The sequence below is a fragment of the Sceloporus occidentalis genome, unplaced genomic scaffold (genome assembly GCF_023333645.1).
Source record: "Sceloporus occidentalis isolate IW3139 unplaced genomic scaffold, rSceOcc1.0.p SCAF_1, whole genome shotgun sequence".
NCBI classification, from domain to species: Eukaryota; Metazoa; Chordata; class Lepidosauria; order Squamata; family Phrynosomatidae; genus Sceloporus; species Sceloporus occidentalis.
The window spans coordinates 188,061,766-188,205,536 of NW_028316981.1; the positions used below are offsets into that span (position 1 = coordinate 188,061,766).

General features: G+C 43.5%; 4 protein-coding genes across 4 annotated transcripts; 3 read left to right on the top strand and 1 right to left on the bottom strand.

Annotated features, from left to right (window-relative positions):
- The first annotated feature begins 19,892 nt into the window (after positions 1–19,892).
- CALR (calreticulin) lies at positions 19,893–33,118 on the top strand. The gene is made up of 9 exons (XM_089487336.1): positions 19,893–20,065; positions 25,026–25,127; positions 25,545–25,748; positions 26,601–26,695; positions 27,023–27,232; positions 27,518–27,631; positions 29,133–29,276; positions 30,893–30,985; positions 31,986–33,118. The coding sequence occupies exons 1-9, from the start codon at positions 19,978–19,980 to the stop codon at positions 32,187–32,189; spliced, it is 1,254 nt and encodes a 417-aa protein (XP_089343462.1). The 5' UTR covers positions 19,893–19,977; the 3' UTR covers positions 32,190–33,118.
- Positions 33,119–37,094: 3,976 nt separating this feature from the next.
- Positions 37,095–50,676, top strand: RAD23A (RAD23 nucleotide excision repair protein A). The gene is made up of 9 exons (XM_089487342.1): positions 37,095–37,306; positions 40,095–40,256; positions 40,582–40,772; positions 41,542–41,597; positions 42,563–42,690; positions 44,844–44,919; positions 45,170–45,300; positions 46,237–46,401; positions 49,032–50,676. The coding sequence occupies exons 1-9, from the start codon at positions 37,235–37,237 to the stop codon at positions 49,143–49,145; spliced, it is 1,095 nt and encodes a 364-aa protein (XP_089343468.1). The 5' UTR covers positions 37,095–37,234; the 3' UTR covers positions 49,146–50,676.
- Positions 50,677–66,832: 16,156 nt separating this feature from the next.
- LOC149323102 (tetratricopeptide repeat protein 39A-like) lies at positions 66,833–113,332 on the top strand. Its single transcript, XM_089487354.1, has 18 exons — positions 66,833–66,880; positions 76,603–76,695; positions 82,359–82,490; positions 83,167–83,234; positions 84,211–84,278; positions 85,166–85,230; positions 86,652–86,751; positions 97,817–97,882; positions 98,797–98,905; positions 100,055–100,122; positions 102,228–102,287; positions 103,270–103,431; positions 104,803–104,894; positions 105,276–105,396; positions 106,889–107,000; positions 108,407–108,521; positions 109,741–109,857; positions 110,611–113,332. The coding sequence occupies exons 1-18, from the start codon at positions 66,849–66,851 to the stop codon at positions 110,726–110,728; spliced, it is 1,698 nt and encodes a 565-aa protein (XP_089343480.1). The 5' UTR covers positions 66,833–66,848; the 3' UTR covers positions 110,729–113,332.
- A 2,012-nt stretch (positions 113,333–115,344) lies between these two features.
- Positions 115,345–120,498, bottom strand: LOC149323103 (large ribosomal subunit protein mL64-like). Its single transcript, XM_089487367.1, has 2 exons — positions 120,054–120,498; positions 115,345–116,040 (listed from the first exon to the last, which is right to left on the bottom strand). Exons 1-2 carry the CDS (start codon positions 120,422–120,424, stop codon positions 115,671–115,673), a joined length of 741 nt encoding a protein of 246 aa, XP_089343493.1. The 5' UTR covers positions 120,425–120,498; the 3' UTR covers positions 115,345–115,670.
- Between the last annotated feature and the right edge of the window lie 23,273 nt (positions 120,499–143,771).

Below are 143,771 nucleotides of genomic sequence, written 5' to 3' on the forward strand. Positions count from 1 at the left end.
CAAATGGGCCCTCGAACAGATCAAGCTTGGAATCTCCCCAAAAGCCAATTATTATATTTATTATTATTGTATTTATTTATATCCCACTTTTCCCCCAGAACTGGGACCCAGAGCGGCTCACAACATTAAAATAACAATACAATTAAAAACATAGAAAAGTGATACATTTAAAAAGCCAAGATGATAAAGTTGAGGTTGTTGCATTTTGGCCACGTCGTGAGAAGGCATTACTGGAAAAGTCAATAATGCTTGGGAAAGTGTTGGAAAGAAAGGAAGACCATATGCTAGATGGATGGACTCTTTGGCCACATCATGAGAAGGCATGACTAATTGGAAAAAACAATAATGCTAGGAAAGGTGGAGGGAAGTAGTAAGAGAGGAAGGCTACATGCTAGATTGATGGACTCTATGGAGTTTATCACATGAGGGACAATTGGAAGTATAAACAGTGATTAACCCATGATAATCCTGCAATTACACTAATGGTTTTCACACAACATTGTGTTCAAAGCACTAGTATCCCAGGAATAACCAATGATAATCCTGCAGTTGTGCTAATGGTTTTCACATGATTTCGAGATGAAACATGATTAAAGTGCCATTATCCTGTGAATAACCAGGCAAATAACCAGCAGCAAATAGTTCACAGGATTTCCCCATGCATGGCTTTTTGCTATTTATTACCTAGTTATTCCCTGGTTATTCACAGGGTAATGGCTTTTCTATTAATCTCATTTTAATCACATGTTAATGTCAATTGCGTAATTTTCACGGGTTAATCACTTTTTAAACTCCACATTTCCCCCCGCATGATAAACTCCTATTAAGGAGGTTACAGGCATGGGTTTGCAGGACCTAAGCAGAGAAGTGAAAGATAGGGAGTCTTGGAGATGTCTCAGCCACAGGGTCACCTTGAGTCGGGATCGACTCAAAGGCGGTTAACAACAACAAACAGTCTTTTGCCTTTTCCTCTTATATTTCCAGGGGTATATGTGTGTGTGTGACAATACACACACACACACACAAATATGAATGAATGAATGAATGAATGAATGAATGAATGAATGAATGAGGGAGCGTGTTAGCCCACAATGGCATCATAGCATTGTAGCAACAGAGGTTAGACAGGTAGAAAAGGAGATGGGGACAGGAAATCAGATAGTAACATTGAGTCCTTCTCCTTTCCTTATTCAAGTCATGTGCACTGACCACCCCAGATCAGCACAACAGTGCAATAGAACTTTCAAACAGGAAATTATAGCACAACAGAAGTGGAAAAGGAGGTCATTATTGGAGGTTTTGTGTTCATTAAACGCAACACATTTAAAACAGTCTCTCATAGGAGGACAACAGAAGAGGGGTGATGCCATGCAATGAGCCCCACCTGACCAGTTGTAAACACCTGCTTGCACTGTAGTGGTTTGAGTGTTGGACTATCACTCTAGAGGTCGTAGTCCAACACTCAAACCACTACACTGCAAGCAGGTGTTTACAACTGCTTGCAGTGTACAACCGGAGGTCAGAGTTCAAATCCCAGCTCGGCCATGAAACCTACTAGGTGACTATGGGTAAGTCCCACTCTCTCAATCTCAGATGATGGCAATGGCAAGCCCCCTCTGAAGAAACTTGCCAAGAAAACCCTGGTCGCCATAAGCTGGAAACGACTTGAAGGCACACAACAACAACAAACAACAAATGTGAGCAACCTGTCTTGTGCGATAAGGTCCTCGCTGACCTTTCTGAGTAGATGCTTATAGGCTATCGCTGTTTCCACCGCATGCCATTGCAGCATGGCCTATTGCTATGCCTGTAGTGGCTAAGTGATGTTGGGACTTAAAGCCCGCCAAAAAGTAACTTTCACAAGTTCTCTCATTCATCACAATGTGCCAAAACTGCAGTAGGAAATGTTTCATTATAAGCTTCTGAACTTAACTGTTTCTGATGCTAACCCTGAACAGACACTAAAATACACATAGGTACTTGGCTTGATGCTAGAACAATCACGTTTCTGTTAGTTTTGAGGAAACTACTGACTGTGGGTTATGTAGAAAGACTTGGTCTTGCCTGTGGGGTAGCAGTTAGAAGCCACTGAAGATTGAACTCAAAACTGGGAGCGGACATATTTCTGCCCCACTTCCCCTTTCATTTTGTTCCTGTCTGCAGCTGATATACCGGTAGTAGCTGTTTGACTCAGGAGACCACAGTTTGAATTCTGGCTCAGCCATGTAATCCTGCTGGATGATCTTGGGCAACTCACACTCTCTCAGCCCTAGAAGACCCCCTCTGAAGAAACTTGCCAAGAAAACCCCAGGATAGGGTTGCTATAAGTTGGTGACTTGAAGGCATGCAACAACAACAACAACAACTATCTCCCTTGAGCAGGGAACATCTTCATGCATAGCATGGATCCCGGACCCAATTTTCATGGGCTCTGATGCCCATCTCAAAAGCCCAAAAGCTACTCAAAAGCCCATCAACCCCCGTTTTTATTATTTTTAAAATTGTAAGAAAATATACAAACATATATATATATATATATATATATACACACACACACACACACACACACACACACACACACTGTACAGTCGGTCTTCCTTATCCACGGATTTTTTAATCCACGGATTCAAGCATCCACAGCTTGAAAATATTCCAAATAGTATAAATTCCAAATAGCAAAACCTTGATTTTTCATTTTATATTAGAGACACCTTTTTAATGGGACTTGAGCATCCATGGATTTTGTTATTCATGGGGGATCTTGGAACCAAACCCCAGCAGATAACAAGAGCCCACTATGCATAAAATAAACAAATCAACTGCAAACACCATGCACTACTAAAAGAAGAAGACACTATTCCCTCCATTCCCCCTCATAGATACATTGACCCTCCATATCCACAGATTCTTTATCCACAGATTCAAGCATCCTTGGCTTGAAAACATTCCAAAGAAGATATACGTTCCAAAAATCAAACCGTGGTTTTGCTATTTTATATAGAGGACACCATTTTACTATGCCATTGTATTTAATGAGACTTGAGTATCCATGGATTTTGGTATCCGCAGGGGGGCCTGGACACAAAGCCCAGTGGATGTCAAGGGACCACTGTACAAACATTCTAAAACTGACCTCCCACCCTCCAAGCCAAATACACAAATATATACAGTTTCATGTACTTCTTCATTTTTACTTATTTTATTTTTGCACGTCTGCCAAATCAATACAATAAAATACATTTTTGCCCTCAAACTATGCAGCAGTCCTTTGAACAAGTGAAAACGTTACACCAAGCACCCCTGAACCTTGTATTCCCCCCCCCCCCAAAGCTCCATTTTCCTTTGTAGTCTCTCTCAAAATGGTGACAGGAATTGATGCCCTGTCACTTTCTGTCACCATTTTCAGAGGGCATGCAGTTGTTGTGTGTCATCGAGGGGGTGCTTTTGTCTTAATGGCAACCCTAAAGCAAACCTATCACAGGATTTTCTTGACAAGTTTCTTCAGAAAATTATTTGCACTGGAGGAAAAGCTTCAACTGTTCTGAATGGGTGATGTACGTAGTAGCACTGGGAGACACAAATGTAGATTATTGTCATGTTCAATGGGCAACATTTTAAAGTTCACCTGTCACTTACACTGGACTGAATCAGGCCTCCAGATGTGCAGTTTATTTTAAAAAACCCTTTCATGCAATTTATAACTATATGATGTCACATTGTCTCATTCGGACCTTAGATCTTCTCGCCTAATGGAGGACTCATCTCTGCAATCCTCTGTGACACACTTGCTAGGCACTGTGCAGGCAGACTGCTCAACTAGACATTGTGTTAAAAAAGCATTGTGTGTTTTGTGGGGTTTTTTCTCTCTCTCCTCTCTTTTTTAATACAGCAAATGAAAGGGAGGGACAGGGAATGATGTCAAGCCTGATCCTTAGATGCTAGACTAGGGATGCAAGCTGAACCTCAAATGTAATTGGCTCATGTTGGCACTTTTGCCTCAATGAATTTGCTTCATCGAATGATGATGATGCTAGAGTGATGCTCACAAAGAATGAGAGACCAGAGTCGGTTTCACACTACACAATAGCACTTTGATAACACTTTAACTGCCACAGGTCCAATCTGTGGATTCCTGGATTAGTAATTTGTTAAGATGCTTAAAATTCACTGGAGGATAATTCCAATTACACATCCCAGGATTCTGCAAGAGGTAGTGATGGGTGTTCAAGTGGTGCGATAGAAACCTCTCCAGGCCGGCCTTGAAGTTCAAATCCTTGTGTTCGTGTCACTCACCTTGCCCTCTTATCCTTCAGATACTTCTCTGGATCGGATACTTGGAGCTGAAGTTGACTACTGTAGCGGATAAGTGCTGATCAGAGGGTTAGGTATGGTAAGGTGTGACTGAATCCTCCTTATCAAATTTTAAATGAAGACATTCAGACAGAGTTGTAAAAACTAAAACCAGTAAAGATTTATACGGGACAGGATTCTGGAGGCCAGGGTTTGAATCCATGCTCAGCCATGGAAAACTATTTGGCATGTCACACTCTCTCAGCCTCAGAGGAATGCAAAGGCAAACTTCCTCTGAAGAAAACTTGCCAAGAAAACCCAGTGATAGTTTGCCTTAAAGGTAAAGGTAGTCCCTTGACATGAATGTCTAGTCGTAACCGACTGTAGGGGGTGATGCTCATCTCCATTACTAAGCTGAAGAGTCAGTGTTGTCCGAAGACGACTCCAATGGTCATGTGGCCAGCATGACTGCACCAAACGCTGTTTACCTTCCCACCAGAGTGGTACCTATTTATCTACTTGCATTTGCATGCTTTCAAACTTCTAGATTGGCAGAAGCTGGGAATAGTGACAGGAGCTCACCCCATCATGCAGCGGTTGGGCCTCGAACTGCCAACCTTCCGACCTTCCAATAGTCAGAATTGGTGTCTTAACCACTAAGCCACCACATCCCTCTCTCAGGTTTGCCTTAGGGTTGCCATAAGTCGGAAATGTCTTGAGAGCACATAACAACAAAGTTAAACATGAAATCCGTGCACTCTTTCCACTCTCTCGTTTCCGCTGACCCTGTCCAAGGACTTTACAGAATGAGAAAAAAGAGGCAAAACCAATTGGGAGAGTGGCAGCTTTCTCCTGGTAGCACTTTTGTCAAAGAGTGCCTTTTGCTGAACAGATTTTTCCGATTTGGCAAAAGGCACACTTGCACAACCATCTCCTCTCTAGAAGAGAAAGGAAGTGCTATGAGGGCATGCAGAGTGACACAGGGAAAGCTGCTACTCTTCCAATCAATTCTAGCTAGCAAGCCAGGCAAAATCTTATCTGAGAGACAGGAATAGATTGGGCAACTGAAATCTTAACAGAAATCTTCTGTTAATCTTTGTGTCACAAATGCAGAGTCTCTGTTCATATCTGTTTTCAAGGATCAGACAGACTTTGAAATGATATAGTTTGAACTCCTCCTCAGCTACAGTGGAAAACTGAGCTATAGTCCCCCCAAAATAACTTTTCCAAATAGGCCAGATTGGACCTTGAGCACTGCAAGTGCTCCAATGCTATTTGAAATTTCCACTCCACCTTTCAGTTCAGAAAAACAAATACTGTCCCGGAGAAAGATGCCTGAAGAACTGCCATATCCTGTTGCCTAACCACTTCTTCAGTTTTAGTTTTAGTGGCTTAACTGTTTTTGGATATTGTCTTCAGCAATAATTTTAAGAATTCACATACCTATAGTGTTTGGGTCCCCCCCCCCCCCCCCCCGGATGCACTTTTTAAGAGGAGTGAGCAGTCTTAACAAATTAATGAAAATAAATAGCCTTCTCCTTTTTTTCCTGAGTCTTGAGGCACTTGTTCTTAACAATTTCTGATGATCATTAAAAAGAGATGGAGGAATCTAACAGTAATAGAATTGCTGCCAGCCTCTGCTATCAAAAAGGAAGCTAAAACAGTAGGAGGATGGTGGGCCAAAAACTTTCCCTAAAATAAAATTTTGTAGAGTCTCAACTGAGGTCAGTTGATCATGACCTTGGGTTTCAGGCCTATAAACCAGCTGTGGGGAAATGGTTTTTGCCTGAGCTTGTTTTATGACTGGATTTACAAGATGGCCTTGTTTCTCCTGTGTTCCACGGCTTATCCCCTCTGTTGAACCTATGAAGCATATGTAATATATTATGCAGAAAGCCATTGAGATACATTATTTGAGATTTAACATTTAATGTTGCCAATACAGTTGTCCCTATGTATGTGCAGATTCTTTATCCATCCACAACTTGAAAATAATTCATTTTTGTATCCATGCCGGGTCCTCGAACCAAACTAAAGGCCCATTGTATATTGCTGAAACCCAGCTTAATGTTTTGTTGTTCATCTTGGGCTGACCAAAAGCAAATCCTCAGACAGCAGATTGTAGGTGTAATGAAAGAGTGGGAAATGATTAATTATTTAAACTGTTTGTGCTGTATTTTTACTGCTAGAGGTGAAGAGACATGCGTGAGAACTTTTCTGTCTCATGTGCCAGTATAACCTGACTGACTTTAGCTATGATCCAGCTTAATTTGGAGGGTTGAGGGTGGCACCACATGCTCTCCTACCTCAGACAGCAAAATGAATTAGGTGATCTCTGTGCTCAGTCAAAATGATTCATGACTCATGATGTCAGTCCTGAGCCATTGTTTTGGTTAGGTCCTAGCTGATTAGATCATGGGATGGAACAGTCTGAATCCAGACTGAAAAGGAAGGGTTTGGAAGCCGACTAGGGAAGATCAGGAGACTTCAGTTGCCATTTGGAGAGTCTTTTGGTACAACTTATTACTTGGAAGTAAGCCCCATGGTATTCTGTGGGATCCATTCTCAAGTGTGCATAGGATTTTAGTCTTTGAGCTGGAAAATCAGAATACAAAGTCACTGTCTCTCACACACACACATGCACTGTGGAGGTGGCATTACTCAATACAGTCCTGAAAATCCAGGTCACTGGCTTCAAGGTGGTTCTGTATTTAGCACTATTGCTGCAGTCACAGGTACTTTCATCAGCCAGAGATGTGTTTTATCAGTTACACTTGTTACACTGTGGGACATTTTTGGAAAATGGGGAGTCTACTTACCATTAAGTGTGTGTGTGTGTGTGTGTGTGTGTGTGTGTGTATATATCTTAAGACGGATCTCTTCCGGCAGGCCTTCCCTACCTAGTTCTACTCCCCATTTACTGTGACTTATGTCACTCTGTCCACCAATTCTTCTCTTAAATTTAATGAGAAGAATTAAATTAAAATTAATTAAAATAAAATCCTTGCCTCAAGAAGAAGAGCCCTCCCTCCATGACATCATCATCAGACCTGGGAGGAAATTAAAAAGAGAGGCCCAACTTCCATCAGGCCTAACTGTGAATGTACTCACTTCGCTCTCTGTAATTTTATTGTATTTTATTTATTTATTGTATTTTATTTTATTATTTTTATTTTTACTGTTGTAACCCGCCTGGATTTCTTATGATTGGGCGGGCTATAAATAAATCATTATTATTATTATTATTATTATTATTATTATATTCATTGCCTCAGTATTTGTTACAATGTCTTTCATGTAAGACTGCCCTTGATGACTGTTCAGAAGCTTCTGCTAATGTGAAATGTCAATCCCTCCCTCTTTTTAGGGTTAGAGAGATCTTGTAGCACCTTTGAGACTAACTGAAATAAAGAAGTTCAGAAGTAGAGTGAAGTCTACAAAAGTTCATGCTGCCAACTTCTTTATTTCAGTTAGTCTCAAAGGTGCTACAAGATCTCTCCACATACTGATTCTACAGACTAATAAGGCTATATCTTTGAAATCTTTTTGGTGGGTGAATATTAACATATTCATCTAATACTGTGCCAGTTGTACTGGCTGACTGCTCAGCATGTTCTTCTGATCTTGAACACTTTAACTTATAGAACACATGAATATACTGCATATCCCACAAATGTAGTGCTTATACACTTACTTGGAATAAATCCAATTATTATATAGGATCGTGTTAGAGAACACCTTTCCCTCTGATGGAAAGAAAGCCCTGTTTAGAGTCTCTATGTTTGAAAATGGCTTGAGGACAGAGAAGAGTCTTTATTCTGTTGGCCTCATCATTATGGAAACTGCTTCTTGATAACTTCCAAAGAAGATCAAGTTTGTATGCTTTGGGAAAAGCCAGTAAATTTAATCTGAATAACTTTAAAAGAGAACTAATTTTCAACAGTGATTATAATTTTATATGAAGGAGTTCCACTGATGGTTGTGTGTCTACTGACTGACTCAATTGCACAGGCCATGAATTATGTTACAGTGCTGGGGAGTCTGTAACCTTTCAGATGATTTTGGATGAATTCCAAAGAAATTCCATCAATACTGATTGGTGTATACTGACTGACTTAATTGCACAAGCAATAAATTAAGTTACAGGGCTGGGGAGTTTGTACCCTTTAAGATGATTTTGGATTCCAGCATTCCAGCTGTCTTGGCCAGTATAGGGCTTTAAATCTTAGGATGTGGCCCTGCATTTCATGGTCTGCCCCCCTTCCCTGCCTAGGAGGGAGGAGAGGAGTATCAGGGTGACAGTGCTGTCTTTAAAATTTTTCCCTTCATGTTGCAGGTCCTTGATACTGCAGACAGCTTCAGAGTAGGGGGATCTGTCGGTCCAGGCAAGGATCTGTTTAGTCATGCCTTCATCTTCTGAAGGTTGTTGAAAGAGCTAGCACTGGGAGAGTAAGGACGTTCAGCATAAGAAAATACAGAGCTGCCTCAATATAGGTTGCATCAGAAATAGGGTTGCCATATCCCGCCAGGGGGCGGGACAATCCCGGTTTGGGCGGTGCCATCCCGGTCCACTTTGGTGCCCAAACCGGGATGGCCCCGCCCACCGTGGCCACCTCAGCCCCCGCGGCGGCTCCAAGGCCTTGCTGAGGCCTGGGAGGGCTCTCCGCGGTTGGAGCTCCAGCCGCGGAGACGCTCCCTCCCGGGCCCCAGCGAGGCCTTCGAGGTGCCTCCGCGGTCGGAGCTCCAGCCGCGGGGTCCTCCAAGGCCTCTGCGAGGCCAGGGAGGAGGAGGAGGCCGCTTCCCACTGCGGCAATCGCCACGATGAGGAGCGGCCCCTGCCTCTTTCCCGGCCTGGGAGCAGGCTTAGGCTTCCTCCCAGGCCGGGAGGAGGGGGAGGAAGCCTGGCACCGCTGCGATCGCTGCGATGCCAAGCTTCCCCGCGCCCCTTCCTGGCCTGGGAGCCAGACTAGGCTTCCTCCCAGGCCAGGAGGAGGGGGAGGAGGACAAGGTTTAAAAATCTAGGACTTTTTTTTTAATTTCCTAGCCAGGAAATTTAAAAAAAACATGTCCTACATTTTCAAACCTTGTCCTACATTTGTCCCGGTTTGGAGGTCCTCAATTATGGCAACCCTAATCAGAAACCACTTAATATGACACTTCAGAAACACTATTTTGTGGCTTTTCCTAACTTACCAGCTCTCTAAGCACTGATCCCACCATGGTTACCCTACTCTAAATGGTTGAAGGTACAGTATAACTTCCTTTCTTTGGGCCTGAACAGACAGGCCAAAATAAAGCTGCTTTGGGTCACTTTGGAGGTATGCTGTTTAAATGACACACACACACATCAAGAGGCCAGAAGCTGTGCCAAAGCTGCGCTCCAGTCTTTAAGACTAGAGTATGGCTTTGGTGTGGCTTCTGGCCTTTTAGGATGCATGCATCATTTAAATAGCATACCTCCAAAGTCACTTGAAGCAGCTTTATTTTGGCCTGTCTGTTCGGTCCCTTAGTTTGGAGTGTAGGTGGATTCCAAAAATCATGGTGTGGATGTCTTTCTTCTTTAACTCTGCTGAGGCACATGAACTTTTTGCTCATGGTTTCTCTTCTCTTCTCTCTTTTCTGTGTCCTTTTTCTCTTTTTCCTCCCCTAATCACAGGTCCTGGCTCTTCACTTTTTTCATTTTTATATGCAAGAAAGAATAACTTTAAAAGTTTTCTCCTTGATGGATGTGATTTGGTTAGTTTTTATGCATTTTTAAAAAAATTTAAACTTCAATACTTGCCAAATCCTCAAAACCAAATTATATTTACTTCATGCTCATTAAATCCTTCTTAAACAGAAGCCGAGAACTATTCATACTCCTGGTTTTGGCTGCACAGAACAGTGTGGGCAGATATCAAATAAAAGGTGGTTGACAATTTTCTCAGTGGTGTGTCACTGGGTCAAGATAATAAATAATAAGTAAAAATTTTATTTGTATCCCGCCTCTCTATCAAAGATAATCAAGGCGGCTTACATATTACAATATCCCCTTTCCCTCCCTCCCCTAAAACAGAATTAAACAGTAAAATATTAAAATATCTAAAGTAAAATAATCCAATTAAGATAAACAACAAGGAATTAGGCATTAAAAAAGTCAATGGGGTTAACATATTAGGTGTGTGGCTGGGATTGCTTTTTGATAGGTGGGGATCTAACAACATTGTGCCATGTGTGAGTTCATGGCCATGGTGCTGTTGTGTAATAATTTGTGCAACTACAGAATCCATCATCATTATGCTAGTTTATATTTACTTTACTCTAAAAGTGTGTAGGATTTTGGCTTGAAAGTAATCTTAAATTACTTTTGGCACATGAACTGACATTTATTATCACACTAAGAAAAAAAACCAAGAGAAACTTGGGTGAGGGTCCCAGCCATGAATGAGTGTTTCTATGGTTCTAGAGGACCAGCTTGTTTCTCTCAACTGTTCCCTTTTGCTAGCATGAATTAAACCAAGAACACAATTTGGAAAAGCTACCTTCTTTGGAATAAACTGTATTCCCCAGCCATCACCATGTACAGATACAAGAGCTGGACAGTGAAGAAAGTCAGCAGAAAGAAAATCAATGCATTTGAGATATGGTACTGGAGGAGAGTGCTGAGGATCCCACGGACAGCCAAAAAAACAAACAAATGGGTCCCTGAACAGGTCAAGCCTGAACTCTCCCTGGAAGATGACTAAACTGAGGCTGTTGTACTTTGACATCATGTTGTACACCATGAGAAGGCATGACTGACTAGAAAAGACAATAGTGTTAGGAAAGGTAAAAGGCAGGAGAAAGAAAGGAAGGCTGCATGCCTAAGGCTAAACTCAATAAGGAGGTTATGGGCCTGAACTTACTACAGGAACAAAGCAGAGTAGTAGAAGATGGGATTTTGGAGATGCCTCATCCACAGAGTCATCATGAGTCGGGGCTGACTCAAGAGCAGTTAACACACATGCTCTCATTTTGCTCCCTGCTCCCAGTAGTGACACCCTTGCTGTTCCCACTCTCTTCATGGAAGGGGACTGCGAAGGGAGCTTTTTGGATATGGAAGAATCAAGCAACTATCCCACAGGATCAGCAGTTGAGGAAGACGTAATCAGGTAGGGAGATCAAGGGAGCAGGGACTGACAGGACATTTTGCATGCCCCTCTCTTTCCCTGTGGGAAAAGAAAGCTGATCTGTCCTAAACCCTTTCCTTGGGATTGTTGACTATGCTGGAAATAAAAATAAAAAAGACCCTTGAGGGCTGCTGTGACTGTGAGCCTTTTAGCTGCCAGTTGCCTATCCATAAGCTACACGTGGACTTCTCCTACACAGAATAGTATTGTGACTCCTGCTGAGGTGTCTGTTTCTGCTTGTGCAATGATCTGCCATGCTAGGGGAAAGGACTTGCATTTAATTGAGGCCTTTTAGATTAGGAGGGTTGCTTTAACCAGTTTTGCAGCCTGTGTCGTTACTTGTTGGAAACAGATGTTTCTTCAGCCTTACCTCGCTGCTTTTATTCCCACTCATTTTCGTTAGCTGTGTTTTTGTCCATGCCGTGTCATAGTTGGTGTGCTCTGCAGCTATTTGCTGAGTAAGCTACTTTGATAACTACTTTCAGAAACAGTAGCTCTCAAGCAGAATTTGGAAAAATTACTTTTTTGATTATGTTTCTGAGAATCCCCAAGCTGGCCTGGCTGCTGGCCTTACTAACTGGGGATTCTGGGGTTTGTAATCCAGGGAAAAAAACCCTCACTTTTCCAAGATGTGCTTTAAACCATAGGCCATGTTTGCTCTCTTTTTGCCAAAACACAAGGGAGCTTCTCGAAACCGTCCTTTCCCCCATGCATCCATGGAAGCAATATTTAATTTTTCATGGAATTGTTTCAGAGCAGAAGTGTTCATCAGAGAAACAGAATCCAAAAATGATGCAAACATGGACAAATAGATAGTTTTTATTTCACCATCATTAAGTACTGTATCTGATCTAAAATCTTTAAAGATGGCATTTTTAAACTTTTCTTTCCAACTGAGGATTTGTCGCAAACCAGGGGGCATGACTTGTAGTTCTCTAAGTGTTGTTGGGTTTCCATTGTGCCATACCAGAGGTTATTATTATTAACCTCTATTATTATTATTATTATTATTAGGTTTGTTATCCACTCTAGGTTTTATTCCAGACTTTTAAAGAGCTATGCAGAATGTTGTAAAATAGGTCTTTCACTTTGAATATTTCCTTTCAAATCTGAAACAAAGCCCAGAGTGTCTTCACTGCTCTTTCAGTATCAGTGTCACTGGCCATCACTGTCCCTCCCCATTGGCTATGCTGGTCAGGGTTGATGGGAATTTCCAGTCTTACAGTCACTGGAGGACCACATAGTGCTCACTACCCGTAGTAAACTGGACATATGAAGTTTATACTGGACGTGGCTGCGAATGCTTCTGACATAGTTTTTCCCAAAGAATCTTGAGCATTGTCATTTCTTGAGGATTTGTTGTTATTGTGTGCCTTCAAGTAATTTCCAATTCATGGTGACCCTAAGGTGAGCCTATCATAGGGTTTTCATGGCAAATTTCTTCGGAGGGGATTTGGAATTGTTTCCCCCTGAGGCTGAGAGTGTTTGATTTGCCCAAGGTCACCCAGTGGGTTTACATAGCTGAGCCGGGATTCAAACCCTGGTCTCCAGAGTCATAGTCCAATGCTCACACCACTACACCACACTGAAGATGCTCAGACCCTAAATCCTACAAGCATTTAGTCTCCATCCCTGGTAGTGTCACAAAGGGGGATGGGAGCAGAGCACATCTATTTTATTTATTTTTTGATTTATACCCTGTCTTTCTTCCAAGATGGGACTCAAGGAGGCTAGCTAGCTCTGGAACATTTTTCAAGAGCAAAAGGAATGATATCATCTTTGGGAGAACCCAGGAAATTTATAGGCTCCTCTTCCTCCTTCCTCCTCCTTCCTCCTTCCCTCCTGCCCCTTCCTTCCTTCCTTCCTCCCTCCTCCTCCTTCCCTTCCTTCCTCCCTCCTCATCCTCTTCCTCCTCCTCTTCCCCTGCCCCCTTCTTTCCCTCCTTGCGGCTGCCAGACAGCCGCGGGAAGGGAGAGAAGGAGGAGGACAACCCCCGCCCCCTTCCTTCCCTCCTCGCGGCTGTCTGGCAGCCGCGGGTAGGGAAGGATGGGAAGGAGGAGGGTGACCCCCGTCCCCTTCCTTCCCTCCTCGCAGCTGTCTGGCAGCCGCGGGTAGGGAAGGATGGGAAGGAGGAGGGCGACCCTGCCCTCTTTCTGCCCTGCCCGGAGGGGCCCAGGCAGGGAGAAGGAGCCTCACTGAAGCGAGGCTCCTTGGCCCTGCCTTTCCGCCGGCTGAGGGCCACTCGCGCGAGAGGCTTTTGACCTCTCATGTGAGTGGCCTTTGACCTCTCGTGCGAGGGCGCGGGGCCTTTGGCCTCTCACGCGAGAGGCCCGGTCCTGCCACTGATTGCTGCCGGCGTGGGGCCTTTGGCCTCTTGCATGAGTGGCCTTTGGCCCCACACCGACGGCAATCCGCAGCAGGACTGGGCTCAGGCCGGTCCCAAGGCCTCACGGGGCCGGATCCGTCCCGCAGGCCGGGGGTTGCCGACCCCTGTCCTACAGGTTCAGAGCCGAGTCCAGGACTATCCCCAAACTGTGAACCTGTCCGGGATTGCTGCCAGCAATCTCTGACTTATGCTGATAACCAAGCCTTCAGCCAACACGTGCAAGCAAAACAAACCTTGTGAAGAAGCAGTCTAAGAGCAGGCCGAGGAAGCAAGCCGATGTCAGGGTTCCAGAAAGTCAAGCGTACCGAAAGACGAGCCGAAGTCAGGAAGCCAGAAAGCAGCGTGGTCAAAACAGTCCAAGGTCACAATAGCCAAGAGATAACAGAGGTCCGGTCCAAGGTCAAGATAACAAGGTAGCAAGGTAACAAGATGTCAGGAGCTAGAGCGACAGCAATCACACCAAGGGCTTATGCAATAAACTCTAGCAACAAACTCAAGCCTCTCTCCCACTTAAATCAGGGAAGCTCTCCCTCGAGCCACCTGAGGCTGGTTTGCCAATTGTCTTTCTGCAATCCTCCTGGATCTGCGCCTGCAAGCACTCTCGGCCCGTCTCTCTTGATAAGAAGGCACCTGCAAGCAAGCCTCATCTCCAGAGTCACCACTAGGCTGTGGCACCATAAGAGGCCTCTCCTCAGCACTAGGACCTGTTTGGACCTCCTGCTCTGGGAGCTCATCTTGGCTGGCCATGACAGAACCTGCTCTTCAAGGGGAGTGTGATCCCATCTAACACAGGCTGCATCTCTATTCCCTGATCCGCCTTCCAACTGACCAGGAGCACCTCTGTCTTGTTTGGATTAAGTTTCAATTTGTTTGTCCTTATCCAGTTGATGACAAACACTGGATTAGGACCAGGACAGCTTCCGTGGATTGAGGTGATAAAGAGTAGTAGAGTTGAGTGTTATCCGCACCTCAACCCAAAACTCCAAATGACCTCTCCCAGTGGTTTCATGTATATGGAGTTTATCACATGGGGAACAATTGGAAGTATGAACTGTAATTAACCAGTGATAATCCCGCAATTGCACTAATGGTTTTCACACAACCATTCGTGTTCAAAGTGATATCATCCCGTGAATGACCCGTTAATATCGCACAATTGCGCTAATGGTTTTCACACAATGTCGAGGTGAAATGTGATTAAAGTGCCATTAACCTGTGAATAACCAGGCAAGAAACAGCGGCAAATCATTCATGGGATTTTCCTGTGAATGGGTTTTTGCAGTTTATTGCCTGGTTATTCCCTGGTTATTCACAGAATAATGGTTCTTGTGTTAATCTCATTTTAATTGCATTTTAATGTCAGTTGCATGATTTTCTCAGGTTAATCACTGTTCAAAGTGCCAATTTCCCCTTGTGTGATAAACTCCTATGTTAAATAGCATAGGGGACAGCACTGAACCCTGAGGGACCCCACAAGCCAATGACCAGTGCACCGAGCAGGAGTCCCCCAACACCGCCTTCTCGGTTTTCCCCTTCAGGAAGGAATGGAGTACCTCCAAGTCCCATCCTAGAGAGCTTGTTTGCTGCTATTCCAGAGAATAGGATCCGGAACAATGGATTCAAGAAACAGGAAAAGAGATTCCACCTCAACATTAGGAGGAACTTCCTGACAGTAAGGGCTGTTTGACAGCTGAACAAACTCCCTTAGAGAGTGGTGGAGTCTCCCTCCTTGGAGGTTTTAAGCAGAGGCTGGATGGCCATCTGCTGGGGATGCTTTGATTGAGAGTTCCTGCATGGCAGAATGGGGTTGGACTGGATGGCCCTTGTGGTCTCTTCCAACTCTATGATTATATGATTCTAGGAATGTCCTCTTATTAAGAGCTATTTGACAGTGGAAGACATTGCCTTGCATAGTGGTGGAGTCTCCTACTTTGGAGGTCTTTAAATGGAGGCTGGATGGCTCTCTGTCGGGGGTGCTTTGATGGTGTCTTCCTCCATGGCAGAATGGAGTTAGGCTGGATGGCCCTTGAGCTCTCTTCCAACTCTATGATTCTATGATTCTGGTCATCCATTTGTTACTAGATTGCGATTCCCATCAACTCTAGCAAGTATAAGCAACAATGAGGGCTGATGGACACCACAGTCCAGCAACTTGCAGAGTTGCTGCATCTTTCCTACCCTTGGTTTAAACGGTGCTGTCAGTATGAAACCACAAGCCAAAAGAAGACAGAAGGGGTAGAAGGGAGAGGCAAACAAAATTTGATATTAACACAGAGTGTCAAATATTGGAACAAAGGTCTTCCATTCCAATTCAGTTTCATTACTGTTTTTGCTTTAATTCTTCAGTTTGGTATGGAACCTTGTTTCATTTTGAAATGGTTCAGATACATATCAATTAGAATTACTGTGGTGATGTCTCTACATAAAAACTGATTTGCAACAGGAGGAAAAAGGAACTTGAAAAACAGCGATTGATCAGACAAAACAATCTGTGCTGGGCAACTTGGACCAAAGCTTTCATATTTCATAAAACTGCCTCATATGTTTATAGACCATTTATCTCAGGATGCACCATAGCTCAGAGGTACAGCATTGGTACAAAGGTAGGCTAAATATGTCCTGTACAGTCCCCCCCCCCAATTTCCATACTGTCCCATCAATGTCAATTTTGTCAGTTTTCAAGGGAAAATGCCCTGTTACATTGTGAAAAGCTTTTAAAGATCCCTGTTTGAAAATGTGGTGGCCATTTGCAAGAGATCAAAGATTGACATTCCAACTATACATTAGTTTCCTTGAAAAAGATAAAATTTTCAGCTACTGAAGTAGCCATCAAAATTGAAAACCTTGTAGACAATTTAGAGTCCAGAAAAATCAAAGTGTTTGTCACTATGAAAACAAAATTGTGTCATGGAGCATGATAAGCTTTATGATGAGGTGTTGAAAGTCTGAAACTTGCTGCGTAAGACTACTTCATCAGAGAAATATTCATGGGATGATCTTGGTGAAATATGGTCCCCCTCTAAAATTTTGTGTGAGTCTGTCACTGAAGAATAATTGTTATCTCAATATGTTCATGTAATAAAACTTTAGTTACCGTCTTCTCATGAATATGGAAAACAGTCAGCCCTCCACATTTACGGCTTCGACTTTTGCTGATTTGATTATTCGTGTATTTGATTAATATGTTCTCTCTGGGAATCTCTAGGTCCTCCGGCATGACTCTATGGTCACCACAGCAGAAGTGGTGCTGGAAGACCTAAGAATTCCTAGAGAGAACACTTTTGTAGGTCCTTCAGTGCAATTCTGATGTCACCTTTTGGCACACATTGGCCATAGAATTGTGCTGGAGGACCTGGAGATTCATAGAGAAGTGTTGTCTCAGGTAAAAAAAGTGTTTTTTTAAATTTTGTGCTTTTTCCATATTCGTGGGGGTCCTGTGCTCCTAGTCCCAGCAAATGTGGAGGGCCCACAGTATTACATAGCCCAGTCCCATTTTTGCCTTCCTGATGTCCAGTTTTGGTCTCAGAGAAATAAGGCCAGCCTGTACAAAAGCTCTTAATTTCTGGATTAAAGGTGCCTTACGTAGCAGAACAGCTCACAGAATCTGTGCCAGAAATCTTGGAGATCCTTTGCTAATCCAGTGGCAATGTAATGCCCTCTGTCAGTCATGGGAACCCATGGCCCTCCAGACATTTTTGGAATGCAACTCCCATTAGGCCTAGTCAGTAAAAGCCTTCCCCATACAAGTGCACCATGCCCCCCTCTCACATTGCCCACTATCCTTTTTCCTTTGCCAGGAAAACTTGCTCTAGCTTGAATATCATTTTCAAAACACTTCCCTAAATAGGTTTTTACATAGGGCCTGTACAGACAGGCCAAAATAAAGCTGCCTCGGGTCACTTTGGAGGCGTCTTAAGAGGCCAGAAGCTGCGCCAAAGCTGCGTTCCTGTCCTTAGGACTGGAGTGTGGTTTTGGTGCAACTTCTGGCCTCTTAGGATGCATGCATCATTTAAACAGCATACCTCCAAAGTGACCCCAAGCAGCTTTATTTTGGCCTGTCTGTACAGGCTCCTTGTTAAATTTCTGCCTTCTGTCGTCTCATGTTACCTCCTTTTCTTTGGCTGCATCCTGCACTGCATTACAGAAATAATCAAGTTTGACACTATTTTAACCACCATAGTTCAATGATATGGAATTCTGGCATTTGTAGTTTTTTGTCACACCAGAGCGCTCTGACAGAGGAGGTTAAATGTCTCACAAAACTACATTTTCCAGAAATCCAGAGCACTGAGCCATGGCAGTTTAAGCAGCATCAAAGTGGGCTATTTCTGCAATGTGGATGCAGCTTATGGCCCCATACAGACAGGCCAAAATAAAGCTGCTTCGGGTCACTTTGGAGGTATGCTGTTTAAATGTTGTATGCGTCCTAAGAGTCCAGAAGCCATGCCAAAGCCATAATCTAGTCTTAGGGAATGGAGTGTGGCTTTGGCGCAGCTTCCGGACTCTCAGGACGCATGCATTATTTAAACAGCATACCTCCAAAGTGACCCAAAGCAGCTTTATTTTGGCAGTCTGTATAGGGCCAATGTCTCTGGAGAACAGGGTGCGAATCCCCGCTCAGCCATGGAAACCCATTGGGGTGATCTTAGGCAAGTCACACCCTCTCAGCCTCAGAGGATGGCAATGGCAAACCCCCTCTGAAGAAACTCATCAGAAATGATTTGAAGGCACACAACATAGACAACAATAAAGAAAAGTACATTACCATCCAAAATCCACAAAACAGGGATATCTTTATTGGAACAACCAAAATGCACAATATAAATGTTGTGGGCTTTTGAAGCTCTACTGGGGCCACAGAGGTGGGAACAGGACATGTCCTACATTTCAATCTCTGGTCCATAAACCATTCCAAAATGTCCTACATTTCCAGCATGATGAAGAATCATGGACTTATATCGCTAAGAGTGTTTTTAGCTTTTATTAGCAAATGTCCTACAATTTTCTGGAATGTCCTACATTTTGTGTTTAGGGACATCTGGTCACCCTGGATGGGAATCCTGCAGCTCTCCTGATTTGGTTGGATTGCAACTCCCAGCAGCAGCCCACATCAGCACATGGTTGGGGATGCTGGGAGTTGCTGTCCAGCCACATATGGAAAGCCACATGGCTCCCACTGGAACAAATCCTTTCTAAGGGCAGGCAGCAACTGTAACCTGGACCATATCTGCACTGGAGAAACAATCTGGTTTGACACCTCTTTTAACTGCCACGGCTCAGTGCTATGGAGTTCTGGGAATTGTAGTTTTGTCAGACATTTAGCCTTCTGTCAGAGAGTGTTCTGGTGCCACAACAAACTAAAATTCTCAGAATTCCATAGCACTAAGCCATGGCAATTAAAAGTAGTGTCAAACTGGACTATTCCTGCAGTGTGGACGCAGCCCTGGAAACCCTATTCACCTGGGCTGCATCTGCACTGTAGAAATAATCCAGTTTGACCCCACTTAAACTCCCATGGATCAATGCTGTGGAATTCTGGGAATGGCAGTTTGTTGTGGCATCACAATGATGGAATTCCATGGAATTCTGGGAATGGCAGTTTGTTTCTGAGCCACAACAATCTACCATTCCCAGCATTCCACAGCATTTAAAGTGGTCTTAAACTGGATTATGTCTGCCCTTCCTTCCCACAGACTATATTCTTTTCCCTCAGGGAAAGAGAGCCTTGCACTGGCCCTTTAAGGCCCGCCGAGGTCACGTGGGCCTGTGCAAAAAAAAAAAAAGGAAGGGAGATGAAGAAGAAAGGATGACGCACACGGGGCGGTGAGGAGGGGGGCGTCTCCCCCCGAACGCGTGGTCGTACCTCATTGGCCAGTCCCAGGGTCCAATCAGAAGCGGCCATCTGGGACGCCAACGTTCGGGGGCGGTGCCCAAGCCGCCGTGAAACCGTCCGTCCAATGAGAGCACGCATCTGGCTGAGGGGGACCAATCAGAACGTGGCGGGGGCGGGCCTTCGACTGAGCCCGGTATAAAAGCGCTGGGAAAGCACCCCGCCGGCCGCAGTCGGTCGTCCATCTCGCAGTGGGAGGTTGAAGCGCGGAGGCTTTCTCTGTGTCCCTCTTCCTCTCCAACCAGGCGCCTCTCGCCAACAAAATGGGTCCCTTCCTAGCTTTCTGCTCCATGCTGGCGCTGGTGTCGGCGGGGCCCGCCCAGTACTTCAGGGAGGAGTTCGGGGATGGAGGTGAGCAGGGGGCCGGAGGGGCTGGGGAGGGTGGGAGATTGGAGTAGCACCGTTAAAGGCGCTTTACGACCAGGGTTTATCATCTCAGGGCGACAAAATGGAGGACCCTGGAGGGAAAATGGAGGACAGGAGCCAAGGAAGAGAGTGGAGATTTAAATTCATAGCAGGGCGAAGCAGGTGTCCTAATCGCAAAGGAGGACGCAGGAATGGAGGACAAGACCCAGGAAGAAAGCCAAAAACACTACATATAGAATATACACAATATATATTATAGTTATGTATTTGGGGCATGATTGAGGAGCATAGGCTTATATCTATAGATATATGTAGATACGATATTATAATGTAGTACATATATGCACTGTATTATATATATAATTGTATATTATACACAATAATATATATATAGTGTTTGTGTGTGAGCCCGATGCTCCTTAGTCATGCCCAAAATGGAGGACGTTTTGGGATTCTAGCAGCCAAGGAGGACGAGGCACTGGCAAATGTAGGCAATCTATGGCCAAATAAAAGCTTAGAAACAATCACGTAATTATAAATTTGTATTTATGCCCATGCCTCTTAGTCCTGCTCAAAATGGAGGACGTTTTGGGGACTCCTCCGGGACACAGAAGGTGGAAATGTAGGACATGCCCTGGGGGAAAGGAGGACATCTCTTCACTCTGATCCAAGGAGGGGCAGATGTCCCATTTATTATTGCTTATAAATGTCCTAACTGCCAAGGAGGACAAGCACCATAAAAATGAAGGGCGTTTGAGGAAAATTCAAGGAGGGCATCCCCAAAGAAAAGCCCACAACACTCCTATAAAGATAAAAAGTGTGCATCTTAGTCATGCTCCAAAGGGAGGGCATTTTGGATATGAAGCTGAAATGGAGGATGTGTCCTGGAAAAGGAAGACCCTTGGTTCCCCTGAATATGCTTCTTAGCCATTTTCTAAACCAGTGATCCCCAAACTGTGTCCTTCAGCTCCCAGAATCCCCAGACTAAGGCTTCTGGGAGCTGAAGTCCAAAATCTCTCACAGGGCACAGTTTGGGGACCACCATTCTAAAAGGAAGACCTTTTGGGATTCCTCCTGGACAGAAGGCTGAAATGGAGGACACATCCTGGGAAAGGAGGGCCTCTGATCACCCTGCTTCTGGGTGTCCTCTTCCTTCTCTCCTCTTTCTCTTTCTAATCCCCCTATGCCAGGCAGATCAGAAGTGGTCTCTGAACCTCCCCAAGATGAGCCACCTCTAGAAGTAGGACCTTCAAGGAAAATGGAAGACAGTCCTGAACTAAAAGCTAAAGACACTCATAGAAATATAAATCCATGCTGCTTAGTCCTGCTCAAAAAGGAGAGCAGGGCGGGGGGAGGAGGCTGGTTGGTAGCCCCGGCTTGGGGAATCCAAGAGTGGATAGGGTTGGGGATGGACATTGATTTCTTCCCCCCCCATCTTTGATGGGGGACATGGAGGCATATATATGGTTGGTGGAAGGCGGTGATCTTCCAGGGAAGGTGGAGGGGATCTTTGACAGATAACAAAAATCCATGTTTTTCACATTAAAATCCCTGCAGTTCTTGCAACTGCATTGTGCATGGTTCTCTTGCAAATCCCATTTTGAGACAAGGTGGGGTACGGATCCAGTAAATAAAAATACGGAATCATTTGTATGCAGAGAGATGGGATTTGTATTTGAAAATGACTGTGGAATGGAAGCCCACTGAGTGACCTTGGGCAAGTCACACTCTCTCAGCCTCAGGACGGCCATGTCAACCCTCTCTGAGTGAACCTACCAAGAAAACCCCAGGATAGGTTCGCCTTAGGGTCACCATGAGTCAGAAGGCACACAACGAGAAACTGGAGCCATGTGTCCAAAGGAGGGCGACTATAATAGTGAAGGGTCTTGAAACCATGCCCTATGAGGAACAACTTAGGGAGCTGGGGATGTTTAGCCTGGGGAAGAGAAGGTTAAGAGGTGATATGATAGCCCTGTTTAAATATCTGAAGGGATGTCATTGAGGAGGGAGCAAGATTGTTTTCTGATGCTCCAGTGATTAGAACACGGAACAATGGATGCAAACTGCAGGAAAAGAGATTCCACCTGAACATTAGGAGGAACCTCTGACAGTCAGGGCTGTTTGACAGTGGAACAAACTGTTGTGGAGGCTCCTTCCTTGGAGGTCTTTAAGCAGAGGCTGAATGGCCATCTGTCAGGGGAGCTTTGATTGTGAGTTACTGCATGGCAGAATGGGGTTGGACTGGATGCCCTTTGCGGTCTGTTCCAACTCTATGATTCTATGAAAGAAGTCACTGACACAGATGTGTGCTGATAGGATTGCTGATAGCAGTGCATAGGGTTGTTCAGGTGCTGCAGCAGGTAAAAGTGTGAAAAAGAGAGAAAGCTGTGCCTCTGGCCAGGAGCTGATATGCAGTTCCTGTAAAATGACAGGGAAAATACAAGAAAGGCAATTTAACTGCTTGATTTTGGGGGTGGAAAAGGGCCGTGTCCTGAAGGAGGAACCCGGGAAGTGCCACCTCATGATCCTGTTGCCTTGTTCTTCTTTAAAGTGGTGACCAAAGACATATATTGCATCCATTGAGTTGTGGTCCTTAAAACCCCTTCTTAAGAAGAAATAAAAATTTTGTGTTCTCTCTCTCTCTGTGTGTGTGTGTGTGTGAGAGAGAGACAGGAAAAAGACTGTTGTGTCTAGTGTAGAGGAGGGATACACTGGGGAGTTGACAATTACAGCCTAATCAATGAGGGCCATGGGGACATTGGATGTGGACTAAATAGCTCACTGAGGGATGTCTCTAGCACACACATACCGCCCATTGCTGGAGCATCGAGAGTGACAGGTGGATGGTTCAATGATGATAGGGCTGCACTGTGTCTTTGTAACATACAGAAATGTTTGCTCCATAGCTGCCATTTCTCCACAGTATGCAACATACAAGCAGCTAAATCAATAGAATTATATATCTGGGACAATGGGAAATAAAGACAGGTAACAGCAGTTGGGGGTTGGATGGCATTGTTAATGCCTGCTACTCTAGTGCTGGTACTACAAAATGCAAGAGTCCCCTGAGGCCCTCGGATAGGTTTAAATAAATTGGGCAAAAAGCATTGTGTATCCTTGGGCCAATCTAATTATTTTAAAAATTTCCAAATAACGTTTTGTCTGATTTCAATCCAGGGCAGGGAAACAGTAGTAAAAGCAAACAGTCACCTTCTGGCTTCTGCTTATAGAGTTCATTTAGGCTAAATTCTCTGCACATTTGCATGGGAATAAATACCATTGAACACAGTGGGAATTGTGTCTGGATAAGCATATGTATGGGAGTGTGTTGATAAGATCTTCCCTTATGTATCATCATAATACATTGCACACATATTTCATTTTCTGAATATAAGTTGCAATACACTGTCCAAGGGGGCAGCTGTGTCCTTTTTTGCCTTTGTGGGGGTTAGGGAGAGGTAAAAGAGTAAGGTCCAGTCTACATTGCAGAAACCATCCAGTTTGACACCACTTTAACTGCTCTTGCTCAATGCTAGGGAATTTTGTGATTTGTAGCTTTGGGAGACATTTAGCCTTTTTCTGTCAGAGTGCTCTGGTGCCACAATGAACTACAGTCCCCAGGATTCCCTAACACTGAGCCAGGGCAATTAAAGCAGTCTCAAACAGGAGTATTTCTGGAGTGTGGATTGGTCCTAAGTCTAGCTGCTACTGCTATTTTGTGATAGAATACTATAACAAATATCCAGTGCTATTTTTAACTAGAGCAGTGATGGTGAACCTTTTAGGGGCTGAGATCCCAACCTGTAACCCAAAACCCACTTATTTAGTACAAAATGCCATGTCCATCTGGCTTTCTAGTAACAAACTCTGGCAAATTCTGTGCTGAGGCAATGGCACATGTGCCCACAGAGAGGGCTCTGAGTGTCACCTCTGGCATGCATGCCATAGGTTCGCCATCACTGAACTAGAGCATCTTAGCATAATAAGATGGTGAATAGAGTGTGATCATGCAATTTGCTCTCTTGTGATCTGATCAAGCCACCTTTTTCATTAAGTGCTTGTTTATATTTTGATAAGGTGGATGTTCTGGTTTTACAGGCAGTGGTAACTTAAATTGTAGATGAGGCTTAGGCTTTTTTGCACATTGACATGCTCACAATAGAAACACTTCCTACTCCTAATTAGCTTTGGTAGTTGTCCATTTTATGTTGCCATTCTGTTTAGTAGGGTGTGCTGAGATGAGTGGAGGAAGAGCCACAGAAATGGAGAACCATTTAATATAAAAAGGCTCAATAATATAACAAGTGAACCATGTGCAGATCATACGGCTGACATGAATTGTATGATTGAAAACAGTGGGTGCAAGCTGTGCTGGAGCTCATTTTAAATAAAGTCCTTGAAACATTATTCCCATTTGGATTTGCAGTTTAAACTGCCTGTTGTCTGTTTCTTGTAAATATCCATGGGTTGTACTTGAAATTAGTCAGATACTATCATTTGTCTGTTGGCCACTAAGTGTCATAGTTGAGTAAGGATCTGAATTCAGGCCATTCTTGGTAGTCCAGAACTATCCACCACATCAGCCTCCACCAGCCTTGCTTTGCTCTAAGAAGTTACATACTTTCAGTTTACTTTGCTTCAGTCTGAATGGAAACCATTGATACACTGAAGGTTTAATAACAACAAAGTGTTTACATAATTGGTTTGTGACTAAGAATGTACAAAATAACAGCAAAGATGTATTTCTAAAAATTGCAAACTTGCTATAAAAATAGAAAATCATTTGTAACTAGAGGACAAAAATAGCTGGTCCTCACACATTGTCTTGAAAAGAACTGATTTGGCTTGTATTCTTTTAGTGAAGCAGAATTATGTGCAGTGTTTAAAACCAAATGTTATTGAAAGATGCATAGTGATTCAGTGGAAGTTTTATTCCCCCTTTTAGATGCCTGGACAAGCCGTTGGGTAGAATCCAAGCACAAATCGGACTATGGGAAATTTATACTTACGTCTGGCAAATTCTATGGAGATGCAGAAAAAGACAAAGGTAAGAGAATGTGCTGCAGGGTGTGTCCTTTTAACTCAGTGACAGGTGAAACTGTAAAACTGAAAATGCTGACTGTAATGCTATATCAGTCTGACAAAACATCACTTGAATTCTGTACATTGAAACGGCCTTACAGCATATGGTGTCTTTATTTCTTAATATTGGCTGGCTAAGAACATTGTATTGCCATTAGCAGGCTTTGCTTCATTACTTTTGTTGGGGAAAATCCTTTGCCAAGTATTTCAAAATGGCTCTCTAGTGCACTTTGGCTTCTAATGTAATAAAGTGAGGAACTTGGGATCTTCCATATGCTAATGAATTATTTTATTTCTTCCATCCTGCTTCACCATTTCCCAGGCTATTTGGGATTAATGAAGAGTTTGGTGAAGGCATTAATTACATGTTTCATTTTCCCAGGACTTCAGACAAGCCAGGATGCTCGCTTCTATGCTATCTCTGCTCATTTTGAGCCTTTCAGCAACAAGGACAAGACCCTTGTGGTGCAGTTTACAGTGAAACATGAACAAAACATTGACTGTGGAGGTGGCTATGTGAAACTCTTCCCTTCAAGTCTGAACCAAGAAGATATGCATGGGGATTCTGAATACAACATCATGTTTGGTCAGTGTTTCTCAGAAAAAGAGATTTCTGTGATAACTTGACATTTATGTGGGGGATGTTTAATGGAAAACAGTGTCCAATGAACTTTGTCTATAGTACATTGAAGATTGCAGCTTGTAGGTCTTGTAGGTATAAGTAGGCATGTAGGCAAGTAGGTGTGTATGACTACTATGAAGGGTGATATTGGGCTTGCCATGGATGCCATGCTAGTATTGAACACCACTGTACATTAGTTAATTGTGCTGAGCCTTGGCATCGTACCTAATTTGAGGGATATAGTGTTCTCCTTGCTAACACTAATATATTAGTGAATCTCTTGCCTTTGGGTGGGAACATTGCCTAAGGATGCATTTCCTTGGGAGTCAGTTATTGGGTTGGTGAGGTGGGTCAGTGATAGATGTAGTCAGATCTGATGATGGACGGGGTCAGCCTTTATCTGCTACGTGCTCATTTTCTTTCTTACCCACTCATGTGCTCCTTGCATTTGTCGATACTTGCATATTGTGCTACATCCATCCTTTCATGCTCAATCCATTTCCTGCCTCCCATAAATCTCAGCCCCATGTGCCACCAATGAGATTCCCCCCTCCCCCCAGCAGAATTACTGTGCAGGTTGGAAGAGAGGAAGCAGTTGACGTATGCCTTGCCATCTACAGCTGCAGTTCTGAAGCCTGGTGTTAAATATGCCAGTTAGGTTGAAATGAAAAATTACCTAGTCTCCATGAACAGGCTCATTTTGAAGCCTGATTGCTTCATGCAGGCAGGGGTTGCCTTGAGAGGAAATAGTTTTGTTGGTTCCTTCCACAGTGGACAAAATGGGCTTTCCTGAAGGGTATTTCTTTTTTCTAATAGGTCCAGATATTTGTGGCCCTGGTACCAAGAAGGTTCATGTTATTTTCAACTACAAAGGCAAAAATGTATTGATCAATAAAGACATCCGTTGTAAAGTGAGTATCTAGTGATGTAAGGTGGGTGGTATTCATTACAGCACTTAGAAGCTTAATAATATTAACATTCTAGAGTATGTCCAGAGGAGAATGAAAAAGACACTGGAGATAAATCCAGCAGGGAAAGTTTCTAACAACTGAGCATGTTTAGCCTGAAGAAGAAGCTATTAGGAGGCAGTTTGGTAGTCCTCTTCAAATAAGAAGGGTTACCACATATGTGAAGAAAGTTCTGGTGAACATGTCTCTAGGGAACAAAGCATGCATGTTCAAAACTGATCTGGTTGGAGAAAAAGAATGTGTTTTCCTCAATATAGTTTCTCTTGACAGGATGATGAGTTCACCCATCTCTATACCCTCATTGTTCGACCTGATAACACTTATGAGGTGAAGATTGACAATAACAAAGTTGAGTCTGGCAGCTTGGAGGATGACTGGGATTTCCTGCCTCCTAAGAAAATTAAGGATCCAGAGGCAAAAAAACCTGATGACTGGGATGAAAGAGCTAAGATAGATGATCCTGAAGACTCAAAGCCAGAGGTAAGGGAATGCTAATTCTCTTCCAACATCTGTATATGACATTTGAGACCAATAGGAGCAAAATGATAGGTCTGTGTCCCAAGCAGCGTACATGCCAAGCTTATACAATTGAGGAAACAACTAAGTTGAGGGAAGAGATGATAGTGTTCAGGGTCATTGTAAGATGAGATGGTAACACTGAGAAGGCAATTAATGGCTGTGTTGGAGACTGATTTGAAGTAGTATTGATTTAAGTTTGAGGAAATTCTGCCTAAGAGTCTTGGATTTTCTTAATTCTTTTTACAGGACTGGGATAAACCAGAGCATATTCCTGATCCTGATGCCAAAAAGCCTGAGGACTGGGATGAAGAGATGGATGGAGAATGGGAGCCACCAGTAATCCAGAATCCAGAATACAAGGTAAGAGTGATGAGGGTTTCAATTTTTGGTTTGTTGATTTTAAAAACCTCACCAATTCAAGGTATAAAAGGATCTTCTTAAAGGCATTATCCTTTCTTGTGAAGCGGAATGCTTGCTACCAAGGTAGGTTTGACTTTCAAATAAATAGAAAAAAATATGAAATAATTTTGTTTTGGGAAAAATATATTTAGACATAGACTGAATTTCTTTAATTGGTTGGTGGTCCTAATGATGCCTCAGTTTAGGCTTTTTTGCTGTTGTGGATGTTGCTCTCTGTTACAAACATACCACTATTTCAAAAGCCTTATAGTTGTAGATTGTATTTGTAAAATTGGGTTTCACCCTCTTGCTGGAATATGGTCTTGTTCCTTGGATGTGGTCTAGGTGCAAAGCTGAAATTGGTTTCTGAATGTAATGACTAAAATAAGCATATGGAAATGTTGGCACTTCTCTCCCCCCCCCCCTTCTGATTGCTGAAGTGAGATATGGAATGATGGGTATAGTTGACTAGCTGTAGCCAAGAAAGATAAATTCACACTGGAGCATGCACAGGGCAAATAAATGTAAACTTAAACAGTTGCTTCTGATTATTAAAAAAGGAGAACAGGGAATAGAGATTCTCTATGTGCTTTCCACTTGATGGCTTGGTTTCACATTTCAGATGTGGTCCTGGGTTCAGCTCTGAACCTGGATGCTCAGGTTTGGCAGTGACTTAATGTTTGCACAAGTGAGAACAGTTCACCATCTGGGCCCATTCTTGGAAACATCAGCTCTACATGGGCTGTGTCTGAAGTGTCCAGAAATTTCAGCTCGATTTTGTGGTGGCAGCTGTGTGGTGGCAGTGTTTGTTCTGGGAGTAAAAAGGAGGCTTCCACTCCACCTTAACAGTGGCCCACAGAGGATGATCTGGTATTGTACAAGGCTTCATTGTTCGCTTGGCTTTGCTGCCTGCTGGCTTATGGGCACAATAGTAAAAGTCATGTGTATGGCCTATATACTGCAAGCTTGTCTGTGTGGTGAGCTCTTTGGAGGAAGATCATCTCTTGGTCCATTAGAAGCATAGAAGCAATAATAATATTGGGGGCAGCAAAAGTTAATATATGTAATTCTACAGATACAGTACGTAAGAAGAAGGGGTGAAATGCAGAAATGGGATGCTTTTCAAATAAAAGAATGCACAAATTCGTGAAGGGTTTAGAATGGGGCAATGTCTGAAGACATTGTTAGTCTGAAATGCCCATTGGCTGTAACCAGCATAGCAGATACAGTCCCAAGTAAATCTGATAGGCCACAAGTTGTCCACTCCAGTTTAGAATTGGGATAGCCTGATAATGTGATGGGTGAGATTTGTCCCTCTCCCAAGCCTGTGACTAGTGGAAAAATCAAATATATTTTAAGTGATAAATAGTCCATAGTTCTTTATTCAAATGCCTTGCACACAAAAAAGAAAAGAACACATACCAGTTCTTGGATTTCCTGTTTCAATGCATGTCTTTTCCAGGGAGAGTGGAAACCTCGTCAGATCGACAATCCCAACTACAAAGGAAAATGGATTCATCCTGAGATAGATAATCCTGAATACACACCTGATCTCAACCTGTATTCCTATGAGAATTTTGGTATCATTGGCTTGGACTTGTGGCAGGTGAGTTGTCTTTTTCTATTTCCTGACAGACTTTGTATAAAACAGAAAGCCAGTAGATAATACAGAACAACAGATATCCATTTATTACCAGAAAAATAAAAGGTGCAATGTATGTATGAAAAATAAACATGCCATAGTTTTAAAATCTGCAGTAGATAAATGTGTTTCATAACCCTTTATAATCACTGTATCATAAAACACTTTGAAATGAAGTGGGTTGGATCAAGACTTAATCATACTTACATTTTGTAATTGTGGAATAAACAAATCATGACTGACTTCATTTTAGTGAGTCTGTTTATAAACATGACTAAACTGAGTTCTAGCTCAAAATAAATAAAACAATAAGAAATAGAGGCCACACAGATAAAATACGGTGTCTGTAATAGCATACTTGACCACACTGGCAGTCTTCTGAAGCACTTCACAGATTTAAATTGTAAACTGTTTTGAAAATTTTTTTTAACAGAAAAGGATAAAGTGTAAATGATATAATCATATAAACAGCATAGTATAGAAAGCTCTTATATACAGACTGAGATTCCAAAATAGAAGAAAGATGTAATGAAGGTGATAAAAGTATGACACACAACTTTTAATGGGCCCATAAGTGTAACAAAATGTTCCCAGATCTGTTCCATGTTTCTCCTCCTTTCCCTTCTGATCTTATTTTACTTTCCCAGGACAAACATTAGACTTGTCTGAAAACGTATTGATCCAGCGCTGTGTAGTGGTTTGAGGATTGGGCTCTGGAGGCCAGGGCTCAAATCCCCACTAAGCCATGGAAACCTCCTGGGCCCATGAAACATCAAGAAAACCCTCTGCCCTTGTTTTAGCCTGGAGACTACTTCCTTGCCTCATTTTTATCCAAGTATTAAGATCCTGGGGGGTGGGGTCATTTTTGATATTATCACCATTGAATAAACATTTTATGGCAGGGGTGAGGAACCTATGGTCCTCCAGGTTCTGACGAATTACCATTCCCGTCATGCCTCACCACTAGCCAGGCTGAGGGAATTTTAGCCAGGCTCTTGAGGGCTTGTTTGCATCTCCTCTTGTTATGGTGATGCTACATGCTTGGCTGGCATGATGGGAATGGTAGTTAGTCAGAACCTGGAAGGCTGTAGGTTCCCCAAAGAGTGAAAGAGTGACTGCTTTTCAGGTGATTTAACTTTCATTGAGAAGGTAAATTGGCTCCCTTTCTGTTGGCCTTAGTCCAGCAGGCAAATATTTGTAGCAAGACAGACCTTTGGCATGTAAACAAGTCTGCTGTTAAAGGCAATTTCAGTGTTTGGGTGCTAGTTATGTCTGACTGTGTTTATCTTCTGTTTTTTATTAAAGATTTTTGTAGCAATTAAATGAATAAGCACAATCTATAACAAAGGCTTTGAATGCACGTTAATATTTGTTTTATATTACATCTTAAGATTTTGTTTTTATCTGTTTTATTACACTGGCTACCATTTTTGTTAGAAAGGTGGGAGAATATTAAATAAAAATAGCAAATTTCCCATGCTTTCTTGAATTTTTCTTTTTTAAAAATTTTAATTGCTTCACAGATACCAAAACACCTTACATTGGAAAATTAGAGCTCATGGTTTTTGGTTTTATTTCAGGTCAAGTCTGGCACAATTTTTGACAATTTCCTGATCACTGATGATGAAAAGTTTGCTGAAGAATTTGGCAATGAAACCTGGGGTGCCACTAAGGTGAGGCATTTAACTTGTCTGATAGAGAAGAGTCAGCACTACTCTGGTGCCTTGTATTACCTAGCTTTGTAAAATTTGTAATTTCCCAGGCCAGTTTGTTATACATTGCGATGGATTTGGTCAAAATCCCTTTCTTCTTTAAATTGATAGAGTACTTAATATACTGAAGGCTAAATCTAATTTTCCTGTGGTGCATCTTCAGAAACATAGCATTCGCCCCTCTTTCTGTAGGTTATGACAGAAATGAAACTTCTTGGAAATTGATGTGTGAACACTTGTAATACCTATTTTATTAGTAGGAATGATTTGAGTGGTCCTGGATGTGTGTCCCACAAAATGGTGTAATATGAATGAATCAGTGCCTTGGACAAGGCTGTAGTGCAGTAGTTCCTAAACATTGGTTCTTCTGATGGTTTGGACATCAGCTCCCAGAATTCAACTGTTGGCCAAGCTGGTTGGGACTTCTGGATGTTAAAGTCCAAATCATCTGGAAGACCAAAGTTTGGGAATTTCTGCTGTAAACTCTAGTTGCTGTTTTAATCACCTAGCCGCATGGCTCCCAAAACATTCAAGCAGAATACTAAGATGTGACTCTGAGGTATATGTGCTTAATACAGAGTTTCACCAAATGTAATGAACTATATAACTCACAGCATTATTCATCACTATCTTGACTGGCTAAGATTGCTGGCAGGTATTGTTCAATGTTTGAGGTGCCACAGAGCTCCTACCTGTTAGAGGTTTAAGTTTGCCAACAATATGATTGTTTTACTAGTGGGGTGGGCAAAGTGGAGCCATCCAGATGTAGGCAGGCTGAAACTCCCATCATCCCTCATAGACACAGCCAACAGTAAAGAATGCTGGTAAATGAAGTCCACCAACCTCTAGAAGCCCACACTTTGCTCACTTATTTTCTGCTGGTTTCCAATTCTGTGCTTCTGATAGCTCATACAAATAACCTTGCTCAGTTCATATACGTTTCCCTTTAAACTGCCAATAGGATGCTGAGAAGAAAATGAAAGAGCAGCAGGATGAGGAACAACGAAAGAAACAAGAGGAGGAAGACAAGAAGAAGAAGGAGGAAGAGGGAGAAGATGATGCTGAGGGTGAAGATAATGAGGAGGAAGATGAGGAGGAGGAGGAGGACGAAGAAGAAAAAGAAGAGGAGGAAGACACAGAGGGCCCACTGAAGGATGAGCTGTGATTGAGGGTTGTTGGGTGTGCTTGTTGGCTGAGCCTTGTCCTGGACCTGTACCACGCAGTCCGCTTGGTTGAACCCAACTAAGGAAAGGGGATAACAGTAATGTCTCTATGAGACACAAGAACTTTCTTTTTTTATTGGTGTGTTTGTTTGTCTTAACCCCCTTCCCAAATACCATCAAATTATTCATTCATGTCAGTAGATGGGAACTAGCACCTGCATCCTGAAAAGGCTAATTTGTAGGAATTAAAACCTTTTGAATTGGGGGAAGATACCATTGACCCTTCTTTTTTTAAAAAAAGGTAGCCACTTTTTCACTGAACGTTGTCTCTGTTGACCCTCCACAAATGGATTTCCAAAAAGCAGAACTACCTTTCCTTTCCTGAGGTTTGCCCTTACCCTTGAAGGTGCAGGGAACTTCAAATAGTAGTTTCTTAGTCCCGTGGGTGGGTGGGTGGGCGGGCGGGCATGCTGGGGTGGGAAGATGTGAGGGCTTCTTCCAAGTCTCTCTATCAAAAAAAAGAGAAGAAGTTGAGGCAATTAGTATTGTATATCTCATTCTAGGGAGAACATGGGTATGAGTAATAGTCCTTTGTGCATCAGACAAATCAATTTGGTGCTATTTAAAAGCACCAAATGTAATGAGCCAAATTTGGCCTAGTATGCCAACCTGCTTAAGTTTTTATCCTGTTCCCATGGTGAGGTAGGGGCCAGTATTGCAGAGCTTCAGCTGAAGGATCAGTTGGGCGGGGGGGATAATTTCTGCTTGTGTTCAAAAGGTGCATCTTCACACAGAAATCAAGGAATGAAGTTGGGGGGGCTTTTGGAGGCAGAGACTTAACACCAGAGGGGGTCATCTCACTTGTTCACACTTGAATGTATGAAAGATTGAAGACAATTTCTATTAAATTAAACTTACGTCTGGCCCATAAGTGATCTATGTTGTCTTAATTGCTCAAGAGTCTGGGTGAAGTCTAGGTGTGCAACAGGCTTGTCAGTTGTATAGTGATGCGGTCTTGCTGGGCTGACTTAGCAGAAAATGGCTAAAGCGGTATTATAGCATATCTAAGTTATTTAAATTGGTTTAAAGAGGTTCAGCAAAATCAAATATTGTGGCCTGCTTGGGAATTTATAGTACTTAGTAATTGATTTTTTGGAATGGGGAAATATGTGATTGAGGAGGCCTGTCTTGGTACTGGGACAGGAAAATTTTCCCAGCCTCTGGAACAGGAACTGGGGGTGAGATGTGAAGTTGTATGGGTGTCGAACAGGCTTTCTTAAGGCAGGAACAGCATTGAGTAGGTACAATGTCAGTTGGGATATACCACATTTCCTGTTGTAGAATGGGTGGAAAGCAAATGCTGCTGGGAAAAGGAGTCACTGAACACATGTCCCATGAAATTCCTACTGCTTGAGCTGTCTGCAGTGTGAAGTAGATAAATAGGCTATTCATCTTTAACTGCCACTGATCATGTCTGCTTTAAAATGACTAAATAGCCATTTCTTAGCTACAGCCGACCCTCCATGACCATGGATTCAAGCATCCACAGCTTGAAAATACTTAAAGATATATAAATGGTTTTGCCATTTTAAGCAGGGGATGCTATTTTAGTATGCTGTTATATTTAATGGAAATTGAGCATCCACAAATTTTAGTATCCATGGGGAATTCTGGGACCAAACCCCAGCGAATACTAAGGGACCATTGTATTGGAGTATTTGTATTTTTGGTACTTAATGCAGTTTTATTCTCTTGTCTGCAATATAAGCAATGCACAACTGATTTGGTAATACAGCAATATGCCCTCAAAACATGGCAATTTGTGGTCTGACAATAATTTAAGAGACAGCATGGTCTAGTGTTGAGCATTGGATGACAACATTGTTCAGTTTCTCATTAAACCTATTGGGTGACCTTGTGTGAGCTTCACACTCAACATCAGAAAACTGATAGGGTCACCATTAGCCGGAAGAGGATCACAACCACCACCAGTTTATTTGGCCTGGAAAATGTTACTGTAAATACCCTTGGTATCTGCTAGGGTTTGGTTCCAGGACCCCCTGTGGATGCCCAAATCCATGACTGCAGAAATCCTGTTAAGTACAATGGCTTAGTAAAATGGTCTCCCTTAAATAAAATAGCAAAACCAAGGTTTGTTTTTTGGATTTTGGATTTTTAAAAAATATTTTAAAGCCCTGGATGGTTAAACTCATGAATATGGAAGGCCATCTGTATGTCACTAATCATACCTCCCCAGTCACAGTGCTGGGAGGCTTATAGAAAGCCTTCAAGTGTCCTATTGAACATTCAGATCTTAAAATCTTTCAGATAAGTGTTAAAGGGGGTGTTGCCTCTTAATGATCCACAAGGCTAAATATGGTTTAGGATACCACTAGTCAAAGCTATGGTCCCTAGACCCATGCTGATCACAAACCAGAACTAGGCCCAGCAAGTTTCCAAGGATTGTACTCCTATATCTGGCAAAGTGGACTTGGTGTTGGACTACAGCCCTGGATCAGGGTGACCAGATGCCCTAACCGCCAAGGAGGACAAGGCACCACAAAATTTAAGATGTTCAAGAAAAAGGTAGGACATTGCAAAATAGTAACTAAACATTTGTGAGCCACCATGGGTACCCTCTGGGAGAAAGACAGCATACAAATGAAATCATACAAGTTAATACTTAATCATGCTCTGAGGACATTTTGGAATTCCTCCTGGACAGAAGGTTGAAATGGAAGACATCACCCTGCCCAGCAGACCTGGGTTCAACTCCCAGCTTAGCCACGAAGCCTGCTGGGAGATCATGGGCAAGCCACACTCAGCCTCGGGAAGGCAATGGCATAACCACCTCCAAACCTTGCCAAGAAAACCCTTTGAGAGAGTTGCCATAAGTCAGAAACGACTTGAAGGCACCTACACAGTGGTTTGAGTGTTGGACTATGACTCTGGAGACCAGATTTCAAATCCCAGTTCAGCTATGTAAACCCACTGAGTGACCTTGGACAAGTCACTCTGTCAGCCTCAGAAGAAAGGGGGGGGGGGGAACCAGGATAGGTTGACTTTAACTCGGAAATGAAGACACACAACAACAGCAGCAACAGCAGTGTGGGTTCAGCCCTATTTCAGGAAGGCCACACTTGGAATGCACTAGATTTCAGGCTCCTCCTTTTCCAACCTTCTGTCCAGGAGGACTTCCAAAATATACTCCATTTTGAATGTGACTGAGAAGTGTGAATTTATATTTCTAGGAGTGTTTTGAGCTTTTATTGGGTATTGTCACAAATGTCCTCTATCTTCACTGCATCTTGCGCTCCTTGGCAGTTAGGACATTTGGCCAGCCTGGATCAGGGTGACCAGAGCTCCTCCTTTTCAGGACGTGCCTTGCATTTCCACCTTCCTTCTGTCTAGGAGGAATTCCAAAATATCCACCATTTTGAACATGACTGAGAAACATGAACTTATATGACTTCTGAGCTTTTATTGGGTTGTGGCCTCCTTTTTGTGGTGCCTTGTTAGTTAGTGGCTGTTAGGACTTCTGGTTACCCTGACCAGAGATCCTTTTTTCCCATTTCAACCTTCTGTCCAGGAGGAATTCCATTTTGAGCAGGACTAAGGTCCAAAACACAGTGGCAGAAATAATAAATCCAGTTTGAGACTGCTTTAGCTGCCCTGGCTCAGTGCTAGGGAATCCTAGGAACTGTAGTTTATTGTGGTCCCAGAGCGCTCTCTGACAGGGATTCCCAGGATTCCCTAGCATTGAGCCAAGGCAGTTACAGCAGTCTCAAAGTGGATTATTACTCCTGCAGTGTGTTTTGGACCCAAAGAAGCACGGCATTTATATTTCTAGGAGTGTTCTGAGAGCCTTGGTTGGGTCCTGTCCTCCATTTTATCTATGGATGCCCTCCATTTTGCGTTGCCTCCTCCTCCTCCTCCTCCCTTGGCACTTAGGAGGAGGAGGAGGAGGACGACACCTGCTCTGACTACTGACTAGATTCTCAGGTTAACCAGAAGCTCTGTCTAGTTAGTACCACCAGAGCGGTCGGTCTAAGCCTCGGACTCTATGGTTCTCTCCTCCTCACCAGAGCGGTCGGTCTAGGCCTCGGACTCTATGGTTCTCTCCTCTTCACCAGAGCGGTCGGTCTAAGCCTCGGACTCTATGGTTCTCTCCTCCTCACCAGAGCGGTCGGTCTAAGCCTCGGACTCTATGGTTCTCTCCTCTTCACCAGAGCGGTCGGTCTAGGCCTCGGACTCTATGGTTCTCTCCTCCTCACCAGAGCGGTCGGTCTAGGCCTCGGACTCTATGGTTCTCTCCTCCTCACCAGAGCGGTCGGTCTAGGCCTCGGACTCCATGGTTCTCTCCTCCTCACCAGAGCGGTCGGTCTAGGCCTCGGACTCTATGGTTCTCTCCTCCTCACCAGAGCGGTCGGTCTAGGCCTCGGACTCTATGGTTCTCTCCTCCTCACCAGAGCGGTCGGTCTAGGCCTCGGACTCTATGGTTCTCTCCTCCTCACCAGAGCGGTCGGTCTAGGCCTCGGACTCCATGGTTCTCTCCTCCTCACCAGAGCGGTCGGTCTAGGCCTCGGACTCCATGGTTCTCTCTTCTTCACCAGAGCGGTCGGTCTAGGCCTCGGACTCTATGGTTCTCTCCTCCTCACCAGAGCGGTCGGTCTAGGCCTCGGACTCTATGGTTCTCTCCTCCTCACCAGAGCGGTCGGTCTAGGCCTCGGACTCTATGGTTCTCTCCTCCTCACCAGAGCGGTCGGTCTAGGCCTCGGACTCCATGGTTCTCTCTTCTTCACCAGAGCGGTCGGTCTAGGCCTCGGACTTTATTCGGAGTCCCCTTCCCACTCTGCGCACGCGCCGTTGGTGGGCTTCCTTCCTTTCCTCCCCCGTCACGTGGGAGGGGCCTGGCGGGGACCGGAAGTGGCGCCCAAGGGGCGATTAAAATGGCGGCGGCGTGAAGTTGCATGTCGCTGTGGGGTCCCCTGCTGAGTCCGTTGCGAGGAAGCGCCGGCTGTTGACGCTCCTTTTCACCGCTGCCGTCATGGCGGTGACCGTCACTCTCAAGACCCTCCAGCAGCAGACCTTCAAGATCCGCATGGAGCCCGAAGAGACGGTGAGCGGGAGCAGGAGGCGGCGGCGGGAGACAGGCGGCAGGCGGCAGGAGGCAGGCGGGGGGTATCATAGAGTCCTAGAGTTGGAAGAGAGCGCAAGATCCAGTCCCGCCCCATTGTGCCATGCAGGAACTCTCCCTCAAAGCATCGCCATTGACAGATGGCCATCCAGCCTCTGTTTCAAAACCTCCAGGGAACCAGCCCCAGCCCCACTCCTCCTCTTCCTCCTCCTCCTCCTCCTCTTCTCCCCCTGCCTTTTGTCAGCCTCGCCAATGCCTCTCTCACTATCTCTTGCTTCCCGCTCGCCCTCCGTCCGGGTGGACAGGCGTCCTCGTTTTCCCGGACGCTCCCTCCCACGCCAGCCTTTTCGGTCAAGGAGGTTGCTCTCCAGGAGGAGGCATCCCCAAAATGTCCCCCCTTCTGCTTTATGAGTGTTCTTCGCTTTTCTTTGGGGATGTCCTCCGTTTCCTATCTTTCGCAGTGCCTCGTCCTGCTTGGTGGTTAGGAGGACATCTGCTTGCCTTGTGCCGACTTTCCTGCATTGATGCAAACTTAGAAATGTGTCCAGTGTGACCAGAGGCCCTCCTTTTCCTAGAGGCATCCTCCATTTCAGCCCTCTGTCCAGGAGGCGTTCCAAAGGGCCCTCCATTTTGAGCAGGGCTAAGGAGCATGGGTCTACATTTCTAGGAGTGTTTTGAGCTTTTCTTGGGTCATGCCCTCTGCTTTTTCCTGGAAAGTCCTACATTTGATGGTGCATTGTCCTCCTTGGCAGTTAGGAGGACATCTGGTCACCCTGCCGTCGACCCCAGTGTTTTCCCTCCTCACACGCTTTCCACAGAATTGTTCAGCTTTCCCAGCCCTGCATTCAGCCTTCGAGCCAAACTTGTGCCTTGAAACTCATTTTAATCGATTTTATTCCTAACCATCAACTTATGAAGGAAAGGATAGAAAGTTGATATTCTGGACCCACCTTTCACACCTGCACAGCTAGACACAGCCCTTGCTCCTTTGGGGTTGGTGGGTGATCTTGGGCAAATCACACTCTCTCAGCCTCAGGGAAAAGCAGTGGCAATGGTCCTCTGAAGAAACCTGCCAAGAAAACCTTGTGATAGGTTCGCCGTAGGGTCACCATAAGTGGGAAAGGATGTGAAGGCACACAACAACATACTTCTGTTGCTCACTGTTGCACACCGACTCCCCAGTGTAAAGCCTTCATGCTGTGTGTGTTGTGAGCTTTCAAGTTGTTTTCAATCCTAAAGTGGACCTATCATGGGGTTTTCCTGGTGTGTTGTTCAGAGCAGGTTTGCCATTGACTTTCCCTGAGGCTGAGAGAGTGTGACTTGCCCATGATTACCCTGTGGGTTTCATGGCAGAGCTGGAACTCAACCCTGGTCTAGGGTCATAGTCTAGTGCTCAAACCACTGTGCCACTTGTCTGGTTCTAGTTGTGGCTTATTCATTGTTCTCCTCTGGACCAATTATGTTAGCTGTTATAATGATCCGTATAATTGGACTGTTCCTATTTTCCTACTATCCTGCTGTTGCTCCTTATACATGGATTTGATGTGGACATGCTTAGGATTAGACAAATTGTTTTCTTTTACATGGTGTTGTTAATCCTTCATCCCTTGTTCTGAAATTAATTGGTCCTTTATCCTGTTGGTGTAACCAAAGTCCTCTACACAAAACAATTTCAGCCAGATATTTGTTGTTAAACAAGCACTCCTTCCCCCTTGTCCTTTCTATGTCCATGAGAAAACCCCACATGATTCAGAAAGATACATCTGCCTCTGTTATCTGCCCTTCTGGGCTACAACACTGTACAGATTTAAAAGAAATGAATCTTATATTAATATCTAGATTCAAATAGTTTATGTCTGGAACAGATTTCAAAACGACAGCTGCCTTAGGCTGTTACAACATAAGAAGGAATAGGAGAAAGAATAATCTGGCAGCCTTGTTAAGGCTGACTGATTCATTCTAGCATGAACTTTATTGGATATCAGGGTTGATATCCTGATATTGGCGTTACGTGAAATGTTTACATCTTATACTAATCTTCTAGACTTCTACATGTGCCTCTTCAGACTTTGAGGGTTGGAATTCTTATTCAAGGAAGCCTTGTATCTTGTATCAGGCATGTTTGTCTTATGTCTGAAAGCTGCTGCAAAGGGTAATGGCACGTGGCTTTCCTCTTCTTCCTATCCTCTGAGCAATCTTTTCTGTTTTGGAGCAGAAGTTTAGCAAATAGTTCTTCCTGAGGTGCTCAAGAAACTGCTTCCTAAATCCCAGCTAGGGCATGTCCCTGAGTCAGTTGACTGAGTAAAGTCAACATGTGTATTAATTCCATTGATTCAGTAGGTCTGTTCTAGTTAATTACTCACAGTTAGATTTAGACTTTTATGGCTAAAAGGAACAAAAGCTCATACCAGCCCAAAGTAAGAGCCATCTTTTCAAGTTCAGAAACCTTTAGAGGAAATAGTTTGAGTAATGTCATAGAAGAGGGGCAACCATATTCTGTAGATCTGGTGGAAATTGTCTAGCCCTCTGTGGAGTTCTATTTTCCTAAAGATTTCTAGAAGCCAAGGCAATTCTAAACTGGTTATTTATAAAAGGAAATTAACAAAGCACTTAAACTATTTGTTGTGAGTCAGTGCCCCCATTGCTGAAAATTGTGGTTGGGAGCTGATTTTCAAAGATTTGCATTTGAGTATTGCTTGGGGTGGGAAATGTTGCCTCTCTGGCAGTCGGTAGAGGACTATGATTGAAACAGGTTGCCTTTGGGCTGCAGGTCCGAGTTCTTAAGGAGAAGATTGAAGCTGAAAAGGGCAAAGAAACTTTCCCAGTGTCAGGCCAGAAACTTATCTATGCTGGCAAGATTCTGAGTGATGACGTCCCCATCAAGGAGTACAAGATTGATGAAAAGAATTTTGTTGTGGTGATGGTCACTAAGGTATGCTTCATAGTTTTGCTTATTTTATGGCAGACAGTTGTTTCTGCTTCAACAGTCTCTACTTGCAGTGGTGGTGTGCTGAAAAAAGAAAATGTGTTTCTGCTAGTACAGGTGTTAGCCAGTTCATCACTTCACAGTGGAAAATGGGGAATCCAAGAAGGGTGATCATAGACATTGAAAATACTATGGCATGTTGTTATAGGTTCCAAGAGAGGTTCTCTAGGTCATTTACACATCATCTGAAGAGCAGTTTATTTAGCTTACTCTGCTAATTGTTGTCCTGCTTTGTCTCCTCCCCTAAATCAATTTTTGATTTTCTATTAAGAACAAAGCAGGTTCAGGTGCTCCTGCTCCCTCACCCAGCGATGCTGTACCCACTTCCGAGCCCACACCATCTTCTGGACAGACTCCGCTGACTACAACAGCAGCTGTTTCAACCCCACCAGTTGCTCCACCAAGTGAAGAAAAGCCTCCTGAAGAGTCAGTGACCACTTCCCCACAGGAATCCACTGATAGGTAAATTGAGCTTCTGCACCCATCATCAACCCTGAAGCTGATTTGTAGGTGACTTTGAAATAATCTCATAGAGGGGGCAGTTTTAGACCTAAAAAGACATAATGCAGCACTATTTGTATTTTGAGGCTTCTGAGTAAATAACATTTGCTTACTCATAGAAACCAGGTGATGCTGGAATGGAGAAATAGAACAGTTAGGACTATCAGTATGTTCTTCTGGCTGTTAGATTTTTGTTCCATATTTCCCCTTTGGGAAATATGGGAAACCTTAACATGGAAGCCCTGCCCCCAGCCTATGTGGGTTGGAAATTAGGAATGCAAATCTATGTGTGCAGGAACCCACACCGAAAATACTTCATGTCTCCTGAAAGAGAGAGAGAAGGGTCTGACATTGATAGGGTTTCAGGGTACAGCTGTAGTTAGTGACTGGCTTGTCAAATAACTTTAATGAGGGCACATGGAAGGATGCAACAAGGTTCACAAGATCACATGTTTTGGAGAGGCAACCGCTTTTTATAGCCTGTTGACCTATAGTTGATGCATGAAGACTACAGCTTTTATCATGTCTCTGGAGGAATATCTTTGAATTTTGACAGTTTCATTAGGAATAACAGCCATTTATTTATTATCAGTTGTGGGGATATAAGAGAGATGGGAATTTTGAAGAGAAAACCAGTAGTTCTGTTGCTTAGGGGATTGTCACCTCTTCAATTTTCTTGTCCAGTTATCTGGAAGGACCCAGCTACTATTTCTTTCTCTTAAATTTGCAGCTCTGTTCCCTCTTCAGGTAGCATGGGACGTGAAGATGACGCAGCCTCCACCTTAGGTAGGTGAGCTCCTTTCTTTTGCATGCTACAGGAGAGAGCTCTCAGCTGTTTGGCTGCAAGTTGTTCTTAATGATTGGGGCTACACTGTTCCTTTTGCTGTACTTTCATAAATTTCTAGAGTCCAAGATTCATATTTACCTTTTTGAACACAAGGGTTTGTTTATTAGGTGCTGCCCTCTGATGGCCACTACTGTTTAAAACATCATTCTTTCAATTATGCAGAAAGGTACAATAAACATGTAATAAAACAGCCGTATTTAGTCTGGCTGCTAGGATTCAAATGTGGTTTGTACCCAAGTCACCCCCACTACTTTTTATTTAGTTTATTTTTTTTAAAGGAAGGAAGTGGGTCCTGTGCTGCAGGTTGAAGCTAAAGGTGGTTCCTACATCTGGAAAGGCTGAAGCCACCTGTTGTAGGTGAAGCCTCTGTTGGGCAGTTTGCTTCAGTAGCCTCTTGGTGGATCACATTCCAGGTCTCAAACTCTGCTGTTCATTGCTGATATCTTGGAATACATCCAAGATATCAGTAACATATTAGCACTAGATGACCCACCTGTCACCTTGACTGCCCATTTTATAGTTTTTATAGAAGGAGAAAGAGCTGTTTTTGAGCTATGCCTTTGAAAATCTGAGTCCTGTTGCTATTTCTGGAAGAGGACTTATGATTTCAACCTAGAGGTTTCTGATTATATGCTGTCCATCTCAGGGTGATTTCCCAGAGCTTTGTATCCATCAAAAGACTAGCGAATGTAGGAATAGAAACTCTTGAGGTGCTTGAAATATAAGACTTCCCACTTTTCAACTCTTGGTTTGCAGAACCTAGAATTGCTCAAGGCACAGTGTCTAGTAATGGCAAAGTGACCTGCTTCCTTCTCATCGAGCATCCCTTTCTACTGTGCTCCCAATGTTCAAGGATTTGCTAGTAATAGATATTCCTCTAATGCAAAACTCTCTTCCAATTCAGTTACTGGCTCAGAGTATGAGACAATGTTGACAGAAATCATGTCCATGGGCTACGAGCGAGAGCGGGTAGTAGCAGCACTCCGAGCCAGCTACAACAACCCTCACCGAGCTGTGGAGTATCTTCTAACGGTGAGGAGAATAATTGGTCATATCCTACCAAGCTATTTTTGGCTTCTTCTTGTTTTTCAACGGGAATGTAGTTTTATGTATCCTGTCTTTCTTTCCCTCCTGTCACTGGCTGTCATCATTTTCCACATTCTGCTACCACTTCTCTTATTACTAGCTTGGACAGTGTGAAATAGGCACATCACAAGGCTCTCTGCACTATGGCAGGCATATTCTCTTCCAGGGTGACTGCCTAAATGATATCTAGCTTTGTGCATGACACTCACTTTTAGGTTTATGCTGCTAGTGAAACACAGAGGGAGGACAGTAGGGTGTCAGCCCATGAAAGAACTTGTCTTTGGAAATAGATGTTTTATTAATTCACCAGTATACAATGGACTGGATAGTAGTTTTCATGAGGGACATTGTCTTCTTCAGGATGACATCTCTGATTTGCTTGCAAAGAGAAACTGTCATATTGGGCTTTTAGGGAATCTTGGAGGGCCACATTTCCTGCCTTGCCCATCTATGATTTTTTGTTACCTTATAATGTATGAGGAATAATTACATTGCATTTTTGCCATTCCTGAGTTGCCTTAGGCCAGAGTTGAATAAGCTTGGTGTTAAGGAGACTCATTGACCTTTTAGGAGATCATGAATCCACAGATTGTATTTTCTCTTCAGATACTCCTAATGCCCCCAGGAGGCATGAAGGACAATTTCACAAGGTTTTTGACCTAGGAGAGGCCTTTTTATGAACAGGAAGTGTTGCTAGATGGATTAATGTGATTCACATTCCACACTTTCCTCACTCCTTTTTAGGTCCAAGAAAGATATTTTCTTTTTTTTAAAAAATCAACCAAACGTCAATTTGCCCAGGAAGGGGCAAAAATGTAGTGAAATTAAATAACCCAACTAGATATGGATAGAAGCAAGCTGCAGATTCTCTCTTCACTGAGCAAGTCCCTCGCAATAGTCTCAATGAGAGCTAAATGCAAGAGACATTTAGATCTGTTTATTTATTAGAATATTTATATTTGCCAATATCATAAGATATGTGGGTTGCTTACATTATTGCTTATGTTCCTACTGCTAGGATAGCTGGGCCAAGTATATATCCCTGAAAGCTATCTGTAATGTCTTCAGAGTCAGTTGTGATTTAAAGTACCACACAATAGTTTGAGGCACAAGGGCATACAGCAGAACTAAAACATTCCTTGATGCACAGCTAGTCCTTTTAGTTTTGAATGGTTTTCTGTGCAGTTGATGTTTCTTTATGCTGCATTAAACAGCAGCTGCCATGTTACAAATGATTATCTGGGTTTATCCACAGAGCGAAATAAAATCAGAAAATGGGTGAAAACCTTTGAACCGTATTCTCGTTTATCTTTCCCTGTGCACAGAATTGTGGAGGCCTGGGCAGTGGCGTCCCGAGGTTTGATGTCATCAGGTGTGGGGCAGGGCATCTGCCAGGAAGGGGTGGGGCTTCTGTCAGGGGCACACTTCTTGGCATGGCTTGGTTTTCTGCAGGAAAACTGGTCTGTGGCAAGGAGCCGGGCTGCACGCACGTGCCTCTCTGCCCCTCCTTGCTGCAGCCTGGTTCTTCCAAGAAAACTGGGCTGTGACAAGGAGGGGTGGGGCAGGGCCGCCTGACTGGGTGTCACCCCCGTCTGGGGTGTCACTTGGTGTGGTCCACACACCCCTCCCCCAGTGACGTTACTGGGCCTGGAATAAAAACAGAAAAATTTGAAGGAAAACCCATTTTGTTGCCAACACTTCTCCCATTCTATAAAAGTTGAAAAAATTAAATTCTTAATAGTGAACAGTATGTCTAAAGCAAGGTGTTGATATATTTTCACACCCAAAATGGTTTCTAAAAACTGTAACAGGAAAACTCTTATATGTTGTTATTAGATCATTGCAAATCCTCATTTTGGTTTCCTTTTTTCAGTTCCTTTGTGAGAATGCTTCCATTATTTTTGCTTTACACCATGGAAATTACAAGACACAATATATTTTTCTTTATTTTAGTAATGTCAGTGACTTCATGCTGCTGTCGTTGTTTATTTATATAGCACCACCGAGGTACATGGTACTTTAGCCAGCAGTGTAGAAAAAACATGGTCAGGATATGGTTCTACCTAATTCTTTGTTTCTGCTTTCCTTGAACTTTTCAGGGCATCCCTGGTAGCCCAGAACCAGAGAGAGCTCCTAACCAGGAGAACCAGCCCCAAGAGCAACCAGCATCAGAAGGTGTGTTGCCTTTCTCCACTTTCATTGAGATAAATTCCAGGAGTGGGTGGCCTGGGGAAAGTAACTGGGGTAGATAACTGGATCCTATAACTCAGTATTGCTGCTGGCCTGATGAAAAAGTGCAAGTCATTGCCAAAGAATTAATGGCACAACTGCTTCTGTATTCTTCTCCATGTACCTCAAATCTCTTTCTCTCCTATTTGATGCCTTTCTGGTGGATGCATAACATTAACAACCCTTGGGCTTACAGGAGAGAATCCTTTGGAGTTTCTGCGAGACCAGCCCCAGTTCCAAAACATGCGGCAAGTGATCCAGCAGAACCCAGCTCTTCTCCCAGCCCTGCTTCAACAGTTAGGCCAAGAGAATCCTCAGCTTCTGCAGGTAACAGCAGGGGAGGAGCTCTTTTTCTTTTGGGGGAAAGAACTGCAGTAGTCACAACAATGTCTGGGAGAGAAACTTGGTTTTGTCTTGATGCTTGAGGAAGGGATCCTAACAGTGAGGCAGCCTCACTGTTTTTTGTTTGTTTGTTTGTTTTTCTTTTTGGTTAGTATCTAGCAGAGCCAGAAGGCAGGCTGGAACATGTCTGCCTCCCCCATCCTCAGCTAGGCAGTACCACCTGTGCAGCTGTGCCTGCTATAATGGCTTTGCTCATAACTGTGCCCTGGTTTTCAGATGAGTATTTGATTTCCTGGAGTTCTTCAACTAAAGCAGCGGTTCACATCTGAAAAACCTGGGGACAGTTTTCTGCCACCCACTGTGTTTTGTCAAAACACAAACTGTTGGCTGGAAATCAACAACTGGTTTTGAGATATGTATGTACGTGTTAAACAGTGCACGTGGGGGCTGCAACCTATTTGAAATTGAATTATTTTGTCTGAGGGCTTCCAGGACTGGCAGTTCACTTCTCTATAATTTCCTTTGCCAGAAGAAGGGTAGTCTGCAGGACTGAGTACTGCAAAAGCAGGATGCACTTTGCCTTCCTGCTTTACAGGGTGTTACCAACCATCCTCGTTCAGCTCTTTCCCTGTGCCATGGATTTGGCTACCTTAGATCTTCACTGAGGGTGGGCCCTGCTACCTGCCTTGAATTTCTCTTAAATATAGATGTGTAAATTGAAACAGCAGGTGTGGGATTTGGTGGGACTAGAGAAGAGGACCCTGAGGACACATGAGAAGTCTTGTGGAGAACTCAAATGTAGGAAGAGACAGTTCTCTCAAGTTGTTTCCTTAGCATTCTTCCACATTGGAAGCTATACTGGGAAAGGTCCTGTTGGGGAGTGTATGTACACAGTAATAACAGTGATTGTTCCTCTTCCAGCAAATCAGCCAGCATCAGGAGCAGTTCATTCAGATGCTCAACGAACCCCTGGGTGAAATGGCTGACATCGCAGATATTGAAGGGGAGATGGGTGCTATTGGAGAAGAAGCTCCTCAGATGAATTACATCCAAGTCACACCTCAGGAAAAAGAAGCCATAGAAAGGGTAACATTTGCTGGATTGAGGAACAGTGGTTTGGGGCAGGGCCAAGAAGGGAAGTACCCCAGGGAGTTTCTTATTCTGAGCTGGAGCTTCTTGCCATGGCATTTGCATCTGAAGGGTTTGCTTCTTTTTGAAGTCTAGTGTTGGATTTTAGCTGAATGACCATTATTAAGGGATCATGAGAAGGGTGTTAGGAAGTACTGAGCTACCCATCACTGATCTGAGACCCAAAAGCATTTATATACCAACTAAACTTTATATAGTTTATTTAGAACAAAAGTAACAAGGGAAAGATAAAAGAAGATAGATGAATAAATTTCTAATCATATCATGTGCTCATAAAACATTGTCAGGGATAGGAATTGGATGGTCTAGGAATCCCTGAATCACAGATTAAGAACCCTGGGATCACTCCCCATCATTTTTATGTACCCATTAGACAAAGAACACCTTCTGTATCTTCTGTATCTTCCTCCAGCCGTAGATTGCATGGCGAGTGGTGAATGTTGGTGGACCACACTTTCCCAATTCTGCACTCGAACCTGATGACAACACAGTACAATGGGCCCTCGGTATCTGCGGGGGATCCATTCTGGACTCCCCCTCCCCGAATACCAAAATCCATTGATGCTCAAATCCCATTGTTCTTAATGGCAGCTGCTTACAGCTGCACCACCATTACAAGCAGTAGAATAAAAGTTCCTCACTCCCTCCCCTCCTTCCTTACCTGCTTTCTTCCTCTTCACTCCAGCTTGGCTTTAGGGTGGAATTTGACTCCCAGTTAGCCAGGGGCTGGGCTGGAGGCTGGGCTGGGGCCCCAAGACCCAAGCCCCAGCCCTGGCCCCAACTCCCTCAGAGCCCCAACTCCGAGGGAGCCGGGGCCAGAGCTTGGATCTCAGGACCCAGAGGACCCAGACAGGGACTCTAAGAGTCAAGCCCTCTCCCCATCCCCAGCTGACTAGGAGCCAAATTCTTCCCCTAAAGCCAAGACAGGGCAAAGAGGAAAGAAAAAAGCAGACAAGGAAGGAGGAAACGGGACTTTTGTCCTCAATGGTGGTGTGACTGTGTTCATGCCACCATTGGGGACAATATGGGCTTGCCATCTGTGGATAGCAAGTCCATGGATAAGGAGGGGCCACTATAATTTTTTAGTAGGAGGTAGTTGCTTTCTGGGAGTATGCTGATTGCAGTGTGTGTCTTGAAACTGCTGTCCCTCTTAAGAGAAAGTCATCATAATTAGGGTTTTGGATCCTGCCATCCCTCCTGCACCATCTTTCGTGTTGTACAATCATCAAATCATCCATTTCAGCATGACTTTTCTTATAGAAAGCAGCAGAACTTAACTTTTGTGATTCTAGGACTGGATTATCCATAATCCAGCTCGCCCTGCCAGAAAAATTATTTTTCTGTACTTGGCTATTGTTAAAATCAAGATAAATTCATAGGTAAACTTGTTTGCATAACATGTATCAGTTGCAAAGTCTCTTCTTTCTTTCTTTATTTACTTCGTTTATATCCCTCCTTTCTCCCAATAATGGGACGCAGGGCAGCTAATAACATATTTAAAAATAATACAGATTAAAACTATACAAATTTATTAATAAAAGTATAAATGTAGGAGTTACTTAAAGAACAATTAAACAATTTATAAAGTTAAAACATTAAACTTTAAAAACATTAAAATTCATCAGAAGACCACATACAACCTTAAAAACAGCACTGCACAACATTAAAATCAAGTTTGAAAAGCCTGACAGCATACAAATGTTTGGACTTGCTGATCCTGGCCTCTCTCGGGAGGGAGTTCCAAAGTTTGGAAGCAGCCACCAAGAAGGCCTGCTCCCATCTTCCCACCAAATGAGCCTGGGAAATTGTTGGGACAGAGAGAAGGGCCTCTCCAGATGATCTTAGAGCCCTAAGGGGCTCATAGAGAGACATATGATTCTTCAGCTAACCTGGACTCAAGCTGTATAGGAGCTGAGTGTCAAGGAGAAGTGAGGAAATACAGCTAGGCTGGCTTCTGAGAAGGCTGGATGAGAGGGACAAGTAGCTAAATACCTGACCTATGATGGTATGAATGCTGTGTGCCACCTTTCAGAAAAAAAAATGACATTTAAAATAAAGATGATGGTTGTTTGGAATTCCAGTTCTAATCTACATTCCACTTTTAATATATTTGTAAAATTGTGGGAAATAGATTTATGCTAAATCCAGAGATGACTATTCCATGTCTGGTGGTGGGAAATGCTGCTGATTCTTGTTTTTCCTGTCCCATACTAGACCAGAAGGAAAGCTCTAGTTATTTCTTTGAAGAAGTACTCATAATTGGCTCATTAAAGAATAGCTGAAATTGCAGGACACATGGAGTTCAGTATTACCAGACAAAATGTTTATTTCAAGATGCAGTTTCAAATGTGTGCAAACCTTTTTTCCAATGTAAGATCCCATGATGCTGAATTACTAAACCCTGTATTCTCCAGATCGTTTTTTAAAAACACATTGTTTTATTGGGGGGAAACAAGGTCACTATGTATTCTTTATTTCAACAAAATTAGAGATTGCTAATGGGAATGTTTTAATTTTTCGCTTCCGTTTTTTCTTTCTTTCTCTCTCTCCCCTCCCTGCTTCCCCAGTTAAAGGCCCTGGGCTTTCCCGAGAGCCTGGTGATCCAAGCGTATTTTGCCTGTGAGAAGAATGAGAATCTGGCGGCCAACTTCTTGCTGAGTCAGAACTTTGATGATGAATGATAAAGGAAAAGAGTTTTATATAAAATTCTCTATATAAATATTCGTTTATTTAAAGGGGCACTACTTGGGTTGGGAATGGTATGATTTTAGGATGTCTCAGATGAATTGCTGGCTGGAGGAAAATACTCTACCTTGGAAACTGGGCAGTGGAAAAAAAAAAGCAGAATAAATGGACCTTCTCTTCCCTCTCCCCCACCACCCACAACATAACGGCTGTATTTGAGCCCAGCTGCATCCCACAACTATGCTTGGACTGGCAGGCAGAATATTCAGGGAAAGGTTGACACAGCAGATGGGTTCTGTTGGATCTTCTCCCATCTGAGCTGATTGCGTGTCTGCAAACAGATTGCTCTTTTGTTTGCAAATCTCCCCTCCCCCCCCCAACCCCGCCAGTGCACAGTACTACAAAGCCTAAATATGTCTATGCCCGTCAGCTAATTCTTTCCACCCTTGGCCTTTGAAATATATCCAGTTGTCCATCTCTGTTCCAAAGGGCAATGTGTCCTAGGTGGCTGACTTGCCTTCAGATTATATTTTTGAGAGCTGTGCCTGCATTGAAGAAGCTGTACACGATGGAGAAATATCTTGTGGTGTTGCACACAAATACAGAACATTTCCCTATGCTGGTTATGTCTCTGTTAGGCAACTCTCCACCTCGTACCTGCAGCTCCCCGACACTGTCTTTCAGTTTATTATCACAAGAAGCCCTGAGAACGTTCAAAGTTTTCCCTCTTTATGTGGCAGCGCAGATTTTTGGCTAGTTGCTCTGCACTACTAGAGATATAGTTGAACTACCTTTGAAATCTCTCTTCTAGAATTGCCTAAGCAGGTTCAATACTCATGTAATTTATTGCTCTATATAGTTTGATCGTTGTCATTTAACATTACGCTTTTGAAACTTGCAAACCTAGCACAGTAGCAAAAGCAAAAGGAGGAATAAATTTTTACAAAGCCCTATAGTTGCTGAATCTCCTAAAGTTTTTTTTTTTGGGGGGGGGGGGGACAGATATATATTGAATGAAATCCATTTCTCACATTTTCTGTGTTGTGGAAGTTTTAAGGGAAACAAAATATTTTCTAGTATTAACTTGATTTTCTGTTGTTGAAATCATTCATGTATTTTAAAGATCCCCCTTTAAAGAAACCCAATTTGTAGTTTGGGATACAAGATCTTTGTTTTAGACATTTGAGGGGATTACTTTTTTAATTTTGGAAAAAGATCAGATTGACATTTTCAAAGGTATACTTTACAGGAAAATATGTAAAAAGAATCCTGTTTTAATGTACTTTCTTGAAACTTGAGTTTGACTACATATGAACATATCCTGAATTAACTCACCAAAAAACTGGTTTAATTTTTGGCTTTATCTCTGCTGTCCAGTGAAATTGACACTTAACTGTTAACATGGGCAGATAGAAAACTGCAGAGTCTTTCCCAGTTTAGATCATCCTACACCTTTATGTGGGGATGTTGGTCAAAATTGTTTCTGGTTTGAGCATCAATAAACCTGTCAGTTACCACCTGTTAGAACCCTGTTTGCTTTGATAAATAGTGACATCAGCTGTTGCCTTTATTTCTGCTATCCATAACAACTCTGTCTGAAAATTCAACTCAGCACATGCCTACTGTGAACAGAGCCAGAGTATTGCCTCTATGCCTCAAAAATAAATTCTGAAGCCATACATTTCTTCTAAATTGTGTGATATTGTTGTGTGGCTATGGTTGACAGTATGCAATATGTTCTGAATAAGCTAAATTAATTTGATTTTAAGGATGGTAGGAGAAGGCATAGAGGCAGAAAATACTAATTCTTAAGGCTGAAGAAGCATCCATTGATTATAGAAATTTCCTATAGGAAAGGCCCAAAGAAGGCAGGACCACTTGGTTGGGTAAGCAAAGTTGCTTCCTTAGCTTTGATTAATTAAACCCAGAACAGCTCTGGTATTGGTTGAAGGGCCTTTTTTAAGCAGCAGCAATAGATTCCAGCATGTTAGATGAAGTTGACTTCTGAATGCTGCTAAGAAGGCTCCTGAGGAGAGTTTTCTTCTTGACCTTATGGCTTGTTCTAGACATCCAGACATCATAGTGAAGTCTTTGGGTCCTAAGAAAACATGAGGTGAGGTGATGCAGATTGCTGTTAAAAACATGTGTTTCCCACCAAACTGAGAGATGCAAATTTGTGCATTTGTGCCCCAAATGGCTTGCTCCAGTTGAGGAAGAGTGCAGCAGCACCTGCTACCTTCTGACTCTTCACAGTAGGGTTGCTTGAGTGATGAGGTCCATTGATGAGATGCTGAGTGTGTTGCTCAAGAGTGGGATCTGAATGCTGAATTATGTGCCTAAGATTTTGGAATTTAGCAAGAGGAGGCATCATGTGTAGCTCCTTGCCTCATCCCATGATGAACAAAACCAGATTAATAAAAAGCAGATACAGATACAAGCTTGGTGAAGTTTCATAATGTGCATAATAGATTTCACCTCTGTGGCACAGAATATTTTGTTCTGTATCTCAGATCCTGGTGAGAAAAATTACCTGCATATTTTGCCAGTTATGAAGAGAAGTGAAAAAAGCATTGCTTGCAAAGAAAAATTTTGACCAGCTGTGCTTGGTAGATCTTAAACGACCAGAAATTTTTAAAGCCTGGTGAAAGGCCTCCCAGTCAGTTGGGAGTTCTTTGCCTGAGTGCAAATCGCTGAAAGATTATCATCCTCTAGTTTGGCTTGGCTTGGCGAGTTTCTCTATGCCTTCTTTCTGTCTCAGGTTGAAATGTTCTAGGCACTGTGAACAAGGTGTGAAATAAGTTGCTGAGGCCACATAGTGGCAGGAAAGAGTTGGATCTCATTCAGTGAACTTGTCTCATTATTTCCCAGTGGGTAGAGAGGGTTTTAGATGAGAAATGGTCTGAGCAAGAGATGAAAAGCAGCTGGAAGAACGGTTTCTATTCAGAAAACCTTGGAAAGATACTGGCTATGCAGTGATTTCCACTCTCTAAGTTTGACTAATGAATGATTTATCTGTTGGGCCTAGCATTGCTGTTCACACAAGGGAGAGCTGAGGTTGAAAGACTTGCTTTGAACCATGCAATAATAGGATTGATCTGCCTTGTGCTGAGGTTTCAGGGTCTAGCAGCTGACCAGCCCTCATTCTCATAGGTTTCTTGTCAGTTCCAGAAGCTACTTGTTTCCTTTTCTACTTCCACAGAACAGTGGGAGCCTGACTCATCCAGCCTGAAATGCTGTGCCTCTTGCCCTTTGGAGGCACTATTTTCAGGACGACGGTGTCTGTATAATGGCCCCTCTGCTTAGCACCAGCTGGTGCCTTTGCTCAGCAATGCAGAGATTGCTTCTGTTGGTCTGGATGCTGCTCTGTCTCCTCCGGCAGGCCTCCCGTGTGCACCATGTGTAGGACTGGCTCGTTGGAATGGGTGTTTTTGGTGCCCAAAGAAACTTGGCTGGGAGGTTGATTCTCAGTTGAGGAGGGGTTGCTCTGACCCTTCCAAGCAAGATGATGATTAATGGCAGGTGTTCTGTGAATAGCAATTCAGGTCCAACTTGTTCATTTTTACTCAGTGCTTGGTGTGGGAGGGAGGGAGAGGTGTTTGCATGCGCACACACATCAGCTGTCTTTTGGCTGCTTCTTCCCAAATTGGCTAATTACTTGAGATTAATGCTTAGAAGCAGCAGCTTCCTCTCCCCTCCTGCCATCTGCTCTCTTCTGTATGAGGCCTGTTATTATTTGACAGTGGCTGGATTCTGTTTTCTAAGTTTCACCCCAGCTTTGTAGCTTCAACCTCTGGAGACTGCAGCTTGATCCAGACACAGGGGCAGATGCTAGAAGTTCACTGAAAGAAGGTGGAGCCAACAGTGTTTTTATTTTTTAAGAAAAGACTTGTGACTTGTGAGTGATTGCCCTTTTCTTTTTAAAGTGTTATGCTTCTAGGTCTCAGGGACATAGGTAACCTTTTGAAAGATGTTCGTAGTGCTTGAAGGATGGGACTTTCACAATCCTGTCAAGAGTTATTGGGTTTGTTTCATTTGAGGATTTTAATTTTATTTAATTTTTTGGGTCTCCTAGCTGTACCTCTTCTTTTCCACATCTGTTGCTCTTTAATTGCCTTAGTGATTGTCCAGGAAAGTAGTTTCCAGTAGTTCAAAACTGAAGTGTTAAATTGAACAAATTCAGTTTAAAAGCAGTGTATTTGAATACACCATTTGTCTGCTTTTGGGATTGCAAATTTGTGCCGCCTCTTGCATTATCTATTAAAATACAGAAGACAAGCTTATTATGTAGGTATAGTCAATTGCAGCCATTCAGTTGGATTTCCTGCGTGCACCAATCCATCTGTGAACATACACATGCTTACAAATGTTATACATAGTAATTACTGTTGTAGAATTCAAAGACATAGCCATGTTAGTCTGGAAAATCAGTATGCAAAGGGATCTCATAGCACCTTTAGGACTAACTGAAAGAAAGAAGCTGGTAGTATGAGCTTTCATATAGACCTGTGTCTGCTTCCTTAGATGCATGTTACCAGTTTCTTTCAGTTAGTCTCAAAGGTGCTACAAGATCCCTTTGCATAATAGTAAATATTTGGCTACATGAGAAGTATGAGAAGAACTATTACAAACAGTCCCACCACCTATTTAGACAGCACCAAACTTAGCAGGGTAACGGGCAATAAATTTTTTTACCAATTTAGGTGCCCTGACATTTGGACTATACATGCATTCAGTTTCCGCCAAGGAGAAATGTTTCCATTAAATAAAGTACTGAAGCTACTCTTCGCAAATTCTAGAGTCCAAAATTTTGCACACTTCAAAGCATTGCTCCCCATCTATTAGAAACATGCCACACACCATTCTCTGTTACAGATTCAAGCAAACTGAAATGAAAAACAGGATGCAGATGCTAATAGGTTTTTGGTAGTTTGTTTTTGCCGCAAGGCAGATGTTTGGGGAACAGTGTTGTCATTCCTCTTAGGATGTTACCTTGTATGGCCCATACCCTCTAGTGGTGCCCCTGCCCAATCCAAGACCACCTTGTAGGGCACACCTTGTAGCCTATACATGTGTTGCCTAAATAGTTTAGCCAGTTGTTGGGCTGTGTGTAGCAATGTACAAGTTACAAAATGAGTTTGTTTGGAAGGCATTTCCACCCCCAACCAGATGGCAGTTTTTCCTTTGCTGACAGGCAGGTCAACAATAAAATCCATACTAATATATGCCCAAGATTTATTTGGGGTGAGTAGTGGCTGCAACAGTCTACAAGGTTTGTCACCCACCTTTTTTCCCATTGCTCACATTGGACAGGCTTGTACATAGGTTTCCACATCCACTCTCAAAGTAGGCCATCAATACTGCCTCCTCACCAGGTGTAAAGTTTTTACAAAATCCAAATGTCCAGCTGCTTTGACATCATGGCACAATTGTAGAATCTTAACTATCAGACTTTCAGGTACATACCTTTTCTCCCCTTTACAGTATACCCCGTTTTTCAGTTGTATCTTATGCTGATGCTTTTTTACCCATTCATCCTGTTTCACTCCCTCCATGAGGCTTGATTGTATGGACTTCTCTAGAGTAGCAGGCAGTTGGGCTTTCTCTGCCTGTTTGGATTTCTCGTTACTCCCAACCTCTATTGCATTGGAGTTAACACAGTGTCCATTGTTTCTCATTTTTGACTCTCATGTCGAGGTAATCTAGACAATGTCAGCCAAAATGTTTCCCCCCTTTCTGGCCAATACTTTATGGTGAACTGAATTTGTAAATGGCACTCGGCCCATCTGATTTGTTCTCAGGGTATCTGCAATGCACGTAGTTTCCTATGGCCTGTCTGTACCTCAAAGTGGCAATTAGCTCCTTCCAACAAATGTCTCCAGTTTTCAAGAGATTTTTGCAGCACCTTCTTTTCCCCAACCCACCCAATTTAGTCCTGCCCCAGAAATGTTTTTTGGATAAGTACATGTGTGATCTCAATTGACCTTTTTCATCCTTTTGTAGCAAAACTGCTACAAAAACTGCATCTGCTTGTACCACAAATGGCTGGGTAGGATCTGGGTGCTTCAGAATTGGCTCTGAACTTCTTTTTTTAACTTTTCAAAATGTTAAATGCCTGTTGGCATTCATCAGTCTACTTAATTCTCTTGTAAAGGCAGTTTAAAACGATAAGATGTCAATAAACTAAATACTTACTAAACATTATGAGTTAAAATAGATTTTAGTGGGCCCTTGATATCCACTGGGGTTTGTCTCCAGGACTCCCCGTGGATACCAAAATCTGTGGATGCTCAAGTCCTGTTATGTACAATGGAGTAGTGAAATTGTGTTCCTTATATCAAATAGCGAAATCTTGGAATTTGTATATATATATTTAATATTTTCAAACTGTGGATGCTTGAACTCGTGGATAAAAAAAGCAGTGGTTACAGAAGGCCAACTGTACTTTAGGTAAAATCATGGGGCCTAAAGGCTTTGATGAATATCCAACTTTTTGCTTGGAGCCTAAATGAAAACTGTGTTGGTGCCAATTAGCCATTCCAAGAGGAGGGCACCCCACAATTGGGGTGCCACAGCTAAGAAGGCTCTGTCCTGTGTCCCCAAATAGTATATTGACCTTGTTTGTGGGACACAGAGGAGGATGCTCTCCAGTTGATCACAATCCTTGCTCAGGTACATACATGGCCAGATATTGACATGCCAAGATGTGTATGGCTTTAAATGTCATCACAAGCATCTAGAATTCGAACTGGGAATGTATTGCCAACCACTGGAGTTCTTTTAAGACTGGCATTGTGTGCTTTTTAGAAATGGCTAAAAAGATGTTCCACAGACAATCATAAACTACATAGGGAATAGCTGTAATTGCTTTAGAGAAGGACGTGGATACGTGCTATCCTCAGCTAGTCCAAAACTAACAGCGGTGCCCATGAGATATATTTCCCTTTTTAGTATGTTGCAACTAAATGTATAGTGTACCTTGATTAAATAAAGCTGGAGGTGTACATTGGGCCCTTGGTATCTGCTGGGGAAACCCCCCCCCCCCTTGGATATCAAAATCCATGGATGCTCAAGTCCCATTAAATGCAGTTGCATAGTAAAATAGTGTCCTTTACATAACATGGCAGACTCAAGGCTTGCTCCTTGTAATTTATAATATCTTGAATGATTTCAACCTGTTGATGGTTGAATCTGTGGATAAGGAGGGCCAGCTGTACAAGTACCTGTACATTATAAAAGGACATGAGCTCTTCAAGGAAGAGAGTCAAAGCAGATAGGTTACTTTGCAAGAAAAGAAAACAACAACAACAACAAAACTCACAGAGCAAGGTGAGTACAGCCAGACGAATTACCTGCCCTTGGGCAAACAGCTTTATTACCTACTTTTAAAAGTGCAAACTACTAGACTATACATGGCACAGAAAAATGTCTTTCTGAGAAATTTGGCTTTGTGAGGCCCCATGTTTCTGGTCAGACGCCTGTGAGTGTGTGTTGTGTGCCTTCAAGCTGTTTCCAACTCATGGTGACCCTAAGACAAGACCCTATCATGGGGTTTTCTTGGCAAGATTTGTTCAGAGGAGGTTTGCTGTTTCCATCTCCTGAGGCTGGGAGGGTTTCCATGTTATGCCCAAGATTGTAAGGGCAACCTGTTTATCCTGAGAGCGTGTAATGAAAACCTCTCCCTCCGTGGACCTATTCACAGCAAGGCTGAGAAAGACATTGAGACACCAAATTTGGGTTTAAACACCATGCATGTAACATTTATTGAATCACACAAGTAACACAAACATTGATTATCAAGAGCTCTTTCACTCACACATTCATACAATACTCACACACACTTTCCTTCCGCCGAACATTGATCAGTTGTTCTCGAAGGCTGGGGATGACACCGTTGCCGCGGATGGTGCCAACAAAATGGAGATGAAAGTCCAGGGTCTTTATACTTTTTCTTCTCTTGGGCTCTTGGCTGCTGAAGTCTTGCAATATTGCAGCCCATTACTCAACTTCCTCTTTTGGGAGGACAGACAGGTTGTTCAGATCAGTCCGTGTTCAAAGCAACTCGTTCTGTTCAAAGTTCTCCATTGTCCTGTCAGTTCCTCATCATGGCGACTCAGGAGATAAGGTTCTTCCCGGTCATGGTTCATCACACCTGGACGGCACCCCGCTTCAGCTTCCAAGTTTTCAGATTTTCCTCGCCTCGGTTGCCAAATACCTTCGTCACATCAATGCTCTGCGCGGAACCTTGTTTGGTCCTTTAGCTATGTTTAAAGCACAGTTCGTTGGTTCTTCGGTTCTTCAGCTCTGGGTTTAAGTCAGAACTCACTCATTCGTCTTACATCCATGGCTGAGTGGGGAATTGAACCCAGGTTTCCAGAGTCAGAAGACGTTATCAGACAAAGGAAATTGGAAGTATAATCCAGTGGCAATCCGAATGCAATCATGGGGTTTAACGTTATTGCGTGATAGACTACCACACGCAATTTCGGGCAATGGTAAGTCAGTTCGAACGCAATTCGAATTCATGTAAATTTGCTGAACTAGCGAATTCATGTGAATGCGTTCGGGTCCCACTTTCTTTTCATTTGAGATTAAGAGATTCCTCCTGTGTGATAAACTCCAGAGTTGAATGCTCAAACCACAATGTCACACTAATTTGGGGCTGGGCTGAAGGCAAGATGAGAGGCCCGAGTAGCGTCTGCTTGCTGGCTTTGGAGTCATTCACACATTGTTTTTAGTGTGACTTTGAATCATCTCACTCATGCATTCTGGGTTTGTTGTTCACACTATGGAACTATGTCTCTGCGAGTTCTGTTGCTCACATGTGTCAGCACTTGAATAAAGATGGAGTCGATCATGCAAATGTATTCGGAGCATGTTCAAGGCATGAAGATTTATCCTGGCTCTATTTGCATCAGTTATTCACACAGCCGACAATGCAGATCTTATAGAATAACGCAAAAAAACAACAACCCATATCAATTATCCCAGGATAAATTATTTTTTTTTGCAGAGATTCAACCCAGATTCTACCTGGATTATTTTCATTGTCTGAATTGCCCCTAAGGCTTGCTTGGACATAAAAGAGCGACTGCCATGCCTTTCTCCTAAATTTTGAAGTCCTTGTTCTTTTCTGTTGGTTTTGATGAATGGACCCTTCCTTCCTCAGGTCTATGGAACCATCTTGTTTTCCTGAACCAATTCTCTTTCCAGGCTGCTGCTTGAAGGACAGGCTTCTCCAGGAGGGCTTTAACACATTTTGCTGGCAAGCCAAGCAGATGAGCAACAAAAGAGGGAGACTCTCTGATGGCACAGCTCTCTCAGGGAGGGATGGCAGGCAGGCGGCACATCCCTGGCAGGTGGTCCATGGCCTCCTGTTGTTGGTTGCCAAGGAACCACCTCATGAGGCCAGACTGCTGCTGGGAGGATAAAACGACAGTGGGACCTTGGCTATGGCGAAAATGCCATGGCAGGAGCATGAAACAGTTTAACTACCAACCCTTGAGGTAACATCTCAGTGAAATCCTAATGTTGGCATTAAATCAATTTTTCCCCTGGGGCGAGGAGATGGTGGGGCGGGGGGTGCCACCTGTTCTGCACCATATGGGTCTTGCTTCATTTCTGGGCAATGATCTCTGCCTCCTTCACTTTTTTAAAAAAAGTCTTGTCTTTGAAGTTCTTGCAAATAATGAAGCCTGGATGCTGACAAGAAAGCTTTCAGAAACCGAGGCAGGGGGAAATAGAGGCAGCTGTTTGAAATAGACTCAGTATTTACTGCAGTACAGCCTAGCAGATATGTACACTGTCTTTCCTAAAGTTGTTTGAGGAATTGTAAGCAAAATTCAGAGTTATGTTTTGAGACAGAAATGTTCAACTAAACATTTGAATGTTTTAAGGCCCGTACAGACAGGCCAAAATGAAGCTGCCTCGGGTCACTTTGGAGGTATGCTGTTTAAATGACACACACATCTTAAGAGGCCAGAAGCTGTGCCAAAGTTGTGCTCCAGTCCTTAGGAATGCAGCGTGACTTTGGCACGGCTTCTGGCCTCTTTGGAGGCATGCATCATTTAAACAGCATACCTCCAAAGTAACCCGAATGCCAGGAATGATTTGAAAGCACACAACAACAACAACAACAAGAACAACAAGAAGAAGAAGAACAACAACATGATCCTTCCCTGGGATTGAGAATACTCTTGGGCATGAGCAGAGGGTGACGACGAGGACCATCACTAGATGCTGAATTGAGTGCACACTCTTCTTATCTGCCTCTGTCTTCTGCAAAGTAGAGAACAGACAGTGATCAGGAATTATGTGCCATCACGTCTACTCCAATTTATGACAATCATCTCATAGGATTTTTCTTGGAAAGATTTATTCAGAAGAGGGTTGCCATTGCTTTCTTTTGAGGTTGAGAGAGTATGCCTTGCTCAAGCAGTGGGTTTTTATTGCTGAGTGAGGATTCAAGCATTGATCTTCTGGTCCAGCAGTCAAACTACACTGGCTCTTGCAAGCAGAAGATTATAACAAGCCCCCCCCCCCCTCTTTTTTTGTAGTACCAATCAAATACTGAAAGCCATTGAATGTCATCAGTCAAATGTTACATAAATATAAATTGTATGTATGGAATTTTGAAATAAAGTTAAATATCGCTTGGCTTGAAATAAAATTTAATACTCAGTTCAGCTAAGCAGGTATAAAATATCTGAAGTACATTTGGGAAGTTTCTGGGCAGCTAAACATCAGGATGCGTGGGAATATTTAACAGAAAACATTGCAAAGGAGAGTCTAAGGGAGATAATTAGAGCTATTTCAGCTGTTTCCTGTATAATAGTTTTTCTTTTTCTTTTTTGCATGTGTGTATACAAAGAAGGAAAATGTTTACAAAATAATATCCTATGGTTTTGTTTTGTTTTTTTGTCTTATAGAGCAAGAAGGTTGCCAATTTTGATCCACATCTGTTTATTTCAACTACTTTTACAATGGCTTTCAGTGGTAAAGCCCTCCAGGATGGCTGAGGAATAATTAGCTCCACAAACTAAGCAAGATAATTTAGCTTTCTATACCTAGCGGGGCTGTTCTGCTTCCAAATGATTTGGAATACAACCCACTTGCAGCGCTACCATCCCAGGCCCTCTGGTTTTTTTAGCCATCCATCACAAGTTTATTTTGCCAGGCCTATCCAACGTTGTTCTCAGTTGTTACACCTTTGCTCACTCCAGCTCTGCCTCTGTTCTTGGGTGTCCCATGTCTTAGTAGTTTCTGAAACTGGAGAGATGTTGAAATTTGAATCGTAGTACTCACTTTCAGGTACGGTTTAGACCAGTGCTTCTCAAACTATAGTCAGCCCTCCATAACCACGGATTTTTTTATCCATGGATTCAAGCATCCATGGCTTGAAAACATTTTAAAAATATGGAAATTACAAAAAGCAAACCTTGCTTTTGCCATGTTATATAAGGGACACCATTTTACTATACCATTGTTTTTCAATGGGACTTGAACATCCTCCCTCCCTAACTGTCATCGTTCGGCCTCTGGGGGAGAGAGAAGGCTGACCCAGTACCATCAGGGGCCAGCCTGAAGACAGAGGCTCCTCCCTCCCTAACTGTCATCGTTCGGCCTCTGGGGGAGAGAGAAGGCTGACCCAGTACCATCAGGGGCCAGCCTGAAGACAGAGGCTCCTCCCTCCCTAACTGTCATCGTTCGGCCTCTGGGGGAGAGAGAAGGCTGACCCAGTACCATCAGGGGCCAGCCTGAAGACAGAGGCTCCTCCCTCCCTAACTGTCATCGTTCGGCCTCTGGGGGAGAGAGAAGGCTGACCCAGTACCATCAGGGGCCAGCCTGAAGACAGAGGCTCCTCCCTCCCTAACTGTCATCGTTCGGCCTCTGGGGGAGAGAGAAGGCTGACCCAGTACCATCAGGGGCCAGCCTGAAGACAGAGGCTCCTCCCTCCCTAACTGTCATCGTTCGGCCTCTGGGGGAGAGAGAAGGCTGACCCAGTACCATCAGGGGCCAGCCTGAAGACAGAGGCTCCTCCCTCCCTAACTGTCATCGTTCGGCCTCTGGGGGAGAGAGAAGGCTGACCCAGTACCATCAGGGGCCAGCCTGAAGACAGAGGCTCCTCCCTCCCTAACTGTCATCGTTCGGCCTCTGGGGGAGAGAGAAGGCTGGCCCAGTACCATCAGGGGCCAGCCTGAAGACAGAGGCTCCTCCCTCCCTAACTGTCATCGTTCGGCCTCTGGGGGAGAGAGAAGGCTGACCCAGTACCATCAGGGGCCAGCCTGAAGACAGAGGCTCCTCCCTCCCTAACTGTCATCGTTCGGCCTCTGGGGGAGAGAGAAGGCTGACCCAGTACCATCAGGGGCCAGCCTGAAGACAGAGGCTCCTCCCTCCCTAACTGTCATCTTTCGGCCTCTGGGGGAGAGAGAAGGCTGGCCCAGCACCATCAGGGGCCAGCCTGAAGACAGAGGCTCCTCCCTCCCTAACTGTCATCTTTTGGCCTCTGGGGGAGAGAGAAGGCTGGCCCAGCACCATCAGGGGCTAGCCTGAAGAAGAAGAGCCCTCCCTCCGGTCCATCTGCCTTGGTCCAGGCCTCAGAGGGAGAGAAGAATGCTGGACCTGATTCCCTCCCCCCTCACCATTCCCTTTATTTTATTGTATACTGTATGGTGTTTGTTTTTAATGCATTGTATGTGTAATTGTAACTTGTGTAAACCGCCCTGATCTGAGGAAGGTGCGGTATATAAATAAAAACTTTATTATTATTATTATTATCCATGGATTTTGGTGTCCATGGCGGTCTTGGAGCCAAACCCCAGCAGATACCAAGGGCTCACTGTTTCTCATGTAGTGGACCAGCATTTTTTAAAAGAATGTGCCAGGGAACAGTAACTTACTTCTGCCATTGGGTACGATTATTTCTTTATTTTCTGAAAACTCACTGGACAGGCAGTGAATGGCTTATGCATCAGCACCTGTCTAGCCTGGACCTTTAATTTCTAACTTAGAGATCGTAGATATTTGGCTATAATGCTCAAGCACCCCTTGGTGAGAAATTTCAGGAATAGTAGGCCAAGGTATTTATGGACCTGCAGTTTGGCAATCACTTGTTTAGACTAATCTTTGATTATGATTATTATTGCTAAAGTGCTTCATACTGCTGTAATTGGTAGCAATGCAGCAGATCATGGAACTTAACTGAAGTGCAGCCATGAGGCCTCAGCAATGATAGCTGGAAGTAAGCTCTTAGCTGGAACTGGAGTCAGGTTAGGGATGTAGCATCATAGAATCATAGAGTTGGAAGAGCCATCCAGTCTGACCCACTGCCATGCAGGAACACACAATCAATGCAACCCCAACAGATGGCCATCCAGCCTCTGTTTAAAAACCTCCAAAGAAGGAGACTCCACCACTCTCCAGGGCAATATGTTCCACTGTCAAATAGCTTGTACTGACAGGATGTTATTCCTAATGCTGAGCTGGAATCTCTTTTCCTCTAGTTTGCTTCCATTGCTCTGTGTCTTATTCCCTGGAGCAGCAGAAAACAAGCATGCTCTATCCTCAATATGACATCCCTTCAAATATTTAAACAGGGCTATCATATCACCTCAACCTTTTCTTCTCCAGACTAAACATACCAAGCTCCCTAAGTCTCTCCTCATAGGGCATGGTTTCTAGACCCTTCACCATTTTGGCTGCCCTCCTTTGGACATGCTCCAGTTTCTCAATGTCCTTTTTGAACTGTGGTGCCTAGAACTGGACACAGTATTCCAGGTAAGGCCTGGCCAAAGCAGAATAGAGTGGCACTATTACTTCCCTTGATCAAGAAACTACTTCTATTGATGCAGCCTAGAATTGCATTGGCTTTTTTAACTGCAGCATCACACTGTGGGCTCATGTTCAACTTGGGGTCTACTAACACCTTGGTTATTTGTGAAGTTGAAGGCTTTTATGGCTGGCATCCACAGTTTTTTGTGGGTTTTTTCGGGCTATGTGGCCATGTTCTAGAAGAGTTTATTCCTGACGTTTCGCCAGCATCTGTGGCTGGCATCTTCAGAGAATGTTGGCATAGAAGAGAGGTGTGTGTGTGTGTGTGTGTGTGTGTGTGTATGTGACATACTGTGTAACCCTTATTCACACACACCTTGCTTATTTCATTTGTGGTCACAGGAATAATGTCAAAGATTTTCTCTCTGCTGGGTGAGATACTGCAGAATTAATGCAAATATGACACTGCTTTAAATCACTTGAAGGCAGCTAACAACAACAACCAGCCACTGCTGTACCTATGATAGCCAACATAGTGTAGTTTGAGCACTGGACAAAGACTCTGGGAGTAAAATTCCCACTTAGCTGTGGAAATCCATTGGGTGACCTTGTGCAAGTCACACTCAGCCTTAGTGAGGCATAAGTAGAGTCAACTTGCAATTGGATTTTAAATTTCCTATGATGCATAAGTAGAGTCAACTTGAAGACACACAACCATTGCATCTGAGGAAGTAGACTGAAGTCTAGGAAAGCTCATGCTACCAATTTCTTTCAGTTAGTCTCAGAGGTGCTACAAGATCTCTCTACATACTGATTCTATAGACTAACATGGCTATATCTTTGAATTCAACCATTGCTCTAAAAAGTTGTGACATCTTAAAGTGCCATTCTTAAATGGTTATTTAGCTGATTAAAATAACTGTTGCCCTAGGGGCATCCCCTTACTGCCTGACCATACTCCAAGTTACTAGCTGTTTCCAAAAAGCCGGTTTGACCACCTTTAGTGCAGAACAGATTAAAGAGAGACAATAAAGGCACCCTGTTCCCAGTGGCAGATAACCCATGAAGGGACTCTTTCTGCTTGTGCAAATGCATCTCAAGAGGAAGCTTTGAGGTTGTTATTTCTTTTGGCCAGTTCAGATCAAGCAGTCACTTCATTAAAACAAATCAAATCAAAACACAAATATTGCATTATCAGGACAATTTTTTGTGGTATAGACTAGCTACGTTTACATCAGACCAAAACAACAAAGGAAATGTGTGATACAGGAAGCAACCCGAGTCAAATTTGTGGCCCTACTGTCATCAGCAAACTAAAAACTGTCTATTATGAGTGGCCTTCCAGAGGTTGTAAGAAGGTATATTCCATCAAAATAGCCAAAGGTGAGGGATGATGGGAACTAGAGTCCAACAACATTTGGAGGGCTGTATATTCCCCATCTCTGAGCTATGATTGTGTGCTTTCAAGATGTTTCCAACATAGGACCACTCTAAAGTGAACCTAGTAGGTTTTCTTGGCAAGATTTGTTCAGAAAGGGTTTGCCATGCCTTCCTTAGAGGCTGAGAGTGTGTGGTTGGCACAAAGCCACCCATGGGGGTTTCCATAGCTGTTCAAGCCCTAATCTCCAACACACAAATCACCACACCATGTACAGGTTTGTTTCTTTATCTTTTTGGGCAAATGACAGTAGAGATATACCAGCCAGGCCTCATTAACTGTGTGTTTTGCCATTGCTCTGTTTTACTTGTTTCTGCTCACATCTGTGCATTAAAGCTAGCCTGACACACCTTCAGATGTGATCATCCAGCGGTAGCCGTGTTGGCCATCTAGCAAATCCAGTAACATCAAAAATCCACCAAACAGTAATGCCTTTATTGAGCCAACCAAAGTGCACAATATACATGCTGTAAGCCTTTAAAGCTCTACTGGCTTCTTCATCAGGCAAAGGTGTTAAAAATCATACAGGAAGGGGGAAATGTTAATCATAAGCCTGCATTTTGATGTTTTTGTTCTTGGTTCAGATGGTACGGAGGGGTATTTCTTGCAGGCTGGAACCACCTCCTTCTGGCCACATGGATCCTGGGAAGTTCTCAATATCAAGCAAATTTAAAGTCCAATTGCAACATGAAAAGATACTTCCTTTACCATCCACTATGTCTCTTTCCAGCCTTTGTGATGGAGATCTCCACCTTCAGATGTGGTTGAATTCCATATATGATCCTCTTTCCCACTAGTTCCAGTGAGCCTGGCCAGTGGTGAAGGATGCTGGGAATAGTGGTTCATTAACACCTGAAGTCCACTACCCTTGGTAGTCCTGTGGACCTTAGTGCCTGGGAGGGAATAACCAGGTGCTGTTCTTGGACTTGACTCTCCAGGTGTTTGGAATAACAATATCTTCAACCTCAATAAGGATTTGGGGAAGAAGAACTATATGGGGTCTACCTGAGGCCTCATTGCCACTTACAAATAAATCAGATTGTGATCCGAATCAATGGATCAATTCAACAGTGGGATTTGGTTCACGCTACATTTGCCCCAATCACATTTTTCCTTGTAAAATAACCAACTTTTCGTTCACATTGATTAATTAATCGATTCAAAATGGATCCACTACAGCTGGCCGAAGATCGATTCCTAACCACATATTGTTTACACTTGCACGGAATCGATTTATTGAAAAAGATACAGAAAAAAATCAATGTCAAAAAGACAGGCGTTCAATGGGTCTAGCGCATGGCCACCCTCTTTGAACCGCTTCAGCCATTTGGTTCAAGTGCAAACCAGGATAATTTAAAGTGCTTCAAACTGTTTTGCAAACTGGTTTAAAACACAGTGGGACTGAGGCCTGAGCTGTTCTGGACCCTTGAGATTCTACAAGCAAACTCTGAGTGGTGAAAAACAAAGCTGCTTGGTTTAACTACTCTCAGTTCTATCACAAGAAGCATAGCAGTTCTTTCAACCTCACTAGTGCTTCTTACCACTTGAGGACAATAGAACTGGCCTACCTTACAAGGAGAGGCAGCATGGCATAATGCTTCATAGTGATGCTCCATGGGGAGGACCTTTTGGGAATGCCTCCTGGACATGGAGGCTGAAGTGGAGGACATGTCCGGGAAAAGGAGGACGCTTGGTCACCCTGACCCAGAGTGACCAGATGTCCACCTCACCGCCAAAGGAGGACAAAGCAAGGAAAATGGAGGACAGTCCCAAACCAAAGCTACAAAACACTCCCAGAAATACAAAAGCCATGCTATACATCCCAAATGCAAGGCATCCTAAAAAGGAGGACATTCCAGGGAAATGCAGGAGAGGACCAAAGAAAAGCTAGAAACACTCTTGAAAGATCTAAATCCCTCGGAGTGTAGTGGAGCCTCCTTCCTTGGAGGTCGAGGCTGGATGGCCATCTGTCACAGGGAGTGCTTCGATTGAGAGTTCCTGCATGGCAGAATAGGGTTGGACTCTGGATGGTCTCTTCCAATTCTATGATTCCATAAAATCAACTCTTCTGAGCGATATTCCAAAAGGGGAGGACCTTTTGGGATGTCTCCTGGGCAGGAAGGGGAGAAATGGAGGACTCCCGGGCGGCCTGGGCCAGATGTCCTAATCGCCAAGGAAAACGGCATCGCATGATGTAGGACATTCAAGAAAAAGTAAAAATAGAGGACATGGCTGAAGGAAAGCTCCAGACTGTAAAGCCCTGCTTCTGGGGAGGAGCTTGTAGGATGCCCCCTGGGTAGGGTGAAATGGAGGACGCGTCCGGGAAAAGGAGGACGGCTGATGGCCCTGCCCAGGAGGCACCTGCAGGGAGGAGGAGGAGCCCAGCCCAGCCAGCCAGCCCAACCCTCCTGCTTCGTGTCGCCTTGCCTTCCTCCTCCTCCTCCTCCTCCTCCTCCTCCAGGGCTGCAGTCTGGCAAGAGGGGAGGCTCCAGCCATGGCTCTGCAAGAGGGAAGCCCCAGCCAGAGGTAAGGCAGCCACAGGCAGCCAAGGAACCTTCTGCTACTTCTGCTCCAGGGATCTGCAATGCAGCCTCCTTCCCAGGCCAGCAGGCTCAGGTGGAGGCTGGAGGGAGGGGGTGGGGATAGACAAGTGGTTGGGGGTGGGCTTTTTGGTAATTTCCTCCTCTGAAATAGAGATTGCAGCGCTTGTTTTTTTTTGTGGGTGGACTCCCACCCAAGGACTAACCCAGGCTGGCCCTGCTTAGCATCCAGATCAGATAGATATGGTCCCTTTGGGGGGATTTAGGCCCTCAGGTGAGCAGCTGGGTACTAGGGTTTTTTTTTTTTTTTTGCCAGTTCCTTCTTCTGAAATAGAGACTGTAGTGCTTGGGGGACTCTCACCTAAGGACTAACCAAGGCTGGCTCTGCTTAGTATCCAATGAGACAGATATAGAGCCTGTAGGGGATTTAGGCCCTCAAGTGAGCAGGTACAGGTGGAGGCTGGAGGAGCTGGGTACTAAAAAGGGTTTTTGCCAGTTCCTTCTTCTGAAATAGAGAGTGTAGTGCCTAGTTTTTGTTGGTGGACTACTAACCAAGGCTGGCCCTGCTTAGCATCCAGGATCAGATAGATATGGTGCCCTTTGGGGGGATTTAGGCCCTCAGGTGAGCAGGCACAGGTGGAGGAGCTGGATGCTCAGATGGGTTTTTGCCAGTTCCTTCCTCTGAAATAGAGACTGTAGTGCCTGATTTTGGTTGGATTCCCATCCGAGGACTAACCAAAGCTGGCTATGCTTAGTCGATGGGGTCCAGTGCCTTTAGGGTAAGTAGGTCATCAGGTAAGCAAGCAGGTGGAGACTGGAGCAGCTGAGTACTCACAGAGGTAGTTTTGCCAGTTCATTTCTCCGAAATAGAGACTGCAGCACCTGAATTTGTTTGGTGGACTCCCATCCAGGGACTAACCAAGTCTGACCCTGCTTAGTGTCCAAGATCAGACAGGATTTACTGGCTTTATGGCCTCAGGTGAGCAGGCAGGGGGCAACTAGAAGAGCTGGCGGGGGGGAAGCCAGGTACGCAGAGTAACTTTGCCAGTTCCTTCCTTGGAAATAGAGCCTGCAGCACTCAACTGGTGGTGGCCTCCCATCCAAGGACTACCCAAGGCTGGCCCTGCTTACCTGATGGGATCTGGTGCCTTTAGGGTATTTAGGCCCTAAGATGAGCAGGCAGCTGGCAACCGGAGAAGCTGGAGGGGGGAAAGCCAAGTGGTGTTTTTGCCAGTTCCTTCCTCGGAAGTAGAACCTGGAGAACTGTTTTCATTGGCGGTCTCCTATCCAAGTCCTAACCAGGACTGGTCCCATTAGTTTCACAGGATTTTCTTGGGCAAGGAGTAACAGCACCTCAGATTTGAGAGCCAGTGTGGTGTGTGGGTTTGAGTGTTGGACTAAGACCCTGGAGAACAGGGTTCAAACCTGCGCTCAGCCATGAAACCCACTGGGTGCCCCTGGGCAAGGCACACTCTCTCAGCCTCAGAGGAATGCACAGGCAAACCCCCTCTGAACAAATCTTGCCAAGAAAACCCTGTGATAGTTCACTGATATACAGTATAGAAATGTACTTGCTATTGCTGTTGCTATATAGGTTTGTCTTAGGCTCATAATACTTGAAGGCTCACAGCAACAACAAATCTGGGATTCATTGGGGTGGTCTCCCATCCAAGTATTAACCAGGGCTGACCCTGCTTAGCTTCCAAGGTCAGGGTATTTAGGCATGGTTCATATATTTAACTGCTTAAATAGCAAATGGGCGCTGCCCTGTCCTCAGGCGAAATGAAAATGTATAGGAGGACCTAAGGCCTGTGAAGTTATTCTGGCACCTGACCCTGTTTGTCCCACAAGCACCTTTGTTGATCCCTAGCAGGAAGCAAAATGAAAACCGCAAAAGTAATCGATGACATGACTAACCTGTTGCTGTCCTTATCTTGCCATCCTGAAGCAGCTGGCAGCTGCCTCACCCTGCCTAATGGTAGGGTGGGAAAGCTAGTTGGTCAGCAGCCGGTCTGTTCCGAGAATGGCAGCCAGCCCCCCCAAACTTAATCAGATGGCTTTAAGCAATTCATTTTTGTTTTAAATTACAGTTCTAGTGTGGCTTCAATTTACTAGGCTTGAACTCAAGCATGAAGAAACGCATGGCCTTCAGATGTTATTGGGTTGCCACCTGCATCAGCTTCTGACAGTACACTTAGTTTTCGGGAGTGATGTGTGCTGCAGTCCAGGAACACCTGGAGGATCACTCAGGTTTCCCATCTCTGCTATATCTGATCTCATAGACAGAGGATAGCAAGTGAATCCTCACCCATGGTTTCCTTTCATGATCTTGTAAAACCCCTTGTTCTTGAGGTTAGAAACCCATCCACTCGCCAGTTACAGTGGGTCTTATAGGCAGTAAATGATGGCTTTCATAGGGTTTTCTTAGGCATGGAATACTCAGAGGTGGTTTTCCCAGTTCCTGGGAAATATATAGCCTTCTGTACCCAGTATTCTGAAATGCAGCCTTCAGTATCTGAAGCCACTGTGGCATAGTGAACTGAGTGTTGGACTGCAACTCTGGAGACAAGAGTTTGATTCCTGGCTTGGCCATAGAAACCCACTGGATGACCTTGGGCAGGTCACACACACTCAGCCTCAGAGGATGGCAAAGGCAAACCCCCTGTGAAGAAACTTGCCAAGAAAACCCCGTGATAGGTTTGTGTTAGGGTCACCATAAGTCAAAGATGGCTTGAAGGCATACATCATCAACAACAACCATTATATTTTCTCACCCTGGTTATGTCCAGATGTGTATGACTTGTTGACTGCAACTCTAATCATCCTCAGGCAAGGTCATGCTAGCTTGGGACAGTGGGAGATGTAATCTCAGATCTCTGGGAGGACTAGTGTACCAAAGAGAAGCAGTACATCTGCTATAAGAAATAAAAATTTGGAATATATTTACGAACAACTTTCTGTAATTTTTGACTTGCCTTGTTAACAAACCCAAAAGTTATAGTTGCCAGATTCCTCCCCATTCCTGGCTTGATAGAGGCAAATGCCCTCACCCATCAGCAAAGGAGGCTCACTCAATACATCCTGAGGTACAGACAGGCTGGCAACAGGGACATATGCCATACCCCACGCCTTAGGGTCTCCATAAGTCGGAGATGACTTGAAGGCACACAACCCTCTTTCATATCAGCATGGTATCTATTGATCAAATGCCATGCCACTATGGCTTCCACATGGCAGAGTTCATGCCTGGACTGTGTTGGGTTGTGAGATCAAGGATGTAGGATTGTTATTCATTGGTTATTGATCACTTTGACTTCTTCTGCTTGGATCAGGAAGTTCCTGGCTAGGTAGGTATGCAGAACTGCCTTGTGTACAGCAAAACCATGGCTTGCAATGCTCAATGTTGTGATGGACAGAAATTCTCTACGCTAGAGATTGGGAATATGTAGCCCTCCAGTTCCCATATTCCCTCATCATTAGCTGTGCTGGCCAGGGTGGGAGGAATTGCAGCATATCTGGAGGGCCATGCATTCCTCACTTGGCTCCAAGGGATGTCATCAGACAAGGGAAATTGGAAGTATAATCCAATGGCAATCTGAACTCAATCATGGGGTTTAATGTTATTGTGTGATAGACTACCACACACAATTTTGGGATTTCACGTTATTGCGTGAGAGGTGATCACACACAATTTCAGCCAATGGCAAGCTATTTTCGGGCAATGGCAAGTCAGTTCGAACGCAATTCAAATTCATGTAAATTCACTGAACTAGCGAATTCACGTGAATACGTTCTGGCCGCACTTTCTTCTCATTTGAAATTAAGAGAAATTCCTCCCGTGTGATAAACTCCAAGGTCTCTCCTCCGGCAGATTCCTTTTTCAAGTCCTGTTTCCTAAACATTTCTCATCACTAGCTATACTGGCTAGATAGGGCTCATAGTAGTTGCAGCCCGATAATATCTGAAGGGACACCTTTTGCCCAATTCTGACATAGATGAAAGATGCATAATGCATCAGGTTGACCAGATCATCTTCCTTTTCCAGGACATGTTTTGCATTTCTGTACAGGAGGAATTTCAAAATGTCCTCCATTACTAAAAAGCATGCATTTACATTTATATGAGGGTTTTTAGTTTTTAGTTGATCATGTCCTCTATTTGTCTTGATTTTGCGATGCCTTCTCCTTCTTTGTGGTTAGGACATCTGGTCAACCTGATAATGCATGGACCTCCCTCCCATCAGCCCCAGCCTAGTGGGGGATGCTGGAAGTTGCATTCAGTAACATCTAGAGAACAACATGTTGTCTATCTCTAGCATCACCAATCCTGATGTAGAGGAATTGGTGATCTCACACAGTCAGCATCTTCCTATGATAATCCAGGGCCCGCTGAGAAAAGACCCTGTTTGAAGATTTTGGAAAAATAAATATTTTCAATTGCAACTCCCAGACTTTGACCACGATACCTGGGGGTTTCTCAGAGTTGCAGACCTAAAAAAAAAAAGGATAGTTTTCAAGCATAGTTTATTTCTGGACCAGCATTGTCTGGGATCTAGAACAGATGTGCACCTGAAAGTGTTATTCACTCTGCGAATATAATCCAGGATGAATCTGGCTTGTTCACACACATCCTGAATGCATCCAAATAAATTGGGGGGGGGGGGGGAGGGCTGCCAAAAAACACCTTAATCTGGGATAATTAGTACTGGGTTTTTCCCTTAAAAAAACAAACAAAACAGATCCACATTGACGGTAGTGTGAATAATGGATACGTAGACCCAGGATAAAACACTCCAGGCCTTGAATGTGTTCCAAATACATTTGCATAGTTGACGCCATCTTTATTTGAAATCACATGTGAGCAACTGAACTTGTAGAGATGCACATCGATGCAGTTCCATTGTGTGAATAGCACACTGGGAATGCGTAAGTGAGATGATTTGCGTTGTCGTGCTAAAAAAAAGCGATGTCTGAATGACCCCAAAGTGCCAGCAAGGGAATATCACCTTATGTTCCTGCCTTTGAGGAGGACCCAGGAATGACAGAAAAGGGTGGAGTGGATGTGCTGGCAAAGGCCCTGCCAAGCCTGTGTTTGCTTAGTGTCGGCCAGCTTGGGAACCCTGCGCTTGCTCGAAAAGGTGAGGTGAGCAAGCATAGGAGGTAACCAAGCGGCAGGTTACTTGGACAAACAGACATTCAGGGCCTTCCCTTGTCGCTTCAGCAGGAAATAGAAGGAAGGAGCATTTGTCCCGGGGCGTTTCCCTGATAGCACAAGAAGGGGATCCAGGGTAGACTACATAGTTTTAGGCCATTGAGCAAATTTAGCGTTTTTTTGTGTAAATATACTTAACTCTTTGCAGGATACCTTGCTGAGGTTGAGAATTACTCTACAGTCTACACCAATTCATTAATCCTTCTTTCTTGGAGGGGAGGATAAAAGCAAAAGGTTTACAGCCAGAGGCTGTTAACCGAGGGTGGGGCAAGGTGACCTCACCGTAAAGGAGGACAAGGCATTGTAAAGTGTAGGACATCCTAGAAAAATGGAGGACCGACTAGAAGTGCCAAACTCATAGAAATATAAATTCACACTTCTTAGCATGCTCCAAATGGAGGATATTTTGGAATTCCTCCTGGACAGAAAGTTGAAGTGGAGGACGTGTCTGGTAAAGCAAGACATCTGGTCACCCTTGAGTAGGGTGGAAGTTATGCTAACATTGATCGAGGAGGAGGTCTCTGACACAGAAAGTGCTGTTGTAAATGATTTGTGTCCAAAGTGAGTGCGTAATACCCAAAATTTCAATGCATACAGGTATGCTGTTGTGTGCCTTCAAGTTGTTTCCGTCTTATGGTGATCCTAAGGCGAAGCAACCATGGGGTTTCCTTGGCAAGATTGGTTCAGAGGAGGTTTGCCATTGCCTTCCCCTGAGGCTGAAAGAGTGTGACTTGCCCAAGGTCACTTAGTAGGTTTCATGGCTGAGCGGGGAATCGAATCCTGGTCTTCAGAGTTGTAGCGCAACACTCAAATCACTATGCCACACCGGACTCCCAATACCACATTTAACAAAAGCCCTAAACAGAGAGGCCAAAATAAAGCTGCTTCGGGTCACTTTGGAGGTATGCTGTTTAAGAGTCCAGAAGCTGCGCCAAAGCTGCGTTCCAGTCCTTAGGACTCTTAGGACGCATGCATCATTTAAACAGCATACCTCCAAAGTGATCCGAAGCAGCTTTATTTTGGCCTGTCTATATGGGGCCAAAGTCTCTGACAAAGAAGTTCCTATTTATAAAGCTGCATTTGCACTGCAGAAATAAAATAATTCACTTTGACACCATGTCAACTGCCATGCCTCAGTGCTTTGAAATTCTGGGAATTGTAGTTTGTGGTGGCACCAAAATGGAGCTTCTAAAAGGAACAATTTGAAGAAAGACCAATAGACTAACAGATTGAAGATAACAATGTCTGTACAGCACTGTGTAAATTTACAGCGCTTTATAAATAAAGGTTAATAATAATAATAATAATAATGAAAGAAAAGACTGAAATAGCTTGGAAAGGGAAGGTAAAGAATGAAGTAAATAAACAAATAAAAACATTAAAATAAATGAAAAAAAACACAAGTAGAACGTTTATTGTTCTGTTATGGTTTGAGTTGTTTTTTATGTTAATAAAAAGCATTTGAAATAAATAAACAAATACAATGGCATAGTAAAATGGTTTCCTTTATATAAAATGACAAAATCGAGGTTTGTTTTTTGGAAATTATACCTTTTAAAAATATTTTCAAGGCATGGATGCTTGAATCCGTGGATGAAAAACCTGTGGATACAGAGGGCTGACTGTACTTCTTCAGATGTAGAATTGTAGAGTTGGAAGAGATGCCAAGGGCCATCCAGTCCGACCCCTTGCCATGCAGGAACTCCCAATCAAAGCATGCCTGACAAATGGCCATCCTGCCTCTGTTTAAAAACTTCCAAAGAGGTTTTGTTCAGATGGTCTTTTGTGATGTAGGAACTTCCCCTTATTATGTCCCTGTTATTCTTGCCTTTGGTACCAAATTTTCTGTTAAGTAATGCCAGATAATACATTTACTTTGTTAGCTGAGGTATGCTTGTATTGTTTTGTAACATGAGCCCCTCTAGACCAACACAATGTGAACATTGCTTATTAACAGGAAAAATGACTTTTCCTTACTCTGTGCCAAAGAAGACAATGCTTCTCTGTCCAGTGAAGGCAACTGCTGAAACAAAAAGTGGTGTGCTGTATCCCAAAATTAAAAGCACGAGGAATTGGAGAGGCTAAAGCCAAATCTATAATGGGTGCCCTTGTTTCCCAAGTCACATGGCTGGCCAGCCAGCCATCATGACTTTAATCTTATCTGGATTTAACTTCTGTTGGCTTGCTCAAGTAGAGCGTACATAAACCAGATGCTAAGTAACTACTGAGGCAGCCAGACTGGGTTCCTACAGATTTTACAGCATGGTCATCCAGATGTTGTGCAGTCCTCCAAATGTTGCTGGTTTTCAACTTCCAACCACTGTTGCTGCCATGGCCAGCAATTGGTGAAGTATCTATACGCCTGGAGAAGTATGCTGGGAGTTGCAGTCCAACAACATTTGGGATTCAGCATGGTTCCAAAATGGGCATCAAGACTGTCTTCCTTTTTCTGTTCTGATAGATTACAGAAGCAAGGTCCAGGTATCATAGTGGGGAGGAGGCAGTTCACCCTTGAAACATGCCCCCATATATTATTTCTCCATCCCATTATATGGTCTCATGGTTAGTATTTATAGCCACATGGCATATGTCTGTATCAGATCTAGGCATTTACATAATACATATTTGTGCCTGTTAATTCCTACCAGCAGCGCTGTCTCCCACTATCTGTGGGATCAATGTCCCCGATAATTATTGTGCATTCTCCTCTTAGCTGTTCTTCCCAGGTCTCTGTGCAGCATAAAGAAATTTGGGATTGGTAGTTCTTGAGAAAATAAAATAAAAGAAACAGAAACCTGGGAAGAACAGCTAGGAGGAGAATACACAATAATTATTGGGGACATTGATTCCACAGAAAGTGTCCTGTAGAAAAGCACAGAGCTGTCTTAGCAAATTCTGCTTTAACTGCAGAAGCATATTGTCTCTTGTTCTAGAGAACAGCCTCAGCCAGCAGCTTGCTGTTCGGAGTAATGCTTCTTCTGGTCTGCTTCTGGTTGGGTTCAACAAAACTTAACAAGATTTAGGAGTTATTCAGACGGTGAATTTAATTTGGGTCGAAACTGATTTGAATCTTTGTTGTTCAGATGCATTTTGAATGTATTCGATTAAGTTTGGAGGGAGCTGCCAAAACCCCCACTTAACCTGAGATAATCAATATCAGGGGTTTTCCTGAGTTTTCTTTTAAGATTCGCAGTGTGAATTGGCAGTGTGAATAACCAATGCAAATAGACCTGGAATAAACCAGGATAAAACTCTGCATGCCTTGAACATGTTTCAAATACATTCGCGCCATCAACTCCTTGTTTTTTCGAGTGCGGGCACATGTGATCACCCGAACTTGCAGAGATGCTCAGAGATGCAGTCCCATAGTGTCAATAATAAACTCGGAATGCGTGAGTGAGGTTATTCACATAGTTGTGCTAAAAAAAAGATGTTTGAATAACCCCTTAGGCAATAGGTACATGGGTATAGGGAAGTAAGATTGTAGAAATATCCATAATATGACATACATTTTCATGTCACTGTTTCTACTTAATGATACTGGGGTTGCAGTTCTTGGTCAGTCCCAGTAAAGTGTACCCCCCATCCCTTTTCCCCCCAGCTTGGACAGAAGATCAGTTACAAATATCCTCCAGTCTATCTGTACCTGTATATTGAGTTTTGGCCACATAGGATAGGCAAACATAGGACAAAAGAGGACAACAGTTGGTATTAAATGATATGTGCTAATTTATTACAGGCAAATGCAAAATTATAAATGATTTTTTATAATCTAAACAGAATTACAGTATACATCTCACACAAGTAGGGATATCAGTGACACAGGGACACACTGCGCATGGAAACATCAGATGCCAAGTGTTGAGTGTTAATTTCAAGGACCATTGAAGTTTCCTCTGTATGGTTCTTTATCTTCAAATTGGGCTGGATAACACTCTAAATAGAGGACACTTTCAAAAAGAGATAGAGGACTGTCTTCTGTGAAAGAGGACAGGCCAGTATTCTCAAGTCAAGAGGTATCCCTAGAGGTTCCTTTCATCTGGTGATTCTCAACCCTTTCTGAGCAATTTCTTTGCTAGATGGCTGGAATGGCTTAAAAAAGAACCCCAGAATAATTCATACTGTCATGAGTATCTAAAATTGATGGCACTAAACACTGTTACCTGACTCTGGACCTTGGAAGTGGAAATGCAAGTTTTGACTTAAGTTGTCCAAGGCCTTCTTCTCCACTAGTTACCCTCGCCTCTATGATCTGATGGTTGGCTATTTTGATATTGCTTCTTTGTGGCAAGGTCTGGAGAAATCCCTTTCTTTGGACTACATGCTCTAGGTTTCCCTAGACAACATGGCCTTTAGCTATGTTGATGAAAGAATTCTGGGCGTCATAGAAGTAACATCTCCCAGGTTTGTTGTGTAGCAGCTAGATCTTCCAAGAGGCCTTGGAGACCCATGCCTCGTTTATAGTAACCCAACTCTTTCTTTCCTTCTTTGCAACAGCAACCTGGAAATTGCTTTGGCTGAGTGCACAGCGGCGTTGAACTGCTTCCTGCGTAACCAGTTCAGTGAGAGCCTGGAGATGCTGCAACCCAGGTAAGAAGAAGTACTGAACCTGATCACCATGGACAGAAAAACCAGTCCTAGGACACTGCCCTTTTCACTCGCTACTCCTTCCAATAGCCCCTCTTCATTTATATGCTCTGTGTTTAAACTCTTCTTCGCATTCTCTAGGAGAAGAGATGACTAGGCAGGCTTTTGTACTTTGGGCATGTCATGCGATGACAAGATCAATTGGAAAAAACAATAGTGCTTGGTATAGTGGGAGGCAATAGGGAAAAACATGACAGCATTGCAGAGGGATAGACTCACATTTCATCTGCACTGCAGAAATAATCTGGTTTGATGCTGCATTAACTTCCGTGGCTCAGTACTATGGAATTCTGGGAATGGTAGTTTGTTGTGGCACCAGAGCTTTGGTGCCACAACAAACTGCCATTCCCAGAATTCTATAGCATTGAGCCATGGTAGTTAAAGCAGTGTCAAACTGGATTATTTCTGCATTGTACATTTCACCTCAGTCAAGGAAGCCACAGCCCTGAGTTTGTGAGGCCTCTTGTTTAAACAAGATTCTTGTTTAAGACTGTGTAGTCCCTTTATAAAAGTCTAGGTGGAAATGAAGTGCTTGCATTGAGCAGCAATACTAATACTGTTACTACTACTACTGCTACTAGATATCAATATTTTAATATTGGAAGTAGAAAAGGGTTTGGTCGACGGTCAGGAGAGTCTAGAAACAGTGTATGTGTTTTACCACGTAAACCCTGGTGTTTCCAATTTTTTGGCAAAATGTCATGTTTTGTTAGTTTTTCTCTTTAAAAACTACAAGTGCCAGAATCTTGTTCTGACAAACATCAAGCTATGTTCCTGCGCTTCTGCTGCAGAACACATTATTTGATGATCTATATATTCATGGCAAAACAGCTATCTTGCTCCCCTAAGAACTTCTGTTCTTAGATACTTAAAATTAGATTTATTCCAATATCTCAGGAATTGGAGCAATATTACTCCTACCTTCATTAGCAAAAGAAGAGGTTGATATATACACCTGCACCCAAACTTGGATCAGAATCCAAGTAGGTGGGAAAAGAATAGATAAAATGTTTTTTTCCTCCTCTCTTCTCTTCTTTTCTTAACAAAAATAGAATACTGTTGCTATGGCCCTTTTCTCTGTTATAAAGGCACTCTTCATGCATCATCCCATGAGTGGCAGAAATTAGATGTTGGAAAAATGTGATTTGTAATTAAATTAGTGACAGTACAGTGGGCCCTTGTTATCCCCTGGGGTTTGGTTCCATGGATACCAAAATATGTGGATGCTCAAGTCCCATTAAATACAGTGGCATAGTAAAATGATGACCCTTATATAAAATGGCAAAATAAAGGTTTGCTTTTCAGAATGTATATATTTTAAAAAATATTTTCAAACTGTGGATGCTTGAACCCGTGGATAAAAAACCCGTGGATATGGAGGGCTGACTGTATATTACTTTCAACCAGTGGCTTCATTACACTCAACCAGTCTTAGTTCTTGGGTTTAACTCCACAAGGGGTTCATGGTAATGGTGTCAGGCCCAATAAAATGTCCCTCTTCACCCATGCCACCATTCTCTTGCCTGGATTTGTGCCATGGATCCTAGAACAGGGAGGACAGCTTGAGGCCCCTCAGGCTAGGCTGGGCAGTGCCCCCCCCCCCCCCAAAAAAAAAAAAAAGTTTGGTCACAAGGGTCCTAGTTTATAGCCATCTTTGCTTTGCTCAATCTGTTGTGTGCCTTCAAGTTGTTTCCGATTTGTGGTGACCTTAAGGTTATCATGGGGCTTTCTTGGTAAGATTTGTTTAGAGGTAATTTGCCTTTGTCTCGCTCTGAGGTTGAGAGAGTGTGACTTGCCCAAAGTTACTCAATGTATTTCCATGGCTGAGCAGGGATTGAAAACTCTGGTCTCCAGAGGTGTAGTTGTTGCTATTGTGTACTGTTTTTGACTTATGGTGATCCTAAGGAGAAGCTATCATGGATTTTTCTTGGTACGATTTGTTCAGAGGAGGTTTGTCATTGCCTTTCTCTAAGGCTGTGAGAGTGTGACTTGCTCCAGGTCACTGAATGGGTTTCATGGCTGAGCAGTGAATAAAACCCTGGTCTCCAGAGTTGTAGTCCAGTGCTCAAAGCACTACATCGCTCTGGCTCTCATTTATTTAATAGGGACTTATACATTCCCCCTTCCCTTGATATATTGATTTAATGCTTTAAACAAAGTGATATACAGTGCACCTTCCACTTACATGGGGATCTGTTCCAGATCCCTCCGCGTAAAGGGAAATCAGTGTATGCTGATGCCCCATAGTGAGTAATGGGGCTCGCACCCGCAGTGCACAGCACCACGGTCACGTGACCTATTAGTTCTTCCAGGGCTCTTCCAGCACAGCTTTTAGCATATGCTGAAAGCAGCGTATGGTGTGCCCGCCTAAAACACAGTCGCGCTGTATTTTCATTTATTATTTTGTCATTGCCTTCATTAGAGTCTTCTGGTATATTTTAAGGCCTCAGAGCAAGTGTCTAATTCATTCACAGTCACAGTTTTGCTTTAGTTGGTGGTATTCTCCTTCTTCTTTATCTTCTTCACAGTATTCTGTGTTTTTACGGGCAAGTGCACAAAATTCATAATGACCCACCTGCCAGGCTTCTCCCTCTCTTGAAAAGCACTTCTGCGATCACTGGCTTGTGCAGAAAATCATTCACAAATATCCTACATAGTCTGTGCTATCAATGCCTTAAATTTCTTTATTAATATTAAGCCTGCTTGAAGAATCCTAGTTCATGCATGGTACAGTAGTTTGAGTGTTGGACCTTGGTTGGTGCCACAACAAACTGCCATTCCCAGAATTCCATAGCATTGAGCCATGGCAGTTAACATGGTGTCAAACCAGATTATTTCTGCAGTGCAAATGCAGCCTATGACTCAGAAGACCACAGTTTAAATTCCTGCTCAGCCATGGAAACCCATTGGGTGACATTTGGCAAATCACATACTCTCAGCCTCAGAGAATGGCTCTTTTCTGATGAAATTTACCAAGAAAACCCTTTGACAAGCTTGCCTTAGGGTTGCTGTAGGTCAGAAACAACTTGAATGCACACAACACACACACAGAGTTTATGGTTTAAATCAGTAAGTGACTGGAAACAGAAAGTGAACCAGGAGATTCTTAGTTTGGCTGAAAACATTTCAGGACCTTGGCACTTGAACATCCATGGATGTTAGTATCAATGGAGGGTCTTGGAACCAAACCCAAGAGGATACCAAGGTCCCACTGTACTTTTATAAAAGAAGTTGAACTATACACATGTATATTAAAAGAGGCTTTCAAGAAAGAGCTGCAACTAATGTTTAGGAAATGTGCACAGGATGACTGAACTGTCAGTGACTGTGGCAGAAACTAAAAGATATTTCAGCAGACTAGCATTCATCAAAATCTACAGGCATTTGCAAGGAGGCAGGCATGGCTAAGACATCTAGATTTCTTGTCTAGTGAGTGTGAACGTCCAAGATAAATTGTATTTGGGGTAGGGCTAATTCATTATTTTGCAATGAAAAAGTTTAGAAAAGTACAGCTTTAAAGTTAATTGGCCTAGTGGTTAAGGCCATGTTGGCCCACTAAAATAATATAAGACTTTGACAGGATAATTTATTAATGAACAAAATATTACAAAATTGTTAACAAACGTGTAGGATTCTCAGGCTGGGGTCTGTTATTACAGAAGTAGCAGAGGCAGATATTTTTCAGAAATGTAGAATAAGCATGCCCTCCAGCTGTCCTAATTTGGTAGGGACAATCCTAATTCATCCTTTCCTGTCCCATTTTTCAGCTGCTTTTAAAATGTCCGAGTTTCTGTCTTCCACCCACTTTCTCCTTTTGTCCTGTCTATATATCTTCTGCAGCTGCAGACTGAGTTCAAAGAGCAAAAGTAGTTTGTATTACTTGTGGGAGGTACAACAGGAGGGGTTGAGTCTTGCTTTTCCCAGTTGTTGTTGTTGTTGTTAACCACTTTCGAGTCAATCTTGACTCCAGGTGATGCTGTGAATGAGACATCTCCAAGATCCTCTATCCTCCGTTGCTCAGGTCCTGTAAATTAATGTCTGTTGTCTGTTGAATAGAGTCAAACCATCTAGCATGCGTTCTTCCTCTCTTTCTACACCCCTCCACCTTTCCTAGCATTATTGAATTTTCCAGTGAGTTGTGCTTTCTTGTGTATTGGCCACAATACAACCTCAGCTTTATCATCTTGGCTTCCAGGGAGATTTCAGGTCTGATCTGTCCTAGGACCCGTTTGGCTGTCCACGGTATCCTCAGCACTCTTCTCCAGCACCACATCTCAAATGAGTTGATTTTCTTCCTACCCATTTTCTTCACTGCCCAGCTCTCACATATATACATGGTGATGGGGAATACAATGGCTTGGATGATTCAAATTTTAGTGCTCAGTTGTATATCTTTACTCTTTGAGATTTTGTCTAGTTCTGTCATAGCAGCCCTTCCCATTCCTAGCCATTTGATTTCCGGCTGAAAACTCCATTCTGTTTAATGTTTGATCCAAGGTACAGGAACTCTTTTACCATTTCAATTTCCTCATTATCTAGGTTGAATTTGTGAATATCCTCCATGGCCCTTCCCCATAGGCCCAGGCAAATGTGTTCCCCCTTCTAGCTGTGTGTTCCTCTTCATGTTGTCATCTTTCCACACTCTGTGTCCCAGATTTCATCTAACATTGGAGGGCATGGGATATGTAACAAGAATTTCAGAATTAATTTTTTCCCATGGCTCATGAGAGTGTGTATGTATAGAATAAGGCATTGTGGTGCTTATGGTAAAGGGCCCTGTGCTAAAAGTTTGCTCTGGACCTGCAAAAATGATGCTTGGGCTCTGCCCTTGTTATTATTTAACCCATTGCCATTGGAAATGTTGCATTGATTTCTTTGTGGTAAAGTTGGTGATTGATTCTTAGGTAAGGGCTGTTCGACAGTGGAATGCACTCCCTCGGAGGGTGATAGAGTCTCCTTCCTTGGAGGTCTTTAAACAGAGGCTGGATGGCCATCTGTCAGGGATGCTTTGATTTGGATTTCCTGCATGGCAGGGGGTTGGACTGGATGGCCCTAGTGGTCTCTTCCAACTCTACGATTCTCTGATTCTATGAAATGTAGGTGAAGTTCCTTGTGGGTGGAGTATGGAAGGGATGGGCACCTATGACTCTGCACTATAGAAATCATGCAGTTTGACACCACTTTAAATGCTGTAGCTCCATTGTATGGAATCCTGGGATTTGTAGTTTTATAAGGTCTTTAGCCTTCTCTGCCAAAGAGTGCTGGTGTCTCACAAAACTACACATCTCAGGATTATGTCGGAAAGAGTCATGACAGTTAAAGTGGTGTCCAACTGCATTATTTCTACTATGTAGATAGACCTTAAATTGGACCTTCATCATTGGCTATGTTGGCTAAAGGAGCGCAGAGTTGTAGGACAAATCTATCTGTCCATCCATCCATCCATCCATCCATCTCTGAATGCTAGAGTTGCCCATTCCTGCTTCAGAGATTCTCCAGTATGGCAAAAGGGAGCAAGAGAAGCTACTCTGTTGCTGTCATCCCAGCTAAAAGGCTTCTTTGCCTTGAACTACTTCTTTATTTCCCCATTTGCTCCCTTTTGACAGGTCCCGAGAGAGCATGTATCATGCCTTAATCTATGCCACTATTCTGGAGATGCAAGCCACGATGACCTTTGAGCATGATGATCTTGTCCATGCTGCGCAGATGATGAAGGAGGCACAGGATATCTGCCAGAGGTAGGAACAGTCTTGGGAAATTAGCCAGAACGGGGGAGGAATTAGGACCTGCTGCTTACAGCTTTGGTGTGTAGTGCAGGATCTCTGCCAAGGGGATGGCAGATTGTTAGCATGGCAAATAGTGCCCTGGCTGCACCAGTTGTGGACAGGTATTTATAGTGGGCCCATGATATCCTTAGAGGTTTGGTTCCAGGACCCCGATGAATACCAAAATCTATGGCTGCTCAAATCCCATTAAATACTGTGGCATAGTAAAATAGTGTCTCTTATATCAAATGGCAAAAATCAAGGTTTGGTTTTTTGGAATTTTAAAAAAAAGTTTTAAAATGGTGGATGGTTGAATCCATCGATGCGGAGGGCCAACTGTATTTTTCTCGTTCTAACCCAAACTTTGGGACTTAAAAGAACAGAAGACAATCATCCACCTACTTACTCCCTCTTCTGAGTGTTTTTATTTTTATTTTTAAAACAACATGTCCTTTACCTCAGTTTAAAAGTGGGAATAAAAAAGTTGCTGTGAAAACTAGGACATATTGCTATGGGAAAAGGAATTGTTGGAGGTCATAAAGAAAGATGCCCTGTTTCCTTGTATTGGAGTGGGAGGGACATATTCTGGGGCAGAAGATATGGAAGGTCAACAATCTAACTTAGCATCTGCCCTTGGTTTCCCTGCTAGGTTTCGAAGGAAAACCACTGTGGGCAGCTCCTTCTCCAGTCGGCAAGGTGGAGATGCCTGTACTGAGGGTGAGAAGGGTTACATCTGTGGATGTTGAAAATCATTTTTTGAGTCCATGATGGGAAGAGAATATGGTGTTTGTGAGTTTCCCAGAGGAATCTAACCAACTATTGGAAGCAAATATTGCACTGAGGATGAGCCAAGTGCAGGTTGTCAGATGTTGTTAGACTGCAGCTCGCATCATTTTTCATCATTGACTATAGAGACTGGGGCTGATGGGAGTTGCAGTCTGACAACTTTTGCAGGGTTGCACATCCTCTACTCCTGAATTACATGGATCTTGATCCCATCTTGCATAGAAGTCCTTACCTTCTCATCTTTCCTCTGCCTTGATGTGGATACAGTTTGGCTTGTGAGAGGGAGAAAGTAGAACATGGTGAGGCTTTAATTAAGTGGGAGATGGCCTTCATCCACTTTCCAGGACACTTCCCTTTGGGATTGCTGTTTTCCATATGGACTCAGGGTGAATGTATGTGCACGACAGAGATGAATGGCAAGCATAGTTAGAAGTGAGATATGCCTCCTCCTTGCCCCCAGACTTGGCTTCCTTGGTATCTTGTTTTGAATTGGATGTCCCCCTATTTGGGAGTTTAAAATTTGGTCCTATATTGAGGTAATATAAGCTGCAAACCCTTCATCTCTCGAACTGAAAGAGTAGGTATTACCTGCACTCACACCAGACTAACTCCCAGAATTGCGTACACACAGCACGCTGGCCTGTTCCATACCAAATGCTGGCGAGCCATTTGCTGTGGTTGTGGCTGGCCTGATGTGGGCACCTGCCCTTCTTCATCCCTGGCAGAGCCAAGCAGTACATTAGCCCAGTAAATTCATGATACTTGAAGAGGCCTTATATCAGCCTGCCTCACATTTCCCCTATGAGACTTGATCTTTGATCTGGCTAACTGGAAGAGATGACTTGTATTGCTGTGTGGAAAACCTGGTAACTCTACCCTGTACTTAATCCATCCTTTCCTGTTACAGAGGAGCTGCATGCTGAAGTGTGCTATGCAGAATGCCTGTTGCACCGGGCTGCCCTTACATTCCTCCAGGTAAGAAGGGCTCTTCTCCTTTGGAGCAAACAAGTGGTGAATTCAATCCCACTATGGCACCTTTCCCCAAAATGGTGTTTTGGTCTCTCAAGTCCCACCAGTCCCAGCCATATGATCATGGCCAGAAAAGTTTGGAAGTGCACTCCAAGACGTTTGTAGGATGCAAAACATCTGGAGACTGATCTGAGTTAGGGCACCAGTGTGGGGCAGAACTCCTTAGGAAGAGAGTGCTAGGATACAAAGTTTTGAAGCAGAGAAAGCATACCTTGTAACAGGCAGAACCACATCATTTTTCTTTCTTGCTATTCCAGAAAGAGAGTTAGTGCAGTCTACAGAAGCTGCAGGGAACACTGGGCCACAACTTCTGCTCCTGTCTCTGGCCTCTTTCCCAGACTAGCTACTTTTAGTGGCTACCTGTTCTGGTTGTTTTATGTTCCTGTTCTAGTCCTTTTGTAACAGCAGTGGAGGGTTAGTGGCTCACCGCCCCACATGTGTCGCAGTGGGGAAGGACTCTGTCTGCTAGGTCTGTTGCAGAAATGCCTGTACTCAGACTGGAGATTTCAAAGAGTCCTGATGTTAAAAATTGAAAGACAATGCTTGTTGGGAAATGCGGGCAACAAGAGGACAACCCTCCTGGGAGTATTTTTTGTTTCACATACTCTCTGGTGGTGGTAGCAGAGAGAGGGGATGGGGGTCACCATTCCCAGTGTTTACCAAGCATGGAATTGATGCTCTCTGAGTCCCATTTGATTTGTGCTGGCAGTGGCCATCTGTGATGGAGGCCTATATTAAACTGTCCCCCACCCATAGTAGTATCACATGAGCTATATCAAACCCATGAACAGATGCACACTCTACACTTTCTGAGTCACTCTTTTTTTTTACAGGACGAAAATATGGTGAATTTTATAAAAGGGGGAATCAAGGTGCGTAGCAGCTACCTCATCTACAGGTGAGTTGGGCTGACCGCTGGGAAAATGAAGCCTTTTATAGTCATAACTCAGAAGTTTTAAACAGCAATGAAGGGCATAAGAGGAAGAGGAGCTGGGATGGTATGCCAGGATTGGGAATGAAAAATGTGGGGTAGTCTGTTCCTGCATATAAATTCAGACATTACAGTATTCCTAGGATCATACAGTTTCAAGATGCAGGATGGGGAAGCATAACACTTAGAGGTTATCTACATAGCCATACTCCCTTTGTCTGGAAAGCTAGCTTGAAGGTAATCAGTTGCTACTTTTTTGTATTCTAATAGTTACACATGCATTTAAACTGGGGGAAACACTGAAGCATGCAGTCTCAATTTCTCACTATTGCAGTGTGAAATTACATAATTCCAGGACAGTACAAAATTTGTTTTATCTTATTAATTGTAGATTGTCACTAAAGGTGAAACCAAAATGTCAGTGTTTCAAGAGTGCCCCCTCCCCCCTCCAAAAAATATCAGAAAAGCCCTTTCCAGCTTTGGACAGTGAATTTGCTTGCAAAAGTATTTATAACTGATAATTGTTTGTGACTGAAAAGAGATGGGGAAGAAATGGCCACTAATCCACTTACACCAGGTTCCCTTCCAGAACAAGCATATTATTTTTTCTGGAGTAGCAGTTTCTGACATATAGGTTGGAGGTTTAAATATACTAGTAGGTACATCTCTACCTTAAATCTGTGGGACTCAGTGTTTTAGCAAGGGAACAGCATTTCCTGTACACTAAAGCCCTATTCAAGTGCTCCTTCTGTACAGAAGCAGACATGACTCTACTTTTTTCACTTTTTTAATCTATGTTACTGAGGGAAGGAGCTGTAACCAAATAAAGCCGAATAAAACAAGGCTTCCAATAGCATAGAAGTCTGTAGTTGGGAAGAAACTCTTCCAGAACATGGCCACATAGCCTGAAAATCCCACAAAAAACTATGGATGCCAGCCATGAAAGCCTTCGACTTCATGCTATAGATGAATTCACTTGAATATGGGTTCAGCTCCTTTTCACACTTTTCTCAGCATCATGGAAAAGGAGGAGATAGGCTTGGAGTGCATGGTCTCAGCTGTCTCTACTTGTGTAGAGGGCTCTTGAATACAGTTCTTGTCATAACAATAGTTTATCTTCAAGCCTTTTTTTAAAGCAAAGGTAGTTATGGAATAAAATCCATAGCTTGGTAATAGCTGTATTAATGACAACCAAAATGACACAGATGTGTGCAAGCTTGTGAATTCTTCAGACCTCTTTATCAAACTAGTTGTTCCAAATTTATTTATTTATTTATTTATTTATTTGGAATGGCCTAGTGGTCCCAAGGCCTGTGAACCAGGGAACCCTTAGGTTTTGTGAGAGTTGAAAGTGCAGGGGGATTCTCTAAACTATCTTATGTTTGCAGAGAACTCAACAGTTTCATCCAACCCAGTCAGTTGCCGACAAGTTCTTCTCGTGTGCATCTGGAGGGGGGAATTGCCCTGGGCATTGGTGCTTTCAACTTGGTGAGTTATTGTGTGCTTACATGACAACCTAGAGACATAAGTACAGATGCAGAGTTATAACCACCACGCTATTGCCATTCTTAATTTGGTTGGAGCTTTTTTTTGTCCCTCTAATTCAATTTAATTTAAGTTTGTTTGGTTTTTGCCCCTGCAACTCAAGTGCAAGGAAAGAAGGGCAGTGGGGCCAGTTTCCAGAGTCATTTTTTTTACAGGGACAAATACAGGAGCCTTATAATATCCTAGTGAATATCTTGAATTTGCCCATAAATAGTAATTGTGAATATGTTTTTTTCAAACAGTACAGGAGGACCTTGTAGCCTAATCAAATGTTGAATTGCTGCTCCTGGAAGCTTCCAGGAGAGTGATTTACCCCCTTTTGCCAGAAAAAGAGTAGTTTGTATAAGTTGGGGAGTTTGTTGAGAACCAGAAAAAAGCCTTGGGACTACATATATTCCATCTTCAAATCAAAATTTGCTCATCCATGCTATAAAGAACCATAAAAGGAGACCTGAGATTCTGCTAGCCACTGAAGAGGAGATATAGGCACCCCTGCTACTTCTCATATTCTGATTCCAAGACAAAAGATAGCATGGCTTGCTAGCCCTGAAGCCTTCTAAGCTTGCCTCTTAAAGGAGCATGCACAACAAGGGGAATATCAGGAGGTATGGCCATGCCACCTAGGCATAATTAGTTCTCTGGTGAAAGTACCAAGCACAGGGGCTTTTCCAGGTCAGCTTTACCTTCTTTCCTCCCCTGCATGGCCAGCAGGAGAGGAGATAAGCAAAGAGTTCCCAGATCTCAGGTCCTGGCCCTTCATTTTCAATCCTCAGGGCAAGGGAGAGGAATCTCAATGTGAGAGTGATGCCTTGAAGAGTCATCTGGTGGTGTTTTACTTGAATGGCATACTCTGTGAAACTGTAGTTGATACTTAATGAAACCACCTTGGCTGCCCCTTGTAACATCACTTTATCACACTAGGGGGCAAACAGGATTTAAACGAGAGTTAAATGAGAGTTAAACAGGAAATGTCATGCATTTCCTATTTAACTCTTGTTTAACTCTTGTTTAAATCCTGTTTGCCCCCTAGTGTGATAAAGCAGCTTGGACTCGCCTCTATGAGCAGGGTGATCAGATGACATAACCACAAAGCACCGCAAAATGACAAGGCACCGCAAAATGTAGGGCATTACAAAATAAAAGCTAAACACACACACACACATATTCATGTGTCTTAGTTTTGCTCGAAAGGAAGGACATTTTGGAACATATAGGGCAAGTTCTGGAAAAGGAGACTTCTGGTCACCCTGCCCATGACATCCCTCAGGTTTTGGCCCTCAAATCTCTAGGCCTGGGATAGTCTTGATTTTGCCAATCCTAGCTAGGAAGGAAATCCCTTCTGTCTCCAGTCAATTATCCATGTTATTGAGGATTAGCCTTATGTTAGCATCCGTGGTTGAAGGAAGAAAAGGACTTGGACATTTAGTTCCATGGGCCAGATAGGAAACCTCCACAACACAGGCCAAGTTAGCCTTTTGGGCTGTAGGCTTTTATCATCTGGACTAAAACCTTCCTTAACATGGAAATTCTGCCACTTGTGGCTTCTGATATCGCTTTAGTATTCTACTTGATACTGAGGCCCAAGAAATAAATGTGGATGAGTTGGTATCAGAAGTGTACATCCTATACTTATTTGAACTAACTCAGATTTTTTACCGCAGGCTTTCAATTTGCTTATTGGTGCTTATTTCCATCTTGGGCTGAAATGTACAATGCTTTAGCACTTCTCAATGCATTCCTTGAGAACTGCTTGAATAGAATTGCCCAACAGCTTTGTGTATATATGGCCAGCTAAAACTAGGCTCATCATAGTCACAGGAATGTGGATTCTCAGGCTATATTCATACCAGGAAGTCTCTATCTCCTTGTTTGTTGAATATTTTTTTAAACATAAGCTATACTCCACTGCCAAAAGAAAAAAAATGGCTATGCATTGATGACTGTGAGCAGTATTTATTATTATTATTATTAACCTTTATTTATGAAGCGCTGTAAATTTACACAGTGCTGTACATGCAATCTTTTTAGTTAGACGGTTCCCTGCCCTCGGGCTTACAATCTAAAAAGACATGACACAGAAGGAGAAGGGAGTGGTGGAGGGAAAGGGTAAGAGGTCCGGCAGTTCCTCTCTACCCTCTTAATTTTGAAACATTCTGCTCACTCTTGTTCTTGATGCAAGGAATTGTCTTAGAGTGCTTATGGCAAGGGGCAGTCTATACATTTGAGAAATAAACAAAATAACCTCTTAGCTAGTGCAGTTCTTATCCCTGTTTTGGTTCATTTATGATCCACAGAAACCTATTTAGAGGGACATTTTAAACAGCTGTCAGAACTTTCCACATTAAATATTTGTAGGCCCATACAGTGGACAAGATCCTGTCTTCCAGGAGAAGAAAGTAGTTTAGATTGCTTTTCCTTTGCCCAAATACCAACCATTCACATGAGAAAGCACAGTTCTCTGGAGTTTTCTGATCCCTGAGTCAAGGCTGTTTCAGTTCAAGGAACAGAGAGGAGGGAATAGGTCTCATGGTTTGAAGCTACAGGAGAATAGATTTCAATTGATCATTAGAAGAAATCTTTTGGTGGTAAGATCAGTTTGGCAATGAAACCACTTGCCTAGAGAAGTGATAGGGTCTCCTTTGGATATCTTCAAAAAGAGGTTGGGCAGCTACCTGCTGGGGATGCTTAAGATGGAAACCCTGCACTGAGCAGAAGAATGACCTGTGAGGCTCCTTCCAACTCTATGAATCTATGTATGAGATAGCCTCCTTGGCAAAGAAGAGGTAGGATAGCCAGATTGAGAATTCCTTCATGTTGCCTCTGTCTCTCTTGAGGTCTATTCAGATGGAGAAAATAATCCAGGATGAATTCAGGTTGAATGTGCTTTGTTGACATGCAACCCGAATGCATCCAATTCAGTTAGTGGGGTGGGGGAGGAGGCTGCCAAAAACCCCACTTAACTCGGGATAATAACTGAACTCCCAGAAATGCACATAGATGTGGTTCCATGGTGTGAATAAGAAACCCGAAATGTGAGTGAGGTCATTTGTATTGTTCCTCTAAAAAAGATTCACATTGTGAATAGCCCAAGTTAATAGACCTGGGATGGAGCAGACCCTGCTTGTGGGGACATTATGAGTGCAGTCAAGGCTATCCTTGGATAAAGCTGCCTTTCTGAGCCCCACTGAACAAGAAAGAGCTAACCTTCTCAGATAGCTAGAGCTGCACAATGTTGTTGTTGTTGTTGTTGTTGTTATTATTATTATTAACCTTTATTTATAAAGCGCTGTAAATTTACACAGTGCTGTACATACAATCTTTTTAATTGGACGGTTCCCTGCCCTCAGGCTTACAATCTAAAAAGACACGACACAAAGGGAGTGGTGGTGGGGAAGGGGCATCTCTAGTAGGATAATACATATAAAATACATAGCAATATCCTCAGCTGTTGGGATCTCATTACACAAAGTAGCATAGAGACAACAAACAGGAAGATATTATTGCCTCTACACATAATCAGACATGACTCGTTGCTGAATGAACTAATCTAGCAATGCAATATAGGGACACTAATCAAGCTACTTTGTTAGCTTTTGCTCATTTATATGATCAAAGGCATGACGTGCCTTTGTAGTGAAACTCCAGACAGGCAAAGCCTATCTTTTTCTTTCCTTTCATATTTTAAATGTTGAACTTAGTGAGAACTACAGAGCTTTATGAAAAATATCAGATCAGTGTAACAAAAACATAGAGAAGACAAATGTGTTATACAGAATAACTATATGTTACTAGAGTGGAAATTACAGAATGGGAAGAGGGGAAGCGGACACACTTCTGTCCTCGCTGGTGTAGGATGATTTGAATGCATTGTTCTGAATGGCTTCAAGCATTATTCCATTTCAATCCTAGAAAAAAGATGCTGCTGTTGATTATTGCATATTGTCCAAGCTGCTAAATTAGGATTGGGAAAAGTGTCACCTGAAGCTTGCATGCCATCCCTAGTTTCTTCTTGCACCTCTCAATAGCAATAGCAAGTACATTTCTATACCACTTATCAATGAACTAAGCACTCCATAAGCAGTTTGCATTGTGTAAACTAATTGCCCCCAACAAGTTGAGTACTCATTTTAGTGACTTATGGAAGGATGCAAGGCTGAGTGGACCTTGGAGCCCCTGGGATTGAACTCACAACCTTGTGGCTGCAGTGCAAGCATTTAACCACTGCACCACCAGGGCACCCTTGCTTTCTCAACCCACTGAAATTCTCCAAATTTCCTTTTTTTCCTGGTCTTTCCTTGAAAACCTCCAAGAATAGCAACATACATTTTAAATAGGTTGAAGGGGGCTCCTGTACTTACAAAACAAAACAGTCAGAATAAGAAGTGTCTCCTTTGGGTGTGTGTGTGTCAGTTTTTTGACAGTCTGCACAGCCACCAGATAGTTCTAGCTCTCCTCACAGTTGCTCACCCTTTTGCTTAAAGCAGTGGTCCCCAAACTTTTTTGGGCTACCACCTTCTTTCCTTTGGGCGGCAACCCTAGCACCCCCTCAGCATATATATATTTTTTGATATTGGCTCTACTGTTTTCTGCGTAGTCGTGCTGGGCACATGACCACGGAATTGTCTCTAACAATACATGCTCAGTTAGCTTAGTAACAGAGATGAGCACCGCCCCTTACAGTTGGACACGATTAGACAGTGAGGTTTATCAGACTCAAGTTTTGGACCCTCAATTGCGCTAAGGAAGTGTAAAGAACGTTGCGAAATGACAGTTTCGCGCGATGTCTTACCACATTGCTTGCTTTTCTGTCATTCCCCCATAACGTTATGTTAGCGCTACAATTGCGCGAAAGTTGCGATTTGCGTGATGCGAAACCATGCATAGCGGAACTTTTTACTACACCAGCGCCTTCCTTTTGTCTTTCACATTTCGCATCAACATATTTGCGCATGCTCCTTGGAGGTTTTGGTGGCATCCTGACCTTTGTGCTTCCGGGGGGGGGGAGGGGAAAGGGGAGAAGCCCTGGGGGCCCCTTCAATTCCTGCCCTCCTTGGGGTTCATGCAGGGCAGAAGAATGGGGTTGGAATGGATGACCCCTGGTGGCCCCTTCAATTCCTAGCCTCCACGGAGTTCATGCGGGGCATAAGAATGGGGCTGGAATGGATGACCCCTGGGGGCCCCTTACATTTGCAGCCTCCTAGGTGTTCATGCAGGACAGAGGAATGGGGCAGGAATGGATGACCCCTAGGGGCTCCTTCAATTCCTAGCCTCCGTGGAGTTCATGCGGGGCAGAAGAATGGGGCTGGAATGGATGACCCGTAGGGGCCCCTTCAATTCCTAGCCTCCTCGGAGTTCTTGCGGGGCAGAAGAATGGGGCTGGAATGGATGACCCCTAGGGGCCCCTTCAATTCCTAGCCTCCTCGGAGTTCATGCGGGGCAGAAGAATGGGGCTGGAATGGATGACCCCTAGGGGCCCCTTCAATTCCTAGCCTCCTCGGAGTTCATGCGGGGCAGAAGAATGGGGCTGGAATGGATGACCCCTAGGGGCCCCTTCCATTTCTAGCCTCCGCGGAGTTCATGCGGGGCAGAAGAATGGGGCTGGAATGGATGACCCCTAGGGGCCCCTTCAATTCCTAGCCTCCTCGGAGTTCTTGCGGGGCAGAAGAATGGGGCTGGAATGGATGACCCCTAGGGGCCCCTTCAATTCCTAGCCTCCTCGGAGTTCATGCGGGGCAGAAGAATGGGGCTGGAATGGATGACCCCTAGAGGCCCCTTCAATTCCTAGCCTCCGCGGAGTTCATGCGGGGCAGAAGAATGGGGCTGGAATGGATGACCCCTAGGGGCCCCTTCCATTTCTAGCCTCCGCGGAGTTCATGCGGGGCAGAAGAATGGGGCTGGAATGGATGACCCGTAGGGGCCCCTTCAATTCCTAGCCTCCTCGGAGTTCTTGCGGGGCAGAAGAATGGGGCTGGAATGGATGACCCCTAGGGGCCCCTTCAATTCCTAGCCTCCTCGGAGTTCATGCGGGGCAGAAGAATGGGGCTGGAATGGATGACCCCTAGGGGCCCCTTCAATTCCTAGCCTCCTCGGAGTTCATGCGGGGCAGAAGAATGGGGCTGGAATGGATGACCCCTAGAGGCCCCTTCAATTCCTAGCCTCCTAGGAGTTCATGCGGGGCAGAAGAATGGGGCTGGAATGGATGACCCCTAGGGGCCCCTTCCATTTCTAGCCTCCGCGGAGTTCATGCGGGGCAGAAGAATGGGACTGGAATGGATGACCCCTAGGGGCCCCTTCAATTCCTAGCCTCCTCGGAGTTCATGCAGGGCAGAAGAATGGGGCTGGAATGGATGACCCCTAGGGGCCCCTTCAATTCCTAGCCTCCGTGGAGTTCATGCGGGGCAGAAGAATGGGGCTGGAATGGATGACCCCTGGTGGCCCCTTCAATTCCTAGCCTCCACGGAGTTCATGCGGGGCATAAGAATGGGGCTGGAATGGATGACCCCTGGGGGCCCCTTACATTTGCAGCCTCCTAGGTGTTCATGCAGGACAGAGGAATGGGGCAGGAATGGATGACCCCTAGGGGCTCCTTCAATTCCTAGCCTCCGTGGAGTTCATGCGGGGCAGAAGAATGGGGCTGGAATGGATGACCCGTAGGGGCCCCTTCAATTCCTAGCCTCCTCGGAGTTCTTGCGGGGCAGAAGAATGGGGCTGGAATGGATGACCCCTAGGGGCCCCTTCAATTCCTAGCCTCCTCGGAGTTCATGCGGGGCAGAAGAATGGGGCTGGAATGGATGACCCCTAGGGGCCCCTTCAATTCCTAGCCTCCTCGGAGTTCATGCGGGGCAGAAGAATGGGGCTGGAATGGATGACCCCTAGGGGCCCCTTCCATTTCTAGCCTCCGCGGAGTTCATGCGGGGCAGAAGAATGGGGCTGGAATGGATGACCCCTAGGGGCCCCTTCAATTCCTAGCCTCCTCGGAGTTCTTGCGGGGCAGAAGAATGGGGCTGGAATGGATGACCCCTAGGGGCCCCTTCAATTCCTAGCCTCCTCGGAGTTCATGCGGGGCAGAAGAATGGGGCTGGAATGGATGACCCCTAGAGGCCCCTTCAATTCCTAGCCTCCGCGGAGTTCATGCGGGGCAGAAGAATGGGGCTGGAATGGATGACCCCTAGGGGCCCCTTCCATTTCTAGCCTCCGCGGAGTTCATGCGGGGCAGAAGAATGGGGCTGGAATGGATGACCCGTAGGGGCCCCTTCAATTCCTAGCCTCCTCGGAGTTCTTGCGGGGCAGAAGAATGGGGCTGGAATGGATGACCCCTAGGGGCCCCTTCAATTCCTAGCCTCCTCGGAGTTCATGCGGGGCAGAAGAATGGGGCTGGAATGGATGACCCCTAGGGGCCCCTTCAATTCCTAGCCTCCTCGGAGTTCATGCGGGGCAGAAGAATGGGGCTGGAATGGATGACCCCTAGAGGCCCCTTCAATTCCTAGCCTCCTAGGAGTTCATGCGGGGCAGAAGAATGGGGCTGGAATGGATGACCCCTAGGGGCCCCTTCCATTTCTAGCCTCCGCGGAGTTCATGCGGGGCAGAAGAATGGGACTGGAATGGATGACCCCTAGGGGCCCCTTCAATTCCTAGCCTCCTCGGAGTTCATGCAGGGCAGAAGAATGGGGCTGGAATGGATGACCCCTAGGGGCCCCTTCAATTCCTAGCCTCCGTGGAGTTCATGCGGGGCAGAAGAATGGGGCTGGAATGGATGACCCGTAGGGGCCCCTTCAATTCCTAGCCTCCGCGGAGTTCATGCAGGGCAGAAGAATGGGGCTGGAATGGATGACCCGTAGGGGCCCCTTCAATTCCTAGCCTCCTCGGAGTTCATGCGGGGCAGAAGAATGGGGCTGGAATGGATGACCCTTTGGGGTCCCTTAAATTTGCAGCCTCCTCAGTGTTCATGCAGGTCAGAGCAACCCCCCCTCCCCCGGGGTTGTCCTGAAAAAGGAAGGCCACTGGAAGGGAATGGGGTGAAAAAGCAGCCCAGCATCATGGGAACTTTGCGTTGCGTTGCTGCCTACCACACCAAACCATTTTGCAATACATTCGCAAGGATAATGGGAGACAAAGGCCTGACTTCCCTTTTCCCCCATAATGCCCAAAAAGGGGAGGAATGACGCTAAAACTGCGGGAGCGTTGTGCAACTGGCTCCCATAGAAATGAATGGTGTCTGGAAGAACATTGCGCTTTCATGTTATTGCGCAACGTTCATGACGCTAACATTGTGCGATGGGCAGGAAAAATCACCAAAAACTCGCGTCTGATAAACTCCAGTCTTGTCAAGGGAAAACCTTTACCTTTACCTTTTTTACTGCAAATTCAAAACAACCAATCTTGGTTGCTGCTTTATTTGCACCCAGTCACCTTAGGAGGAGCAACCAAGCAGCTGGCTGAGCAGCAACCAAGAAGCTTCTTGTTTGTGCCAGCCTTGCAGCTAAGGCTGGTGCAGACAAGAGACTTCTTGGTTGCTGTTTGACTGGCTGCTCAGTTGCTGCTCCCTTTGCACCTTGTCATCTTGGGAGCAGCAACTGAGTAGCTGGCTGAGCAGCAACCGAGAAGCCTCTCACCCATGTCAGCTTTGCAGCAAAGGCTAGTGCAGACAAGAGGCCTCTTGGGTGCTGCTCAGTTGCTGCTCTCAGGGTGACCAGGTGCAAGGGAGAAGCTTCTCCCTAGAGGAGGGACTCTCAGTTCTTCATCAGGTCAGAGAAAGGCACAGCTGGTGTGTGTGTAGGTGGTTTACAGAGGCCACATGCTCTGGATTGGAGACTGGTGTGGGCCAGAAAGGGAGAGATTTTAACTACAAGACTAACTCCAACAAAAGGACTCTTTCCAAAAATTGAGCATAGATTTTCCCAGAGATATGTCCTCCCCACACAGCTTCAAGTGTCCACAAACAAATGTTTTCTTCTGCTACCTCTGTCTGATGAAAGAAAGCAGGAGCAGCAATGCAACCCCAACCTGTCAGCCAACTCCCAGCAAAACTCACAAGCTTAAGCAGGGTCCCAAATTTGAAAGGTCCTTTTTGATGCCACTTCTCCCCCACCACCATGTGCTGTAACTCTTTGATCCAGTTTGTCCCAAAATGGTGTCGCTCTGAGCCACAGAAGCGATAATAATAATAATAATAATAATAATAATAATAAAATTTATATGTATTTTCCTGCCTCTCCTAGGTGGATCGAGGTGGGATTACAACCCAACTGTAACAATAAAATACAAGAATAAAACATATAATTTCGAACATTAAAACAGGTAAAAACAGTGTAGTCAACATTTATAAGATAAAATGTTTTGATCCTGGATAGAAGAGTGAATGATGTCGTTACAGAAGATTGGGTGGATAGGCTTGCTGGAAGAGATCCATCTTAACTGCCTCTTGAAACCCTCCAAGGAGGTAGTACGACAGATTTCTTCTGGGAGGTTGTTCCGTAGGTAAAGGTTCGTTGGGAAATTGAGACCAGTCTGGTTGGATGTACTTCCAACAGATTTTTCCCGGAGGTTCTGAGAGTGCGGGGTGGATGATACAGGGAGAGGCGTTCCTTTAAATAACTCTGGCCCGAGCCATGTAGGGATGCCCTCTGCCCAAGCCTTGCAATATTTTCCCAATTGCCACTACTAGTGAAAGGCACCAGTAAGGGAGTGAACTCATATGGGCAGGCAAAGAGAGAGACACCACCATGCAAAATGATCAGCAATGCTATATGGTGGTTTTCTGGGGACCCTGAAAGGAAGTTTAATATAATCCTCATCCCCACCATGCTCCTAAAGACTAGTGGTTCCCCATGTCTTTTCTGCACACAAATACTTTGACTGAAGGCCCTCTTGCCACAACTTTTTCCTCTCACTGCCCCCCTACTGCCCACTTTCTACCTCACTGCCCCCCTGGACCATTCAACTGCTCCCAGGGGGGCCCTACCAGCTCCCCACTTTGGGAGTCACTTTGGCTTAAAGCGAATATCTTATGGTTGTAGTTCTCTGATCCCATAAACCTGGGTTAGACTAGACAAAGGCTCCCAAAGTGAAATGTTAGATACTTAAAAAAATCCCCTTGCACAGGAAATAGTCTGATAAAAGGAAAATGTTAAGATAGTAGACTCTCTGATATAGGCCGCATCTGCACTGCAGAAATCATCCAGTTCGACACTACTTTAACTGCCATGGTTCAGTGCTATGGAATTCTGGGAATTGTAGTTTCTTGTGGCACCAGAGTGATCTGAGAGAGAAGGCTAAAAGTCTCACAAAACTACAGTTCCCAAAATTCTATAGCATTGAGCCATGGCAGTTAAAATGATGTCAAACTGGATTATTTCTGCAGTGTGGATGCAGCCATACTGGTTTTCTGTGTAAAGAGGTTTTGTTTGGTCTTTTTCTGTTTTTTTTTTTTTTAATATAGAGGAATATTCAGTTACCTAAGCCCCTACTTGCATGCTGAAGTGGCACAGCTTAAGTGTTGGCAACTTCAGGGAGAACTAGACCAGAATCTGTTAGGTAGCAGGAGACATCACTATTTTATATTCATTGCGGAGGACAAAATATAGCAACAATAAAGGAAAGATTTCATAATGGAAAACTGAATTTTATGCCTCTAAGTGGGACCAGTTGGGTTCCACTTAGGGGCATAAAGCCTAATTGTGTTTTTTCACAGTTTCCCAGAAAGGAGATAAGACAGAACTTCCTCTTCTTCCTGAATAAAATAGTGACAGAGACATAGCAGAGGTCCACAGCAGTAGTCTACTGGGGCCCTTTTACACTGCACAGTTATAGCACTATGATTCCACTTTAGCTGCCATGATTTCATCCTGTGGAATTATCGGTTTAGCAATTTAGGGACAGGGAAAGGGTGGAATAAAGAAAGCTGGCTTGGATCAATTGGAAGAGGGTGGCTTTCACCTCAAGGGAAGCATTAAACCCAAGCTGAGGACTGTGCTCACATATTTTTCATGTTGATGTCTTTCTTCCACAGACTCTTTCCCTTTTTCCACCTCGGATCCTGAAACTCCTGGAGTTTGCTGGGTTTTCGGGGGACAAGGTATGTATGAGTGAGTGTCTGTGTGTGTTGGAAAGCAGGGTATGATGTGCTGGTCTATATTTACTTTCTGGAGAGTCAAACCATTGGTCCGTACATCCCAACAATGCCTACACTTATTTATAGCATCTGCCCAAAGCCTGAGGCACAGAAAAGTCTTCCTTTTTTTCTCTGCTCTATGCAGAGCTTACTGTATATAACCAACTATAAGTTGACCTCATGTATAAGTTGAGGACAGGTGTTGAGCCCAAAATTATGAATTTTCATATAACTCATGGATAAATTGAGAGTAAAACCTAAGGCATGCAACAAAAAATCTAAAGGATGAAGCAAAGGAAAAGGATGCCAAAGAAGTTTAAAAATCTGGCATGTGTAACTATTTGTGCTTGCACTAAAGGCTGGATGGATAAGAGGGAACTATAACTATTTGTGCTCATCCTAAACACTGGCATATAAAGAGGGGACTATGGAGATTATCACATGGAACTTATCGTTGCTAAAACAGGGCTAGCTCATCTGAAAACCATGATGGTGTGATCACCCGTCATGCTTGTTTCCCATGATTAAATCATTGCTCCTCTCCCATTATCAAATGTTCATGCAACAGCCATTTCTCCAATAACAGAAGCTCTTTTTTTAAAGTACTTTTTAAAAAGTACTTGCATCGTAAAGTATAGTACTTGCATTGTAAAGGATAGTACTTGCATTGATTCAGGGTTACGTCGACCCACTTAATTGATCCAGGTTTTTTGGTAAATATGTTGATTAAACTTTCCAGACTGATACATGAGAATATGCAGTACTTGCAAAGAGATGTGTCTCTTTTGTAGCTACAGGATATATTTTTTTCTGTCTTCCCTCCCATTTTCCCAACCCTGCTTCTCTGAATATTTTTATTTCCCCCCCTTCTCCACTAGGAATATGGCCTGCGACGGCTGCACCAAGGGGCCACCACAGGCAACCTGAGGGCATTGCTTTGCACAATGCTGCTTCTCTGCTACTATACCTTCCTTACCTTCATCTTAGGTAAAAACATGGGAATGCCTCCCCTTCATTTTAGACAGCAGGATGGGGCTAAGAGAGGGCTTAGTAGCACTGCATAGAGAAGATATGAGCTCCTTTCCCATAGTTGATTGTTTTCTCTCTTCTGGCCTGCTTAGAATGAAGATTTCTCATATGGCATCATCACTCACAACTATTTCAACCCTGTTAATTTGGATCTATACAATTTATTCTAAGAATGAGAGTCCAGGACAACGAAGAAGAATTATTTGGAGAACTGCAGGAGGGGCTTTGGAAGGGAAAGTGGAGAGAGGGAGAGTCAAGAATTCTAATCCTTCTGCTTGTGGTTGAATGTGGGAAAGAGGAAAAAGAGGACTGGAGCAGTGTAGTAGATAAGTGAGAGTTGAGAAGTCGTAAAGTTTCTAATTTTTCTGTAGACATGAACCTATGTGCTGGCCTTCAGCTAGAAAGCAAGTTCTCCTTCTTTTATGAAGATACTAATGCCGGACTATCTTTATGGATGGTTTTAAGGATTACTGGGAATGTGTTTTCATACATATCATCTCAGTAATCCTTAATGGTTTCCATAAAGATAGGCCTGTCTCATTTTCTCCTTGTTAGAAAGAGAGAGTGTTTGAAATATGGTATATAAATTATCATCAAAAAGGCAGGAGAAGACTCTTCTCCACATGTTGGAGGCAAAAGATCTTCAATGCAAGTTGGGTGTCAGTCTTTCTTCTAACCTGGGTTGATAATTAGATGGACTGATGGGTTGTCCTCAACTTTTAAAATGAATGAGGAAGGCAATATTTTCAGGGCTGAACACAAAGCTCTGAGCTGTCCAGATGATGTCACCAGCATTTCTTAAGGGCAAGGGCAGGAATTGTGTTCTATTCCAGATATTTCTGGTCTGTAACTCCCAGAAGCCCTAGACAACACAGCCAGTTGTGAGGAATGCCAAGTTGCAGGCAAAGTTGACAACATCTGGACAACCACATTTGTTCACCCCTGCCTGAGGGCATTGCCAGGGATCCTGGAACAAAGCTTTTGGATTGCAAGGGAAGGCAACCTTTTCGTCCAGCAAACTTTTGCAACCTTCTTCTACTTAGGGCAAAATAGTTTTTTTGGAGGAGCACTTTAATCCTCTTCTGTTTCTGTACTTCCCTCCACCAGGTATTGGTGAAGATGATTTTACAGAGGCCGAGGCCCTACTGGGTCCATACCTCTCCCGTTACCCTCAGGTAAGAGATTTGGGGGATGCTGCAGGCCTTCCAATCTCCTGCCTTGTGCACATGCTGTGTTTTGTTCTCTATAGAGCAATCACTGATAGGACTGCCTGCCTCAAGATGTTTGGACGGATCAATTACATATTTTCTTTTCTGCTTTGAGGCTTCATTACAGTGTTTGGAATACATAGGCCTGAGCATGTGTGTGCATATATGTGTGTACATACATAGGGGCTGTACAGATGGGTGGTGGGATACCGCTTCTCTTTGCCCCGAATCGGTGCCACAGCAGCACCGATCTGCTCTCTCTAGGGAGCAAAAAGAAGCTTTCCCAAGCAGCTTCCTGGAAGGGGCGTCATAAGCGCTGTGGTGTAGTGTTATGACACCCCTTCCATGCAGCGCCATTTGGGTACTGTGCACGACATTTATCATCATGGTGCATGTAGTATGGATGGGCACACACCATAATGGTGGCCGGGCAGCACGGTAAGAGCTTGGATAGTGTGGATGCTCAGCCCTTACCATGCATACAGGCTGACACAAAGTGCCGGTCTGTAGAGCCCCTTACTTACCTTTTTGTCAGTCCCCCCATTTAGAACACTAGAGGGGCATGAAATGGGTAAAAGTAGAAAAAGATTCAAGTGGATTCCATTTAGGGATCCCCTACTTCCTCCCAGCTCTGACTTGAGCATCCCACCTTGTAGCCCCAGCAGGAGCTGGGTGCTTTTTTACTTGAAAGAACATGGGCTACTCCTGACAGAATCACTGCAGGATTTTAACTATATTTCTTTCTGTGTTCTTTCTTCTCTCTGTCATTGGGTTTGTTTTTGGTTTTTGGATAAGAATTAGACTGAATCTACATATTCAATGGAATGAAGTGGCAAAATAAATTGTACCATTTTGGACACCAGGTGGGAGATTTTCCAAAATTTCTCCTTTTGTAAGCAGAAATCTAGCATACCAGTGAAAGTGGAGCAGACTAGAAAGAACCTTTCTTCCTAATGTGCTGGCTTTATTCTTTTGAAGAGGGGTTTTTTTCATGAGAGAGAGCATTAAAATGTGGCCACCTATAGTGTGACATCGCCATTTTATCACTTCAAGACTCATCATTCTGCTGCCAACTAAGACCTCGATCATTCATTGTGAGGGCAGGTTTGCTGCGATTTTCCTCCCTTGATTGGAGGCTTGGAAGGAGTTCCAGTATCCAGCCTTTTCTCCCATTTGAAATTGCATGAGGAAGATTTGATATAAGCAGTATGGTAGCTTTTGTAGAACTGGATAATGTCTCACTGTCTTCCAAAATCTTTAGAGCATGGAATTAGACCATTAGACACTGTTGAAAATACCTACCAGATTTCTTAATCCCTTTGTAGTGTCTCTTATTATAGATGGATGAATTAATCTGCCAAAATTGGCCTCAGATTTTTCCCATCTTAATTTTCATTCCATTTAATTTTTCACATCAGTTTCCTCCCTTTAAAAAGGTTTCATAAAATGTTTTTGTGTGCATATTCCATAACAGATGCATTTTTTGGTACTCTCTGTTTTTTTTGTGAATGGCATTGCAGAATTCTGAAAAGTACAAATACACAGAGATGTATTCATACCAATTTGGGGATGACGAATTTGCTATATTCTTCTTGAAATATGAGCCAAGAAAAGTTCTGCTCCCAGTCTAAGGGGCCTTTGGGAATTCAAAGCTAAGTCTCCTTCAGCTACTTTGAGAAAACTCAGAAATGCCCACTCAGACTTGAGAGCTGATTTAGGTACATACGTACTATGTATTTAGATGGTACCAATTGCTGTTCCACTTGTGTGGAGTGACAGTGCTAGAAAAATGGATCAACAACAAGAGAATTAAACTCTGGTGATCTAGGTTTTGACTAGTAATTCAGGAAACCTTTGTGAAAAAATTCCTTTGAAAAAAGATATCTTTAAATGTATTGGGAACAATATATTGGTGTGGTCATCTTTTTTTTGGGGGGGGGGTTAGTTTTGCTTTTGGACAAATGAGGCCCCAACTCTACTACTCTGTGTGTAGTAATTGAGTATCTGAGAGAGTATCATATTCCTGGTAGGTGCTTCTCTAGATCTGTGCCTCTTCTCTTTCCGTTTTTCAGAGTGCCATTTTCTTGTTCTTTGCTGGGAGGATAGAAGAAATCAAAGGAAATATCAGTGAGGTAAGAATCTTACTCTAAGCAGCAGAAGGGCAGAACCTTAGGAGTAGACTTCCCCAAATCCTGGAGGCTGCTTGTGTGCCTGAGCCACTGTCGCTTTGGAATTTGTTTTTCTGTTGTGTTTTCTGTTTCTTGAGGCATGCTCTAGGAGCACTTTACCTTTGTCTTAGGCATTATGTTTTCTTAGAGTGTCTGTGTCTTCTACAGCCGAATATCATCTGGATGCAATCTGGACTACAACTCCCATAACCATTACCAGCATGGCTTTGGTTGTTCTGGTGTGGACGATGGGAACTGTAGCCAGAACATCTTTAGAGGGAACCAGGTTGGGGAAACTGATCCAGACCCTACCTGATTACAACACTCTTTCTAGAACTTCCTGCTATTCCATCCCATTGCTTTTTGCCAAAGTGGAGAAGGAGATGGTGATGCCATCCCAGAGTTTGAAAAACATCAAGGCATATCATGATTGTAATAAAACTTTAAAGTGTCTTCTCATAGAAACTTCTAGGTAGTTGGGTTTTATGGTCCTAGTTGGGTTTTGAAGGGAAGCATGCATTTCATAGCAAATTTTAATAATATAATTGCCACTGTCATTATCTTTGGTTCATGTTTAAGGTGTCCACTTTGGAAAATGCATTTAATGTGTATAGGTTTACCTTACTCATTCTCTGCATTCAGAATAACATTGCCATGGTGTACCTACAATAAATGGAAATTGGATTGAGCACTCTCTATAGTTTGAGAGATTTCAGCAGGCTTTCCCCATTGATTCATAAGCATTTTATAGTAATAACAACTCCTTTAAAAAAGAAAAGAAGGAATAGCACAGTTCTCAGGAGCCTATATCCTTTGACCATCTATTCCCTACTTTCATGAAAATCCTGCTTCCAGAAGATATTCTTTGTCCCATGCTTGCTAGTACTGACATGTTAAATCACCTCAGTTTTTTTATCACCTCTGCTGACCTCTCCATCTCTACCAGGCCACTAAGAAGTTTGAGGAAGGCTGCTCAGTCCAGCAGGCCTGGAAGCAGTTTCACCACATGTGCTACTGGGAGCTGATGTGGTGCTTCGCTTATAAAGGGATGTGGAAGATGGCATACTTCTATGCAGATTTACTGAGCAAGGAGAACCGCTGGTCCAAGGTGGGGAGCATGAGCACAGCAGGTCAATGGGCAACAGGGGTGGATCTGAGGAGACAGATGTTGTAAAAGCATTTAACCATGAATAGCAAGGTTCTCTTTGAGCTAGGCCCTGTCCTAGAATATGGGGGCCCCCTCTCTGTTCAAAAAGGAGCAAGACAGCATCTTGGCCAGTTTATAATTTATGGTGGTCTTAGCAAGTCAGGGAATTCTTGGAGCTTTAGTTTCCCAAAGTAACTATCCCAAGCTGTGCTTGAAGTGCTTCAACTCTTAATCCAAAGGGCTCTGGCATCTATGCACTGAAACTTCTGCCAGCTTCAAGTCCTGGCATATCAGGGAGACTCGGGAAATGCATCACTCATGCCAAGTATTACCAATGGGCATTTCCCCCCAAGGGGTTGTATGGTAGCATCCGCCACACCATGGCAGATGATCTGAAGTCATTCCCCATTGCTAAAAAGGTTGCCAGCACAAGTGACTACTTCCATTACATGCTAGTCCTGCTGTTTTGTAGTCAAGTAACTGAAGCTGAATAATCCAGTTATCACTCAGCTTCACTCTTCTTAAGCCAACACTCTAGAACCATAGGTAATTTCACAATTCCCAACCCCCAGTTTGGAAGGCAGCACCTGTGAGCATATGCAGTATTGGCATATTTGTTTCTGCATCCAGATTCTGCTCATGTCATTAGAGTAGCTTCTAAGTATTTTTGACCTGAGATGTTCCTCTACATTTCACTTGCTACATGTCCTCTACAAAACTACAGAGTCTGCCAGAACACTTAGTTTATGAATGCTCCATACTGACTTATGGCAATTCCTTTCCCTTTCATGCGCTCCTATCCCTGCCCCCTGCCATGTTCCAGCTACTAAAGTTGTTGGGATGCTAAAGGCCCTAACTCTTCTCTCCCTTTTCTTTTGTCTCCCATTGGACTTTTATTCATCTGCGCTTGTCAGAACACAGAACTAACCCTTTACAAATACTAACATTACTGTTAACATGTTGCTTCTGGGGGTAATGAAGGGGCAACAACAGCATTTTAAAGAAGCAACACAACAATGGGGAATATCATTACCCTGTTTTGAACCATAATATTTGCTACCCAAAAAAGTGGTAGGATAATTCTTAGTGATTTGAGGTCCTACATATATATATGTAAATACATACATGCATGCATACTTATGTGTATATCCAATGTATTTTTAATTATTCTGTGAACATAGCTTAAAAACAGCATGTTGGCAAGATGCCACCCTATAAATAATGAGAAATGAGTAAAGGCAGCAAGGGGGAAGGGGGAATAAGAAGCAATTAATTATGAGATACTTTTTCAAAATAACAATCTAAGCTCAGGTACCTGTTCCCTCCTTGCAGGCAATGTATGTATATATGAAAGCTGCCTTCCTTAGTATGCTGCCTCCAGAGGAACCTCGACCTTTTGGCGAGGAAGAGGTTGAGCTCTTTAGGTAAGAGTCCTACGAACTTGTGAAATTTTTGGGACAATGTCTTGGCCAGGGGAAGGATAAAGTGAGTTTAATGTATCCTGGTGCACATCTGAACCAAGACTCCCTCATTTTCCAAACATTCTGCCTCAAGGTCCGCTATGCAGAAAGTCAGCAAAATTGTTGCAAGATGGGTGTTGTTGGAGGACTGAAGTGTGAATAGTATTTGTCTAGAGTGGCTGCAAGTTGCAGTTTGAATGGTGCTGCTTTAGATTCTTTGGATGAGTCTTTAGGAGTCCCTACAAACTGTACTGTATTAAGTTATTCTGGGAGCACAAAGTCTCATCATCAAGAAGTTTACATATATGTTGAAAGTGAAGCTCTCCACCTGTCATTACTTTTCAGGCAGGTTTCTTCCTTCAAGCAGAAGATTGCAGGAAAGTCTCCACCCACAGAGAAATTTGCCATCCGCAAAGCAAGACGCTACAAAGCCAGCGAGTATGTCCCCTTACCTGTGCCAGCTCTGGTAAGGATGGGAAACAGGGACCCAACTCTCCCCCATGGAACCTGTGTCTTTGAATTCGATGCCTTGGTCTTGAGCGATAGTGTCAATAGGGTTGGAATCACCTCATGCCATAACTCATGGTGTCACATGCACACATATCCTGCATTGACCTCCTCCTTTCCCACACACACAGAATGTTTTTTGTACTACGTTACTCATAAATCATAATTTGCGCATATCACAGAATGTAATGATAGTAGTTGTAATAGAAATTATATCTTTAAATTACAGTATCATACACACTGTAAATGTATTTACATGTACATAGTTTCGTATGGTCAAAGTGAAAATTTGGTAAGATGTGATGTTTTTAAAAGGCTAAAAAAAATAAATTTTTTAAAAAATCCGGAGACCTCTCCTTTCTTCTCCCACTGAGCCTCAGCCCACTCACCCCATCTCTTCAGCATTTTAAAAGTGAACAGGACAGTTTATTTCTGCGCAAAGGCAGATGTTTGGGGAACAGTGGTGTCACACACCCCCTTAGGGTGTCACCTGGTGTAGTGTGCAACTCCCACATCCTCCTAATGGCACCCCTGGCCTTAAGCAAGAACTATGTTATGTTAGAAATGAAGGTGTGTGTTTTCCCCTTCATAAAGCTATTCAGCAAGCACTTTTGCATTCATGTCTGAAAGACATAAAACTTACTGCCTTCTTTGCCATTTGTGTACATTCTGTTGTATGCCAGAGATGTGTGAATAAGTCTCAGGGAAAGCCAATGTGGTGGAAGGTTGGATTAGGGCTTGAGACATCTAGGTTCAGTTCCTAATTTGGCCATGAAACACATTGGAAGACCTTGGGCCTGCCGTCCTAACTGATCTTAAAGGGTTGTTGCGATGGTAAAGGGCAGGTGGCAGGTATATTCCCTGCCTTGAGTTAATTGAAAGAGATATAACCAAAGATCCAAAGAAACCTCTGCTTCCTCTCCTTGGTGGAAAAACAATAGTATGACTAGAAAGGAGACATTATTTTCTGGGAAACCCTGTGCCAGCTGCAGAAGAGAGCCATATCCTCTGTGGCTTTCCTCTGGCAGTATCTGTACAGTAGCTCCAAAGTTCTCTTACAGGGAGATTTTTTTTTCCTGTCCACCATGCAAAGGGAGAAGGTGAGAGAAACTGGAATATTTGGAAAGCAGTTGAAAAGGTGCAATCACAGATTGGGACAGTCTCTGCCAAATCAGGACAGTTGGAAGGTATAGTATTGCCTTTTCAGAGACAAAAGAGTATGGTGGGAGACTGAAAGTGGGCCCAGTTTAGAGTGCACAGTTAAGTTTTCTTCAACAAACGGTCAGCTTAAAGCACTTTATGAATATAAGTAGATTGCAGAGATGAAGAAAGGACATAACATAATTTCGCCTTGGAGAGTCAGGGTTTTATTCCTTGCTGTATTGCATTAGTTCCTCCTCTCCAATGATTGCCATCAGAAAGATTCCCTCTCTGTTCTTCCCTCATCCCAGGAGATGATGTATATGTGGAATGGATTCACAGTCCTAGGCAAGCGGAAGGAACTGCTAGAAGGGACTCTGGACACCCTGACACAGGCAGAGAAGCGACTACAAGAGGCACCAGGTAACAGGCTGATTCCATACACATTTCAAAAGGGGAAGACAGGTAACACATACACATATAGATTAAATGAATCCTCAATACACTTCTTGTCATATCTTTCCCCCCTCCCCCCAATAATCACATGTGATGTGATGTGTTCAGAGACTTGCAGAACTGAAACTGCAGTAGTTGTGCCTGTCTGAATGGACAGAGATTAAAGACCATGATAAAAGCCTTAGAAATGTTTTCCTACTTAAACTCCTCTTAGTTTTCAAGTCCTTGTTATAGACAGCAGTCATAATTTGAGATCTAGATCTAGAAACCTCACTCCATTGAGGTTAAAATATTTTCATATTAGGACACAGTTCTAACTCATATTCCTCCATCCCTGGATGTAAGATCAGGGGCTTTTTGTATAAGGCCTGCCACACAATCACCTTTGGGACGCGTTATGAATAGGCAGGAAGTTCTTATGAAGAGGGGCACCCTTGCATCCCCTTTTACCAGCAGCATTAAAGTATGAATGATAAACTGGTGGCCATCCAGATGTTTTTGAACTCCAACTAGGGGGGAATAAGGGTGAGTATCCTTACACACAGAAGGTTTCTAAACTGTTGGATGCCCAATATTACATTGTAGTAAACACATGCTATTTATGCTTTAAAGAAGTTTTTGTAGCATTTTTAAGTACATGACTTTCCTGGTTAGTCTTTTTTAGTTGGACTCCACTTCCCATCACCCCAGTGATCAGGGCTAAAGGGAGCTGGAAGGACATGGGTTCCTCTTCCTTTAGAAAATTTTTAAAATTAAATATCTCCACCCAGTAGTTATAATATCACACACACACACACCCCTATACATAAAAAATTACATTATCACAATATTTAGTTTTTGTTATTTTGTAATATATCTTACAATACAAATCATATAATACAAATAATTTGTTATATAAAATATATAATTCTGATGCTATGCATTATTTCAATCTGATCTTCTTTATCCTCTCAGTTTCCTTGTCTTCTATTTCTTTTCCTTCAGTTTCTTCATCTTACAACATTTCCCATTTCTGTACTACTTTCCTCATCTCTCCTTTGACCTTCTTACCCAATTTCCTTTCTATATCTTTCATTTCATTTTACATCTCCCTCTTCTTTTCCTAATTCCTCTTAACTCTTGAATTTTCCTCACCTTCTCCCTATACCTGCACATATCTTCACTTCACATTCTTTTACCCTCTCCAACTTTCTTTAGTCTTCCAACAGACTAGTGAAGATGGGTTGGGTTCTTCTTCCCAGGAAGCAATTGTCACCTTAGTGGTATGGACACACACCTTAAGAGGCATTGGAATAAAGCATTATCTGGTTTGCTTGATTGATCTCTCTGTTGTGTTCATTTCTTCCCTTTTCCTGCTCATGCCATACTCTCAGCCAATGAGTACCAGGTAGATGACCAATGTCTGGTGCTCCTCCTCAAAGGTCTAGTACTGAAGCACTTGCACAGTTCGGCTGAGGCTGAGGCCTGTTTCAGTGCTGTTCATGGCAGGTGAGCTACTCTAAAGTTTCCAGTCTCTTGGGAGGGGGATATTGATTGGGTTTTGGGGTGCAGGAGGATTTGAAGTGATGCAGTTTCTGTAATATTTTCCCACTGAAAATGTGGAGGTGACAAAAGGCACAGAGATGATGGTGAAGGAGCAAGGGCACTATACTAATTTGTTGTTCCTATACTATATGTCGCATACCTGCTTGTCTCCTCCATCTGTAAAATACTGGAAGGCATTAAAAAGACAAATAAATAGGTCCTAGAATAAACCTGGAAGCCAAGGTGACTAAATTGAGGCTGTCATACTTTGACCACATCATGAGAAGTCAAGACATTAGAAAAGACAATGATCCTGGGGAAGGCAGAGGGCAGTAGAAAGAGAGGAAGACTGCATGCCAGATGGATAGACTCAGTCAGGGAGACCATGGGCCAGAGCCTGCAGGATCTGAGCACAGAGGCAGAAAATAGGAGGCATCTCATTCACAGAGTTGCCATGAGTTGAGATAGACGTGAAGTCAGGTAACATTCAACAATGATATATGTCCTGTATATGCTTGCCTCTTCCATCTGTAAAAGCCATGAAGGCATTAAATCTGTGGTTGGAAGAGGGAAAACTGAAGATGGCTCAACCTTGAATGGTTGTCTAGAAGAGGGAGTTTCAGCAAGTGTTGTTTGTCAAAAATAACCAGGCACTAGCTATGGCTGTTGAAATTCCCTCTTCTGCACAACCGTTGCAGGTACAGGAGCTCTCTTCAGTTTCCACTCTGGCAATCCAAGGTTATCTCCAAATAGTCAAAGCAAGGAACATATTACATCAGTTACCCCCTCACATTCTTCAACTACTCCAGCACTTGGTCAGGGTGATCAGGCATCCTCCTTTTTGAAGGCATGTCCTACATTTCAATCTTCTGTCCAGGAAGAATTTAAAAATGTCCTCCATTTTGAGCGTGACTAAGAAGTATGACTTTACATATATATATGATTCTGTAATGTTCTACATTTTTCTTGAATATCCTACATTTTGCAGTGCCTTGTCCTCCTTTGTGGTTAGGACATCTGATCACCCTGCACTTGTTTCAGTGTGGTCTGGACCACTCCTTTAAAAAAATGTTTTATGTGTTTAGCTGTTTATTTATGTTCTTCTGCAAGCAACTGAAATATCATTTTGGTATTTATTCCAAGCAGTCTTGCATTATCTTCTTGTCTGATTATCCACCTACAGTGAGAAGAAGATCCGGTATGATCACTACTTGGTGCCCAATGCGCTTTTGGAGTTGAGCCTGCTGTGTGTGGCACAAGGTCGGAACGAAGAAGCTGTGCAGCTGCTCCGTCGGGCCAAGTAAGTGCACAGCCCTCCTATCCCATAAAGCGTTGCTCTGTGGAAGAGGGGGCACTTATGCAGAAGTTCTTACTATCTAGGAATGTAATAACATTTGAGAATTTAAAGATATAGCTGTGTTAGTTTGGAAAATCAATATCCAAAAGAATCTTGTAGCACCTTTGAGACTAACTGAAAGAAAGAAGGTGGTAGCATGAGCTTTCATAGACTTCAGCCTGCTTATTCAGTTGCTTCGTTTGGAGTGGAGAATCCAGAGACAAACCTGTGTATGTCTGTCTCTTAATTCTATACTCCAAAACATGAAGTAGTAGGCTGAAATCTGTGAAAGCTTATGCTATTAACATTTAAGAAGATATGCTAATTGATGGAGAAGGAATATGAACCTTGCTTGCCATCCTGCCAAACAGGCAGCCATTATTTTCCTGACCTAACTAGTACACAAGAATTAACCAGTAGCAGAAAACATACAACCCCATCAATAAGTGATCTTCTTTGTGTAAGAAACTCTATTTTGAAACTTTAATCATAGTTCTATAAAGCCAAACTGAATATACTTCGTAGACTGCCTAATAAAAGACGAGCAAAGTTGCTTGCTTTGCAAATTTTCTACTGAGTGCATGACTTGGGTTTCTTGGAGTACTGCTGAGGTTACTTTAAATGCAGATTTTGAACTATTTTTAAGTGAGTATTGAATACTCAATTCTGTATCTCTTTGTATGTAACGTGACAGCTATTTAGTGCTTCTCTCAACAGGAACCACTACAAGAACTACTCAATGGAGTCACGGACACTGTTCAGGATCCATGCTGTATTGTCCAAACTCAAGGCCAGCCAGGAAGAAAATGGTGCAGATGGAGCCAGTCCTTCCTAGGGAATCAATGAGACAGACGGCTATTCTTATGAATTCTTATGAATGCCTGGACCAAAGAGAGAATCTGCCAAAGTACAAGAGCTTGGGATGCTGTCTCTTTCCATAGGTGGATCTACATGGAGGCCTATGTATTTTCATCAGTTATGCTACTTGGCTATCAGTCTACTGTTTGATACTTGGTATGAGGGAAAGGACGCTCTTTACCTATCTGGATTTCAGCTCTCAAGACCAGGGAGCAGCTGGGGAAATATTGCTTGGTAATTAATGAAGTTGAAAGGAGATGTCTGTCTTCATTAATCAATCTCCTCTCTCAGGATCCTTCAAATGAGGACTAAGCCCGCTTCCAGTCTCATGATAATTTGGGAATAGACTGAAAAGATACAGTGCTCCCCACGTAACCTTTTTGGTTTTCTCTTTAGTCTTTGTTAGCCATTCCTTTTCTGCCCTCCCTTCTTCTCTGCTTCTTTGCTCAAGAAGTCTCACACTATACCAAGGTGGCCCTTATCATTGCACTGGTACTGAACTTAAAAGAGTGCAGCAACTTAGCAAAGACTCTCACTTTCGACTGGAAACTGTGTTTATCTCAAGTACTGGAAACTCTACTCTCTGCTGTGGCCTTCTCTTTTACAAAAGTGCAGGGAGGGGTTGCTTTTAAAGAAAACTCATTGGGTTGGTACCCATTCAAAGGACCTTTTTTTATCTTGTACCAGAAAAGGGAAAACAAGCTGTTTATTGGCCCTTAAGGTTTACAGGTTCAGGCTCTTAAAGCAGGACAACAGATTGTCAATATACACATGCAGATGGGTGAATAGTTTAAAGACTTTCTGAATGAAACCTCAAGTAGTAGCAGCTAGGCCTCAGAAACAGCTGTTTCTGAATCCTCTCAAACAGCAAGAGAAGTATGGACCGACTCCTTCCGTTGTTCTAGTGAAGACTCAGCACTTGCTCTTGTGTGTGAAGTTTTTAGTGCAGATCATCTTAAAACTGTTGGGCTTCTTATCTGAATCGTGTACCTTTGAGCCAATTTATTTCATTAGCCTATAGGAGTGAGTTCTGCAGATTCGTGACAGCATTCAAACACCATGCACACACATTTGAACTGTGTTAGATACTACTCTTCCTGCAGTACAGCAGATCTTGTGCACACAGTGGAAATGATTTGCCATGTATTTTATTTACTCAGGGGTGCTAATTAAGCAGTGTATTGAAACCTGTGTGAAAGAGCCTGAATTGGCTCCTTGCAATTTTAGCATTGCTCATTCTAAAAGCACTTAGGTTGTAAAGTAATTTATAAAGTTGCATGCATGGTAGCAGAGCAGGAAGGCACGAATGGGGGGAAGTTTCATGTACCCCCTACTCCCATGTTGTTGGGTCACTGCAGTCTTCAGAAGTCATTGCCCTTGTTAAATGGGTCCTTTAGAAAATCCCTTGCTATGGAAGGAAGTCATGGTGTTCTGAAAGCGCTCTCTCTTGCTGCTTTCATTGGCTCTTTTCCCTTTCCCTAATCTGTTGCTTCATAAACAGAAATATTTAGGGGGAGCAACTGAAGTCTATTCACTCAAATGGCACTTTGTGTGGCACTAGGTCACATTACAGCAGTACTTAACCTAATAGTATATGAAGGTACAGGCCTTTCATTTATGAGCCAGATGAGATGAGGACTGAAGGTCTAAGAAAAGGTAAGGACTGATTGTCTTTGATTCATGATTACTATAGCTTGATTTCCCTTCTTCTCTGTATGTAACCTGCCTTGCCACTGCTACCTTTTAGAGTACTTTGAAATGCCTGCTTTTTGCTAATTCATGGAAACCATTCACAAATGTCTGCCTAGTGAAGGTTACTCCTATTTCTTGCATGTCCTCCACAGTTTAACCCATCTAAAAATCTCATTTCAAATGGATAAATAGCATTCATGCATCATGACTGGATGCTAATTTGGAACACACACAACAGGAATTTGGCATAATCTGGAACAGACAGAGTTTTGCAACACCTTAAGTTTTATTTGGCATGAGGTATCACAGGCAGTGGTATTTCATTTGATGCAGTCAGCATTGGGCTGCTGTCTTTGAAAGTTTGTCAAATCTTAGTCGCTCATACTTTTGTTACTTTGGTTGCAAGAGACAACACAGATACCTTTCATGGGGTTTATGACAGAGGCATCTAGATTATACTATACATAAATTTTATTGTAGATGAAAGTGTACTACAAGAGATGTTCTGAAACGGGGAGAGATGCAAACAATGTAGTCCTTGTGAGAATTTCAGAATAGGTATTGGAAGATTAGCAGTAAACTGTGAGGAGTCAAATGCCAGAATGACTCCATTTATATTAACTCTACCTCGCTGGTGTTGCAAACTGCTAATACAGTGACAGGTCCAGCCTTAGGATAGCTGTTCTCTGCCTTATATAAATTCTGTATAACCTGTTTTGTATAGCACTCCTAACTGCTTGCAATTTAATCCCCACACACACCACTTCTATCCCTTCTCTTTTGGCAGTGTCATGAACTGTAACTTGGCCCAGAAAGTGCCTCTTTCCCCTGCTCCAAGCCACTTGTACAATCAACAATGAAATCCCACTTGAGCATGGTCCTGAACTACTCCAAAAAGAACAATCCAGGACTCCTGAGCACATGCAAAACTTTTAATGGGTGGTGGTGGGAGATAGTAGGAAGAGACCATGCAGGAATTCACAATCAAAGCAGTTTTATTATGACATGTAGACTGCACTAAATCCCTACTATTTGTACAATAAGAACCTGGGCCTTGTAGTATGAATGCATATGAGAAAAGGTGTTGTTTTGCAATGTGAGATTAAGGAGTTATTACATGATCTAAGTGATAACCCCATCCAGTTGTCATTCATCAGGAGTTTTAGGCACTCCTTGCTGCCAACTGATTATTAAACTGAAGTTGTTATAACTCTTGGATAAAGTCACATTACAAAATGAGCTGCATTTCTTGCCAGATTAACAAGGAGTAACTCACTGCTACAGTTTAGAACCTTGAGCACATCTCACATAAAAGAATAAAAACATTCACACAGATCACTGTTGCTGCTACCACCAAAAAAAGGATAAAAGGTTCTAGCTAAAAACAAAACATGTTAATAACTGAATTATAATTTTGGTCTTTTAGCTGTTGAGAGAAATCTTTGTTCCATCACTAGCTGATTTCAATTTTCACAAATGTATGTAAAATAAAAATAATTTATAGAGAGATTTTGTTACTCTTAACAAAACATGAAAATTGGGTGTGTGTGTGTGTGTGTTAAAGGTATTCATCCCATCCATAAAAAGATGATGACATAACAGCATGCCAGGAAAGAAATGATACAGAGCCTACTTTATCCCTCGTGCTTGTAGCTGCAGCTGGAAAGGTGACCAAATTCACTATAAGACGGCCCCACACTGGAAAGATAGAATGGAGACTAACAGGGCTTTAACTTATGCTCTCTTCCCTCATCTACTTAGCTATTTTTAAGGCAAACTATGTTGGTAAGTGTGTTCGTGATCAGGGGCTTATTTCTTTCAAATAATTTAATTTTTCTTTTCCACCTTTCCATACTCAGATCAAATGAAGATTGCTTTTAGACAAAATTCAGTACTTCCCATGAATCTTTACATTTGTGCCACTAGAGGGAGGCCGATTACCATGTTAGAAGCTCCTTTGGGCTCGCCCACTGCAGAAACAGAACCAGCATACAGACCTTTCCAGCTGAACAGTGAGGTGGAGAGGACAACACACAACCTGCCTTTTGCAGGATGCCACACTTCACACAGGCCTTTGCTGTGGCTACAATAGTACAGTGAGAGAGCTGTAGCTAGCAGGCTGGGATTCATTCAGAAAGAACAGCGTTTGCAGCTCTGTTAAAGTGGCCATTTCAACAGCTGAAGATTTTAAAACATACAAGCATCTGCTCAGGGATGGTGGTAGATTTCAAACCAGAGGCACAGCTGTTTGTGTTTTGGCAGAAGGTAATTTGGCTAGCTGAGAGAGTTATCCCAGCTGTGTAGAATGGTGTAAGAAACATGCCAGGATTCAGTCCAGCTTCTCCTACCTGCTATCAGCCTACATGGTGGAAGGTGCTGGCATCAAGACAGACAACGAAGAGGGGGAAGATGTACCAGAGCTCAGACACACAATGCTACTGTAATGGCAGAATCTATCATAGTAGCATACATTTCTCCTGAACTACTCACAACACTACAGCTGAGAAGTAAAAAATGGTCAAGTAGTGTGTGAAAAAAAAAATACCAAGGTTTATCACTTTGGCCTACTTGAAGGGCTCCCAGTTAGACTGCCAGACTCAATAACAAACCGTATTTCTCTGCTTTAAATAGCTGCACTGAAGGAATAATGTCAGGAGACAGTTTCTCTCGCCATTGTGCAATGATGAATGAAGGTCTGGCTCTAAAGATACATCCTCCTGTGCAACTATTAAGACACAAACTCCTTGTTCCAAGTTGAATTTGGCAGTGTTAATTCAGTAAATGCACCAAGCTAAGGGTCTGTTGGTCAGAGTCTCTTAGGATTATACTTTGGGAGTGGGGACTCCCTAAACACTGCGATTTAACTAATGAGTTATTTTTTATAATCCCAGAAAACCAAAATTAATACACCAGATATGTTTATTAAATTGCATACAATATATTGGCCAGCCTGTAAGTATAATCCAAGGCAGAATACAGCACTGGCACAGCAGCAGCTATTATCAATCCTCAGAATCCATTGGCAAAAAAGACAAAGCTTTCAATGCCATTTATCAGGGATGCTGACCCTCATTTGGTCAGACATCAATAGTCAAAAGATCTAGAATATTTTCTACGTCAATGGGATCCACAGCTGCAGAAGATCAGGTTTTGCAATAAATGAACTAGGCCTCTGGGAATCATGTGGGGCTGTTACCTAAAGTCACTGCCTGGAGGTTGTATTTATTTCAGGAAGACTCAGCAGTCTGTGTAACCTGGTGGTGCAAGACCTCTGTAGTAGCAACCGCCTCGTGTGTGTCTTGAGCAGAAGCAACAGCCGGACCTTCTGCTGCTTTTTTGGCTAAGGTCTCCTCTCTACGCTGCTTCTTCAACAGCTTCTGCTCCTTCCGTCTAGCCTTCTCCATCTCTTGCACCATCTCTTGGAACTGGGGGCTACGGTGGTCCAAGTTGTAGCCAAATCGCTCACGGGCCTCAGCCAGTAGGCGCTGCCGCCACTCTTTTTCTTCTAGCTCCTTGGCTTTGCGCAGAGCCTTCTCCTGCTGCCACTCTGCTATCATTTGGGGCATCTTGGCCATTTTGGCAGCAATGAGCTCCTCTCTATAAAGGGAGAAAAAACAATGTCAAAAACTTCTGGCTTCCTTAAAGCAGTGGACAAAAAAGAGGGTCTCTCTGGATGCTTCCTGAATTTATTTTCTTGTATCATTAGAGTGCTGTAGTGGATTGAGCACTGGACTAGACTCTGGAAACCAGGGTTCAAATCCTGACTTGGCCATGGAAACCCACTGGGTGAGTCAGAGGAAGGCAAAGGCAAACCCTCTGTGCAGAAACTTGCCATGAAAGCCCCATGACAGGTTTACCTTAGGGTAAACTTGAAGACACACATCATCAGCAACAACAATCATTAGACTTTCTCACCCTGGTAATGCCCAGTTGTATCAGATTTGCCTGCTGCAACTCTGATCCATCCTTAGGACATCTTTCTTGGGACAATGGGAGTTGTAATCCCAGATATTTGGAGGGACTAGTGTATACATCTGCCATAAGAAATAAAAATGTGGTATATGCCCACAAGCAATGTTCTGTAATTTTTGACAAACCAAAAGTTATAGTTGCCAGGTTCTTCCCCATTCCTGACTTGATAGAGGCAAATGCCCTCACCCATCAGCAAAGGCGGCTCCCCCAATATGTTCTGTGGTACAGGCAGGCTGGAGACAGGGACATACCAGTTTGGTCCTGCATGGCTAAAGCACTGTAGGGGATTGGGCTACAACAGCTTCACTCCCATAAATTTGTGTATTTAAACTGTTCAGTCCACATGATGTCCCATACCCCAGTCTACAGTTGTTAGAGATCAATCCCTCCCAGCTCTCCTCCCAAGACTGGTGGCTACTGGTGGGTTGCTTCAAAGCTTCTGGGACAACACCATCTCACTTCTGGAGCTTCAGAGTTGAGAGGAAGGTTTGATGTTCACCATGTCCAAGTAGATCTGCTGGCTACACTTAGACTTGCAGAAAGTGTTTCCACCCTAAACCATTCATAAGAAAGAACCTATGTAGGTTAACCACTATAAACAACAGCCTCAAGTTTTACTCCCATTAATTTGTGTAATTAAACTGTTCAATCCACATGATGTCCCATACTCCCCTCTAAATTTGTTGAAAGCATAAGACAAAACACTTCATTGAACACTTCTCATGTTTGGTCATACTATTTCCTCAACAGCTGGTTCACTTCTCTAGGATCAACGTGGTCACTTCCGGCAGAGCCTTCTCAGAGCTCTTACCCCACAACGGGAATCTGGAGTGAGTTTGGCATGAAACACGTGACTATGTTCCTGAAATAGTTAAAGATTTCCCATACCTTGGCTCAAACAATGATCAGAATGGAGACTGACGTCAAGAAATCAGATTAGGAATGGGAAGGGCAACCATGAAAGAGCCAGACAAAATCCTAAATGTAAAGATATACAGCTGAACACTAAAATTAGAATTGTTCAAGCCACTCTCTTCCCTATTACCATGTATGGCTGTAAGAGCTGGGCAGTGAAGAAAGCAGATAGGAAGAAAACTAATTCATTTGAAATATGATGCAGGAGAAGAGTGCTGAGGATACTGTGGACAGACAAAAAGATAAACAAATGGGTCCTAGAACAGATCAAGCCTGAAATATCCCCAGAGGCCAAGATGATAAAGTTGAGGTTGTCATACTTTGGCCACATCATGAGAAGGCAAGGCTCATTAGAAAAGACAATGATGCTGGTGAAGTGAAGAAAGAGGAAGGCCACTTGCTAGATGAATGGACTCAATCTGAGAGACCATGGGCCTAAGCCTGCAGGATTTGAGCAGGGAGGAAGAGGACAGGGGGGCTTGGGGACATCTCAGTCACAAGATCACCATGAGTCAAGATCGACTCGAAAGCAGCTAACAACAAGTTCCTTTTCAAACATGAAGAATATGTCTTTTAGCATGCTCCTGGTTAAATGATCCTGATTATAAAGATTACAGGACAGGTCACTTATTATGCAACATCCAGAAACCACTGTCCAAATAAGCAAAATGCTTCCAGATTTAAAGATTGATTAATTCTTTCTCATCAAAGAAAGAATTAAGGAATCAAGACTTTCTCACCCTGTCACCTGCCTCCTTCTCTTTTCTCCTAGTCCTGAAATAAATTTCACTGATACAGTCAAACGCTTAACTAGCTTTTTCTCACCAGCTAGCAACCAGAGGTCCATTCACACCACACCATTTATAGCACTATTATTCCACCTGAACTACCTAGTTTCCATTCAATTGGATCCTGGGATCTGCAGTGGTTTGCACATGGGACTAGGACTCTGGAGACTAAGATCTGAATCCCTCCATATTACCGCACTGCCTTCTTATAGTGCTGCTATTCCACTTTTCCTGCTCTGGCTGCCTCCTGTTGCATTCTGGGGTTTGTAGTTCAGTGAGGCCTAAGAGGCCTAGCTGAAAATTCTACATGCCCCTCCTTAAACTGCAAATCCCAGAATGCAACAGGAGGCAGCCAGAGCAGGGAAACTCACTGAGTGACCATGAGCAAGTGACACTCTCTGAGCCTCAGAGGAAAGCAATGGCAAATTTCCACAATCTGAATATATCTTGCCAAGAAAACCCCATGACTGTGCCACCTTAGGGTTGCCATAGGTCAGGAATGATCTAAAGGCACACAACTATTTAGATGAGACCATCAGAGAGCTTATTGGAGTGCCTCTGACCAAACTACAAACCCTAGGAATGCAACAGGAGACAGCATGGCAGTGAAAGTGGAATAACAGTGCTATAATTCTGTTAGATGCGTGGGCCCCAGGTCTTGCCTCCACTGCTTTGTGCTCCAACTGACTCTCATAGTCTTCAAATAAGGTTGTACTTGGCATACCACACACTGCCTGAGTGTGTAATGGCCATAGCAAAACCCATGAGAGGTTCACCTTAGGGTCACCATAAATCAGAAACGACTTGAATGGCTATGAAACCCACTTGGGCATGTCACACTCTCTCAGCCTCAGTGGAAGGCACTGACAAACCTCCTCTGAACCAATCTTGCCAAGAAAACCTCACAATAGGTTTGCCATAGGTCAGACACAAATTGAAGGCACACAACACACACACACATATATGTGCTGTGTATGGCCATGAAACCCATTGGGTGGCCCTGGGCAAGTCACACTCTCTCAGGCACTGACAAACCTCCCCTGAATGGTTCTTGCCAAGAATACCCCAAAAGAGGTTTGCCTTAGGGTCTCCATAAGGAGGAGAAGAATTAAAGGGAACACAACATCCACCCATATATGTGTGTGTGCTGTATATGGCCAGGAAACCCACTGGGGATGACCTTGGGCAAGTTACACTCTCTCAGCCTCAGGGGAAGGCACTGGCAAAACCCCTCTGAAGAAAACTGCATGAGACGCTTGCTTTAGGATCGCCGGGAGTCAGAAACGACTTGAAGGCACACAACATACACACATATATGTGTATTGTGTATGCCCACTTGGGGAAGTCACACTCTTTCAGCCTCAGGGGAAGGCAATGGCTAACCCCCTCTGAACAAATCTTGCCAAGAAAACCCCACGGCAGGTTTGCTTTAGGGGTCGCCATAAGTCAGAAATGACTTGAAGGCACGCAACACACACACACACACACACACACGTGTGTATGCTGTGTATAGTTATGAAACCCAGTTGTGGGTTAAGTCACACTGTCTCAGCCTCAGGGGAAGACTGGCAAAGCCCCTCTGAACAACTCTTGCCAAGGAAACCCCATGATAGGTTCGCCATAGCTCAGACACAGCTTGGAGGCACAGAACACACACACACGTGTGTGTGTGCTGTGTATGGCCATGAAACCCACTGGGGGAGACCTTGGGCAAGTCACACTCTCTCAGCCTCAGAGAAGGCACTGGCAAACCCCTCTGAAGAAATCTTGCCAAGAAAGCAGCAGGAGAGGCTCGCCTTAGGGTCGCCATGAGTCAGGAGCGACTGGAATTACTTTCCTGCAGAAAAAGGGGGCAGGAGCAGTATTTCCAAAGGAAAGGGGCCAAGATATTCGAAACGTGGGCTTCCTTCTTCGCCCCTTCCGCCTCTCCCTCACCTCTGCCGGGCCTTGGCTTTCTCCTCCTGCTCCTTGGCCTCGAGGGCCGCCTCCATCTCCCTCAGGGACGGGTACCAAGCCCTCTCCTCTTCCTCCATCTCCTTCAGCTGCTCCGGACTAGGCCAAAGCCTGCCTGGATTGACCCCGGAGGCCGCCCCATAGCGCCCGAACAGCTTGGCTTCGTAGGCCGCCGTCAGCTGCCAAGCCGGCGTCTTAGGGTTGTCTGGATCCGGCCGGTAGACTCCTCCGAGCTGCAGCTTCAACGGCTTCGCGTGGTAAAACCGGGCGCCCTTCCCAAACGCTAAGCGGCTAGCCTGGGCCGCCATCTTGGAGCAGCCTTCGCAGCGGCTCAGGACGTAAAGAGCCGCCATCTTGGAGCCAGGCTCCTCCCAGTGGGCGGGGCTATCTCGGGGTCCGCCACCATTTTGGAGTCAATTTGCTCGCCGCCTCCATTTTGGAGCGTTACGTCACCAGCACAGAGGCTGCTGGCCAATGACGGGGCGGGGTTTTTTTTCCTCGTAGAGATAGAAAAGGTTAGAGACTGAGAGATGCGAACATAGAGATAGAAAAGCTTAGAGCAATGGGACTTTCCGCAAAAGTGTGGTTTTACGCTTTTGTTGTTTGTTTGTTTGTTTGTTGTTGTTGTTGTTGTGTGCCTTCAAGTTGTTTCCAACTTAAGGCTGTGACCCTATTTTGGGGTTTTCTTGGCAAGGTTTCTCCAGAGGAGGGCTTGCCATGGCCATCCTTTGAGGCTGAGACAGTGTGACTTGCCCAAGGTCTCCTATTAGATTTCCATGGCCAGCCAGGATTTGAACCCTGGTCTTTCAGTGTCCTAGTCCCACACTCAAACCACTATTTATTCTTTTAAATGTATTTTAAACGTTTTTATCTTTTTAAAGCTATATTTTATTCTTTTTTTATATGCAATCTGTTTTATGTTGTAACAATTTTAATTCTGTTGTAAGGTAACACTTTTCTGTGTTTTTAACTGGACTGTTTTTAGCCTTGGTTTTTTATTATATATATATATATATATATAAAACAAAATAAACATAAAACATGCTTATATACAAAATTAATTACAGGATTACATATCTAGTAAATTGCATACAATCCTCCCTCTGACTTTTCTACCGACTGACCTCCTTCTTCCTTATCATTATCTTACAGTCTGATTAGATCACATCATATTACCTTATATTATAGTCCATCTAAGACATTTCCCAATCTTGAACATATTAAAGCTTATTATCTATTTATACCATATTCTCCAAAACCAGGAAAAGATAGTAATTCAAAAACAATATAGTTATATTCAACGTGTTAGTGAACCACTTCATCATAACCATCTAGACTTACAAAACATCAATATTGGATACCAGTCTCTTTCAATTTTATCACTGTCTTTTTGCTTTAAACAGGATGTCAATTTATCCATCTCTATCATTTCAAAGAGCTTTTGTAGCCACACACATCTAAATCAGGCACTTTGTTCCTTTCCCAATATTGTGCAATTGTCATTCTTGCCATGGATATCAGCCGTAAAGCAGAACTTGACAATGTTTTCTTTCAGTGTCTGGAGGAATTTTGTTTAACAAGTTTAGTAAATATATTTCTGGCCTCAGTTCATATTTTATTCTGTTTTTAATCTTGTAAGCTGCTCTGAGTCTTAGTGTTGGGAAAAGGTCAGGATATAAATATAATAGTAAAAGAAACAACAACAACAACAACAATGCTATTGGCATGAGGGGGACAGAGAAAGCCGTATAATTTTCCATTGCTTTTGAATAAAGCACAGTCACGCCTGTCTTCATGCTGATAAATGAGTCAAGTTTGAAAAGGCTATGGAATCCTGGGATTTGTAGTTTGTTGTGGCACCGGAGCGCTCTGACAGGAAAGGCTAAATGTCTCACAAAACTACAAATGTAAAACTAGAAATAACATGCGGGAAGCTATTCCAAGCCCCATACTGTGGTTAGGATTTGTGGGAGATGCACCGCCAGTTCATAGAAAGATACATTTCTTCTTCTTCTTATTATTAATATATAAGTTTTATTTTTATCCCACCTCTCCCATAGGATCAAGGTGGGTTATTATTTTCTTATATCTTGCCTTTCTAGAGAAAAAAAAATCTTCAACTGGTGCTGTTGGAGCTTGTGCAAAAGAAAAGCTCACACTATCTTTCACCACGCTTTAATTTGCTCCAAATGGCATGATTGGCCAAGTAAATGCCCCCTCCATTTATCATCCCATTTATTCTCCTTGCTTCTTGTTTCCTGGCACATCATTTTTGCAGGAATGTGAAGACACAAAAACCTTCATAATGAATCAGATCACCCTGGTTCCTAATGTGAAGTTGAAAGCAGAAACCCAGTGGCCTCACTAAAGTTGGTATCAACCGGTGCAGGAACTCATGATGACCCCCCCCCCCCCCCATTGACCTCCTCCCATTTCACACCATACAGAATCCTTACTAATGCTTTTTTACACTAATGTTACTCATAAATCATAATTCCCATATACCACTCAATGTCATGCTAATAATTGTGACAACTAGCAAAAATTAAAATTATCCCTTCAAATTACGATATCATATGCACAAACTAAATGTATTTACTATTGAACTCCTCCCATACAAAATCCTTAATAATGCATGGCAGGAGGTTGGAATGGATGGCCCTTGTGGTCTCTTCCAACTCTATGATTCCATTCCATTCTATTCTTTTTTGCACTAATGTTACTTGTAAATCATAATTCTCATTTACCATTGAATGTCATGCTAATAATTGTGACATAAACAACTAGAAAAAAAATTAAAATTATACCTTCAAATTACAATATCATACACACAATCTAAATATATTTACATATATATATAGCAAAGATCTGGTTAAAATGTAATGCTTTTAAAGAAAATATAGATATATATTCAATTTTTATTTTTATTTTTAATTTGAAATTTGAAGTTAAAAAAATTATGGGGCCTCTCTTTACTCCTCCCACTGAGCTTCACCCCACTCCCACCATCTCTTAAAGCATTTTAAAGGGAAGCAGGTGAATGCTATAGTCTGTTTCAGCCAAAAGGTAGGTATTTGAAGAGTAATGGTGTCACCCCCCCTTATGATGTCCACACACACTGCACTTCCTTAGTGACACCCCTCCCTGATCACAAGTAATCAGCAGTGAAAGACATTAATACTTTCTCCTTAATTGGTTTTCTAACTTCAGCAGCTGGACAGCATAGAGTTAAAGTGGGGCAGATAGATTATTCTCTCTGAGACTGATGGGTGGATCAGTCCTCCCAGAATTTCAAACTTGTTTTTCTCTGCTTCCAAACCTGAAACTACTAACAAACCAAAGTGCAGCCATATTACAGAGTCCTGATTGTTGGGAAACAACTTTGAACAGGGTCGCTGACAGAGATTCAGTGGCAACACGGGCTGACTAAGGGGGACAAAACCCCCAGCTTCATTTATATAGCGCTTCATACTGAACTAACAGTGTCTAAGTGGTTTACAACTGTAAGCTAATTGTCCCCAACAATCTGGGTACTCATTTTAGCGACTTCGGAAGGATGCAAATCTGATGAGTCAAGCTTGAACCATTTTGCTGTAAGTGGCTGCAGTACAGGCATTTAACCACTGCGCCACCAGGGCTCCTATAATAAATAATTGCTCAATTGTTGGTTGTTAAAAACTAACTCCTAATAGACACATGCACTGAATGAAGTCATAAGAACCTGTGTAATGTACATAGACATTTTTAGTTGTCTGTAATGTCACCTGTAACATCACTTTAGTGATACAATGGCATACTGGTTAAGATTCTGATGACCGCAACATTGGCAGATCGAGACCCAAGTGCCCCTTGACAAAATTCCATCAGTAGTTCCAGCTTCTGCCAACCTAGCAGTTTGAAAGCATGTAAAAGTGCAAGCAGATAAATAGATACCACTTTGGTGGGAAGGTAACAGTGTTCCATGCACCTTGGCGTTTAGTCATACTGGCCGCATGACTATGGACTCATCTTTGACAATGCTGGATCTCTCTGCTTAGTAATGGAGATGAGCACCACCCTGTACAGCTGAACATGACTAGACAATCACGCCAAAAGGGAAACCATTAGCTTTAGCTGCAATATCACCTTGCACGCTGGTATAGGTGACTGGACAGTTTTGTTCAAGAGGAAAGATGGAATCTCTTTGATCAAGGATAACAATCTTGATTCAGGGTCTGAACTCAGGGTGGTCATGGTGGGAATTGATATCTCAATTTTCCCTCCTACTTATAATTGGCGGCTCATCTGGGATATAACTAGCATGAGCCGATTTGGATCTAACTAAGGGCCCAAAGAGACAGGCCAAAATAAAGCTGCTTCAGGTCACTTTGGAGGTATGCTGTTTAAATGTCCAGAAGCTGTGCCAAAGCCATGTTTCAGTCCTAAGGACTGGAACACACTTTCTTTACAGTAAGTAAAAGGCTGAATCTGAATCAGGACTGCATAAATGTGACTCTTTTAGGAATATAATAGTGAGAAAGCTTTCTGATTGAACATTTATGTCAAACTTTCACCCCAACGTCTCGCATTTTAAAAAGGTTTCTAAAGTCTTTTTAATCTTTTGAATAAGATGCTCTATTGCATTTTACTTTATTTGTAGTAGGTTAACAATGGAACGATTGATCAGCATCTCTCTCACTCTCTCTCTCAACATATCCATGCGCTCCCCTTGTTCTGAGCATTCAGAAACTAGGCTCTTGCTTTACAAGATAGTTTTATGTACGTTTTGGGCTGCGAGAATAATTATTTCTCCCTATTAAAAAGAAAATGACATGCAATGGTTTGTTTGCTTTGAACCGAATTTTTAATGGTTTAATGGTTTTTAATGAGATACCAGGATTGCTGTAGTGGAAAAATTGCTAATTTCTATGGGAGAGTAATGATCTCTGTGCAAAACGGATCCAAAAAATTAAAAATTAAAAACCCGTCAGCACCTCCACTGACCTGTAATGATGGTGTGATTTCTATATAGCCCCCTCCAAAGCAATCTTGGTTCAAGACTGCATCTTCCCCATCTCTGTTTGGGCTAGTTTTAACTGAGGAATGATCTGGGGGCACTTGTAGTAATTACATATCCTTGATTTAACTTTCCCCAAGAGCCAGGGTGTTAACCTGCTGCCTGGCTGGATTCCAGTTTCATCAAGTATATCCTTTACTCTTGAATTCCCTTCCCCTTCTTCCACTTTATGTTACTTATTAAAAATACTTTTCTAGGCTACGCAGTTATGAAGTGGGGCCAAATGTTTCTGTCCTTCCACCCCATTTCCTCACAATTCCAGCACAGTTTCTACATATCAGTGTTTTGTACACACCACAAATGACAAATGTTGAATAGCATAAAAAATCTGTCTGTTTGGCATCTTAGAAAACAGGGGGGTTTCACAGGGGAGTTTGAGGGGGAAGCCCAGAGCCCTGGTGGCGCAGTGGTTAAATGCCTGCACTGCAGCCACTCACTCAAAACCATAAGGTTGCGAGTTCAAGACCAGCAAAAGGGTTCAAGCTTGACTTAGGCTTGCATCCTTCCGAGGTCGCTAAAATGAGTATCCACATTGTTGGGGGCAAATTAGCTTACAGTTGTAAACTGCTTAGACACTGCTTAGGTGGTATGAAGCGTTATATAAATGAAGCTTGTTTGTTTGTTTTGTTTGTTTTAGTACCTACTTAAGACTACAGAATATGGAGTCACCGGCAACAGCTGTGGTATGTCTATGTTCTTGGCAATGGATGTGGGTAATTTCACTTGCACCAAGTGCAAGTTGGTCATCCTGTTGGAAGAGAAGGTCCAGCAGTTGGAAGCCTGGGCATGTCCGCTTTAGAAGATTAGGGAGTAGAGCAAAACAGACCTGGATAGGGAACACAAAGAGGAGGTTTCTGTGGAGGAGGTTAGTTCCCATATGCAGGAGATAGACAGTTCAAGAAATGTGTCACAGAGGAGCAGGAAAAGTAGAGATCGTTCTGTGAGCTTGTCACTGCAGAACCGATTGGAAGCTCTCCCCCGTATCAGGAATGACAAGAAGGAGCAGTAGGGACAGTCCTCATGGAAAGTGCAGAAGACCCTTTTAGGTTTCGGAGGAGGTGTGTAGTGGTCATGGGGGAGTCCTTGCTGAGGGGTACAGAAACAGTGGTTTGTGGACCTGGCAAGATGTCTCAGGAGGTGTGTGATGTGACAGTAAAGCTGACAAGACCCGTCAAACCTTCTGATCATTACTCCTTCCTTTTGGTCCATGTGGAAACCAATGATACTGCAAGGCACATAATAAGAGATTATGAGGCTCTAGGTAGGAATTTGAAAGAGCTGGATACATAGGATGTCATCTCCTCTCCTAGTTGAAGGGCATGGTCCAAGAAGAGAGGAAAATAACATAGATGAACAACTGGCTCTACAGATGGTCCTGCTGAGAACAACTGAATTATTGGATCATGGCCTGCGGTTTCAGGAGGGGGGACTTCTGGCAAGGGATGGGTTGCCCCTCACACCAGTTGTTAGAAATTTTTTTGCCAACAGTCTCAAAAACTTGATCAGGAGAGCTTTAAACTGAGTTATGTGGGGGAGAGAGACAGTATTCTGGAAAGCAGGAGTTCATCAAGGGCTGGAGATGATAGTCAAATGGTTATTGAGAGAACAAGGCAAATAGTGCAAGGACCCAACGGTGGGAGGGGAAAACTTTACATAGGCAGCAAGGGGGACATCACATAGTCTTAGATGTCTCCACAATAATGCACATAGCATGAGAAATAAACAAGATGAACATAAACTCCTAGCACAGCAAGCCAAATATAACAAGCACCACTGAAACTTGGTGGGATGAGTCTCATGACTGGAATGTACACTCATCCCTCCATATTTGTGGCTTTGATATTTGTGGATTTGATTACTCACGTATTTTATTAACATGTTGTCTCTAGGAATATCTAGGTCCTCCAGTGCAACTCTATGGTCAACTTTAATTAAAAGTTGCACTGAAAGACCTAGAGATTCCTGGAGAGAGTACTCTACTAGGTCTTTTTAGCTCCTCCAGGGCAGTTCTATAGTCAGTGTCTGTCAGATATTGACCACAGAGTTGCACTGGAGAACCTAGAGATTCCTAGAGGGGTGTCCTCTCAGGTAAAACATAGTGTTTTTGTTATTTGCGGTTTTTCCATATTCATGGGGGTCTTGTGCCCCTAACCCTAGCGAATATGGAGTGACGAGTGTAGTAATAGAAGGATATAACCTTTTAAAGAGAAATAAGCCAAACAGGAAAGGAGGAGGAGCAGCATTATATGTCAGGGATGTATATCCATTAGTTAAATCCTGAAAGCCAGGTGGAGAGCATCTGGATAAAAATTAAAGGGGAAAGAAACAACAGGAAGTCAAAGCCCTGACTTTACAAGACCTGAGCAGGACAGCTGATGACCAGGACTCTTGGACGTCTCATTCACCAGGTCACCATAAGCCAAACTCAACTTGAAGACAAGTAACAAGAGCATTATAGGGGCAAAACAGATGGGCAGGAAGGGGTGGCCATATAATTAAGAAGAACTAAGAAGAAGAGTCCTCCCTCCAGTCCACCTGATACCATCCGGCTGTGAAGGGAGAGATGCAGGCCTAGTTCCATCAGGCCTGGCCTAGATTATGAAGCAGAGCCCTCCCTCCATTCCATCTGCCTTTGTCCAGGCCTCAGAGAAGAACTGCTGGATCTGATCACCTTCCCCACCACCATTCCCCTCTCCTTTTGTGTTGTGTCTTTTTAGATTGTAAGCCTGAGAGCAGGGAACCATCTAAATAATAACAACAACAACAACAACAATAATACAGTGGAGCCTTGCCTTACACGGGGATCCGTTCTGGACACACACACACCTCGTGTAAGAGATGCTTGAGCCCCATTCAGTATAATAGGGTCGTGCTTGTGATGGTGCGGTGCGTCTGCCATTCATTTAATTGCTGCGTGGCATCTGTGCAAACCAGAAGCCACATATGGAGCAGGCACACTGTAATTGTAAGCTGCTCTGAGAGCTTTTTGGGCTAAAGAGTGGGACATAAATATTCTAAATAAAAATAAAAAAATAAAAAAAAATTAGGGGTTAAATTTTGCATGCCATGAAGCATTTCGAATACATTGACATCATTGACTCCATGTTTATTCAAGTTCATGTGAGCAACCAAATTCCCAGAGATGCACAGAAATGTGGTTCCATAGTGTGAATAACAAACCCGGAATGCATGAGTGAGGTCATTTGCATTGTTCTGCTAAAAATAAAAAAGACATCTGAATGACCCCTGAGTCTAACTCTCTTATTACTATCTAGCCATTCCTGCTGGTTTATCTTCTAGTATTCTCTGCATGGGCTCCCAGGCTGCTTCTCTGCATCTGCTTCCCCACATCCTTTCTTCAGCACCTTTAGGCCTGATTCCTTAGTTTAGACCTTTTCTGCCGCATCATACTGTCCAATCGTTCACAGATGACAACCAGGACACATGTGACAAAGAAACATTAGATAGCAACAGTTACTAAAGAGGAAAAAAAAGCTAGGAGAAGCTGAAGCAGTTTGTTTTTACCTGAGCCTACAGGGTTCTGCCTTCAACCTAGGCCACTGCTCCATCCCAAACATCTCCCTAATATTGTTGGGATTCATACTTACTGCCCTCTGTATGCTTGGCTGCTTCCTGTGGCCCAACCTGGCCTTTGGCTACCTGAGACTTCTCATTCCAGAATGAAATGGAGACTCCAAAGGCGATGAATCAAGCATGCTGCCATTTCCCCAAGCAGCCTCCATCCCGTTTGCTTTCTCATCACCCTTGTATCTTTCTTTTCTTTCACTTGACAGCCTCTGGCAACGGCTGCTCTCACCAATGGGGACCTGGAGTCTAAAAAGCAGCAGCTCCCTGAATAGCGTTTGCCAACTTTAAACTGCCTTTTACTTAATTGTTTAGCTGGCGTCCCTTTCCTTTGCCCCTTGGAGAGGAGCAAGTCAGGGAAGCTTAAGAGCCTGCTAATAACATCATGTTCCCTGGTGAGCTGCATGTGGCAGAGGAAAAAGGAGGACAAATTGCTTCTCTCCACTTCTTTGCCATTCCCAAGCTTGCACCATCCTCCCTGTTCCTCACATCCCCATGCACTCCCAGAGTCCATGCCAGCTAGTCTACTTTGAAGGAAACTCAACTTTCCTTTTTTTCAAGCTAATTAAATGCTTCAGTTTGGATGAACACATTTGTCAACAGCAAGGACAACAACAACCAGTTGGGACTGTGGTCTCTCAGTCTCCTTCCCTCACTTTCCCATTCGCTCACTTTCATCCTCTTTAAGACTATTTGTTTCTTGTCAGCACCTCTCTTTGGAGACTCTCTTCTCCTCACATTCTCCAACCTCTTAATGGTTTCTGGCATCAGTAGACAAGGAACAGACTCCGATGGACCCCTTTGCCTCCAGGCTTTGCTTTCTTTGCTTGAGAAGAACCTCTTCCAGTGCATCCCATGCTGGCACTGGCTCCCCTCCAGCCTTTCTGTAACTCCATTTAGTGTGGAAGTACTAGATAAAACCTACTTGGGTTGGAGCAAAGAAGCCAACCTGGCAAAAGCCCACCAGCCCCTTGTACCCAGGCCCATCTGTATGCTGGGCTTTGTACTGGGGTCTTCTAAATCCTTCATCGGAGCTGTAATGTTGCATTGAATTCGCTACACATTTCGTGGCTGTCCAATAATCAAATGTGGACACAGAGGTCACTGGCTTTCTTCTCTCGCTCTCTTTTTTGAGGGGAGTAGATCAGCATTCGGTGTAATTTCAGTACCTTGGGGTCAAGTGTCGGTGTATATTTTATATTAGGTGTGTTGCTAATTTGTTTATAAAGTTCTGTTGGTTAATCACTATTAATATCCATAATAGTGAAAAACTGCATACTAGTTCTCGGCTTCAGAACAAACATGTTAGAAGGGATTTATTTGTTTGTTTGATGTACTAAAGCAATTTGCAACTATTTTTGATGCAGTTACCTTGTTTCAAGCATCCCATCTTGTTTAAGAGCCATTCAAGGTAGTGTTCTCAGTCGTCACCTTGGATATAACTGCTTTTTCTTTAGAGCAACTAAAGAAGGCAGAAGGTGAAATGTTTTGCCGAACATAAAGTTTTGTTTGTTAATCACTGTGAATCACTGTACCTGTATACGCTTGCATATTTTAATAATATTAATAATATTTCAAGTGGTTAAAGCTTTTCACATATATTACATCCATAATTCTTTACACCAACCCTGGAAGGTAGACCAGTGTTACTGATGTTCTGATGTCGCAGCCTGGAGGGAATGGGAGGCTTCAGGCTGCCCAGGGAGTTTGGGGCTCCAACAAATCAGACCCTTCCCTCTTCATACTTCCCAAGTCATTGCTGGGCAAATGAAATATGATCCAACCTGCCTTATTATATTTCCTCATATAATGTATGTTGGTTCATATTTCATTTGTCCAGCACTGACAACAGTTAATGAATCTGGGCCATTGACTTGCATATCCAAGGTATGCATCAGAAAATTTGTGTTTTGCTTTGCCTTTGGGTATTGTTATACATACGCAGAAGTTCCTTACCATCCTAAAGGGGTTCGCCTTCTCCCTCTTTCATCCTCTCCTTCTAATTTCCGTGTGTGTGTATGCATGCGTGTGTGTGGTATATGTATTCTCCAGTGGCTTTGGCAAGGATAACACTGAGAGTGGGAGCTGCTAACTCTGCCATGTGCAGAACAGGCCCAGGCATGGCAGATGGTGAAGTCTGGCATGCTAGCCAGACCATTTGGTAATGTTGCTGTTTGCAGGCTTTGCTGCTGCACGCACGCACACACATCTCCTTGTCCTCATGTCCTCCAGCCATGCAGAACAGCAGCAGCTTTTTAGCCCCATCCAGCTGCCACTAGCTAGACATGTCAGGGGCTGTCCAGAGGGATGGAAAGAAAAAGTGCCTCACCTCCAGGGAAAGAAAGGCACCTCTAAAAGGCCTGTCTTTTCCTGGTTGGAGCACCTGCATTGGAAGAGTGGGGGTGACTGGTGGGACTTTGGCCACCTCCCAAACTAGAGTTGGCCAAGGCTAGTTACACATCCAGAGCCAGGAAGCATGAGGCTGCAGCTGAGGCCCAGCTCCTTGGTTCAGATCTTGTGAAGAAATGGTCTCCATTTTCTTAGTGGAATGGTGACGTCTCCAGGTACAGTTGCAATCAGTACCATTTAAAATGCTCTATATAGCCTGGGATGCCTCACAGACCTCCTTTGCCATTAGAAGTTGATCCTTTGTAAACAGGTTGCATTATCTATTTTGTATGTTTTTAGCAATAGAGAGAGGAATATTGTAACCTAAACAAGGAGGAAATCAGAATACTAAAAGAGTTCCTGCACCTTGGATATAACATCAATCAAGGAGGAGACCACAGTCAAAAAATCAGAAGAAGAACAGGAATGGGAACAGCTCCTATGAAAGCACTAGACATGATCCGAAAGAGTAGCGATATACAATTGAACACTAAAAGTTGAATCATTCAAGCCATTGTATTTCCCATCACCATGTAAAGATGTGACAGTTGGACAGTGAAGAAAGTGGATGAGAAGGAAAACAATTCATTTAAGATGTGGTGCTGGAGAAGAATTCAGAGGATACTGTGCACAGCTAAAAAGACAAACAAATGGGTCCTAGAACAGATCAAGCTAGAAGCCAAGGTGATCAAACTGAGGCTATCGTACTTTGACCACATCATGAGAAAGCATGACTCATTAGATAAGACACTAATGCTAGGAAAGGTGGAGGGAAGCAGAAAGAGAGGTAGACTGTGCACTTGATGGATAAACTCAATTAGAGAGGTCACAGGTATGAAGTTATTTGACCTAAGCAGAGCAGGACTCATGCAGATGTCTCATACACAGGGTTGTTATGAGTTGGCGATGACTCATAGCCAGTTAACAACAACAACAACAACAACCCCATCCCCAGTAGGAAGAAGCACAAGAGATAACAGGGAATTCTAACAAGGTTACAAATTGATGGTATCATTGTTCAGACACTTAATGAGCAGAGCAGAATGGTTACATGGTAAAATCTCATCTGAAAGCTACTTATCAATCAGCAGCAAGTGGACTGTGAAAAAATACAAATTAATAAGTTGCATAAACCACAGCTTTTGAACACTGAAATGACCAAGGCAGTTTTGACCTACATCGAGGTAGAAATCAAAAAGACAAGAAATGTGACACTTTTTCAGAGCTGAGAAAATTTATTTTTTAATGCTAGCAACCCACAGCATCCCTTAGCCAGCATGCCCAATCACTTTTCTAAGCTTTGGATCTGAAAACTATTGAACTGGACCTTTGGATTTCATGAATCCAGAATCATGAAGACTGAAACTGCATCAGAGATTCATTTAAACTCAGCCTGGACTCCTCACGTCTTGAATAAAAGGACCCAACAAAACTAGTTTTATTCCTTAGGCAGCTGTTGGTCTTTCTGGGTGGCCATGAACCTCCATGAAGAACATGGCATTTACATGTGTATGTATGCTGGGAGGGAAGATAATGTGTTCAGGATGCAATGCCACATTAACAATCAATGCCTTTGTGTCTGATGCATCCGCTGAGCTTTGTATGAAGCAGATAAATCTTTCCACACACAGAATCAGTCACCATCCCTGGTCTGGCTCTTCTGCAGGATATAAGCCCATTTGGGTCACCTGCAACTTCCATTCCCACCATTTGCTGAGTTGACACTGAACGCAATAAATATGGATCATTCAGTATGCGTGACTGTGAGCACCTCCTGTTCTGTGGGTTCCTGTTCTTGCTAACCGGAGGTCAAGAGGCCTCCAAACAGAGATGATGGCAGGTCACTGAGGGAGCTCTGCACAGTGTGGGAACAGGCCAGCAGTCTTGGTCACAAGCGAAGTTTGAGATGGGTTGCTGAGGCATCTGCAGAAGCAACCCAGGGTGAGGGATACAGGTGTACCTCAGTTATCAATGTGCTTTTGTGACATTACTTCTCTAACAACAACAACAAAAAAGGCACATGAGATAGACTAAAATAGAAAGAATCGGAATAGATTCTTACACCACAAAAAAAAAAGGAAAAAAAAAAGTTTCAGCAAATGTTTTATTCCAAACTAACAATATGCACCTGCAAACTAAAACAACCTGACCAGATAACCCTTGCATAAATAAACAAAACATTTTGAAGCTATGGAGTATTTGAACACTTCATCCAAAACATACTCAGGGTCTTTCCTTTCTTTTACCAGCCTCCATTTGTCTTATGACTTCCAGTTTGGTGTCCAAACATTGAGATCTATGTTTTCTCTCTTTTCCTCTCTTTTGCTATTTATGCATGCTTAGGTCGAAAACATACTGCAGAAATAATCCACTTTGATACCGCTTTATCTGCCCTGCCTCAGTGCTAGGGAATTTTGGGAATTGTAGTTTATTGTGGCATCAGAGTTCTTTGCTAGAGAAAGCTAAATGTCTCACAAAGCTACAGTTCCCAGGACTCCCTAGCATTTTGCGAGGGCAGTTAAAGTGATCTCAAATGGGATTATTTTGGCAGTGTGTTTTGGACCTTAGAAAGGGATTCTGGAGGCAGCTGCTTTTTACTTTGCCTGTTGTAAGCTGGTACACACAGCTGCAGTAGCAGCAGCTAGAGGAGAATCCTATTCTTCCCCTTCTCAAACTTTCACTGCATTGTTTACTGTATATACTGCTGTGACCCAGTACTAAAATGTTATGTTCTGCCAGCCTTTCTTCACTATTCTCCAAATACTATTGTCTCTACAGATACACGTACACATACACACAACTTGTCCAGAGGAAAAGAGGTGGGTCTTGGACGGGGCAGGCATAAAATGGCTTTGAAAAAAGAAGCTGTTTTGTCAGTGCCTTTGTTAACTGAGCTATGTCTGTACTATCCAGCCATGATAATCTTTTCTTTTGGATGGTGTCCACTTGTGTTCTCTGCCATTTTTCCTCTGCTTCTTACTACAGCACGACAAAGTTGTCTTACACAGAAGAAAGATCATGTTTATCTTTGGATGATGTGGCCCATATGTCTAGGTTGGGACCTGACATTTGTTTCTATGGTTTTAGAGCCACTGTTGTCACTTTGCCTTGAGTACCGCTGCTGTGTTACTGTCCCCTATATGTCTCCTTTTTGCTCTTACTGAAGTGTGGCTGCCTGGCTATTAGTGTATTTTGGCCCTGTTTGCACATTTTAATGCAGAAGATCTAACAATGCTATTTGTGGTTCCCCTACATCTACACAAAACCCTGGAGAAATAATCCAGTTTCAGAGTGCTTTCACTGCCCTGGCTCAGTCCTAGGGAACCCTGGGAATTGTAGTTTATTGTGGGCCCAGAGCTAACTCAGGCAGAGAAGGCTCAATGCCTCACAAAACTAGAGTCCTCAGAGTTTGTTGGCACTGAACCAACGCAGTTAAGGCGGTCTCAAAGTGGATTATTTCTCCAGTGTGCATGCAAGCCTGGCTACCCTGCTCTCCTCAAAAAGGCAGGGCCATGGCAGCCATAAGAGGTGGCTTTGGTTGCGTCCACACTGGAGAAATAACCTGGTTTGGCAGCGCTTGAACTGCCTTAGCTCAAGGCTATGGGATTCTGGGAGTTGGAGCGGAGATCCCAAGGGCCATCGAGTCCAACCCCATTATGTCATGCAGGAACTCTCAATCAAAGCATCCCCATTGACAGATGGCCAAGAGTGCTGGGAGGGAGCGCTAGTCCTCCTTCAGAGCAGAAGACCTGCCCCAGACTCTGAGACCCAGGTGGATCCGGAGACCTTGCAGTGTCCCCCTTCCAAAGTTGGGGATGATGGGAGCTGCAGTCCGTCCAGAAAAGAGAAGAGCAGAGAAAGAGCGAGGGAGGCTCCTTGGGCCTTCTCTGCTGCTGCGTCAGACTCGCACTTTGGCTGCAAAGCGAAGGAAGGGAAGGAGGAAAGAAGCCCAGGTGGTTGCCTCCAGAGTCCAGAGCCCGGTCCGGACCCAGGCAGCAGCCAGCGGCCCCCAGTGGACAAAGCGTCCCCATCCTTCTCTTCTTTTGGAGGGACTGAGGTTCCCAGAATCCTCCAGCCCAGCCCTGGCCAGCAGCAACACACCTCTTCTAAGGGGGGGGGGGGGCTCTTTCCTTTGGACTGCCATTCCCATCACCCATGGCCACAGCACTTCTCTCTCTCCTCGGACTGCCATCCAGTGAAAGCGAAGCCCTGCTGCAGAGGAATCCATCCAGCTGGAGCCAATGGGACTCACCTGGGCCTTTGCACCTGGATGATAGGAAAGGCTTCACCTGGGCCAGGATTTCCATTCTGGGCCTCCCTCCCACTTTGCATTTATTTATTTGTTTATTTGAAAAAACCTTGTAATTCAATCAAGTCATTGACATTTCCCATTCCCAGCTTTGCATGGAGATCTCTTTTGCAAAACCACGGGGGTTTCAGGAAATCCGTTCCACATTTTTCAAACTCTCTGGCACAAGGGATGGGCCTTGATCATCATGACTAATGAAATCTCTCTCTCTCTCTCTCTATATATATATATATATGTGTGTGTGTGTGTAATATATATATATATATATATATATATATATATATTTGGAAGGTTTGAAGAGAAAACACAGCAGAGTGCATGAACACACAAGTTACTACTTAACATAACGGTTTATGATTATTATAAAATTCATTAAAACAAATAACTTCTATAACAAAGGGCTAGCAGTGAGTGACACAGTCTAGACATTAAAAGTTACAGAAATAAAAACACTACAATACAATATAGATGCAAGATTAATAATAACAACAACAATAAAATAACAATACTGTAATGCAATTCTCCAAATATGGTAATAATGTTACAAATAGTAACAGGAGTAAGCTTTCTGGGCTCTGCTGCCTCTGCCTCCTCCATTCCTGGGGGTCTCTGTGGGTTTTGCTGCGCTTGTCCCGCTGGGAGCAGAGCTAGTGGAAGGAAGGGAGGGAGGGAAAGGCCATGCCAGCCTCAGGGGCTGCAGTAGAGACCCCCGTCCCTTGGTCTGCCTCTTCCATGGGAATGGCATGGGATGGAGGAAGGAAAGGGATGGGAAAGGGGGAAGAAGGGAATAAAAAGGGGAAGGGGAAGAGGGGAAGGAGAAGAAGGGAGGGAAAACGGGAAGGAAAGAACGAAGGAAGAGGGAAGGAAGGAAGGAAAGAAAGGGGAGGAAGGGAGGACAGAAAGAAAGAAATAGGGAAAGGGAGGGAGGGAGAGAGAAGCAAGGAAAGAGGAAGGAAAGAAGGAAGGGAGGGAGGAGGGAGGGAAGGAAGGAAGAAAGGCAAGGAAGGAAGGATGGAAAAAGGACAGAAGGAAGGTAGGAAGGAAGGAAAGAAGGAAGGAAGGTGGTAGAAAGGGAAGGAAGGAGGGAGGATAGGAAGAGGGAAGGGAGGCAGGAAGAGAAGGAAGGAAGTAATGATGGAAAAAAGAAGGAACGATAGATAGAAAGAAAGAAGGAAAGGAAGGAAGGAGGAAGGAAGGAAGGAAGGAGGGATGGAAGGAAGGAAGGAAAGAGGGAAGGTAGGAAGGAAGGAAAGAAGGAAGGAAGGTGGTAGAAAGGGAAGGAGGGAGGGAGGATGGGAAGAGGGAAGGGAGGCAGGAAGAGAAGGAAGGAAGGAGGGAAATAATGATGGAAAAAAGAAGGAATGATAGAAAGAAAGAAGGAAAGGAAGGAAGGACGTAGGAAGGAAGGAGGGATGGAAAGAAAGAGGAAAGTGATGGGAAAAAGAAGGAAAGATAGAAAAAAAGAAGGAAAGGAAAGAAGGAAGGAAGAGGGAAGGAAGGAGGGAAAGAAGAAAGCAAAGAAGAGGGAAGGAAGGGAGGAAAGAAAGGGGAGGAAGGGAGGACAGAAAGAAAGAAATAGGGAAAGGGAGGGAGGGAGAGAGAGAGAAGCAAGGAAAGAGGAAGGAAAGAAGGAAGGAAGGTGGTAGAAAGGGAAGGAGGGAGGGAGGATAGGAAGAGGGAAGGGAGGCAGGAAGAAAAGGAAGGAAAGGGGGAAGTAATGATGGAAAAAAGAAGGAAAGATAGAAAGAAGGAAAGGAAGGAAGGAAGTAGGAAGGAAGGAGGGATGGAAGGAAAGAGGGAAGGTAGGAAGGAAGCAAAGAAGGAAGGAAGGTGGTAGAAAGGGAAGGAGGGAGGGAGGATGGGAAGAGGGAAGGGAGGCAGGAAGAGAAGGAAGGAAGGAGGGAAGTAATGATGAAAAAAGAAGGAACGATAGAAAGAAAGAAGGAAAGGAAGGAAGGAAGTAGGAAGGAAGGAGGGATGGAAGGAAAGAGGGAAGGTAGGAAGGAAGGAAAGAAGGAAGGAAGGTGGTAGAAAGGGAAGGAGGGAGGGAGGATGGGAAGAGGGAAGGGAGGCAGGAAGAGAAGGAAGGAAGGAGGGAAGTAATGATGGAAAAAAGAAGGAATGATAGAAAGAAAGAAGGGAAGGAAGGAAGTAGGAAGGAAGGAGGGATGGAAAGAAAGAGGGAAGTGATGGAAAAAAGAAGGAAAGATAGAAAAAAGAAGGAAAGGAAGGAAGGAAGTAGGAAGGAGGGATGGAATGAAAGAGGGAAGGAATGATGGAAAGAAGGAAGGAGGGAGTGAGGGAGGGAGGAAGCAAGGGAGAAAGTAAGGGAGAAGGGAGGGAAAGAAGGAAAGAAGTAGGAAGGAAAGAAAGAAAGAAAGAAAGGGAGGGAGGGAGGGAGAAAAGAGAGAAGCAAGGAAAGAGGTAGGAAGTAAGGAGAAAAGGGAAGGGGAGGGAGGGAGGGAGAGAGGGAGGAAGGCAGTAGAAAGGGAGGGAGGGAGGATGGGAAAAGGGAAGGGAGGAAGGAGAGAGGTCTTTTGGGGTAGAGCCATGGCACCAGTGAAAGGGATGGTCTTTTGGTCCTGTGGGGGGAAGGAGGGAGAGATACTTTTGGTTTGTGCATCTTCCCTTTGAAGGGAAAACCATTCCCCAGATAGAGAGACAGAGGACCTTACCACACGGGGGCTTCTTGAGCGTCAATTCGCATTGGTCAATGCGATTTCACGTCATATTGCATTGGGCATCCACATTCGCGCTCTCTCAATACGCTTTGCCGATCCGATATCACGTCATATCGTATCATTCATCCACACCTGGGCGGCCTTCTGGATCGGCCAATGAGCATCGGCCAATGCGTATTGACGCAAAGCGAGGCCAGTGTGGATTGGAGAACCACACCAGCCGAATAATGTGCGTTCGCCGATGCGCATTGGCAGCTTTGTGCATGCTCTGTGGGGCTCTGAACGGGGCGCAACATTTTTAACTTCCCGGGGTGAAGAATGAGGTCACTGTTTAGCGCGGAATATCGCGAGAATTGCTGCCTTTAGCTACTTATGAAAGGGGTATGCTCCATCTGTGTGTGTGTGTGTGTGTGTGTGTGTGTGTGTGTATATATACACATACTTATATATATATACATATATATATATATATATACACACACACACACACACACATAGTGGTATAGCCAAAAGTGTGATGCCTTTTCTATGTGTAAACACACATTTGTCTGTATGAGAGTTTTTATATATATATATATATATATATATATACACACACATACACACACACACACACACATACTGTGGAGCAGCCGGAAGTGTAATGCTGCAGGTATATACTTGCACACACATCTTTGTGTTTCTGTGTGTGTGTGTGTATGTATATATATATATATATATATATATATATATATACACACACACACACACACATACATATACACACACGCATATATATATATATATATGCAGGAATTCCCTTTTACAAGGAAATTTCCCTGGATGGCAATTGCCAAGGATCCACTCAATGAAATCATGCGGTCGGCACATTGCCATTGAGGAATACTGGATGACCCACCCATGGCAATGTACCTACCTTTCCCTAGGGTGTGCTTCTTGATGTTACTTTGCCATGCAGGAATTCCCTGTTACAAGGAAATTTCCCTGGATGGCAATTGCCAAGGATCCACTCAGTGAAATCATGCGGTCGGCACATTGCCATTCAGGAATACTGGATCACCCACCCATGGCAATGTACCTACCTTTCCCTTGGGATTGGGATGAGAGTTTATACACACACACACACACACACACACACACGTGTGTGTGTGTGTCTTTTTAGATTGTAAGCCTGAGGGCAGGGAACCGTCCAATTAAAAAGATTGTATGTACAGTGCTGTGTAAATTTACAGCGCTTTATAAATAAAGGTTAATAATAATAATAATAATAATAATAATAATAATAATATATACACACAAACACACACATATATACACAAAAGCACACTGTGCCACAGCCAAAAGTGTGATGCCTTATTTATATGTGTACACACACATCTGTCTGCTTGAGTGTTTATATATATGTGTGTGTGTGTATACATATATATATATATATATATATATATATATATACTGTGGAGCAGCTGAAAATGTAATGCTGCATGTATATGCTTACACACACATCTTTGTGTGTGTGTATACACACACACACATACATATACATATACACACATGCATATATATATATACACACACACAAACTGTGGAGCAGCTGAAAGTGTAATGCTGCATGTATATGCTTGCACACACATCTTTGTGTGTGTGTGTGTGTATATACACACACACACACATATACATATACATTCCCCCCTCCCCGGACACAAAGGGTTTCAGCTTTATCTCGTTCAGTGGAAATAACGCTCCCAGCCCCAGCGGTTGTGCTAAAAGGGAAAAGGGCCACCGGAAGGAGAAGGGGGAAATTCCAGTGCAGCATCATGGGAGATTTGTAAACGGTGGTCTTCAAGAGAACCAGCGGATTGGATGTACACACCAGCCAAAGCAGCAGGGGTTCCGCACTGGCCATCAGTGCGGATCGAGCCGATCCCCTAATTTAGCGTACTCGGAAAATGGAGGAGCCGGCTGCCTTCAGTTCGGAACCCAGCCGTGAACACGCATTGGCCAAAGCGTATTCACGTTATATCGCATTGGTCAATGCGTATTCAGAGCTCACAGGTGTGGAACTCCAATGCTATATAACGCGATTACGCACTGGCCAATGTGAATTGACGCTCAAGAAGCCCCCGTGTGGTAAGGTCCTTGGTTAGGACTTGACATCTGTTTCTATGGTTTTAGAGCCACTGTTGTCGCTTTGCATTGAGTACCGCTGCTGAGTTACTGCCCACCATACGTCTCCTTTTTGCTCTTACTGAAGTGTGGCTGCCTGGCTATTAGTGTATTTTGGCCCTGTTTCCACATTTTAATGACTTCCAAGGCAGACAGCAGGAGGAGATCTAACAATGCTATTTGTGGTTCCCCTACATCTACACAATGTGCTTCCCAGTCACTTCCAGGTCAACGCGGGCTTATGCCTGCACTCCTGTTCCTACAACATACTATTTTGTTTGTGGTATAGCATGTTACTTAGGAAAGCTTTTAGACAGTCCAAAAGCCAGCCAGTTAGTTTTCACAGTGTTTTGTGAGGTCCGTTAAAAGCAACAAGAAAAGAGGAACAAAGGGCCCGAACAGACAGGCCAAAATAAAGCTGCTTCGGGTCATTTTGAAAGTATGCTGTTTAAATCAGGGGTAGGCAACCTGCGGCCCACGGGCCGGATGCGGCCCGGCAAGGCCTTGGGACCGGCCCCAGCCCAGTCCTGCCGCCGGGGCCTTTGGGGGGCAATTGTCTATAGAAGCCTCAGAAACATGCATTTATATTAACATTTTTTTAAAAATCAGCAAATTTTTCCGCGTGTCCTCCATTTTTTTTTAAAAAAGTGTCTTCCATTTGAAAATTTTGTCCTACATTTGTCCTGGTTTATTTATATATTTAATTTTTTTTAAAAATTATTTAATTATTTATTTTTTGGCTTCGGCCCCCCAGTTGTCTGAGGGACAGCAACCCGGCCCCCAGCTCAAAAAGGTTGCCTACCCCTGGTTTAAATGATACACACATCTTAAGAGGCCAAAGCTGCGCTCCAGACTGCTTTTCACCAGGGGATGGTTCCTTTTTATATATATGAGCTAAAGTACAATACGACTCAGGTTTTGGGGTCACTTTTTGACTAAAATTTCTAGACTTATACATGAGTATATACAGTAGTTAGTTATTTCCACATTCCATTTTATGTCAAAAATACACATATCCTTCATAGACATGAATGGGGCAGAATCTATTGTCATGTTTACTTGGTGTGTGGTGTGTTTGGCTTAAGAGGGTCACATAGAATTGTTGCTGATACTGACATTTGAATTCTTTTTAGCACCCAATTTAAACGTACTTGTTTCCCTCAGCTTTTTAAATTGGTTTATGAAGCTGTATGATATTGCTGCTTATGTTTTGTATTTTCTGCCTCGTCACACCTTTTGCAGTTTATGGTTTTATTAGGATTTTAAAAGCTTACTAGCTGTTCTGATAGGTGATTTTTAAATTATTATTTTTTTAAAAATGATACCACTTGAAGAGAAATATTTTCTATACAGCAATAAATAAATGTCTGATATCTCACTATATGAGGGTGACCAGATGTCTTCGCCGCAAAGGAGGACAAGGCACTGCAAAATGTGGGATGTTCAAGAAAAATGTAGTACCTTACAAAACATAAAGCTAAAAACACCAGTGGGAATATAAAGTCATGCTTCTTAGTCATGCTCAAAATGGAGGACATTTGGGAATTCCTCCTGGACAGAAGGCTGCAATGTAGGACATGTTCTGGAAAAGAAGAACCTCTGGTCACAATATACTATATAAATGTGAGAGTCAAGCCTGTTCTGTACCATTTTTACCCTAACTCCAAAGTACACACATTTAAACATGCACTTCAAAACTTGTATCTTATAGGCCTATTTCTGTGCTGGTCTATTATCATAATAAAGATGAACTGAACTATTTAGGCTTATTTTGACATTCAATTATACAATTTAAATCTAAATGTGACATGGGAGAGCACACTAACTCCATCCTTCTTTATCACTACCAAATCCAAAGATGAGTGCTTGTCCTACCTGTTGAAGTTCTACATGTGACCAGGTGTCCTTAGTTTGCAGGATCTTGTGATGAGCCTCAACCTATAACAGGGGTTTCTTCTTCTTGTCACTCTCCAGGTGAGAAGAGTAACAGAGGGTGTAAATCTAGCATGTTCCCTTCCCCCAGTTTTGATTTAAAAAGGGTTTGAGACCCTGCCAAAATACCTGGCTATCCAGAGCTGGACCATCTTGATGATGCTATGTTGTGCCTTGGGGACAAAAGAAGCAGGAATGTGGTCATGATCTGTGGAAAGGTGGATACCTACCCAGCAATATTTAAACATGTGAAGGTTTAAAATTTCTCTTTGATTTGGGCAGGGAAGCTGAGCTGGGGATAATAATACAGGTTGAGTTTTCCTTATCCTGAATTCCGAAATCTGAAATATTCAAAAAGCCAAACCTTTTTTTCATGGGTGGCGGAGATAGTGACACCTTAGCTTTTTGATGATGCAGTGTATAAAACATGGTTTCATGCACAAAAAAATTATTAAAAATATTATGTACAGAATTACCTTCAGGCTATGTGTATGAGCTGCATACAAAACATAAATGATTTTCATGTTTAGACTTGGGTCCCATCTTCAAGACAGCTCATTATATATATGCAAATATTCCAAAATCTGGAAAAAAACAACAACCCCAAATCCAAAAGACTTCTGCTTCCAAGTATTTCGGATGAGGGAGACTCAACTTGTAGTAATAAAAATGCCAAAACACAAAAATAGATAGACAGAATTCCTACCCACAAGACTTTGCACTTCTCCTCAGACCAACTCCACATAGGCTTTCTTAATTCTTTTGGGTTGGCTGGATGGCCGTCTGTCGGGGATGCTTTGATTGAGATTACCTGCATGGTAGCGGCTTGGACTGGATGGCCCTTGTGGTCTCTTCCAACTCTACGATTCTCTGATTCTATGATTGTATTCTGAAAGCCAGCTTTGTAACTTTTGCCTCCTGAGTTAAGTTTATCAGAGATCTGTGTGCTTGCTTTGTGGATGGGGAAAGATATCCTTCTGCACCATTTCAGCACTGGAGGGAGAACAATCATAAGTGACAGGCGCTTGCCAGCTGTTCAGAGACCTCCTTCCATAAATGCATGTGGCCTGGAAGGACTGAAGCCAAATTCTGAGTCGAGGAGGCCTCTCGTTTTGCGATGCATTTGGGGGAGTGGGAGCCGTCCTGTTGGCAGAAGAGCTGCAGAAGGAGAAGGGAACAGCAGTGGCAAAGGCCAAGGGGAATAAGAGAGGCTTTTAGAGGCTTTTAAAAAGGCTCCAAGGATGGGAGCTGGGAGAGAAGGGGCTCTGCTTAAAAGCCCCAGTGTTGTTGCTGGAACATACACAACTGCCCTTTGCACTTAGGAGTGGCAGATGCTGAAGCCTTGCAACTGCCAAGGCAGGAGAGAATTTCTAGGGCCCTGGAAATGTGGCATATTCCCAGATTCCTCTAAGCTGGTTGTGTGTGTGTGTGTGTGTGTGTGTGTGTGTGTTAATTTCCCTATGCCCTTCTGCTCCCTGTTGTCAGCACATGCTGCTCCACAGTCTGGAGCAGGAGATGCCAGACGGAAACACTAAAATAGGTCTATCCCACCCCCTCCCCACTGCCGCCACCCCCAAAATCCATAG

Excerpts from the sequence above, each read along its gene's own strand:
- CALR (XM_089487336.1), top strand. The coding sequence starts at position 19,978 with ATGGGTCCCTTCCTAGCTTTCTGCTCCATGCTGGCGCTGGTGTCGGCG. Across the intron at positions 27,233-27,517 it reads CTGAAGACTCAAAGCCAGAG|GACTGGGATAAACCAGAGCA; the intron begins GTAAGGGAATGC and ends TTCTTTTTACAG. Across the intron at positions 29,277-30,892 it reads TTGGCTTGGACTTGTGGCAG|GTCAAGTCTGGCACAATTTT; the intron begins GTGAGTTGTCTT and ends GTTTTATTTCAG.
- RAD23A (XM_089487342.1), top strand. The coding sequence starts at position 37,235 with ATGGCGGTGACCGTCACTCTCAAGACCCTCCAGCAGCAGACCTTCAAG. Across the intron at positions 37,307-40,094 it reads GCATGGAGCCCGAAGAGACG|GTCCGAGTTCTTAAGGAGAA; the intron begins GTGAGCGGGAGC and ends TTTGGGCTGCAG. Across the intron at positions 40,773-41,541 it reads CCACAGGAATCCACTGATAG|CTCTGTTCCCTCTTCAGGTA; the intron begins GTAAATTGAGCT and ends TTAAATTTGCAG.
- LOC149323102 (XM_089487354.1), top strand. The coding sequence starts at position 66,849 with ATGGCTCTGCAAGAGGGAAGCCCCAGCCAGAG. Across the intron at positions 85,231-86,651 it reads AGCAGCTACCTCATCTACAG|AGAACTCAACAGTTTCATCC; the intron begins GTGAGTTGGGCT and ends TTATGTTTGCAG. Across the intron at positions 105,397-106,888 it reads CCTTACCTGTGCCAGCTCTG|GAGATGATGTATATGTGGAA; the intron begins GTAAGGATGGGA and ends CCCTCATCCCAG.
- LOC149323103 (XM_089487367.1), bottom strand. The coding sequence starts at position 120,424 with ATGGCGGCTCTTTACGTCCTGAGCCGCTGCGAAGGCTGCTCCAAGATG. Across the intron at positions 116,041-120,053 it reads AAAGCCAAGGCCCGGCAGAG|AGAGGAGCTCATTGCTGCCA; the intron begins GTGAGGGAGAGG and ends CTCCCTTTATAG.